General features: G+C 44.8%; 3 protein-coding genes and 1 long non-coding RNA gene across 8 annotated transcripts; 1 reads left to right on the forward strand and 3 right to left on the reverse strand.

Moving 5' to 3' along the window:
- Nucleotides 1–6,092: 6,092 nt before the first annotated feature.
- LOC146340274 (uncharacterized) lies at nt 6,093–12,519 on the reverse strand. Its single transcript, XR_014784514.1, has 3 exons — nt 12,223–12,519; nt 10,483–10,566; nt 6,093–7,005 (listed from the first exon to the last, which is right to left on the reverse strand). It is a non-coding gene; the product is annotated as an uncharacterized LOC146340274 (long non-coding RNA).
- Nucleotides 11,725–78,650, forward strand: PPARA (peroxisome proliferator activated receptor alpha). 5 transcript variants are annotated; one of them, XR_014784508.1, is made up of 8 exons: nt 11,725–18,497; nt 42,353–42,600; nt 45,756–45,916; nt 52,379–52,517; nt 54,327–54,529; nt 65,422–65,869; nt 67,375–67,744; nt 74,924–78,650. XR_014784508.1 is itself a non-coding variant. In XM_084811322.1 (8 exons), exons 2-8 carry the CDS (start codon nt 18,394–18,396, stop codon nt 67,620–67,622), a joined length of 1,551 nt encoding a protein of 516 aa, XP_084667448.1. In that variant the 5' UTR covers nt 11,725–11,833; nt 18,369–18,393; the 3' UTR covers nt 67,623–78,650. The 5 variants fall into 5 exon arrangements, 4 of the variants coding, with proteins under 4 accessions (XP_084667448.1, XP_084667447.1, XP_084667450.1 ...); XM_084811322.1 differs by having other exon boundaries at nt 11,725–11,833; nt 18,369–18,497; nt 67,375–78,650; XM_084811321.1 differs by having other exon boundaries at nt 67,375–78,650.
- A 4,568-nt stretch (nt 78,651–83,218) lies between these two features.
- Nucleotides 83,219–106,282, reverse strand: CDPF1 (cysteine rich DPF motif domain containing 1). Its single transcript, XM_084811336.1, has 4 exons — nt 106,036–106,282; nt 99,070–99,182; nt 92,575–92,686; nt 83,219–83,434 (listed from the first exon to the last, which is right to left on the reverse strand). Exons 2-4 carry the CDS (start codon nt 99,180–99,182, stop codon nt 83,276–83,278), a joined length of 384 nt encoding a protein of 127 aa, XP_084667462.1. The 5' UTR covers nt 106,036–106,282; the 3' UTR covers nt 83,219–83,275.
- Nucleotides 106,283–110,206: 3,924 nt separating this feature from the next.
- On the reverse strand, nt 110,207–118,078 carry PKDREJ (polycystin family receptor for egg jelly). The gene has a single exon (XM_084811917.1). It carries the CDS (start codon nt 118,076–118,078, stop codon nt 110,207–110,209), a length of 7,872 nt encoding a protein of 2,623 aa, XP_084668043.1.
- Between the last annotated feature and the right edge of the window lie 5,914 nt (nt 118,079–123,992).

The following is a 123,992-nucleotide window of genomic DNA, read 5'->3' on the forward strand; positions in this document are numbered from 1 at the left end:
ATTGTCATGGAAACACAGCCCAGGAGTAAGTCCCACTGCCCCGTGACATTTACGGTGGCTTAGTGGTTAAGACGCTGAACTGCAGACTGGAAGGTCGGCAGGTCAGCAGTTCGAGACCTGAGTGCTGCGTGACGGAGTGAGCTCCCGTCTTCAGTCCCAGCTTCTGCCAACCTAGCAGTTTGAAAGCAAGAAATTGCAAGTAGGTAAATAGGTACCGCCTCGGCGGGAAAGGTAATGGCGTTCCGTGCACCTCGGTGTTCAGTCACGCCGGCCACATGACCACGGAAGCGTCTTCGGACAGCGCTGGCTCTTCAGCTTAGAAACGGGGATGAGCACCGCACCCTAGAGTCAGACACGACTGGTTGGGGACACCTTTACCCTTTAAATATCCATTGGGAAAGATGGGATCCTGCCAAACTTTATAAATCCCCTGCTTGGGACTGCTTGGGAACTAGATTATTTTCTTACTGCGGTGCAAAACTTACTTCCAACTGGGAAGGAGAGTTCACAGAGACTCTCACAGACTTACTTCTTACTGGAGGGGGCAGCAAAACTTATTTCCAAGTAGATATGCCCAGGACATTTTTGGGTGCAGGCTACCTTTCCCACTTTTTTCTCCCCTTCACCAGACTGCATTAGTTAGCCTTTTTCATTCAAAAACACTAGCTTTTCATTAAACCATGCACATCACACTCCGGTTCCTTCATTCACAACCTCGCAAAAGTGGTGTTTTGCCCCTTTAACAGACCACATTCGCCTTCTTCGTTCAGAAATACTGGCGTCCCCGGTTCCTTCATTCACAACTGCGGTGTTTCACCCCTTTGACAGAGTGCATTAACCTTCTTAGTCCAGAAATACTAGCCAGTTTCCCCTGTTGTGTGTGTGATTTTCCTGCTTGTGTGTGTGTGTGGGGAGAAGGAAGAAACAAGAGTTTGGGGTGGTGATGGCAGCAGCCCTGCTGAGCGCTAACAGAGGGAGGCTGCAGCAGTTCTAATAATGACAATAATAACAGACACTTACATGCAGTGCCCCTAAGCCCAGGTGAAATAAGGCTCAGTTTGCCCATCCCTACTTCTGAGTAAGTATGATTACCTGGTGCTCAATGAATGAATATTTAAAGGGAGAGGCAGCGATTGAGCAGTTTTAAGAAAAAGGGAGGCAAAGGAATTCTCCTGACCCCTCTCCTCCTGAGGATAAAGTGCAGTCGAGGACAATGAGTCCCTTCCAGGTGGATATTTAGCCCCCGGCTCTCCCCAGGCCCTCGCTCCATGTGACTTTCCCGTCTGCCAACCAGTGCCACTTCCACCGGCCCTCAGAGAAGCCAGCTGAGGTTACAGCAGACGTCACAAGGACTGCTAAATTGCACTGCGGCTGCTGTGATGGAAAAATCATCACAGAATGAATATGAAAAAAAACCAAAAACAAATTTAGGGCAAGAAACACCATGCAAGCTGTGTGTGTCATCTGACACAATCGACTTGGGGGCGGAGTAGAACTGGAGTAAAAGCCTCGTTTAGATACCCCCCAGGTGCCCACCAAGAGCCTTGTGTGGCACAGAGTGGTAGGCGGCAGTATTGCAACCGAAACTCTCCCCACGACCTGAGTTCGATCCCAGCGGAAGCTGGGTCCCAGCCCTCCATCCTTCTGAGGTCGGTAAAATGAGTACCCAGCTCGCTGGGGGAAAGGTGGTCACGACTGGGGAAGGCAATGGCAAACCACCCCGCTACAGTCTGCCATGAAAACGCCAGCGAAAGCAGCGTCCCTCTAGGAGTCAGCAATGACCCGGTGCTTGCACAGGAGGAACCTTTCCTTTTTTTCCAGGTGTCCACCACATCATCTTCCCTACCACCTCTAATGCACGCTGCTCCTTGTGTGGGAGTTTCCTACCATTAATGCCCCTCAGCAGCAGCCCCCCTAAAGCGGAAAGTTGGGATTGCCAGAGGCACTTACACTGCATACTAAATAGTAACTTGTCCAGAATACCAATACAAAAAAATAGCTATTAGGACTACTTTTATCCAGAATGTAGCAGCACCTGCTAAGTTGTAAACTTGAGCATTATTTACATACCTCCCATAAGTTCTTCCCCTGTAGTACAAGGTTGGGGGGTGGGGGAGGGAGATGGAAATCATCCTAAACAGGCAAAAGCCCCCATGTTCCTATTCCCATTCATGTTAGTTGGGACTGTCAATGCATAAAGTTAACAATATGCAAGACACAACATGCTATTTTGAATGCCTGCATTGACACATGGTTAGGTACAAGATGCAAAAATGTGTTACGCTGATTACTTTTCTTAAAATAAAACCTTTCATCAAAGAGCTCCTGCATGTAACTGTGGATAAAACTGCAGCAGGATCAAGAGGGTTATTAAGCACAGCAGCCTGTTTCGCAAATGCTTCTCAAACTCCTGATCTGTATTCACACGACATGAATGCTGTATGCTAACCATGAATACAATATTAGTAGTTCAAACTTGTAAACATATCCTGAATTTTGTATAATTTGAGCAGCACCATTATTGATCAGGATTTATTTTAATTTGTAAAAAGCACAACCCCATTGTTCTATCACAATCAATGTTGAGGTACAAGTATATCTGCCAAGCAATTCTAATATCCTGATCTGCCTACAGTGATATACATGTGCTAGCAGGTTTTCACCTACATATTCCAAGTTTAGATTACGAATCAGTACTAGAATGAGCCAACCTTAGATTAGAAAATAGTAAAGTTGGAATAAGTTTAGCCTAAACACTCTGTTCCCGCTTATTCATCCCACTTGTGATCACGCCCTGTGGTGGGCACTCTGGCAACATACCATATTGTATGTAGTAGCTGCAGTAGCTGTTGCCAGTACCTACAAGGGAGAGCCAACCATGCTAGGGCCCAGTTTATATATTAGTTAAAACAGTCTCTCTCTCTCTCTCTCTCTCCACTTTGCCACATTTTTCTGACATACATGAAATATTAGACATTATTAGCAAATAGGAATGAGGCTACAGTCCAAATGATATTTCATTTGCTCCTGAATGCACTGGAACTCTGCCTGTGATGTGTTATTATCAAAATAAGAATCATAGAATCATAGTAGGGTTGGAAGGGGCCTACAAGGCCATCGAGTCCAACCCCCTGCTCAATGCAGGAATCCAAGTCAGAGCATCCCTGACAGATGGCTGTCTAGCCTCGTCTCGAATGCCTCCAGTGTGGGAGAGCCCACCGCCTCCCTAGGGAATGGGTTCCATGGTCGTATTGCTCTAACAGTCAGTAAGTTTCTCCTGATGTTCAGCCGGAATCTGGCTTCCTGTAACTTGAGCCCATGATTCCGCGTCCTGCATTTTGGGAAGATCGAGAAGAGATCCTGGCCGTCCTCTCTGGGACAGCCTTTCAGACCTGTTTCTAAGCTCCTCACCATTACTGTAATATGCGTGATGCAGCTCCAGATGTAGCCGCAGTATTACTAAGTAATGAATCCTGGCTATCTACTTACTATACGCTCTCAAAAGAACACACAAATTGCCCTGGTGTCTCAAACCAAGGTCTACCTATTCCAGATTTACAGCCCATGCCTTTTAGAAACTCATAAGCAGGGCAAAAATGAGATTGTTAACCATGTTGATTGTTCCCAGCATTCAATACCCAGAAGCAGTTCGAGTTCAGGTTTTGTGGGGTCCTTGAGCAAGGTGCTGTCAGTGGGTCTCCGTTCCCTCTTCCTCGCTGCTGCTGCTGCCACCGCCTGTTTGCTTGCCTCTCCTTCTGAGCCCAATCAGAAACAGCCCCCAAAGAAAGAGGGCAAGGCATGCAAAGAATGCTGCTCTTTCGCTCCTCTTACTGCTCACTTGCTTGGAAAGGGTGGGTGAATAGGCAGCACCAGCAAGGAGCAGCAGCAGCAGGGCTAGGAGGCACTAAAAATTAGCCCTGTGCTGTGGGCCTTGGCAGGGGCCTGACACTGCCAACTGATGCTCAGAATACTGGCTCTGAACATGGAGGTTTGTAACATATGCCTGTTATAGTAATGCATGTGCTTTAGTTGTTAAAATGGTTAAATGTTAACATTGTTAAAATTAAAAACCATTAAAATACATTACATGAAATATAAAAAACATTCACATGACATAAATAACACACTCAACAAGAACATAGATCTAAAATGATTTAAAACAATCAGCCAATCAAGAGACTCATTATACACTGCCAAATGTCTGAGAGAAGAGGGCAGTTTTAACCTGGCGCTGAAAAGATGACAATGTTGGTGCCAGGCAGGCCTCATCAGGGAGATTATTCCATAAATGGGGAGCCACCACCAAAAAGACCCTCTCCGTTGTTACCGCCCTCCAAGCCTCCCACTTGAGCCTCAAGTGATAAAGATGGCTCCAGGAGAACCCCCAAGCTATGAACTTGCTCCTTCAGGCAGAGTGCAATCCCATCCAGAACAGGCTGAGCACCCGCCATCTGGTCAGCAGAACCACCCACTAACAGCATCTCCGTCTTGTCTGGATTAAGTTTCAGTTTAGTAGCCCTCATCCAGTCCATTGTTGCAGCCAGGCACCTATTTAGCCTCATCTGAAGAAGATGAAGAGGAGAAATAGAGCTGCATGTCATCATGCTCAACAGTTTCATGTAGATGTTGAATAACATGGGGGACAAAACCGACCCCTGTGGAACCCCATATTAGAGAGTCCACAGGGCCAAGCAATATCCCCCAAGTACCACCTTCTGGAGCCAACCATCCAAGTAGGAGTGAAACCAGTGTAATGCAGTGCAGCGCCTCCCACTCCCAACTCAGACAATTGCCCCAGAAGGATACCATGGCTGATGTTATCAAAAGCCACCGGAGATCAAGGAGAATCAACAAGGTCACACTTCTCCTGTCTCTCTCCTGAGGGCCGGGGTGGGCGGTACACCAAGAGAATCCCCAATCTGTCCCACTTACCCAACACAAGGTGCAAACACTCCAGACCAGTAGTCATGTGGACAGGGAGCCTGCAGAGGGAGATGGAACTCCTACAGACCACAAGAACCCCCTTTCCCGGCCCTCAAGTGTTCCCTGATGCTGAACCAAGTACCCTGGTGGGCAGAGCTGAGACAGGCCAACTCCTCCCTGCTCACCCACCCACGTCTCGGTTATGCATGCTCGATCGGGTTAACTGTTTGGTAGTGAGTGAGTGAAAAGTGGGAGCGGCTGATGTGTGTGTGAGGATTGTGAACTTATATATAAGCAATGAACTGACAGGAGTCAGAAAGGGATTTAGGGATTGTGGAAGCAACATCTAGCTAGTAAGGGGGGTTATGTATAGGATTTTAGAAGGGGTAGAGTAGGTAGGTAAGTTAGGACCAAGCATAGATTAATGAATAATAATAACATATAACTCTTCATGTTATAAATAAATCCTTTTTTTTTTAAAATATAGACTCCCATGTGTTAATTGTTACGCTACTACTGTGGGGAGAGCAATCCTATGGCCGCTAGCCAGTGTCTAGACAGTCATAGGATTTTTTGGTTTCTGGGAACCGAGAGCTTGGATCCCAGAAACCGCACTCCCCCTCCCCCCGCTGCCTTGTAGGTGGACAGTTCTTCCCTGTCCCCATGCTCATAACCACAGCGGGCAAAAAGGGGACATTCCCAGGGGTGGGGAGACCACAGAAGCATCATTATGACACTTCCTACAAGCCATCTGGCTTCTCCCCCTCCCCCTTCCATGTCCCCAGCTAGACAGACAAAATTGTCTGTCTCTCTAGCCGTCAATGCAGGGAGGCAGGAGCACAGAGGAGGGGATCCTCTCCACACTCCCCTTGCCCTGCACTGGATAGTCTGCCACCTCCAATTTTGGAGGTGGCCAATCATCCCGGTAGGATTGTGCCTGAAATCTATTTCCTTGTTACTTCTCCTGTAGTGGGTTGAGAGAACCAGTTGAGCATGCTGAATTTCTCTGGAACCCAGAGAGAGTAAAAGGGCTGAAGCTTGGGTGCCAGTGGGAACAAATGATCCAGGTGAACGCAGGTGTTTCCTGAGGGGGCCGCTTCTCAGTTTCAGGAGCAGAGTCTGGGGAAAAGGTGGAGCCCACCCAGGAACGGCACAAGTGGAGGCAGCGTCGGGATACAAAAGAGTGTGTTTTATTATATCACAAATGGTCACAAGTGGTGGTGGGATCTGAAATAAAGGGATCCGAAACAGGCAATTTTAGTCACAGGAGGTGACAAAGAAGAAAGAACGCACTTAGGAAACAGAACAGCGATCTTTAAGCCTATCTCAAGAAAACCTAAGTAGTAACATTGTTTGGAGAAAGAAAACTCTAAGGAAAAATGGAGTTTTTAAGCACGAAAAAGGACGGACTTAGAGAGATGCAAAAGTTTGAATCTCCCTTATAAGGGGAAATCAGTCGATGAATTAAAATGGATGTTAATAGATCATTTCAGAGGCAGAAGTGCTGGGGAGGCTGAGGTAACTCCTCTAAGACATGGACACATAGAAATGTCACCTCAGTACTTAGTATTGGATCATGGTAAAACTATGGAATTTCCGTAATGATCATTAGGGTTCACAAACTTTTTCTTACCACATATATACATGTACACAATGATAAAAATGTGAGTTTGTTGCCTGTAAGCAAGCACAATTTGTGACATTGCACATCATTATTAATCACATGGCACATCTGTTAAGGTATCATGCCAAGTTTCTAATTTCCTAGCATTATGAAGCCTCAGCCAACATGAGATAGCCTTAACTCTGGTCTTAATTCAGCAGGTTTTTTAATAATTAAATTTCTCTGGTTTTTAAAAAGAAAATGTATTATAGTATTCTTAAAAACAAAACACAAACTAAAAAACAAAACACAAACAAGTCATTAACGGAGTTGTTGGTCTTCAGTTGTGTCCGGCTCTTCGTGACCCCATGGACCATAGCACGCCAGGCCTTCCTGTCCTCTGCTCTCTCCGGGAGCGTGCTCAAGTCCATATTCATTGCATCGGTGATGCTATCCAGCCATCTCATCCTCTGCATTAACTGAGTAGATGTGTACAAATAAACAGATATGTCCTTGTACGTTCAGAATAGCCTACTTCTGAGTAAGTCTGCTCAAGATTTCAACATAGCTTTTTCCTTTTCCTCCTTCTCTTCAGCAGTGAGAGTGATTCCCTGAGCCTTCAAAATTACCTCACTCTTGTCTCAATTGATATTTCCTTGTTATCCATCCCCCACTGTTAGAATGCTGACAGAAACAGTAGAATTCAAAACCCTGGAAGGTACTGGCATCATTCTAGCTGCAGAGCGAAACTGAGCATGCCTGACAGGTACAACAATGAAAGGCACAACTCCTCGACAAGCCTGAATTAAGTACTTCATTAGTTTCCCCCAGAACTTGGGGGGGGAGGGGGGGAGATATGCCAGCTATGGCCTCTCCTGGACAGGGATTGCTTGGCCACAGTGGTACGGGCATTAGTAACCTCAAGGATTACTGCAGCGCGCTCCATGTGGGGCTGCCCTTGAGGCTGGTCCGGAAGTGCAGAATGCTGCAGCTCAGCTATTGTCAGGAGCTGCCCCTTTTCAGTGTGCAATCCTTTGCTGAGGGAACTACACTGGCTGCCTATTTGCTGCTGGGCCAGGTTTAAGGTTTTAGTACTAGTATACAAAGCCCTAAACAACCAGTCAGGGACCAGGATACCTGAGAGTGCCTTCTTCTTTACCAACCTTCCCAGTCACTGAGGTCGAAGGCATGTTCCCGGTGGTTCCACATGGACCCATGGCCTAACTGGAGTCCACCAGGAAGAGAGTCTTCAGTGTGGTGGCCCCTTCCTGCACAACTCCCTGCCTTTGGAGGGAGATCAGGCAGGCGCCAAGGTTGTGTTGCTTCCGGCACCTCCTGAAGACATTGTTAGTTCAGGAGGCCTTCCTTGAGTGACCAGCCATGGTTTATCAAAACTTGGTATTTTAACATGGTGTTTTTATTCTTTTCTCTTGTCTGCTGTTCACCGTTCCGAGATCTTTGGATGTGGAGCAGTATACAAATATTGTAAATAAGTACATAAATTATTAGCTCAACCAGTGTCGTTTTTATAAGCAGCAGAATGTTGAGGCTTATAATGGCAGAAACCTTTTTTTTGTGACTCACTCCTGTGCTCCTTTAATATACGTAGCTTTTTCAGGTTAGTTTACTGAAATGAAAATATAGTTTCCGTTGGGCTCATCACTTATTAATTCCCTAGTAAGTGTAAGTTTGTTGCTAAACAAACCACGACTTCTATCAATTCAACTTATCCTGAATGGTGCACAGAACTCTCAGGTACTCTCCTGGCATGGAATTCAGAAGCAATTAAAGCAAAGAGATTAAAGTGTTATTAGCCACATTCAGGGCGCAATCCTATGGCCGTTAGACAGCATCTAGACAGCCATAGGACATTTTGGTTTTGGGGAACTGAGCTCAGAGCCAGTGCTCTGACCTTGGTTCCCAGAAATCAAACTCCTCACCCCTCCCCCATCACCTCATAGGAGATGCAGTTCGTCCCGTGCTTGGAAGAGCAGTGCAGAGTGGCCGAAAGGGGGGAGTTCCTGGGGGCAGGGAGGGGACTGCAGAAGCACTGGTAGGGCACTTCCTATGCATCATCCGGTCTCCCCTCTACCCCGCTCCTATGCGCCCCAGTTAGACAGCTGAAATTGGACGTCTAGCTGCAAATGCAGGGTGGTCGGAGCATGGAGGATAAGATCTGCTCTGTGCTCCGCCCACCCTGCATTGGATAGTCAGCCGCCTCTGGGTTCGGAGGCGGCCAACTATCCCCATGGGATTGCACCCTCATTTGCTCAATTCATACCCTGCTTTTCAACCGACAGTTCCTCAAAGTGGCTAACTATATATATATATATATATATATATATAAACATTAAATTCCAAATTAAAGCAAAAAGGCTTTCAAATGCAGCAACTTAAAAGCAGGAGATATTAACTCTTATGCCATCAACATTCAAGCAAAAAGGTCCCCAGAAGCATTATAAAGAACTTTCCAAAATGGACTTAATTCCATTGCCAGGTTTGTTGTTTATGCCAATGAGGTTCCACCTCGGAGAGCTGGTTTTTCTTATTCTTGTTTCCATTCCCACATCATCATGGGTAACCTACATCCAAGAGACTTCATTGTTTTTGCTACATCTAGTAGTCCCCTAAAATTCAAGGCCCCATGGCTGGTGTCTGAAATGGATCGTCCTTTCCCTTCACAATCAACACCACAATAGACAAAGCTTCAGGTTAATATGACTTCTATTTTGTTAGAGCCTAGTCTCGTTACAAATGCAGATATAAGGAACATTCTCAGGCTGCTTCTAGGCTCTAAACAACTAATTAACAGTATTTAAGCAGAGGAGACGAACCAGAGGGAGAGAAAGTTGCTGGCAGTTTGGGGTATGAACCTCCCAACGAAGCTAGCTTCTCAGTGAAGCTCTTCTCTTAGGGTGACTCCCTCCTATGTTGGCTTCTAACTGTGGCTATCTGGGCAGAGCATCTCAGCCCTGCCCCTAACTTGCTTGGAGTCCTTTAGCATCTCTTAAGTCACACTTCTCTTCCTCCTCCTCCTCGGAAACTCGGAGGGAGGGGGCAAGGGCTCAGTCTGGACTATCTATTGGTCAAGGTTTGGGGAGGACTCTCTTCCAGCGTTTTGGCTCACTAGGGAGGGTCTCTTTTTTGACTGGCTTACTAGAGAGAGTCCCTCCCCCAGCCTCTGATTTATCTGCTGCTCTAACTTCAATTCAGAATCAAAACTCTCAGACATCTCAAAGCGCTTAAACTCTTCTCTGACAGCTGGCCACATTGGTCCCATGGAATAACCCTCCCACCAAAACCAACAACAGAGTAAGCATGATCTAGCCACAATTAATCACTTGCTCAGGGAACATGAGATAATTGTTTGTACCAACTACTATTTAAAATACCAAAAGAAGTCGTCCTTGGCTTTAATAGCCTTCAAAGGGTGGAACAGAGAACAGTTCTGCCTACGCAAGTAGCCCAAGAAGAAGTCTTGAAGGGCCTGTATTAAGGAAGGGCCAAGTGTAAATAATCTTATGTTTTCAATACATCAATTAAGCTGTTAATAACCACTAGGCGGCTTATATAAATAGGAATCAATAGAAACAGTTTTTATAAACAAGAATCAGTAAGGTGATAAGCTTATAAGAAATGCTTTGTGCACAACTCTTCATAAACATAGGCACAGCCCAGTATGGTAGTGCCTATGTTTCATGAAAGAGAATGGATAGGAGGGAGTATTTTTTTACTGTATCAGATTTCAGAGAAGAGATGCAGGAGGAAGATGTTCAGCAGGGCCCAAGGGCCCAGCTCTTGGGAATATTTGAGATTAAAGTGCCACAAGGCAACGTATCTTAAGGGTTAGTGATTTTAAAATCATACTGCATAGGAATATAGCAGTTTTATCAACACAGGATAAACTTTTAGATCTTTTGTTTAAAGCAAAGGAATGTGTGCCCCAGCATGCGTACCTTGCACACTGGCCTAATTAACAGTTGACAGCAATAGTCGCTGAACGTATGGCATCAGCGACGTGGCCAGCGACATTGGTGCTCCTGAAAAATAATCACATAAAACTGAATGACTCGGAACGGGAGGATCTCAAACGAGGCCAGACTGAAAAATTGTAGTGTGAAAATGGATGCAGTCACAACTGTGGGGATCTGAATATAAAGAGTATTATGAAAAACGTTGCTGAATTAATTAGAAAATAAAAAGCATGTGCGGCAATTGACACACGTGTCACCAACCAGTACCAAGGAAGTGAGTGTGCTCCCCAGAACAAAACCTGTGCAAAACTCTTAATATGGCTTCAAGAAGAGCCCGATACAGGCATCCCAAAGAACACGTGAGGGTGAATGTGGGAATGGGGTTCGGCGCGCTGGCCCGCCGGCGGCGCCCCTGTACCGCCCAGCCGCGTCTCGGGGGCACGTGCGTGTCAAGGGCTGGGCGCGCCCGATCTCGGGAGCTCGGCGGGGCCGGCCCTGGGACGGGAGCCAGGCTTCCCCGGGGCAGGGGCTGGGCCTCGACGGTCTCGCAGGCCCCTTCCCGCCCAGGGCCCTGCGACGTCGGGCCGAGCGCTGGGCGCGCCCCACCTCGCCCGGTGCTGGCAGCGCCGGGCGCTCGCCCACCGCGCAGCCGCGGCCCGCCGGCCGCCTCCCCCGCGGGGCTCTGCCCGGCCGCGCCCGCCGCGGGCGCCGGTCGGGGCGCGCGGCTCGCGCCGGGTGGCGGGGCGCCGCGGGCCGGGGGCTGAGGCTCCCTCCCTCATGCCGGGCGGGGGCCGCGGGCGGCCGGCCGGCCACGCTCTCGGCTGCTCGCAGCGGCACCGCGCGTCAGGACGGGCGCCGCCCGCGGCCCCCCGGAGCCCCATCGGGCGCCACGGGCGCGCCAGGCGGCGGCGGAGGCCCGCCCCGGCCTGCAGGCGCGCGGCCGCTCCGGCGGGGGCGCGCGCTCGTCCCCTCAGGCGCCCCCCGGCCTCGCCCGCCGCCCTCCGCCAATGGCCGCCCGCCGCGGCGGGGGGCGTGCCTGGCGCGTGCCGCGCGCGCGGGTACACGCCGCGGCCTCGTTGCCGGGGCCCGGCACTGCGCGGCCGCCCCGGAGCGGGGCGCGTCAGGGGCGAAGCGAGGCTGCGTGCGGCGCGGCCCCCGCCGCGCTGAGCGCGAGGCCGCCTCCCGCGGGCGGGCGGGCCGGCCGGCCGGCGCGCGGCCCCTGCCGGGCGAGGCGCGGCGCGGCGCTCCTGCGAGGCGAGGCGCCGGCGGCGGGCCCTGCCCCGCGCTGAGGGGCCCGCCGCCCTCCTCCGCATCTCCGCAGCAGGCGCCCAAGGTAACGCTCGGCCGGCGCGGGGCTCCCTCCTCGGAGTGGCCCGTCCGGGCGGCGCGGAGGCCGCGAGCTGGGCCGCCGCCGCGTGAAGGCAGGGCTGCGCCGCGCGCCGGTGCGGGGGGCGCGGGCGGCCGTGGGTGTCCGGCCCCGGCGTCCTCTCCGGTCCGAAGAGGTGCCAGCGCTGCAGCTCCCGGCGCCGCGGCGTTTCCTGTCGGGGAAAGCCCGGCACCGGCGCGCTTCTGCCCGCCGGGCCGGCCCCTTTCAAGAGCGGGGCGCCCCGCGTGAGGCGCGTGTGTGCCGTCGCCCGCCGAGCTTCGTGGGGGCCCGGCGCTGGCTGTCCTCGGCGCGTGCCCCCCCGCGTGCCCCCCCCGCGTGTGCTGCCTTTCTCTTACCAGGAGAAACCCACTTTAAGGGGGGGGAGACGGCGTCGCTGCACGGTGCCTTCCTTGCTAGGCCGAGGAACCTTCTACCCAGAAGGAGCCTAGATTTGTAGCCTCCTCCTTTGCCGCTTCTGGTGTTTATAGGAGCAGAGGCGGGATGGGGAAGGGCAGTTGTGTCTTGGAATACGTTTTCCCTGGCAAAGCTCCGTCACCTTAAACTTCTTGCGTGCTGGGAGGACTTCAACGGGTGTAGCAATTGAAGGAGAACTTCACCTCCAGGGTGAGAAAAGCTGTACTTGTTGAATCCCTGCCTGTTGACAGCTGCAGGAAGTACCAAGGTCCTTGCCAGGGAAAAAGGGGCGATCCTGGTATGTGCCTGATGGGAGAGGGAGGCAGGTCTGTGTGGTGGGGTTTAATTCGTCATTTTGCCTTCCCTGCCGAAACGAAACCTAAGTGTAAATAACTATTTTATTTGTTATCCTTGCTTCTTTTTCTCTCTTTGGATCCCCCACCCCACTTATCTAAATGTAGACTGTATGCCCTTTGGAGTGGGGATCTTTCTCCTTTGCTTATAACCTTGTAAGGTTCCATATACTCTCATGGCACTATAGAAACACTATAATAGCTTGGGGGAGAAATGTTCCAAATATGTATTTTTTCCAAAGGATATATATTCAGTATCTCTTAACAACCCTTAGTATTGATACTACATTTTTAAAGAGCTCAAAGCTATTCATCAGTTATACAGGGATTAGTTAACAATGTCTAATGACCCCACCTGTTCCTATCAGCTTGATTCAAGCAATCCTATAAGTGTGGATTCTCACTCCTGGCCTTTCAAACCATGCTTATTGATAAAGAGCCAGAGTTATGTAGTAGTTAAACTGTTGGGCTTTCGCTGAGGAGGTCAGAGAACAATTCCTCACTCTGTCATGAAACTCACTGTTTGACCTTGGGCTAGCTACACACTCTCAACTTATCCTACTTCTCAAGCTTGTTGTGAAGATAAAATGTAGTAACTCACATCCATGTATGCCACCCTGAGCTCACTGAAGGAATGGTGGTGTATAAATATAATAGGCTAACCAAATAGGTAGATAATATATTTTTATTGGACCAGACTAGTTGTAGGATTATGTAAACTTTTCAGTTTCATAGAACCCCACATCAAGATGAAGTGGGAAATTCTGTTCTGCATTAGATCTTATAAATCAAAAGTTCAGGTCGTGATGGGTGTCATTAATTGCACAGTATCACACCGTTAGTCTTCTGTATTAGGTGGTTTCTTCATATTTCCTGGCCAAAGTCTGGTGTGTTTGTGTGCCGCAAAATACGAACTACCTGCGAATTCTTGGGTAAAGAGCCTTAAAGTAAGTCCAATAAACCATTTCTGGCAACAGACCGAGGACAGAGCAAAGGAAAAATCTTCTGCCACTGTTGCAACAATCCAGGTAGAAATTCCTTTCGGTTGAATATGAGCGTAGTGTTCTTTTGGTAGGAGAAAATGGGTCGTGAAGAAGCCATTATATACTGAAGAAGCTGGACAGTGTTTCATCATTGTCTTTGGGAGGGGCCACAGCTCAGTGTGATAGAGCTCATGCGTGGCAGGCAGAAGGCCCCAGGCTCTATCCCCAGCTTCTCCAGGCAGGGCGAGGAAAGAACCTTGCCTGAAACCCTGGAGAGCTGCTGCCAGTCAGTGTTGACGATGAACTGGGCTAGATGGGCCAATGGGCTGGCTCAGTGGAATAACTGAGTAGTGATATTCTCCTTGAAGTGCTAGTTGGTGAAAGTAAGGTTGCGTTGCTCATGTGAATAGCTGAAACCTTCCCCCACCCATAGAGCTCTGATGTTGCCAAAGTTGGGATTTATTTCTGTGATCTGACAAGAGAAGCATGTTTCTGTTCCAACCTGCAGCGCTACCTTATTTCCCCTGCTCCCTTTCCCAAACATTCTTGGAAAGTATAGTCCTAAAAGTATCCAGGGGCATTTGAAGGACATGAAAGTACGTTAGGTAGACTGATGTATCCTGTACTTTGAAAAGCAGTTCATTTTATCTTCATGAAGATCACTGAATAACAATAACTTGGTGCTCCTACAACTCCTGGGTGACTTAATTCTTTCTTCCTTTTTTTTAAAAAAAGCTTAAATGGCATTCATGAGTTTATATTTATTAGTATTTTATGTGAGTTCACAGAGAGAGTTTTCAATTCATAAATGAGTGTAGAACTACTTTGGTAGGTATAACTGCACATTATAGGTATAAATTGATACACTATAATCTGAACCTTTATCCTAGAAAGGATGATTAATTAGACATTTGTCCCATCAAGTCCAGTGAAATGTATTCCCAACCAAATGTGCATAAGATCAAGGTTACAGGTGGCAATTAGTTTTTTTTCCCCCTGTACTTTGTTGCTTATTATTCAATATTAGGAAAATGTGCTGTGAATCTGCTGTTGACCTTGGTCTCCCTTTTACTTCCCATGATGCAACTACATTGCATATTCTCTTTCTTTGCCCCAACCCCTTTCCATATTGGGAGAGTGTGCCATAGTTATCATGGGACGTGGGAGGAAGAATCTTGCCAAGTTACTTGTGCCTTGCCTTGCATCTCATTTGCTCCAGTAATAAGAGGGAACAGGGATTTTGGAATTGAGAGTTTGCAGGGATAAAGTGTGTTAAGTTTGCTTGCTTTACCTTTAAACATTAACTATTTGCTGCCCTTTTACCCTTACCTTTCTTTCCAAATACTTCAAGCTTCCATGTTCTGCACTGGAAAGGTTATAGTGGTGGAGGTGGAACAGTGATGGTATTGTACTTTTGATTTCATAATGCCTAAGTAGTAATGTCTGTCTTACTATCCACTTGGGTCCGTGTGTGTGTGTGTGTCTGCCAGTTATCACTCTGGATGCAAGATTTATTAACCCAAAGTTAATGGGGTGTTTTGGTGTAATCTCAGGCAGAAAACTTTGCTACAGAATACACCGTATTGATTAATCTCTATTCATTTACCTGCTGAGATTTAAATCAGATGTGAAACAAATTTTAGTTGCAGGTAATGGCAAAAAATTAATGTTGCCAATATTTCCTGTAATATATACTAGGAATTAATTTAAATCTAACCATACTCTGTTACTAAGTTAGGATCTTACACCCTAAAACTTTTGTTCGCCTGCCTTTTAAGGCTGAGTTTCCATTTGTTTTTCCCTTTGGGATGGGTGTGTAAGGCAGTGGATTTAATCAGGTCATTATTTGCTTTAACTCGCTTGTGAGTAGGGTGTGTATTCATCTTAAAATGAACATTTTAATATATGGAAATGAAATGCCTACCTTAGAGGTGTGACTGATACTGCAAAGATACATTATGACATTGTGATGCTTGTGTAACACCAGCAGAAACGTAGAATGTACTTGCCTTTAATCTTCTTACTACATTTGTGAGACATTTGGACTTTTAGAATGCTATTAGTAGTTCTATAAATAAGGTTTTTGAGAAGTGAAATGGAAGATGTTTCAATATTTGCTTTCTATATACAGTGATTCCTAGTTTTTCTCATAGCTTCCAGATCTATAGGGCAAACATTGTATTTTTCTTATATGGGAGTTACCTGTGTGTTACAAAGAAAGTTAACCTTTCTATGTGGCTGTTAAGTATATAGTTGCTAGCATGATGTAAATCCATGGTATTGAAATCGTCATGCATACGTGTGTGTGTGTGTGTGACCTGTTGTATACACATTGTGAAAGCTATCTGCTGTAACTAAGATGTATAATGGGGGAAACAGAGCAGCACGGTAATGCATAAACATAAGGCATTGCTCTCAAGATTTGCAGGTGAGTAAAGCACAAATGTAGTTTTGTTGAGAACACTTGTAAATATATTTGGAAGTATTTGCATGGTTTCAGCTTTTGAAATACAGGTATTTCAGGTGCTAATCCTTCCTATCACTAAGCCTTAGAGCAAGCAACAGCATAGTAAAAACACAACACAAAAATTAGGCATGGTTTTTGTTTGTTTGTTTGTTTGTTTGGTAATGCTATGTGACTAAAGCTGTATGTGAACATACCACTTAAAAATCAATATAGCAGAATCATTTCTCCTAATTTCATTGTAATTCTATGGCCACTGTGCCATTCTCATCACCAGGAGAATTATTCCAGTCTTTCTGTACATTTGCTCTTGGGGCATCTCTACACCAGCCTAAAATCCTGCATTTAAAACAGGTCTTTCTGCTTCTGTTTTAAATGCAGGATCACAATGACTCCCTTTTTCACATGCTTCCTTTCCCCCTACCGCCTTCCCCCTCCTTCTCCCCATATATGAGTCTTCCATTATCTTTCATTGATCTCACTCCTCTTCTTGCCACTTTTCCTCTTTTCATGGAGGAAGCTGAAGCGGAATACAACAGGGTAATTTGATAGCTCATTATCTGTGATCTATTTAAAAACGGAACAAGGGGCATTTAGTGCAGGAGACGCCTCGAATGATCACGGGTTCATGTAAAGAGCCCGCAAACTTCCGTGAAGGAGCAATCTCAATCACAGGATAAAAGCTCAGTGTGAAGGAGCCCCTAATGTGTGCTCTTGCTTGGGTTGCTACCATTTTTGAGAGCCAGTGTGGTGTAGTGGCTAGAGTGTCGAACTGGGAACTGGGAGATCTGGGTTCTAGACCCCAATCGGCCACGGAAGCTCACTGGGTGACTTTAGGCCAGTCACAGACTCTCGGCCCAACCTACCTCACAGGGTTGTTGTTGTGAGGATAAAATGGGGAGGAGGAGGGTTATGTACACCACCTAGGCTTCCTTGGATGAAAGAAGGCAGCATATAAATGCAACTAATAATAATAATAGTAATAACTTTTCCTGGCCCTAGTCCTGTGCATTTAGCAGCAGCCTGATGTGCAGATATTAAGCAAGTGGAGCTTTCTTTATGATGTTTCTCCATGCCTGGAAAAGTTTCACTTGATTTCTGTAAGCCAACATACTGTTAAGGTGTGGAGTGGGGTTGTGTGTGTGTGGGGGGGGAGTGGCAACTGTAGCAACAGTGCGCATAGAAGCAACTGTGGATTTATAAAGTTATAGGAGCTTGACTCACAGAAGTAGTCCAAATGAAATGTTTTCTAGAATAGAGATTAAAGTCGTGAGGAAAGCTAACCTGTTTAATCTGTGTATCAGGCTGCATGGGAGCAGGGCTATCAGGAAAGGTGACAATACATCTGCAAGAAAAAGCTTTCCCAGGTTCCATTAAAAGAGAACACATGGGAAGAAAAAGTCGTGGTGAACAGTTATCTCCTGTATATAAGTAGATATTTAGCACAAGTTTTAAACTGGGAAGAAAAATGATTGCTTACACTGGGTTATACCCAGCTGTGTCTGTCTGCAAGCTGGCAGGATGGATTCCCCTTCCCTCTGCAGCACCCTGCCCCCCCCCCCCGGCATCTGCCTCAGAGGGTTCAGGGACTCTCTGGTGCAAATTTGAACAGTATGGAGGGTTGTGGCGAAGGACGGTAAGAAATCATGTTGCATGAGTGGAAGCCAGGCTGGGGAATGCTGGGAGTTGTAGGCCTTTTCTCTGTCTAAACATGCATAGGATTGCACCCTAAGTAATTTTTAATTCAGGTGTGGGCAACTTATGGCCCTCCAGATGTCCCATCACCCCTTGCCATGATGAGAGATGATGGGAGTTTCAGTGCGACAACATCTGGAGGGCCACAAGTTGCCCACACGTTTTACTCCATTAAATACCATCAAGTATGAATGGTATTTACAGTGGTGAATATTTAGTTAGCACTTCTATAAAATATCAGTATACCTTGGATGTAGTTACAAAGAGTTTTGAAGTCTGCACTTTGCTCTGAAATCTAACACAAGAGTTGCGCAAACCTAAACTGAAGCCTTGTGCAAATTACTAAAAATCAGCTCGCTCTTGATATCTAGTATCTGCTTGCATAGATCTAAGTAGAAGGGACAACGAATTTACCTGCTGATTTAGATCCCCCCGCCATCTACCTAGGGTTGCTAGTCTGGGGGCTAATGGACATACTTTGTTAAATACTGGGGAAGGAGCACTCAACTTGCAGATGTTTTCAGATGATTTAGCAACATTTGAGCCCTCTCCCCATAGTCTTGGCCCCTGATGTTCTCTTATCATTTTTCAAGTGGAAATACCGGGAGTCCAGAATTCATGGTGAATCAAACAGTAACAAACAAGTGTGTCTACACAATGGAAGGGAAACATATTATGGATACAGTTTTCAATTCTAGCCTTCCAAGAGTCTATCAGAAGCGGTAAGTAAAATTTCTGTTTTGTATATTTTGCAATCCACTTTGGCAAATGTCTTTAAAATACTAGGAAATAAAACTACCAAGGATAAACTTGATTGCACAGGAGGTGTAAGTTGGCACAATAATATTTTTATATATAATTATTTGTTTTGGGAGTGGAGCACATGAACGCAAGAGTTTGATTCTTAGCTTAGCAATGGATTAAAAATAAGTAAAAGAAAGTAAAGTCAGGATTTATTTTGAGCCATGGAATATTGATGTTGGGTCCTAACATCTGGTTTTAGAAATTGGAGTTTGTTCCTGGAACTTGAAACCTGCATATCATGTGTTGATGGATTTTTTTTAACTGAAAGAGCAGATTTGCTGGAGCATGCCTCTGTGAATGTGCAGAGAACCCTTTTCCACTGCTAACTCACTCAGCATCTATGCTTCTAGAGTTGAAACAAGAGTTGTGTCAGGAGGCATGCCTTTGTAAATTTAATTAAATTTACATTGTTATTGGAAGTGGGTGGGAGATACCCAGCTCTATAATATATAAACAGGACATAGTTATTGGAAGTGGGCGGGAGATACCCAGCTCTATAATATATAAACAGGACATTTATATACAAGACATTTTCAACCCTTGCTAAGTAATTTTCCTCCAAGTTATATTTGCATTGACCACAATAAATTTTGCTTTCCCCTGCATGTAGCTTGACTTGTTTGCATGAATCTACTCAAGAATGCTCCTGCTCTTTGCTTGAGACACCTTGTGGTTTAAAATTGGGGATTGATGGATGGGTTGTTCTAACATAAGGTGTGGAATTGGATTAGATGGCCTTTTGGTTTTCAACTAATCCTGAGCTAGACAGCCTATGAGAATGGATAACACCATGACGCTTGAAAACTGGCAGTGCCCAGCTCTAGAAATATTTCACAAGTCTCAGATTCAATGATGAACATAGTGGTCTTGTAGGATTCAGCTAGAAACCAGAGAACAGATTCTTCCTAAATGAGATTCCCAGTCTCTTTTGGTTTCTACTCTCCCCCCCCCCTCTTTTTTTTCTTTTTGGAAATTTTCCTGTTGGAAATAAAGTTAGTGTTTTTTCATGTTTAATGAAAAATGCACACATCTGTTTATAGATTCTATGTCTATAAATAGCATAACAGCAGTATAGTCTTCAGTTCATACGGCATCACAAATTAAATAAAAGTGTGTTTTATTTAGATGGCTGGAAGATCTAAATGCATTGTGTACTGCTGATGTGTAAAGTGCTTCTACGGCTGTTACCTTGTCCCACCAGGAAGCTGGCTATTCCCATTTTAACAACTGGAAACAGTGCCTGCATCTTCAGATGCTGCTCTCTTGTGGATACTCGCTGAATCCATGAGAAAGTAGCATTTGAGGATGCAGGCACTGCCAGCAACATTTTGGAGCTATGGTCATTTCTCTGGAGGCTGCCTATGCAGGCAGGAAGTATAGCAGGCTTTTCTCCTTTGTAGAGCCTGTCGCAGGGTGAGGACAGGCCTGGCATCAGCACCTGGCATCCTTGGGCAGCTGCTGGGGCTCCAGTGCCTGGCATGGCCCACTGCTGATGCCTGCTGTGGGCCCCCTTATTTTTTTTCTGGCTTGGCACTCTACGAAATGCCAGGCTGGTCAATCTAGCCATCCTTTTAATTTCCCAGAACTCTCCTGTGAGAATCAAAAGGGTAGTGACACTCGCACGCCCAGCACTACCTGGAGTGCTGCTGCCACATGGCCCACTGACAGGGGAAGGTGCCTGTTAGAGAGCACTTTGCCCCCTCAGACCTGGAGCCGGTCCTGTGTGAAGCAGAAGCAAGGGACTAGGGCGAGGGGTTGGGGTCATAAAACTTGAGAGTCTCGAATGCATTTGTAAATTGTAAAGAAGTGAAGTGAATTATTTTCATTCCGTTGAAGTGAAAAAGGTATATGATTGTCTGAAAAAGCCAGAAGTAATGGCATGTGATTTTACTTCAGGAGATGGCATCGGCAAATTAAAGTGGCATTTATATAAAGCTCACATGGCACATTTGTTCATAAATTTGTGTTTGAATTTCCTACCTTTTTGCAATTACCATGCAGATCTATACTGAGGCATTACTGCTCTTGTGCTCTTAAATATTCTGCTCCCACAACTTTCCTGAGCTGCATTTTTCACATCTTTTCGGGAAATGTCAATATAATGATTTATCACAGTAAATATATGTTGAATGGTTCATGTGTTTATGCCACACTGTAAGCTTTCATGAGCTATTTTAACTATAACTTCCACCCAATCAAATATTGAGATGTAGATGGTGTATAGATAATTGGGAAAAGGAAGTGTCAGACACTTCCCCCCTCCTTTCTACTGCCACAACATGCATTTTTTTCACTTGAAAAATGCTGAGAAAATGCAGCAGAATGCTAAAACAGACTACTGGCGTATTAAAGACTAACCTCTTGTACATTAATGGCATTCCAAAGGCTAGGAGTCTAATTCCTCAGCTCCAAGTCTGGAAGTTGGTAGAGGTATATTTATTTATATGTGTACCTGCTCTACTTCAAAATGTGCTAAAGAAAATTTCTTGCCAAAATTCCCAGAGGCATGGTGACAAAAAGTACCCTTGTGGGGGGACAGGGAGGAGGCTTTTCTCTCCTCCTCCTTCAGATTAAGATCCTTCAGTCAAATAATGTTTAAACTGAGCTGCATAATAATGGAATGACCAAAATCACTTTCCTCAGTGTTCAAAACAAACAAAACCCAAAATCTTTGTAAGGATGTAAGATATGAAAGGATAGTGAAACAATCCACCCTTCCTTCTGATTGAACTGAAGCCTGCAGCTGCCAGAGTACTCTGTTTGTTTCTCAGTGAGGAAAATACAGCACAGTGCTATGGCAACTGTGGTACGTTTTCTACATTGGGGCAACAGCTACTTGCCCTGAGTGAACAGACACACTGTAAACCATGTGGCTGACTGGTGTGGATCATCCTTACCCTGTTTACTGAGAGATCCACAAAACATGTTTTGATTGTAAATTGGTTTAACATAGTTTCATGGCCAAAGTGGCATATAATGCTTATAGACAGAGTACTGAAGTTGGCTGCTAGTTCCAAGTTCTTTATTGCGTGAAAGTTCAAAACAGAGCTCATTCAGTAAACCAGGTAAGGGCCAAAGGTGTATATGCATCAAAATAAGCTTTGTACTACGCCATATCATATAACCTGATAACTGGAGGACTGTTCCCTTCAAGATAAACAAGAATTCTCTCCGATCAAAACAATTCTCTTCAATCAAAATTATCATTTTTGTGCAACATAAGGAAATGGAGGTATGAATAAGCTTTGGCCCATCTCAAATGATACACCCACAGAAGAGCGTCCTCTAGGAGATGAAATCGAATCACATCTCGTGCAATGCTTCGTCTGGGTGCAAGACGCTGTCAGTTGTTTATGCCCACACCAATTATAGCCAAACTATGTTGAAAATAAGGAACTGGGTGTGTGCGCCCCACAATAAGCTTTGGGACACTCACAGTTGTAGACTCGCACATCCAGGAGAAGGTCCTCTGCAAGGTGGCATTGAATCACATCTGGTGTAATGCTTTCTTCATGTCCAAGGCAACGCTTATTGTGGGGTGTGCTGCCCCAGGCCCTTATGCTTTTAAACATATTTTTTCTATAATTGGCACGGGCACTTGAGAGTGTCTTGGATCCAAAGAAAGCATAAAGCTGGATGCAGTCCAATGGCATTGTGTAAAGGACACTCTCTTGGATGTGTGGGTCTTTTATTTGGGGTGGCCCAAAGCTTATTGTGGGGTTCATATTTCTGGTTCCATGTTTGTAACTATCTTATGGGATTATCACAATGTGTACTGAGCAAACATTCCAGTTTTCACTTGAGAGAGTTATTGTTTATCTTGAAGGGGACAGTCCCCCAATCATGGAGTTATATGATAAGAATTATATGATGTTCAAAGCTTATTTTGGGGTGCAGGGGTATTTTAAGTTCTTATTCAATTTGTTGACTGAACTCTGTTTCAAACTTTCCCACAATCAAGGAACTTGGAATTATCAACCAACTTCAACATAGTCTTATAAACAAACAAGGAAGAAGATGTTCTCATGTGAATTCTTGTCTTAAATATGTGATTTCTTGCCTAATGTATTAATTAACATTAAGGGCTGTAACATGTAACATTAAGGGCTGTAACATGTAACATTAAGGGCTGTAACATGTAACATTAAGGGCTGTAACATGTAACATTAAGGGCTGTAAGTGCATTGAGATGAAAAGCAATAGAGAATAGCAGTAAAAGGACACAGTACCATTTTTCTCCTCGGCCAAGAAGAAGAATTTATTCTTGTTCAGCTTCTTCCAGAAACAGATGTCTATTCTACTGTAGCTTTTCAACTTGTAAATAATTGTGGTCTGTTTGCATTTTGTAGTGAATCATGAGGGAGGCTGCAGATGGTGTGAAGGCTGCAGCTGTGCAGATGCAGAAAGAACTGGGAGAAGGCTGGAGTACCCGGTGGGGAGGGGGGCTGCATTGGCATTCCTGTACATGAGAGGGAGAAAACAGCTGAGAGAGAAGATTGACACAAGGGGGAGAAGAGTAAATTGAGCTGAAGGATATTGAACTGCTGCTATGAATGGGGCTAATAGTTATTGGTTGTGCTAGATATTGAGGAACTATGAAGGTGTCTAGAAATAGAAAGATTTGCTTTACAAATCAACTTATTAAATAAGACTTTTCACAGTACACTAAGAGTTCATTCAGATATGCTGTCAAATGGGGGTATCATTTCACCCACATAATCCCCTGAATCTGGATTCAGATGAAAATATAATGTGTGCTTGTGATACATGACTCCTCCATGCCTAGAAACTATGGTCACAATCTACAGAAGTGAAATATACATGTGGAGGAGAATCTTCCATGCAGTTGGAATTTCAGTTTCTGTTGCTGCAGTTCTTACTGCTGAAGAGACAGCTAAACAGTGGGTTCTCTCTTCAACAGTGGGAACATCTGTTGCATAGACAGCAAGGAAAGGTCCGATGGTGCATGAATGTTTTTACCATCCTTGCATATGGATCAAAACTTTTATATAGAATCATACTAAAGAAACTTTAATGTAATATGTTGGGAAGCAAGTTGTGTATGTTGCAGATTTCCATTTTATAGTGTGGATTTCCCAGAGGGGAATCACTAGTAGGTAACAATCTATCTGGATGGACATTATTATGTCTTTTAGTCCTTGGTAGCGGTGAAAAATGGGGCAGGATATTAATCAGAAGTGAAGTGGAATTGTACTACTGAATTGTCTTATTGAGATAAGAACTAGAATTGTACTAAACTAGCAGGAGTTCAAGAACCGTTTTGTAGAGGATCAAGTAAGAAGAATGAAGTAAAACTCTTAGGAAGGAAGTGAGGAAGCTTCAAGAGGTTATCTCTAAATAGAGAATCTGGCTAAACCTGAGATTTCGCATAGTTTGAAGACCAAGGGCACAATCCTAAGCACATTTAGACAGAAAAAAGTCCTACAACTCCCAGCATTCCCCAGCCAGCCATACTGGCTGAGGAATGCTGGGAGTTGTAGGACTTTTTTCTGTCTAAATGTGCGTAGGACTGCACCCTAAAGCATAGATTTTAAGACCAATCACTCAAGGCAGTTATTTTAAAAAGTAGCAAGTGGGGAGGAGGGAAACTGCCTCTTTATATATTTCATACAGAATGCTGCACTTGAATCTTTATTAAAGCTAGTGTTTTTGTCTTAAGGTCAAAAGTCCTAAATGAGAAGTGAATATTTAACTACTCTTTCAAGGGCAGTCAGCAATCTCTGTTTATTGGAACATGAGATTAGAGGAGTGAAAACAACATATCCAGAGAGCTACAACGCTTTCCAGTGCCATTGCACAACCTGCAGATTTAACAGACCATAGTAAAAATAACACATCTTGAATAGCCAGTAAGAAAAATGTGTATCTCTTCCTGGATATAGACTGTGCCTTCTGAGATGTTAGTGCCAGAATTAGTGTGTGTTCTGACTGTGGAGAAAAGAAGTACGTACTTTCAAAAAGACATCACCTCACGTTAGGTATGAATTAACATGTTTAATCTCAACATCACCGATGTTTAAATAGTGTTAATAGGCTGTGAGGCATTTGTCATGTTGTGGCAACACCTCTGTAATGTCTGCATTTTTTGTAGGCCATAAGCAGCAGCATCCACAGACCTTGAGTTAGAAGTTCTCTGCAAAATTTCCTGTAATTTCTTTGGCAGAAGAAATTTCTGCCTGCTGCTCACGTTTGTGGGACCCTGGGCAGGATATGACTTGCCCTTGGGGCTAACCTGACTCACCTGCCTAGAGTTGTGGGGCACCTGGAGGGGGCAACTTGGGAAGGCTGCCCTTGAGCACATGCAAGATGTGGCTTGGGGGATAGGGGAGGGCTCTTTCCTGCCTTTCCCCTGGGCAGGATTTGGCTTGCCCTTATATTGTGGGCCTGATGCCTACAAATTATTTAGCTAGTTTCCCACACTGTCACTTGCAGATCTGGTTAAGGTTGTTAAATCTGAATAAAAGTGACCTCAGTTCACCCAGTTACTTTTGTCAGCCTTTGCATTCTTCCTCCATTTTCAAAGCCCTAAAACTGGATTTTGTGCCTGGTCAGTATAAGAGTTTGGGGCTATAACTTTTCTTTGCCCATTTTGGGCCCCAGAATATTAACTATGATGGAAGAGAACCATAATGTATGGAAATTGTTTATAGAAGCATCATGGAAAAGATGAAGAGTAGATAGTACAAAAATGTGTGTAACATGTATGGAATAAATCTTGTTTTTTCAGACTTCACTTAAGGGAAAAAAATAGCTCCTAGAGCCCTGGCCTTTCAAATGCGAACTTTTCTCTGTTTCACTTGCTATCAGACACTATGCAATAATCAGATAGTGAGGTATTGATGTATAATTGTTAGGGCAAAATATTGCTTACCCACCCTCCTTTTCTGTCAGCTGTAGCATTCACAGTACCCTACTGCTCTTTGTTCGCCATTTTCACTCCATGAAAGAAGTTGAGTGTATCAATGCATGAACATTTCAGAATAACTTATTTATGAATAATTATCGGTGCACATTTTTTTCATAAGAAAGTCACACCTTTTCCTTATGTGCTCACATAAAAGAAAATTTGTATACACAATGTTAAGAAAACAAAATTGGCATACCCAACTGCCTACCAAGGTAGGTAGCACTATTTCAGTGACGATAAACTATCCAGGGAAATACTGCCTTTGCAACATTTTACATTTTAGCTTACATTTTAAGGTTTTCTAAATCTGCTTTAATTTCTCCAAAATCACTACATGCTATTCAGATCATACATCTCATCAGATATACCTTCCATTTCAGTTGCGTGATTAGAAAAACTTTTCTCCTGTTCATAGTTCTGATACATGTGCCATTCAGTGCAGGATAGCCCAGAGGCCTGACAGGAATGCCTTCCTATATGAGCTCTCACATGTTTGCACCTACAATGCACTCACTGCCTTTAGTATATTATCTGGTGCAGGGTTTTCTTTCTTGAATGTAATGGTAAGCACCTCGCCTTCTATCTAAATCAGTGGTCTTCAGCTGGTGAGGTGGTATCTTCTACTCGATAACAGCCTGATCTAAGGTAGTTTGCAACAAGAAGTGGGACCCCAAATACACGTTTCGGTTAAAGATGGATCCTGTGTTTGAAAAGTTGAAGGGTACTATTCGAAATGCCAGCCATGGCCAACAGATGGGACGTTCATGTGAAATAGAGAGTGGGCACATAATGGCAGCAGATTGAACTGTTTGTAGGTTAACTTTGGGATGTTTACCCCACAAACAGCCCAAAGCATCCAGGTTCGCATGTCACGAAGCAATATTCAAATTGGAAATGGCTTGTGTGTGGCTTGCAACCTGACGAATCGTGGGTTAATTGACCTGCACTTGGCCAATATTACATGTGAACCCGGTCAGTGCTCCACTATAGCAGTTTGCTAGTTTGCCCTTTTTGCTGTGGTGTGAGCATCATGTGCTGGAGGCATGTTCTGCTCAAGAAACAAGGGTAGTGCTGTGCAGAACATCTTGTACCAGGCACCATTAACATTTGGGTGATGAAGCTTGACCATATATATTACATACATTTTTGAAGTACAAGCAAGGTTGATTCTTGTAAGATGAAGTCTTTCCCGCAGTCACTGAAAGCATCAGGGAACTTCATTTTCCCATGCCACTGCAAATTCCTTTTTCTTCATTTCATTCATTACTATACAGCCCCATAGCCAAAGCTCTCTGGGAGGTTCACAAAAATTAAAAACCATTAAAATACATTAGACAAAGTACAAAAAAGCATTTGCCTAAAAACATACAGACAGATAATGCACATATGGACAACATATATCTAAAAACAATTTTTTAAACACTCAGTCAAAGACAGTCTAAGATGTAATTAAAACTCATTATATGCTGCCAAATACCAGGGAGAAGAAGACAGTTTGTAACTGGTGCCAAAAAGATGACAATGTTGGCACAAGCCGGGCCTCATGGGGGAGATCATTCCATAATTGGCCACCACCAAAAAGGCCCTCTCATTGCTGCCCTCAGAGCATCCCTTGGAAGAGGCACCCAGAGGAGGGCCTTGGATGCCAAGCATAGTGTAGGGGTCAGTTCATGCCGGGAGAGGCTTTTCAGGTCAAAACCAACACTTTGAATCTGGCTCAGAAATATACTGGCAGCCATCTTCAAAGGCAGCCCCACATAAAGTGCATTGCAGTAATCTAACTTGGAGGTTACCAGAGCATAGGCAACTGAAGCCAAGTTATTCCTGTCCAGATAGGAGCGTAGCTGGGTCACCAACCAAAGCTGGTTGAAGGCACTCTGTGCCGCTGAGGCTACTTGAGCCTCAAGTGACAAAGATGGCTCCAGGAGGACCCCCAAGCTACGAACCTGCTCTTTCAGGAAGCTCTAGGAGGAAGGTTTTTTTTAAAAAAAGGCCTGACTCCTGTGTGGTGTTTGGGCTGCCAGTTCTCCATGCATGAATTAAAAGTATTGCATTCATATATAACAATTGCATTTTGTACTCAGAATGGTCATTCCAGATGTAAAGCCTGTAATCCTGAACTCAGTTACATGTGTTTTATTATATTTCTAGCGGATAGGTCCCTGTGATTTCACGGAGGATTTTAAGTCCTCCTTAAGCAAACAAAGAATAAGGTATTCTTCCATTCTTAGGGTTCATGATTTTAATCGACTAATTAGCTCTGTGATCCAGAGTCCTTTGTGTTTGGCCAAGTGCTTTTACTGACATTCCCCTCCCTTTTTTAAAAAACCATAAATCATAGTCTAAAGGGTTGGGTGAGGGTGTGTGACTTCATCAGAAAATGTTGTGAAAATGTAAGTAAAAGTAGCTCTGTGCAGCTTCCAGGCAAGGGTCATATTCAATTTAGGGTGCAATCCTATGCAAATTTAGACCAAAAAAGGCCTACAACTCCCAGCAGGCCCAAGCTAGTTGTAGGCCTTTTTTCTGTCTAAATTTCGATAAGATTGTACCTTGATTTTAGTCTATAGATATCGTTGTTAGAGGTCTTTCAGTCACATATTATTGTGCGGCTTCTATTCTCCCCCCACCTCAAATAACTCCTGCTTTATCCCTATCCTCTACATGCAGGTAGATCTTGAAAGCATCTAACAAAGTTGTTAAGAAGTGTTACAATTTGAGGAAAAGAAGCAAAAGCCCCACAGCACATTGCACAAGATTTCCCAAAATCTTATCAGATAGACAGGGCAGCAGTAGCATCTAATACAAAGCTATGAAGACGCTGCTGTGATTAATACAGAATATAACCCTGAGGATGAAACTACGAATTACAAGCGAGTGCATGTAAATGAAGCCTAAGCTTTTTTACAAGTGGAAAGCAGCAGGAGGCTTCATTTCTGAGCAGAGAACTGGTGGAGTGGGGGATTTCTGCTCGGATTTGCCTTCTACTTGCTTTTTTTTCTCCTTCCTGCAGGATTCTAGATTCATACTTGCTATTTATAGGTAAATGCACATCTGGAACCCTTTCTCTCTGCTCATAATCAAAGCCTGCAAGCTTTAGGTTTGTTTTTTAGGTGGCTGCTTTATTAGACATATTTGCTGTAATGTGTTGTTGGTCCTTGAAGTAAGAACCGCTCTGGGATGAGATGTAGTTTTGCTTACCATTCGGAAAACCTTTACCCTCATAATGGGCTGTGAGTGTAGAAAGTTAACCACAAAACCCGGACTTTGTATTGTGTACCCATGGAACTAAGTGGGATTAATCTTTAGCCGTAGGTAGTATATTTTCATATTATTAAACTATAATATTAGGCTTTCTGTTTTGATATCTTCTGTACAAACACATTTTTAACTATGAATAAATTGTTTCCATCTCATTTGATGAAGAAATTATATAGTCTTGATAATGAGTTACAACAGCAATACAAAATGAATTGTTCTACCTCTTTGTTGAGTATATTTCTAAATGTCTGTATTGATGTAGACATCTGTAACTTACTTCAAAGTATTATCTGGCACACAATTTGTAGTTTATGAAACAGCTCTAATAAGGATACTAATAACTCTTAAGACGTGGCATAGTGGGTAGGGGGCTGCATGCCTTTTTGGCAGTGTAAATTGGAGGCAAGGGGAGCTTGATCCAGTTTGGGGCCATAGTGATGGTGGGTAGGTGGGTGGCGGGAAAGGATTGAAGTCTCCCTACCCCACATGCTAGGATCCCAGTCTGTGTAGTAACATGTAGTCTCACCTTATGAGGTGTCCCTCTGTGACAGAATTAATATGAAAACCTTGTAGTACTGGCAGCATTCTAGCTTCAGCCTGAAACTGAGCATGCCTGGCATAACTTTGCCAGCAGTTGTTGCCATAGGCTTTCATGGGGCAGAAAAACCTTAATAACGTTTCAGCCACTGCTCAGAACTTCATCAAACCACGGACAGGCACACCTCAACAAGCCTGATTAGCATACATCAGTAGTTTGCACTAACGTTTGAAAGAAATGTATGATATGCTGAGCCGCAGCTCGGAATAAAAAGTACAACGGTGTCCATTTTCAGCACTTTTTAACTTGCTGTACATGTGGCAATTTGTATCAGATCAATTTGAAATTTTGTGCACAATTGTAGACCTCATTGGATATATCATGGATGTGAAGTTTCAAATTATTAGCCCAACTGTCATTTTTATAAGCAATAGAGTTTTGAGGCTTATAATGGCAGAACCCTTTTTGTGACTCATCGTAACTAAAGTGGCGTTCCTGTGCCCCTTTAATTAAAATATTTGATTTATTAATTAATTCCTGTGGGCAGCTCTCACATCTGTCCCTGGGGCCATTTAAACATAGTGTGAACAAGGAAGTGACCTCTCAAGACATTGTGGTTCTTTCAACCCTCTATATATCTTTATGTCTTCCCCCCCTTTTCCAACTGGTCAATTCCTCCTCCCACCTGATTGTCAGGTTTTCATCTCTTTCAGTCTGTCTGTGTGGTTTTCATTATGGGATGTGTTTTTGGGGTTTCCCCCTTTATATTTTTGGAGCACCAGCAAAGCTTGAGGTTACCCCCATCTGCTGACATATTTGTCTTGTGTGTAGATGGTGCAGATTTGGCTGCATATGCCATTCAGGCATGGAAAAACCTAAATCAATATTAGAAGAAACAAGTGAGACCCCACAACAAAATGTTGCAATGTATCCCTGTGTTACTCAGTGTGAACCAGGAAATGACCTCTCCAGAGAATGAGATGGTTCTCTATAACATTTTTATCTGGGTGACACTTCCCATTCCACCCACTCCGTTCTGTTCCCCTCTCCCACCCAGTTTTTGGGGTGGGGCTTGTTCTATCAGACTGCTAACATTCCATGACACCGAGAAATTATGGGGCTGTTTGGGGTTTCGCCATCCTCGGTTTTTTCCCCTGCAGATGGTTTTTACTTGTGAGTGAGTATCTTGCAGCTCTGCAAGTACGTCTCTCTTGAACATGGGTGGTGCAGTTTTGGATTCATAACCAAGAGCACAGGAACGCTCAAAGCAGTATTTGAAGGAATTATATAGGGCTGTTGCATAGTCACAGAAACAGCTGATTAATTGTATGAGTTTGAGTAGCTACATATGGGAGAAACCATTTGCTCAGAGCAGTAGCTGTAGTGGCAGCAGGACTACCTAATGGACTGGAGGGAGGACATTTGTCCCTCAGGACCTCCCTTTGTTACCATGGGCTTTTAGGGGAGAAGAATAAAAAGCCACATGATACAATTATTTTGTTACCATTCACAACACCTTGTATTCTGGGTATGTCATTATGAGATAAATATTATATACTTATAAATATTGATTATTTATTAAGTAATTAATTATGGTGAACCACTTTCAGAATATGGCCCCCTAAGGTAAGGTACTGCTTTTGTCATCTTAGTTTCATTTCCCAGGTTAAAGGGCATCCTTTATGGAATGCTGTCAGAATTAGACTTAGGACTGAATTTCTATCAAGGCAACTGAGGAAAAGATTTACAAATGAATATTTTTTTAAGCCACTGTGAGATAGTGGAACTTGGTACCACAACTAACATAAAGTATTTATTTATTTATTTATTTAAAATATTTATTGGCTGCCTTTCAGAGCAGAAGCCCTCCCAAGGCGGCTTACAACAAGAAAACACATGACCATTAAGATATTAAAAGTGATAAAAACATAAGTGATAAAAACAGCAATAAAAGCCACCAATAAAAACCAGCAATAGCAACAAGCAGCAATCATATCAGGAAAAAGCCAAGGTAAAACAATATGTTTTCAAGGCCTTCTTAAAAGCCTGCAATGATGGAGGATGGTGGACCCCCGATGGTAACTTATTCCGAAGGTGTGGAGCCACTGCAGAGAAGGCCCTCTCACGTGTGCTCACCCACCTAACTATTCTCACAGGTGGGCAGATGAGAAGGGCTTCTCTTGCTGATCTTAAAGTGCAGGCAGACTGATATGCAGGTGGTCCTTCAAATAATTTGCTCCCAAACTTTTTAAGGCTTTAAAGGTCAAAAACAGCATTTCAAATTGGGCTTGGAAACACAATGCAGCTGGTGCAGTATAGGCATGTTATGATCAAATTGCCTTGCCCCCACCAACACTTGGGTGGCTGCATTCTGCACCAGCTGAAGTTTCTGAACCGACTTCAAAGGCAGCCCCATGTATAGTGCATAGAACCATAGAATAGTAGGGTTGGAAGGGGCCTATAAGACCATCGAGTCCACCACCTGCTCAGTAGAGGAGTCCAAGTCAAAGCATCCCTTACAGATGGCTGTCCAGCCTCATCTTCAGTGCCTCCAGTGTGTGAGAGCCCACCGCCTACTTAGGTAATTGGTTCCATTGTTGTATTGCTCTAACGGGATGTTTTTCCTGATGTTCAGCCGGAATCTGGCTTCCTGTCACTTGAGCCTATGGTTCCATGTCCTGCACTCTGGGGTGATCGTGGCCTTCCTCTCTGTGACAATCTTTCAAGTACTTGAAGAGTGCTATCATGTCTCCCCTCAGTCCTCTCTTCTCAAGGCTAAACATGCCCAGTTCTTTCAGTCTCTCCTCATAGGACTTTGCTTCCTGTCCCCTGATCATCTTCATTGCCCTTCTCTGAACCCTCTCCAGTTTGTCTGCATCTTTCTTAAAGTGTGGTGCCCAGATCTCGACACCGTACTCCAGATGAGGCCTAACCAGTGCTGAGTAGAGGGGAACTAGTACTTCATGTGATTTGGAAGCTGTACTTCTATTAATGCATCCCAAAGTAGTATTTGCCTTTTTTGCAGCCACATCACATTGTTGACTCATATTCAGCTTGTGATCTACAACAATTCCAAGATCCTTCTTGCTTGTAGTATTCTTGAGTCAAGTATCGCCCATCTTGTAACTGTGCATTTAGTTTCTTTTTCCTAGGTGCAGAACTTGGCATTACAGTAGTCCACTAGTGCATGGATAACTGGGGCAAGATCTGTTCTCTCCAGATAGGGCTGCAGCTGGTGTACCAGCCTAAGCTAGTAAAATGCACTACTGGACACTGCAGACATCTGGGCGTTCCCAGTTAGTGCAGAGTCCAGGAAGACTCCCAAACGGCACAGTTGGTCTTTAAAGAATCTTAAAAGGTTTTAAGATTGTTATGGCATTCTAGTCTATACGAGCAGATACAGGTCATATTTACTGGTCAGACCCTAAGAGAATAACATTTTGGATGTCAGAAGAAATGACTGGCTATAGTTTACCATTGGATCCTTCAGTTATATTGACTTGGTTTTCACATCACAACAACCCTGAGTTGTTGTGAGTGAAATGGGAGTGAGCAAGCATACACACTGCTTCTCACCACCTGATTGCTCCCATTGCACATATTTTGTTATATGAATGTGAGACAAATTATTCTCTTAGTTGAGCAGGAAATAATTGATCATCTTACTGCTGCAAGGATTAGTGATGACTGGGAAAAGAAAGTGACCCTGCTAATATCAGACTGGTTATTAAGGATCGGGGAGGGGGGTGTTCAAATTAACAAACCTTGGCAGAGTCAGAGAAGGCAGGTATGTTTATTTGAACATTTGAAAAAGTGAGGATTTACATAACGTATTGGAATTTGAAGGCCCAGGATTCCTTTCAACCACACGGGAACACGTTGAATTATGATTTCCGTATGATTTTGTTATGAGGAAATGAATTATGTCATTGAATGTCACTGATTTTTTGTCATTGAAGATATTGGAGAGAACAACTCTATGGGGATTGACGGCCACCTCCAAACCCAGGGGCAACAGCCTATCCACTGCAGGGCAGGAGGAGCGCATCTCCTCCATGCTCCTACAGCCCTGCTTTCGCGGCTAGACAGCCAATTTCAGCTGTCTGGCCGCAAGACCTCGGAGCGTGAGGTGGGGAAGCCGGACAAAACATAGGAAGTGTCATACTTGCACTTCCAACCGCCCCCCCCCCCCCCCGGAACACCCCGTTTCACCCGCTCTGCTCTTCCAAGCACGGAGCAGATCTACGTTGCCTATGAGGTGGTGCAGGTCAGGGAACTGACCTCGGAGTGCGGACTCCGAGAACCGACCAATCCTATGGCCATCTAGCCACTGAGTAGCAGCCATAGGATTGTGCCCTAAGTAGATTTTGTTATTTGAGATTATGTAAGTTTAAATATGAATATATCCTTATTTGATTTTTTTTAATGCCCATATAAATTGATTCTCTTCTCTCCCTTTACATTTTTTCTCTTGTCTTTACATTTATATGTAAAGACAAAAAACCCCCACCCCATTATGGCGCAGCAATTGTTCCACACATGCAGCATCAATATAATCATGCACGCTTTCATATCCAAGTGTTGGGTTGCAAAATCACATCTAGAGATGCTTCCAGATGGACAGGTGCTAGTGATACTGATCAAAAGGCATTGTTCAGTCTATCCCTCCTCTGTGGTAAGAAAAAAGATAGAAGAAGCGATGGGAAAACATGGAAAGGTTATAGATGGAAGACACTGTCTGGACCCTTTTTATGTTTCTGTGTTTGAGGCAGAGTGATTGCGCAGTAAAAGCCTCTCTGGAAGCATCCTGACATACCACTGCAATCTTGCCCAGAGAAACATTTTTGTGTGTGTGATTGCTTAAACAGCTCCTATGCACAATTTCCTATATATCATTCATGTGCATTAGTCATTTGATGTGTATAATGGCTTCTGCAACCAGTGTGTACCATCATCATCCCATCTATTTCTGAAGTTCAGAGAAGAACGTGGATCCTTACGTAGCTAAAATGGTACCATCCATGAACAAGAGGATTCGGGGAAACCCAAAGTGTGCAGAAGTACAAAAAAAAATTAGAAGAAAAACTAAGTCGGCAGAAACACCCCAAAACAGCCTAATGAGGAAATTTTGGTAAACTTGGAATGAGTGTATATTCAGGTAAAAAGAAAGGGAAAGAAATCTAAATTAAAGTGGTAACGTTTGGGCAGAGTCTTCAGAGAGGAGTTGCATAATTGTGGAATACTCAGGGGGAATCCTATATTCCTTTTGAACGGTATTGCCCAGTCAAGAGAGCAGTGTACTCACTTGGCCTGAGGGCCATCACATAGCACCATAAACTTGGCATTCTCAGCAATGCCTTCTATGTAGGTATACTTATTTTTTAAATCAGCCATCGTATGCACATTTGTCACAGGACGTGTGGGGAAAGCTACTTGCTGCCTTCAGTTCACCTTATCCATAAGCTAACTGCCACCTTCCAATTTTGTTATTATGAACAACAGTAAGACAGCCAAGGGGCATCTTATTAAAAAAAAAAACCCTGTCTTTTTAACTGCTTTCTTGTTTTGCAAGGTTAAAGATGTCATTGAGGCATAGGATTGCTCCCTCCATTAGCTTAACATCTGTTTGGAGTGAATTGATGGAAAGCATAATTAAAGATATAATTATCAAGCATATAGAAGACTATATGTTGAAAAAGAATCAATGTGGCTTCTGCAAAGGTCCTCCTATGGACTGGTAGCTGGTTAAAGAACTGAAAGCAGAGAGTAGGAATAAATGATCAGTTCTAACAGCAGAGGGATGTAAACAGTGGGGTCCCCCAAGGATCTGTGTTGGAACTGGTCCTTTTTAAATGGCCTGGAGTTAGCAGTGGTCAGCAACGAGGTAACCAAGTTTGCAGATGACACCAAAATATTCAGGGTGATAAAAATAAAAGCGAGGGAAGGATATGAGGAATGAATACAGTGTTTGGGGCTTTTTAGCTTAGAAAAGAATGAGTAAGGGGAGACATGACAGAAGTGTATACAATTATGCATGGTGTGGAGAAAATGGGTAGAGATGCTTTTCTCCCCCTCATAATACTAAATCGCAGGTTCATCCAGTGAAGCTAATTGGTGGGTTATTCAGGACAGAAAAAGGGGCACACTTCACACACAGCATAGTTTCAAAGTATAAACCTTTTGCTTCTACAAGATGTGGTGACTTTAAAAGAGAACTGAGCAAATTCACGGAGGATAAGGTGATCTGTATTTATTAGCCCTGATAACTATATATCATCTCCTGTATCACAGGCATCATGCCTCTGACTATCAGTCACTGGAGAACAACTGCGGGAGAGTGGTAGTGACCTTATGCCTGGCTTATGTGCTTCCCGTGGGCATCTGATTGGCCTGTGGGAGAAACAAGATGCTGGACTAGATAGGCCACATGTGGGCTACCTGCAGGCTGCATTCAGGTCTCAAGACCAGCTTATTGAGTGCCCTAGCTGCCCCCTGAATTCCCCCCCCCTCTGATTTACTTCCGAAATTTCCTGCAGTAAAATTGCTCCTAATATTTCCTGAGAGCAGCCAGGTACCCTAACTGCCACCCCACTGATGTTGTCTTAACCCTGAAATCACTGCTGATTTGCAGAAGAGAAGCAAGAGGGCTGCTGCTGCTGCTGCTAGAGACCCTCCAGTCTATGCTGGGGCCTATAACAAGCTGGCTCCTCAATTCACCCACTGAATGCTTATGCCAAATTGTCTTCTAGCAGACAGTTTAGTAGCTGCTGTTATAGGGCTGACCACAGACAATGCCAGCACTCCCTGATCTATCTGGCACACTCTATAAACATACCTCTAAGCTGCTTCTGCTCTGGTTGAGTCGAGTCTGAAGCACTCCCGAAAGAGCAAAACTTAAGCAAACAGCAAAGTAAGTGGAATTAGAATTAAACATTTTTCCACAGCAGTCAACGTCAAACCACTCAAACCAACAAGCTTTCAGCATGAATTCATAGAACTGCAAAGCAAATTCATGGAACTGCAAAGTGGACCTTAAGACCAAGTACAAAACTGTTTGCAACAGCGAGGTACTGCTGAAATTCTACAAACTACATACCTGTAGAACAGTTTTCAATCCTGAGGACACATGCACAGGAATTGACATTGTTCTTTTGAACTACATACTCCTGTGAGCAGCTGCTTTCAGAGCTTTCAGTTACGAAGAACTGTCATTGTGTGAGAATAACAAACATGAATTTGGAGAACCAGTTGAGAGTAGCAACATCATCAGTTCCACCAGATAACAACGCTCACCAAGGAAAAACAAGCACAGGTATCACATTAATGTGAGCTGAGCATTATATATTTCCCCTGTGGAACCAAAAACAATTGAAAAGTTATACCAGTGATTGTGCTCCTTTTATTTTTCAGCTCAGAAGATGACTGTGCCCCTTTTGGATCTGGCCCTTCCCCCACTGGCATGAGGCCTACTGGTCACCCAACACCAGACATGGCCCTCAAACTGGAAAAGTTTGCCTACCCCTGAGAGAGGCCTTTGGTCTGATTCAGCAGGGCTCCTCTTATGTTCACTGTTATACATTCTGTGTGAACAGAATGCTGGACTGATCCAACATGGCTCTTCTTATGGAACAATTTTTTGCTCCTCAATAGGGGATTGTTCTGAAGTGTTGGCAACCAATAAATATTATAGAGAAGTGTGAGAGTTTATATGCTGATTTTCCTACTGCTTGGGGGGGGGGAAGCAAAAATCACACTGAAATCTTTGCTATAATAGTTTGTTTCTTGACAGTTACACATGAAACATCTGTTTTCTAGAAATAATTTTTATTTTAAAATAGGATAATCAGTCAAGAACAAAAAAAGTAAGCTTCAACAGAGTTTGAGAGGTTATTTAAATAATCAATTGTTATGCATTAGGAATTGTATATATTATTTCAACAGTAAACTGCTTCTAAAATTGAAAGTATATATCTAATAAGTCTTTAAAAGCTAGTACTGAAATGGCTGTGCTTTGGGGATTAAATTTTAACTGTTAACATGAACTTTAATTATTAGGATGTCATCATGCATTAATATTTGAAAGTGTAAAGATATAGTGTGTTGGCTATCTGAAATATTTGATCTTCAAATTATTCAACTGGCTCTAGAAACATATTTAATACATATCTGACAACATCTGCATGGAATACAGTTATTACAGTAACAGTAACAACTGTATTCCGTGCAGATATTTTCAGATTTGCATTAAATATGTTTCCAGAGCCTGTTAAACAATTTGAAGATCAGATATGCCTGTATGCTTAAATGCTAACTTTTCAGGCTCAGTCTATGCATGTGTTTCAAGGTTTTGTCAAAGTTCACTTTCTGCTGTTTTTAAAAAAAAGTTACATTGTGTACTTAATAGTGCAATACTGCACATGTCTACTCAGAAATAAGCCTCATTAAATTCAGTGGCATTTATTCCCAAGGTAAGTGTGTGTAGGATTGCAGCCTTAAATCAGCTACAAGTTTTTATCGGTTAAAAGGTTATTGTTACTTGGGCAACACATTAAATACTTTAAAACATCCACGTGTAACAGACATTTTAGAAATTACAAAGAATCTTGTGGCACCTTAAAGACTAACATTTATTCTGGGATAAGCTTTCATGAACTACAGTCTACTTTACCAGGTACATGGAGTATTATGGAGAGTTTCCGTTTTTTATACACTGTTAAAAGTATTTTTACAGTATAAATATATGGTGTGAACAATGAGGTTAAAAGAAAATTCATTTCCAAAGTACCGATGATGACAATCATTTTAATAGTGGTCATTCACAGTGCAACTGTTACTAATAACCAACATCCTGGCGCTAAGTAAGCCAATTAACATAGGTAGAGCAATCAAAATCTGTTATCCCAATTCAAGACTCTGGTGATAGAATTAAACCTGTTGATGAATTCAGCAGTCTCCCGCTCTAAACTGCCTTTGAAGTTCCTTTGCTCCACAATGGCCACTTTAACATCTGTGATAGAGTTCTCCCACTGATTCCTGAATATTGCCATTTCTGATGTCAGATTTGTGTTCATTTATTATTTTCTGTAGACTGATCTGTTTGTCCTATGTAGAATGCAGAAGTGCACTGCTGACAGAAGATGGCATATGCATATCTCAGCTAAAATCAGAGCGCCTTTAACAACTTTTATTTATATGCAAATGTATGCTGTTTTAATTAATTAAAATTCATATCAGTTAAGATTTCTTTTAATTTGGAGACAGCCTCCCAAAATTATTTCCTATGGCCTCTTTCCTAGGGGCTGTCTTCACAAGCAAATTCGTGCAAAGTTAGAGCAGTTTGGATTGCGTCATGACAGATGATGTCATCACCAATCCACTTGCCAACCAGCTGCTTCCCTCTTGAAAAGCTGCATTCTCTGAAACTCCTTTTCCTGCGACCTTTTTACTGAAAGTGGCTCCCTGGTGGTTTTACCACAGTGTGCCATGTCTCCCCACATTAAATCCTGGGTGTGCCTCTGTGACCTGACGGTGATGTGGTCAGGTGGGTGGGACGCCCCATTCCCTCTTGTTTCCCCAGTGGTGGTAGTATTTCCCATTGAAAAAATCCCCAGGAGTGCAGCAGTGGCCCCTCACATTACTGCAGTAGTGGGGACACTCATTCACCTTAGGTAGCCTGCTTTTAATCTTTAACATACCCCTCTTCTGGGCCTATTTACTCGGAAGTAAGAAATAAATCTCGCTCCCCTGCAGTGCAAGGATTAAAGGCTAACTTTAGTAACTCGCCCTAAAGCGCTCTTTCGTTTCTCCGATGCTCTCTTAAATTGGTATTGCGATTTTGTGCTTCTTTGATGTTGTGTAGTTTCTTTGTTATGTAAGGTCCCTTCTCTGCTTCATCACAGTCACAATCTTTGGGGTTTACAGGAATTTCTCGTTGCAAGCAGGGAGAAGGAGAAAGGGGGATTGGAAGCAATAAATCTGCAGCAAAGTGCTGGAATGGCGTGAAATTGCGTGAGGGAAAGCCCTCAGAGGGAGCCTTCAGATGCTGCACTCGAGACCTGGGGATTTTGGCTTCTTCAGGGAAATCTTCACACATGGGGAAAAATAGTCGCTCTCCATTCATAATAATGTAGTAGCAGGAGGGAGCCTAGACAGGGGTGGGAAACAAGTTTCATTGATTGAGCAGTCCCTGCCAGTTTGATGACATTCAGTTCTACTCCCGCCACCTACCCAGAAGTATGTTCCTTTCCAGCACTGTGTGACCCCTGAAAACCAGATTTCAACGGTATTGTACACTCGACTTATCTTGCTTCATGTGTACCTGATGGACCAAAGCTGATTCCATGAAAATCCGGGTAATACCCCAATGCGCTTCTCATTCCGTTATCATGAAGATCCCCCCCAATCTCACCCACTTAATGTAAAGGTGAGGGACTAGGACAACAGTCTTTGCTTCATGGAAAATAGTGCAAGGAGCAGTAATGGCTAATAAGATGCATTTGTGCTCCAAGAATGATTAATAGTGGATGTGTACATGTAGATATCACACCTTTTTAAACAGGAGTTTGGGGTTTTCTGCATGCATTCAAACAGTGTGTTGTTACTGCACGTCCTCGTCTACATATGTATAATCATGCACATGTTTCCGACTTGTATGTGTTTAAGGGACTTCAGACAAAATCCATGTTCATCACAGCAGGAATTAGGACACCCAAGTGGGATACAAACACATACATAGAACAGAACTTTGAATGCAGTTTATTTCAAAAATAGGAAGTATGAACATGGGTATGAGCATTCAAATAGGCCTGGAAACGGTGTGGTTAATTCTTTAGAGGGGGAATTCTATAGAGGGGATAGGAGACCAAGGGAAAGAGGATGAGAAAACTAGGAGTGGCATGGTAGCATTTTAGGACTGATGAGAAAGAGAGGCCGTTAGACAAGCGAGGAACCTAAATCACATCTTGATAGCAATCCAAATGCAGATAGCTTGGTCTGAGGGTGCTTGGATAATGTGCTGAGCGGTAGGAGAGAGCTGGGGATTGAAATGAAAATATATAATAATTCCAGAGTAAAAAGAGTAGAAGGAGGCTGGTAGGGGTCTGTTGTGAGTAGGGTTGTTCTTCAGTTCCAAAGCATATGGGAACATATGCTTAACCAATCTTCCTTGGGGATAGGAACCCACTCTGCGTGAAGCCTCTTGACTACTCACCCACATTACTTTCAGGTGAAAGCCCATTCATTCTGCAAAGCAGAGATGTCCTCTCTGCTTAACTTGTTGTGATGAGGGAGCAAGAGTAGACAAAAGCCCTTATAATTGTCCTTAAGCCCTAACTAGCCAAGTGTAAAAAGAGTGCAACTGGGGAAGACGGGAAATTGGGAGAAGCAGGGGTGCTGACTAAATAAATGAGAAACTGCATATGAATGTTATTCCCCGCACCCCTCTGTAACAGAAAGAACAACTTCTTTTTAATACCTTAGTTTTGGGGAGTGTTTTTTCCCCCAAACCAAGGTAGGTTTCTGGTGTGCTAGTTTGACCTAAGCTTTCTTTTTCCATGGGTGAAACATGAGGTGTGTGGTGTGCAATTGGAGTTTTGTGTGCATAGCTGGGTGTAGGTACCTAAACTTAATGGCTATTAATGTGTTTACTGGCAGTGGCAGTATTTTGACATAGAGCTTTCCTCATTAGGAATTTAGGATGGCTAATTAAATGGGTGTGCCATGGATTATTTGATTGCATTAGGAATGTGACAGAGTTAACATTTGTATATTTCTGGAGCTCCCTCACCTGTTACACAAAGGGCAGGAACTCTTCCTGTTCTTCTTCGTCGTCTCTATGCATCACACATATGGGCTCTGCGCCTGTGCGGAGACTCGTTCGGGAAACTTCCAAGCTGCAGAGTTTTTGGGCGGGAAGTTCCCAAACGAGTCTCCACGCAGGCGCAGAGCCCATAAGTGTGAATGCACAGATGAGCACTCAAAGAACTACAGTTACGGGTAAGCAACCTGACTTTATACATGCTAAAGGAGGAGAACTAATATACATCTGGCTTGTTTCCCCATATGGCTGAACGTTTGCATATCTTTCCCAGAGAAAATTGAAATCTGAGGAGCCAAGGTGCTAGGAGATACTCAAACATGGCAGTGGGGCTGATCCTCTCTGTCGCACTCTACTACTGGACTATGGCTCCTGCCCTATCTATATTATTGCAACAGATACAGTACTAGAAATCATGGAACTTGTTAAGACTTCCCAGGGGAAAAGTTTAGAAAGAGGATGATTGGCCCAAAGGGGGGGAGGGGTTGGGAGTCCCAGTTGAGTCTATCACACTTTCGAACAAGAAATGTGACAGAGAAAGTAAAACAAAATGCATTTAAACAAGCCTTCCACCAGAGCTGTTTAGTTGCAGAGCATCATGAACATGATGGTAACTTTACAAAATTTGATCTGTCTGGGAGTCTGGGCTGCCTCACACATGAGGTGACCTCTACACCATCACAGTTCATAGCCACATCAGGTTCAAGTGGAGGTCTTGATTCACACTTGGGTGTTGTATACCAAGCTCTGAATGTGCTATTTGTGCTGTGGGGGTGGCATGTTTATTTAAGCCATTGCCGCTGCAGTAATTGTGTTGTTTCCATATATAAAATGCACACAGACAAGAACACTATCCATGCAGAGGTTCTGGTTCATACAGAAAGTACCCTAGGTTTGACCGGGATCCTGGTGGCAGTCCCACGTATTCCCAGGGCAGTCACATGAGGCTGCCTCCCATGTTGTGCTCTCACATAAAGTATTGTGAACAATAATAAATATTTTCCTGTTGCGTAATGTGACTGAAATAAGTGTGATTCACTCTGTTGATTACTATTGTATACTGTGGGGTAGCAGCTACAACGTTAGATTTGAATATGGGAAACATCACCTGACTACGTGACCTTAGGCAAGACACTGTCACACAGCCTAAACTACCTTACAGGGTAAATTTGGGTAGGGGAGTGATACAGATTAAAATAAATGGCTCATTTTGCCTTGCTTGTTTTCTTTTCAGACATCCAAAAATGCTAACTGACATACCTTGCCTCGCTGAAATGGTGGACACAGAAAGCCAGCTTTGTCCCCTTATTCCCTTAAAGGATGAGGATCTTGATAGTCCTTTATCTGAAGAATTTTTACAAGATATGGAGAACATAAAAGAACTCTCACGATCTATAAGCGGGGATAGTTCAGGAGCATTAAGTGTAACAGATTTCCAGTCACTGGGAAATGGACCTGGGTCTGATGGATCAATCATTACAGGTAAGAACTCTGTCATCTACAGTGGATTTTTTCAGATGTTCTTTATCAATTATGGCAACAATCTTTTATTTTTACTGATAGGTCCCAGAGCTCTGTGGTTCCACAGCCACATGTGCATCCCAATGGGCTCCTGCCCTTTGTCACTTGCCACACATATGCTGGTCCCTTTGCCCAAGGCATGTTGCAGTTTGAAAGGGGGTTGGCATTATGGTTGGAAAAATGATGTCCTATAACTCACAGACTGCCATAGGTTTTGCCACTGATATCACAGGTTTCATTAGGAAGTGTGTGGAGACTCTGGTGTTTATCAACACTGGAGTTGTAAAAGATGATTTCCCCATATTTAGAGCATGGGAATACCCCATCACTGCCACACACAATGGGTTTGCGCAGAAGAATACTGTAATCACAATATATTCCCACTCCAAGGCATAGTTTATGCTAGAGGTGGGTGCCTGGGGGTAAGGGCTCGTACCTGGGGTGGGGGCCTGGAGGTGGGGGCTTCAAGCTGGGGGCACTCACTGGTTTGGGGAGGAGCTCATGCCTGGGTCTGCTGTAATCACAATATATTCCCCCTCCAAGGCATAGTTCATGCTAGGGATGGGTGTCTGGGGTCAGGGCTCATGCCAGGGGTAGGGGGTCTTGAGTGGGGGACTGTGACAGGGGTGGGGGTCTTGTGGGAGCTTGGTTGGGGACTCCAGGCTGTGGAGGGCAGTTGGAGGGGGTTGTGCCCAGGTTTCTGCAGTGGAGGCTCATGGCCAATCTAACTGGTGGGGCAGAAAGACAGGGTCACTGGAGGCGGAACCAAGGGAGTCACCAGAGGTGGACCCAAGGCACTTACTTTGCTATACACAAGCCTTTTGCTACACAGTTCAACCCACCAGTCCGCCCCCCCCCCCCGACATTTCTCCAGAATAACAACACAGAGAAAGCCGTTTGAGGCAGAGCCCACTTATTGAAAGCAACAGGGAGGGGGGAAAGAGGAAGAAACCCATTTTGCAGACACATACATATGCTTATATGGGAGTAAGCCCCATTGAATTCAGTGAGATGTACTTCAGAGTAGACCTACTTAGGATGGCTGTATATATATCATCATTTGAAAGCACTTGGCACACACAAGCAAATAATGCCAATGCGTATTCTATCACTATCACAATAACAATAATGTCATCTTAAGTTGCAGCAGCATAAATTGAAAAGGATGTATATTAAGGACAGAATCCACCCACACTACACACACACACACGTAAGAGTGTGTATCATTTTGCAAATCCCTCTCCCCACACACACACCAAGCCCAAATACATTGTTACACAACATGACGGCACAGATTTAAATGCATTCCCTTTACCCCAATTTATTCAGTCACAACCCCATGGAAACAAAAAATGGAATCAACCACCCTTCTGCAGGGGCATGGCACAGCCCCTGTCATTCCCTCTCCCTGTCTTAATTGATTGACCTGGACCAAGCTGCTCTGCCAGGGGGCTCCAGAGAGCCCCTTTAAATCCCCGCCCCCCTGGCTGCATGCCACAGCTCAGATAAACATTCTAAAACATTTTGCTAAATGCTGTCCATGATAAGCTGCATCTATGTAAATCCCCTCTTATACACAGCTATTTAAATATAAAAGCCCTGCCCCTATTACATTTGGTCGCTCTGAAGAGAGAAGGAAAAAATGGGCATATATGGATCAAAACAAAAATGAAGTGGGTTCCATTTTGCAGTTTGGGATTAAAGGTGGGTCCTAGATCTGAAAAGGTTGAAGACTACCAGTTATAGTCTTCAACATACATCATACTGCGCATTTAAACATCCTCATTTTCCAAAGTTATGTGGTTTTTTAGCTTTCTGTTGACCTGCATTGATGACTTCTGGAATACAGACAGTTCATAGAATCATAGAATCATAGAATAGTAGGGTTGGAAGGGGCCTACAAGACCATCGAGTTGAGCAGTTCAGTACTACAAGTGGAACCTGTAGCACAGATGATGGGGCAAATTACATAGGAAATAATGTAATTATTTTTATCCTGGGGAGGTGGTGGGCTCTCCCACACTGGAGGCCTTCAAGACGAGGCTGGACAGCCATTTGTCAGGGATGCTCTGACTTGGATTCCTGCATTGAGCAGGGGGTTGGACTCGATGGCCTTGTAGGCCCCTTCCAGCCCTACTATTCTATGATTCTGTGAAATGGAGCAAATTTGTTTTCTGTTGCACCAAGGGGTAGGACCTGAACCAGTGGGTTCATATTACAAGAAAAGGGATTTCGACTAAATACTAGAAAGAACTTCCTGATGGCACAAACTGTTTGACAGGGAATAGATTGTATGGACTCTCCTTTGTTAGAAGTTTTAAAGCAGAGTTTGGATGACCGCCTATCAAGGAGGCTGTAGCAGTGGATTTCCTGTGTTGGCAGGGAATTGAATTAAATGATCTTTGAGGTCCCTTCCAGCTTTATGATTCTCTTCTCCATTCCAACCTCCAAAGAGGAATGCTCCTGTATCTGTCTCCAGACAGCTGGAACAGGAACCTTGTAGTGCTGACCTGGCCTCTAGAGGGTGAGTTTCAAGAGTGGGGAAAGGATAAAGGACACCGTGTTTTTTCCTCCTCTACCCCAGACTTTCCCCTGCTGTGCTGTCCCAAAGGTTGCCAGTCTCAAAAATGAGTGTTTTTATAGCAATGGGTAAGGCAAATATCCCCAACCCTAATTCCTTTCCCACTCTAAGATACTTACTATAAACTATCAAGGGCTTGAGCAGGTACATTTCCTCTTTCCCTCTGCTCTCCATTTCTTTTCTTTCTTTTGGTTTTGTTTTCAACTGAGACAGCATTCCATGTCTCAAATTTCCCTTAGCCATAGACTTAATTGATAGATTTACATAGTCTGCTGGTCTTCTGGTTTCTTTTTCTATCCCACCCTACCCCCTCTGTAAGCTCAGCTGCTATTTAGCATTCTATAAGCTCACAGGTTCCTGTCAGGCAGTTTTCCGTTTGCTTTAAAGTGTCACTTTCTTTAATTCACAAGCTTTAAATACCTCCTTCTCGTGCATGTGTAGTGCTGCTTTGGCTACATAGGAGCAGCACTTGGAGAATTGAGCTCACCGTTAGTATAGGATGATAGTATTTACTAATAACTTTTTTTACTTTCAGACTCCCTTTCACCAGCATCAAGTCCTTCATCTGTGAATCTTGCCACAATTCCAAGTAGCAACGATGAATCACCCAGTGCAACATTTAACATTGAATGTAGAATATGTGGAGATAAAGCTTCAGGTTACCATTATGGAGTTCATGCTTGTGAAGGTTGTAAGGTACAGTCAAAATATTCGGTGTTTAAACCATGTTGCAGAATGGCGGTGAGTTGCTTTGCAAAGAGCAAAAAAAGAAAGTCTATAAAAAAAATAGAAACATTTTTATTTGAAAATCTTAAATTATAAAATCATTGCAAGTAATCAGTTGGGAATAGGTAAACAACTACCTGGTTTGGAAACCACTTGAGATGGGTTGTATTTGAAAGTAGTTTTGTTCGACCCTTATGTAAATTGTACAGTGGCTTCAGTGTGAATAAAAGTGTTCTTGACATTCCTCAGTGTGTTCATATTTTGGCATTGTTGTAATAGGTTTGGACAGGACTGGGCCTTAGTGTGGGTTGAGGGATAGCCATTGATTTTCCGGGTTGCTAGCTTCAGCGTGGAAGAGTTTGTGAAATTAGTATTGGAAGAGTTTTGCTGGCAGCTGATTGGCAGATTTGGACTGGAGTAAAATAAGGAACCAATTGCTAGCAAAGCAAGCTAAGGAATTGGAAGCTGGAAGTCTAAAATATTTGGAGGTGCTTGTAGATTTATACCTAACAGAGAGCACAGAGAAAGATGATATCAGTATGTCTAGTATTTATCCTCTGAAGAGTTCTTCCATATTGGCATGCATGCGTCCTCTGAATTCTGACATCAAGCTATTATAAGTTGCATGAACTGTGTTCGTTTATGTTCAGGGGTCCATGAATTTAGTAAGGCCAAGCCAAGCCAAAATATGTAATAACCAGGATCCTGCCCTTCCCCTTTAGTGTAATCCTGTGCATGTCTACTCAGAAGCAAGTCCCACTGTGTTCAGTGAGGCGTTTTCCCAAGTAAGTGTACCAACGATTGTAGTCTTAGGCTGCAACCTTATGCGTGCTTGCTTACCTGGGAGTAAATCCCATCAAACGCAGTTGGATTTTCTTTTGAGTAGACATGCACAGGATTGGGCTGTTGGTCTCTTACTTCACATTGTGCCTCCATGCAACATCAGGGACAATCCCCTGCTTCCCTCCCCGCTCACCACGTTTGGAACTGAAAGTGGACTGACAGGGTCCCTGCAGTTTGAAAGTCCAGCCCAGCTGTGAGGATGGTTCTCACCCTTCCCTGTAGCTCCACGCTCGGAACTGGGGGAGGTGTGAGCATGGGCTTGTTGTAACACTAGGCAACCCCAACAGAAAGCTGGCTTCCAGAGCTTGAAGGGAAAAGCTGAGGCTTGCTTTGCAAAGCATTTGGCATGCTTCTGCTTCCCATTACCTAACGGACCAGTGGTGGGACTTTTCTGACTAGAGCAAATATAAGAAGCTGTTGAGACATATGTAGGGGACTTAGTCTAAGAGTGTCACCAGGGAAGACTGACAATGAAGAGTGTGTTACTGAGTGTCTTCAGAGAGGTCAAGAGCCTGAGGAAGACAGCAGCTACACCAAGAAGCCAATCTGGAAGCGGGCAAGACAGAAGCAGAAGGGCAGCAAGTATGGAGAGGAAGACTCCAAAAGCAGACTTTAGGAAGAGCCGAGGCCTGGGTCTGAAGACAGAGCAGCCTGCCAGGCCAGATAGAATACTTCAAGGGAAGTCTGGTAAACTGACTTTGGGGTGGAGCTTGATAGGGGAATTGGTTTAGGTTTAGTTAGGGTTAAAAGACCCTGATGCTGGGAAAGACTGAAGGCAAAAGGAGAAGGGGACGGCAGAGGATGAGATGGCTAGATAGCATCACCGATGCAGTGAATATGGACTTGAGCACGCTCTGGGAGAGAGCAGAGGATGGGAAGGCCTGGCGTGCTATGGTCCATGGGGTCACGAAAAGTCGGACACGACTTAACGACTGAACAACAACAAGAATTGTAGCTTCTATAACCTGATTGGTGGTAACGGTAACAACACAAAAGCCTTGTTTTAAAGTAACAGTAACCATAAGTAAATAAGCTTTCTTGCTTTCTACCTTTTTAATAAAATACTCTGTATCTTTGTTCACTGTGCCTCTTATCTATTTGTCTCATGCCTCATGACCAACTACCTTAGGTAAAAGGAGTATTTTAAATAAAAGCGTGTAGATTTATGGTGGCAGTGGAAGTGAATAGTGGGATAACCATGTGAGCTGTCTTCCACATACTGATGTTAGTAACTATAGGATACCCTAGTGAAGGCTTGATCTTTCACATTTTTGTGGTAGTAGTGGGATTGCCCAGTGGTAAAGGGCGAACCTATAGGGACTCATCAGAATTTCAGTGACTGTGATATTTGTTGTTCAGTCGTGTCCGACTCTTCGTGACCCCATGGACCATAGCACGCCAGGCCTTCCTGTCCTGCGCTCTCTCCCGGAGCGTGCTCAAGCCCATATTCATTGCATCGGTGATGCTATCTAGCCATCTCATCCTCTGCTGTCCCCTTCTCCTTTTGCCTTCAGTCTTTCCCAGCATCAGGGTCTTTTCCAGGGAGTTTTCTCTTCGCATTAGGTGGCCAAAATATTGGAGCTTCAGCTTCAGTATCTGTCCTTCCAATGAGCACTCAGGGCTGATTTCCTTTAGGATGGACTGATCTGACCTCCTTGCAGTCCAAGGGACTTGTAAGAGTCTTCTCCAGCACCACACTTCGAAGGCATCGATTCTTCGGCGCTCAGCCTTCCTGATAGTCCAGCTCTCACAGCCATACGTTACTACTGGGAAAACCATAGGTTTGAATAGACGGACCTTTGTTGGCAAGGTGATGTCTCTGCTTCTTGCTAAGCTGTCTGGGTTTGCCATAGCTTTCCTCCCAAGGAGCAAGCGTCTTTTAATTTCATGGCTACACTCACCGTCTGCGGTGATCTTGGAGCCCAAGAAAATAAAATCTGTCACTGCTTCCATTTCTTCCCCTTCCATATGCCAGGAAGTGATGGGGCCAGATGCCATGATCTTCGTTTTTTTAATGTTGAGTTTCAAACCGGTTTTTGCACTCTCCTCTTTCACCCTCAACAAGAGGCTCTTTAGATCCTCTTTGCTTTCTGCCATTAGGGTGGTATCATCTGTGTATCTGAGGTTGTTGATAATTCTCCCGGCAATCTTAATTCCGAGCTGTGATTCATCCAACCCGGCATTTCTCATGATGTATTCCGCATATAAGTTAAATAAGCAGGGTGACAATATGCAGCCTTGTCATACTCCTTTCCCAATTTTGAACCACTCGGTTGTTCCATGTCTGGTTCTTACTGTTGCTTCCTGACCCTCGTACAGGTTTCTCAGGAGACAGGTAAGGTGGTCTGGTACCCCCATCTCTTTCAGAATTTGCCACAATTTGTTGTGATCCACACAATCAAAGGCTTTAGCATAGTCAATGATTAGCAGAAATAGATTTTTTCTGGAATTCTCTTGCTTTCTCCATGATCCAGCGAAAGTTGGCGATTTGATCTCTAGTTCTTCTGCCTCTTCAAAACCCAGCTTGTACTTCCGGTAGTTCTCGGTTTGCATACTGCTGAAGCCTAGCTTGTAGGATTTTGAGCATAACCTTGCTGGCATGTGAAATGAGCGCAATTGTACAGTAGTTTAAACACTCTTTGGCGTTGCCCTTTTTTGGAATTGGAATGTAAACTGACCTTTTCCAGTCTTGTGGCGACTGTTGAGTGTTCCAAATTTGTTGGCATATTGAGTGCAGCACTTTAACAGCATCATCTTTTAGGATCTTAAATAGCTCAGCTGGAATACTGTCATCTCCGCTAGCGTTGTTGTTACAAATCTTCCTAAGGCCCACTTGACTTCACTCTCGAGGATGTCCGGCTCAAGTTCCGTGACCGCACTATCATGGCTATCAGGGACATTCAGATCTTTCCTGTATAGTTCTTCTGTGTATTCTTGCCACCTCTTCTTCATCTCATCTGCTTCTGTTAGGTCCCTGCCTTCTTTGTCCTTTATTATGCCCGTCTTTGCACAAAATGTTCCCTTGAGATCTCTGATTTTCTTGAAGAGATCTCTAGTCTTTCCCATTCTGTTGTTTTCTTTGATTTCTTTGCATTGTTCATTTAAAAAGGCCTTCTTGTCTCTCCTTGCTATTCTATGGAACTCTGCATTCAGTTGGATATATCTTCCCCTTTCTCCCTTGCTTTTCACTTCCCTTCTTTCCTCAGCGACTTGTAAAGCCTCATCAGACAGCCACTTTGCTTTCTTGCATTTCTTTTTCTTTGGGATGGATTGAGTTGCTGCCTCCTGAACAATGTTACGGACCTCCATCCATAGTTCCTCAGGCACTCTGTCTATCAGGTCTAATCCCTCAAATCTATTCCTCACCTCCACTATATATTCATAAGGGATATGATTTAGGTCATACCTGAATGGTTTAGTGGTTTTCCCTACGTTCTTCAATTTCAGCCGAAATTTTGCAGCAAGAAGCTCATGATCTGAGCCACAGTCAGCTCCAGGTCTTGTTTTTACTGACTGTATAGAGCTTCTCCATCTTTGGCTGCAAAGGACATAATCAATCTGATTTCGATATTGATCATCTGGTGATGTCCATGTGTAGAGTCGCCTCTTGTGGTGTTGGAAAAGAATGTTTGCTATGAGCAGCATGTTCTCTTGGCAAAACTCTACTAGCCTTTGTCCTGCTTCATTTTGTACACCAAGGCCATGCTTGCCTGTTATCCCAGTGATTTCTTGACTTCCTACTTTAGCATTCCAATCCCCTATGATGAAGAGGACATCTTTTTTTGGTGTTAGTTCTAGAAGGCATTGTAGGTCTTCATAGAACCGATCAACCTCAGCTTCTTCAGCCTCAGTGGTTGGGCCGTAATTCAAGTAATTCAGACTTGAATTACTGTGATGCTGAATGGTTTGCCTTGGATTCATACTGAGATCATTCTATTGTTTTTGAGATTGCACCCCAGTACTGCTTTTCCCACCCTTTTGTTGACTATGAGTGCTACTCCATTTCTTCTAAGGGATTCTTGCCCACAGTAGTAGATATGATGGTCACCTGAATTAAATTTGCCCATGTTTGTCCATTTTAGTTCGCTGATTCCCAAGGTGTCGATGTTCAATCTTGCCATCTCATGTTTGACCACCTCCAGCTTACCTTGATTCATTGATCTGACATTCCAGGTTCCTAAACAATATTGTTCTTTACAGCATCGGATTTTCTTTTCACCACCAGACACATCCACAGCTGAGTGTCCTTTCGGCTTTGGCCCAGCCGCTTCACTCTTTCTGGTGCTACTTGGAAATACCCTCTGCTCTTCCCCAGTCGTATATTGGACACCTTCCGACCTGAGGGGCTCATCTTCCGGCATCATCTCTTTTAGCCTTGTGATACGTTCCATGGGGTTTTCTTGGCAAGAATACTGGAGTGGGTTGCCATTTCCTTCTCCACTGGACCACATTTTGTCAGAACTCTCTGCCATGACGTGTCCGTCTTAGGTGGCCCTGCACGGCATAGCTTATGGCTTCACTGAGTTACGCAAGCCCCCTCGCCACAACAAGGCAGTGATCCATGAAAGGGACTGTGACATACAAGATTTTTATTTTTATTTTGCTGCTGTTTCCACTAGCAGTTGCTCCTACATCAGGCCTAAACCAGTCTTAGGCTAAGTTCCAAAGAGACCCCATACACGTTCCTGCGGAAGTATTTTAGGCCTGAGAGAGCTTCGGCAATTTTCATTCCCAAATACAGCCACTCACACACCTGTCAGCTTCCATTCTGGAAAGTTCTATAACTTTCAGGAATGTATTGGGGTGGTAAAAGCAGGGGACTTGAAAAGCTTGTTTGCTAATGAAAGTCTGCATGTGATTCCTTTGGATCTAGTCATGACCCTTTTGGGGTGGGTCTGGAAAAGATGAAAAGATGTAGTAGTGTTGTACAGATGCACTATAAAACAATTTTTGGACAATGAGAGTATTAATAAAGGTTTTAAAAAATACCTGAAAAATATGCATCTATGTACCTATTAAACAGGTACAGAGCAGGAAAGAATAATAGAATAATAGAATAGTAGGGTTGGAAGGGGCCTATAAGACCATCGAGTCCAACCCCCTGCTCAATGCAGGAATCCAAGTCAGAGCATCCCTGGCAGATGGCTGTCCAGCCTCGTCTTGAACGCCTCCAGTGTGGGAGAGCCCACTACCTCCCTAGGGAATTGGTTCCATTGTCGTATTGCTCTAACAGTCAGGAAGATTTTCCTGATGTTCAGCCGGAATCTGGCTTCCTGTAACTTGAGCCCATTATTCCATGTCCTGCATTCTGGGATGATCGAGAAGAGATGCTGGCCTGAAAGAATCTTTCACAATGCATTATGCTTAAAGTGTACATAATATTTGTTTACTATTACTCCTACTTATAGCTCAATAAAAGAAAAAAAGTATAGCGTGATTGTAGGCATGCTTACTTGGAAGTAAGTCCCACTGTCTTCAATGGGGCTTACTCCTTAGTAAGCCTGCTGAAAATTGCAGCCTTCTCAATGCAATTAAAATTAGCAAGCTTTTAGTGTGCACTAATGTATTGTTTCCTCAAACCTTCCACAGGGCTTTTTTAGACGAACAATCAGACTAAAACTTGTCTATGACGGATGTGATCGCAACTGCAAGATTCAGAAAAAGAATCGTAATAAGTGCCAATACTGTCGTTTTCAAAAGTGCCTTTCAGTTGGAATGTCTCATAATGGTAGGTAAGGGTGACCATAATTTTCACCAGGGATAGTTCTGTCTTTCTAAAGCAGTTTGAAAGCTTACTTAAGTACAATGCTAAAGCAAAATAGGATGGATCCATAAATGGAAGGCATCTTTTGCTCACACAAGGACTGTTTTACACCTTGGACTAAAAACTTGAAACAAAGAAGATGATTTGCTTGCAAAAGACCTTGTGCAATCTTTACACAAATGCAGAGGGACTGCCAGGTTTGAGGGGGGCCCTGGGTAAGGGGCCTTCCTTCCCCCAGCCAGCCTCGCCCTGTAAGCCCTGCTTTTTTTTAACCTTGGGGTGGCAGGACACCTTGGCTTAGCACCTTTCCGCTCCTCTCTGCCCACTGCCAAAAAGAAGTGCCACGATGAGGGTGGCTGGCCAGCGGATCGAAGCTGCAGCCCTATAGCACACGATTTTAACAAAGTATTTTTCCTTTGGTAACTTTGAGTAGCAGCGAGCTCAACCAATCAGACGCCACCTCTGTGGTTGTGTGACCAATGAGGGAAACGGAGTGGCAAAGGCGTGGTCCTTTTGCTGCTCCAGTGCCCTCAGTGGCCATGTTCCACCAAAGGCAGCATCTGAATGGTCAGCTCATTGCTACTCAGTGTTACCAAAGAAAAAAATATTTAAAATGTTGCACTGCAAGGCTGCAGCCTCAATCAGCTGGTTGCTGCTGTGACATTTTCTTTTGGCAGTGGGTTGGAAGAAAGAAGAGAGGAATTGTTGCTGCTGCACCAGCACCACCTATCAAAGGGTCATTTGAGGGCTGTCCTGGACCTGTGCCCTGTGATCCAGCCCTAGCGACCCCACTGCACAACTGGGAGCATGAGAGCGCTGCATGAACTCTTGTGCAAGTGTTGGTTCAACGCCACTTTCTTCCCATTCTTTGGATCTAACCCAATATTAGGATATTTGAATGTCAAAAGGCAAAATTGTTTTTGTTTATTGAGCATTTCCAGAGCTTGGTGAACAGCATAGTAACCATACCTTGCTATGACATGAAGTAGTGAAGGGAACAGAATCCTCTAGTCAGCCTTAAACCATTCACATATTGAACACTACAATTAAAATTCTGCTCACCTGTCTGTTCTTCTACCTCTCTGCCAACAGGTCTCTCCGCAACCGCATTTCTTGGTTACCCCCTCTTTTCTCTCTGCATCCCATAGCACGATCCTCAGCACCACCCCAAACCTCTTTGCATGTCCATGTCTCAACTATCATTTTCCTCCTCACCCTACATGTCACTCTGCACCCCAGTGTTATCCCCCCTTTTTCTTTTGCTAGAGGTCTCTCTACACCAGTATCTTTTCCCCCTCTCTGTCTCTATTTTTGTGTTGTTTCTTCTGCCTGCACCTTCTCTGTTTCTCTGGAGTTTGGCCACTACTCTCCTAGCAATTCAGACCAGTTAAGGAATTCCTAAGGGGGCTACTAAGCCAAAAGGCTAGAAAAGTGATGCCAATTCTGTTACGTACCTGTGAATCAAAGGAGAGGGTGACTTGTGCAGATGTATTGATAAAGGCAAGCTGATGGGCTTGAGTGGACCTTTACATGTCCCCACAAAGATGTGGAAAAGAGGCACAAACTGGGTATTCTGAATTCCCCAAGGGGTCACAAATAGACAGGTAGAAATCAGCCTGTGGGTTTCATGTATGGGCCTGGTCTAGTCCTAATGCTGTTGATGCTGGGCTCCTGATGTGCTTGCACAGTGGCACTTAAGATCAGATCCGCAATTGGAGAACAAATACATAAATAGATATGTCGTTCCACTTTAAATGCGTGTTTTCCCCATAGCAATTCGATTTGGACGGATGCCAAGATCAGAGAAGGCAAAGTTGAAAGCTGAAATTCTAACAGGTGAACATTGTATTGAAAATTCCGAAATCGCAGACCTTAAATCACTTGCCAAGAAAATTTATGAAGCATATTTGAAAAACTTTAATATGAACAAAGTCAAGGCCAGACTCATACTTGCGGGGAAAACCAGTAACAATCCAGTAAGTATTTACTGTAATATAATTTTTTAAAAGCGAACTGAGCAGATGGTGAGCTAATATACATATAAGACAAGAAGTAAAAGTTCACTTATAAAAATTGTCATATTAGATGAGGCATTTTCCCCTCTCTTTCTCTCAGGAGGAAATGCCTCTTTTGTGATGCTGGCATGCATTATAAACAAAAACAAAGGAGTATGTTTTTCTTCAAAACTATTGGTTTATTGATATGTACATTTATATAGACTTAATTAAATAATTGTTTAATCAATGATCAGGCAAAGTTTCTTTAATCATGTGACAGCCCCATTGGGTTTTTTTCTTATTTATTTTGAGGATTTATTCACCCTATCTTTCGATAAGTTCCTAGGGTGGCTTACAAAAAGTTAAAATTACCATAAAATACATTAAAACAAAAACATTAAAAGCACACAGCATAAAAGGGTAGTATAAAAACAGTACTTAAAACCAGTGTGCTCTAGAATTTAGAGTCTTAAGTATCTAGAGTCTAGATACTTAAAAATGATAAGTGCAAACACACAAATAGCTCTGATCACTTGTGATGAAAGCTTTGCTAAGGACTAGAACTGTATAATGGCATTTTGAATTAATGGTGCTAGTCAGGCAACTATCATGTATTTATACATTTGCATAAAGGTAAGCAGCTGTAACTGGGCATAGAATCATAGAATAGTAGGGTTGGAAGGGGCCTACAAGGCCATCTAGTCCAATCCCCTGCTCAGTGCAGAAATCTAAGTCAAAACATCCCTGACAGGTGGCTGTCCAGCCTCGTCTTGAATGCCTGCAGTGTGGGAGGGAGAGCCCACCACCTCCCTAGGGAATTGGTTCCATTGTCATATTGCTCTAACAGTCAGGATGTTTTTCCTGATGTTCAGCCAGAATCTGGCTTCCTGTAACTTGAGCCCATGATTCCGTGTCCTGCAGTCTGGGATGATTGAGAAGAGATCCTGGCCTCCCTCTCTGTGACAACCTTTCAAGTTCTTGAAGAGCACAGTCATATCTCCCCTCAGTCTTCTCAAGGCTAAACATGTCCAGTTCTTTTAGTCTCTCCTCATAGGACTTTGTTTCCAGTCTCCTGATCATCTTCATTGCCCTCCTCTGAACCCTCTCCAGTCCAGTCTCATGGCACACAACCTCTATGGCTGCTTTTAAGCTTTAAAAAAGATGACCAGGTTCACACAATCACCGCAGCCCACCATGGTTTATTTAAGCTATGGTGCCGCAACCATTAAGCATGTGCCACAACTATTTTGAATATTCAAGCCGCATTGGTGGGTGCCATGGTGTATCATGTTGTGCACACCCAGCGAGGGTGGCTTATGGGAGGGTTAAATAAGCTTTGCATAATCCATGGGCTATTCCAGGGTCACGCAAGGGGTGTTTAACCCTCCCATAAGTCATCCTCACTGGGTTTGCATGACACAGTAAGCCGCAGTGCTTGCCTGCCATGGCTTGAATATTCAGAAGGGTGGCTGGCACACACCACAACCCACTGTGGCTTAAATAAGCCGTGATGGGCTGCGGCGATCATGCAAGCCGGCCCGATGTGTACTTTGGCCCACAGGTCAGTAGACAAAGTAAGGACTGCAGGCTGTATCAAGCCCACTGATGCTTTTCCCTTAGCAATTCACTCTGTGAAAACGTATGTGTTTGGCATTAGGAGACAGAGACTCCCAACTGCCATTGGAATTGCAATGCTTATCTTTTGGCTGGACATAAGCCTTCTAAGCATTCTCCACCACCCCCTTTTAAAGTATCTTATTGCCTAAGTCTCATTCATTCACTCAAGGATGCCTTACACTGGACAGTTCCAAAGAAACTTTCTTGGCTGGGAATAGTGAGCATCCTCTTTGTGTTTGACCTTCTGTAGTTAACCTAGGGGGAAATAATCAGACTGGCTTCTAGAAATTATTCAGTGAACGTTTACTTTAAGTTTGAACCATGGCCTACCTGTTCTAATGATTTTAACAGAAGTATGATAAAGTGTTTCATTTAAAAATAAAATAAAATTAAGCCTAACAGCTTGGAAGGGGATTTTTGAATGAAGTTACTGAAAAATCTGGTTGTAAGTAGGGGGTTCTGTTGGTGTCTGTTGGTGTGGCTCTTTAAACAGAACGCGGCGGTTCGCCTGATTGAAGGCAGCTGCCGGTGAGATCACATCACTCCAGTGCTGAAGGAGTTGCACTGGTTACCAGTTGTTTTCCGGGCCAAATTCAAGGTGTTGGTTTTGACCTTTAAAACCCTATATGGTTCCGGCCCAGCCTATCTTAAGGAGCGCCTCCAGCAGCACCAGACAGGCCACTTAACAAGATCAGCCTCGGATGGCCTTCTCTCTGTCCCATCAGCCAGGACAGCTAGACTGGTGGGGACGAGGGAGAGGGCCTTCTCTGTGGTGGCCTCCACTCTGTGGAACTCCCTCTCTAGGGAACTCCGCCATGCCCCTCTTTAATGAGCTTCCACCGCACATTAAAAACATGGTTATTCAGGCAGGCATTTGGGATGGGTTAGGGTATTTTAGAAAATATTTTTACTGTAGAATTTTATTGTTTTAAACTATTGTATTATATACTTTGTACATCGCCCAGAGTGGCTGGGTGACAAGCCAGATGGGCGATTAATAAATTAAATAAATAAATAAATACAATATCCTCCAGACTGAGAATCTGCAAAGTTTCACAACATCTAATTAAAAATAGTGTGAAATGACACGACTGCTTTGTGCTGTAAGTTTAATGAGTGGCTATTGGAATTAATAGTGACCTCTTCCACTGATTCTTTCTCTCCCTGCGGCATTAAAAATGATGTTCCTTTCTTTTAAAATTAAATATCATGTTAGTAATTTAACTATGAAACTATTCAGGCACTGTATACATATAATGAAACTATTGTATTTAGAAGGCTTCATTAATTGCTTTTTATAAGTCAGTATTATATGCCTGCTTATACATACTGGTAAATTTACAAGTACAGCATTGCTACAGCATATCCAGTGGGATGCAAAGAAATGTGCATTCTGTGAGCCCAAAGAGAATTAAGAATTTATTTTTAAGTAATCCCTAGTGGCATATGGCAAACTGATTTTGAAAGAGGGCAATTTTCAAAAGCAGGTTGTAATTTCTGTTATAGGGTTTAGCTGTTCAAAGCTAAAAGTCAAAAATTCCACAGGATAATGCCAGGGATGTGAGTTTTCCAGAAAGCATTTGAAGCAGAAAAAAATTCTTTACCCTAAATCGATGGGCATGAGTGTTTAAGAGAGAGTGCACAACTCAGTTATCATGTCCACACATAGCAATAGGATTAATTAACCCATGGGTTGTTAGCTTAACCTATGAATCAGCTTCCAGACAACTGAGCACACTGTGGGTTGTTTTCCAATTCATGGTTGTTTTCCTTTGCCACCCTCACTGGCTCCCAACCAGTGTATCCCTGGAGCCTTTGCTAGGAATGCATAACACTGTGCATAGCAGTGATGGGGGGGGGGGGGGCAGGAGGCCTGGCAGTAACCCTCCAAGACACCCTGCCTGACACAACACTCCCTCCACTCAAGTCTGCTCATTCTCTGGACCCACCTTTACGTTAGATATCGGTCGGTCTGTCACCCAACGCCCCCACGCCCACACCTCCTTCCCTGCAGCCATTTTTATCTGGCTGATGTTTTCTTATGCATATTTCAGACAACTGTGTACAAGTTGGGGAACAGGAAAAGTAAGGGATGCTTGGGTATAAAGCACTCATCATCTGGTCCTGGAAGCTGTGGGCTTTCCTCCAGGAGTACATCTTCCTCTTGACTCGCAGATGTTGTGAAGGATGTAACACACAACTATAACATCAGCAACGATGTATTTATCAACATCCGGAAGTGTGTAAAGCAACTGCCACCAAGGGCATTTCTACACCACCCTAAAATCCTGCATTTAAAACAGGGCTTTCTGCTTCCGTTTTAAATGCAGGATCACCACTGACTCCCTTTACATGCACTTCCCCCCCACACACACACACTTCTCCCTGTATCTTCCATTATCTTCTGTTGATCTCGCTCCTCTTCTTGCTGCTTTAACTCTTTTCACGGAGGAAACTGAAGCGGAACACAACGGGGTAATTTGATAGCTCATTATCTGTGATCTATTTAAAAACAGAACAAAGGGCATTTTGTGCAGGAGTGTCATGGCAGGGTCACAGCGTCATGTGAAGAGCCTGCAAACTTCCATGAAGGAGCCATCTCAATCACAGGATAAAAGCTCAGTGTGATGAAGCCCCAAGACTTGAGCTGGCCAATCACGCTCTCTACAGGTAGTCTCAGCCTGCTATGGTAGGAGTTGAAGTTTTTCTCTTTGGGCGTTCGTGGTGCTCAATAAGGTGCCTCTGAGGATCAGGCGACATACTGGTACACCATTCACCACAACGGGGACTGTTGAAGCAAGTGCCTGTGGCCACCCAGCCTGCCACTGGTAAATTCCAAAAGATATCTGTGTTGTGACTTCTGCCAAATACACAGGAACAAGCATCCATGAACCTGCTCTTTGCTTCTACCAAGGCTTGCAAAGCCATGCAGTAGAAACACTGGCGAAGAGAAAACTCCCTGGAAAAGACCCTGATGCTGGGAAAGACTGAAGGCAAAAGGAGAAGGGGACGGCAGAGGATGAGATGGCTAGATAGCATCATGGATGCAATGAATATGAACTTGAGCACGCTCCGGGAGAGAGCGCAGGACAGGAAGGCCTGGTGTGCTGTGGTCCATGGGGTCACGAAGAGTCGGACACGACTGAACGACTGAACAACAAGAAACACTTGCGGCTACAGCATTCTGCACCGTGGCCTTCTGGAGTGAGGATGCTTACATGGGAAAAATGCCCCCATCCCCACATGAGGAAATCCCACTTCCCTGCTGCCTTACAGCACTTCCGTCTCATCTCCCAACTTTATGAAGTCAGCCAGGCACAGTTCATTCAGCATTCACACTATTTCCTAGAACATGGGCTGCAGATTTGCCAACACTGAAGGTGGTGCTGAGTGGGAGGTAGCCAAGGCTGAAGGCAAGTTTGTAAAGTGTCGAAGCAAGCCATTTTTTAAAAAAGAATTTTTACTGAAATGGCAAAGCACATTTCTGTTTTTGCCTGTGGATTATTGCTCTGACTTCATTGGCGATGGTCTCAAGGGCTGCGTGTGTCATTCGGGAACTGCCGCAGAAGTGAGCACCATCCCATTCGTCTAGCTCCGGCATCGACAGCCACACTGCTTCTGTTTACAGCAGGCTGCAGCAGCACATGGTGGAGAGGTCCATTGGTCCACCAGGGTGAACCTTTCCATGACTGCTCTGGCACAATGGAGAGCATTCTCTGGCGCAGTCTTCTAAGGCAGTGCCTGTGGCCACATAACTGCTCGCTTGCAGAGCACATTAATGAACCCTCTACAGCCGTGATGGCATCCAGGTGATGCTTTACTGGTTCCACAGCTGCTTTCTGGAAACGTATGCAACATCGGCAATGCTCCTCCAGAGAGTCATGATTCTCAATGATGCACTGTGAAATTGCATAGGTTGTGGCTGCAAGTGCGGTGTTGTCAGCCATACTTGTTTTTCAGACTAAAGTCTGAGTGGTGAGCTACGGTCACTGAGAGGATTGGTGTATTTATGAAGGCTGCAGGATGGCCCAAGGAGAAGCAAGCTAGACTAGAGGAAGGCTGGAGGAGGAGTAACGGAAAGCTAACTGTTGAGGTTGGAAGATGTGGAGGAAATGGAGGGAGACTTATGAGCTGGAACGACAGTGCATACTCTCCATTTCCCTAAATTTCCAAATTTGCATTGACTCTTAAGGCCATGTTTTACCCCACTAGCTGCAAGGGCTTATCCTCCCATTTCCTATTGGCTAAATCTATTTGTTTGTTGCTGTGTGCCGTTACCTGAAGCACACAGCAGAGCTTTCGCCTTAAGAGGAAAAGCTACTCACACTCATGCCCAGCTGCTAGTGGTCTGCCCAGGTGGGACATCCCTCTTGTCCAGCAGGATTGTTGCCGACTTGTCATAGGACAGCATGATTCGTGGCTCAACACCAGAGTGATCTCTCTGAACTTCTTCAACCCGTGCAACTTTTTCCTACATTGCACAGGGTACACAAAGCCTTGTGCTGACATTTGCTCAGAAGACCATTGAACCACCATACTGTGTCTATAGAAGGTTTGTACGAGGGTCAAGAAGCAACAGTAAGAACCAGACATGGAACAACCGATTGGTTCAAAATTGGGAAAGGAGTACGACAAGGCTGCATATTGTCACCCTGCTTATTTAACTTATATGCAGAGTACATCATGAGAAATGCCGGGTTGGATGAATCAGAGGTCGGAATTAAGATTGCTGGGAGAATTATCAACAACCTCCGATATGCAGACGATACCACCCTAATGGCAGAAAGCGAAGAGGATCTCAAGAGCCTCTTGTTGAGGGTGAAAGAGGAGAGTGCAAAAGCTGGTTTGAAACTCAACATTAAAAAAACGAAGATCATGGCATCTGGCCCCATCACTTCCTGGCATATAGAAGGGGAAGAAATGGAAGCAGTGACAGATTTTACTTTCTTGGGTTCCAAGATCACCGCAGACGGTGACTGTAGCCCTGAAATTAAAAGACGCTTGCTCCTTGGGAGGAAAGCTATGGCCAACCTAGACAGCATAGTAAGAAGCAGAGACATCACCTTGCCGACAAAGGTCCGTCTAATCAAAGCTATGGTTTTCCCAGTAGTAATGTATGGCTGTGAGAGCTGGACTATAAGGAAGGCTGAGCGCCGAAGAATTGATGCTTTCAAACTGTGGTGCTGGAGAAGACTCTTACGAGTGCCCTGGACTGCAAGGAGGTCAAATCAGTCCATCCTAAAGGAAATCAACCCTGAGTGCTCATTGGAAGGACAGATAATGAAGCTGAAGCTCCAATATTTTGGCCACCTAATGCGAAGAGAAAACTCCCTGGAAAAGACCCTGATGCTGGGAAAGACTGAAGGCTAAAGGAGAAGGGGACGGCAGAGGATGAGATGGCTAGATAGCATCACGGATGCAATGAATATGAACTTGAGCACGCTCCGGGAGAGAGCGCAGGACAGGAAGGCCTGGCGTGCTATGGTCCATGGGGTCACGAAGAGTCGGACACGACTGAACGACTGAACAACAACAAAGGACCTGCTGTACATAGGGACTGGTCCAGAGATCTATGAATATGCCCAATTCAGCATCAGTCCAGAAGCTAGCGGGTAATCTCTGGCTTTCTTGGGTCCTGCTTGCCTAAGAATGTGCCTGCAGTACCTGACAGGCTTGTGATGCTTGTGAGACAGTACCACCAGAGGAGAAAAATGAGGCAGAGTTGTCCTCCATTCTGGACTCTGGGAAGCATGGAGATCTCCTAGCCAAGGTGGGTCAGTGCAAGATGTGGTAGCAGCATGATCCCTGGAAGTGGTTATTGAGAAGACCAGGCAGCAGAAAGTGCAGAGAAAGCACTTGTCCCACCTTTTCCCGTGGCCTGAAGAGACGGAGGAAGTTTGGAGCATCCTTGGACTACGCTGAATGTTTTATTTTCTAACCAGGGAAGGCATCTCAAGGCATGGGAGCTTTGGATAGAGGGAACAATTCTTTGCTGAAAACCGCCAACTTGTTGTTGTTGGACATTCTAAAGTGCAGACACAACTAAACTGGGATAGCATAGCCACAGTTCGTCAGCGATGTTCAGTGGTGATCATAGCAATGCTCTTATGAAACGCAAAGCAAACTGGAAAAAGTGCCCTGCTGCTTTTATGGGAAGCTGCAAACCACAGGAGAGAGGTCGTGTGACAAATGCCCTTGCTGCTGTTGCTAGGCAGTCTTCAGTGTCCCCACATGGAAGGGAAAGGGGCAGCTGATATTGCACGGCAGCACTTACAGCAGTTGGGTTTCTATCACTCTTGCCGGCCTCTGGCACCTGACGAAACAACCCTGTTAACCTATGGTTCCAGATTAGACTAACAACAACCCACGATACAGCAATCCATACGTTAATTAAGCTATGGACTGTCGTTATGTGCGAACAGCATCAATTGCTTATGATTTCCTTTTTCCAGCTTTCCCTAACCTGGTGGCCTCCAGATGTTTTTGACTTCAGCTCCCAGCAGCCCCAGCCAGCATGGCCAGTGGTCAGGAATGGTAAGAGTTGGTCCAAAGATCTGGAGGCCACCGGGTTGAGGAAGGCTTCCTTATGCTATTTAGATTTTAAGGGATAAAATGAAGGCACTAAAAATGGTTAGCATACTAAGTTTAACATGCCTGAAGAGCTGTTCACATAAATATATGTGCTTCCTAGGGGGAGTCACCTGAAGAAAATTAAACACAACCTTTTAACTTTAGATTTGACAAGCATGGTTTCCTAGCATACCTAGCCTTCCACTTCCACAGTGTGTAATAGTAGGAGGGTGGAGGTGTCAAGTGTGATCCTTTGTGTGGGAATAGGGGTGCTGTGAGTACACAAGCAGGTACCTCTTTTTATCTGTGAAGTGTAGAAAGTTGTATAGTCCACCATTACTACCTTTTGTTCTTATTGATCTCTCCAGAGCTGGCCTCTGTTGCTGAATAGCCTTCACCTCATTAAAGAGGAGCAACGTTTTTAGTGATTGGTCAATGGGAATCTTTTGCTCTTCCTCATCTCAACTGTTATGTGGCTCTTTGAAGCTTAGGGTCTGAGCAGATATATATAGGAGATGATCCAGTAGCTTGGCCCCAGACCATTTAAAGCTTACAAGGTTTAAACCATGGGGCCCTTTGAATTGGGCCTGGAAATGGAGATCACAATGGAGATCACAAAGCCAGTCCCTGTTAACAATTTCGCTGCTCAGATAAGGACTGGGGTGCTGTCTGGCACAGGCCACCAATTAAAACAATATTGGCCAGAATTAAAGGAGCAAATTTGATGGTGATTCACAGATGGCATCTCACCATAGTGAAACTACATTTTATAAGTAACAACCTTTCTTCTTGTTGTTGGTGAGGATGCCATGTCTGTGGATCACTTTTTTATATGTGGTGGAACTGTCCAGCTATTCAAGAGTTGTGGGGTTCTGTTTTAAAAATTATACCAGACATTGAACAAGCAGCAACTCCAGACCCAGAATTAGCGCTGTTATCTGTCTTGTGGAATCCATGGCATCACTGCCCAGGGCAGAGGGATAGTCCCTCAGCACTACTTCTGGAACCAGCTCCCCACGTAGCAGAACAACCACAGCGCAGTACCTCCAACACTCAGCCCAAATAGCCTATCCTGAAGGGTACCACGGCTAATGGTACGGAAAGCCACCGAGGGCACCAGGAGCATCAAGAGGGTGTTTGCAAGTGCTGGGCCTGCAAGAAAATGTCGCACTGTGCCCGCTTTGCTGCTGCCCTTGTATTCTGTGCCCCTTTCCCCTTTCCCTCCAGTCTTCTCCCCGTGCCCTCCCTCCCTCTCTCCATTTCCTCTTACCTCATGCTTCCTCCACCTCTTAGACCCAGCACATTTTCTTGTTAACCACTTTGAATGTGGATTGTACCTCCCTCTTGTTCATTGGCGGATGGGTTCTGGCTACAAAGCCATCCACACGTCCTGCCCAAGGTCAGTATTAGAGGGATTTTCTAGTATTGTCTATTCCAGTTGCCCAGGTTGGTGTGTTTTGTACTAATTCATTATATTGTTAATTTTATAAAACTATGCATTTCTAAAACTTGGAAGTTTTTTACAGAACAATTTAGCAGTGGAAAATTTTCCACCCCACATTACTAGCTCGCGCAAGCCCCTTTTGCAAACCAAGCAGCTTTTTAGATCACATCCGCAATCTCCGTTGAGTTTTTTAATTGTCAAGAAGTCTTAACAGAGCTTGGAAGAGTACATAAGTATATACATCCAGTGAATAATTCTAACATTTGGCCATTTGTGTGGTTCACAGTTGACAAAACTCCTCTGAATAGGCAATTTGGTGATATTTAGGAGGGTTGCGATGGATTTGGCAAAGCATTTCTGCTTCTTTCATGCAAAGCTGCAAAAGGGATAAAAACAACAAGTCCTGTAAAAGTTTTAGAAACTGGATTTTGCCCTTCTTTGTTCATCCTTTCCAGTCATGCACAGGGGAATTAGAGGACTGGAAATGATGCATGGAAGAGTGTTGTTGCTATAGTTAAAAGAGTACAGTTGTTCCAGAGGCTCTAGGGGTATCAGTTCCTCATTTGGACAAAGCTGTAGCATATATATTGCTCATTCCCTCCAGCAATGTTGTGAAGCTAAATAAATAGTTCGCCCAATTATCTGAACTAAAAAGTTTTAAATACATTCCTGCCTTTAGTTATAGTCAGGTAAGTCAGTTGGATTGGATCCTAACTTTCCGTTCATGAACAGAAGTAGATGGAACGGGTTTTTCCTTCCTCTCCACTTCTCTCTGCAACCTCCAGTACATGTGCACCCCCCAAAATCTGTACTTTGGGGTTGTGGTACTGTTGGGAATTGTGTAGGATATTGTACATGGGGTTGCAGATAAAGGGGGAGTTGGCGGAAACCTTAATGAATAGAGGAGTGACTTAGGATCCAAGCCATCATCATTAATAAGATTTAAGTGTGAGTAACTGTAAGAGCTACTTGTTACCCAGAGTCATTACTTGTTGTTCAGTCGTTAAGTCGTGTCTGACTCTTTGTGACCCCATGGACCATAGCACGCCAGGCCTTCCTGTCCTCCGCTCTCTCCCAAAGGCTAAATATTCTTGAAACAATGGTTACATTAGTGGATCCCCATTTTACATGTTGTAACTTTAATCTAGGTTCTGAAGACAAGTTTTTAAAAAGGGGGATTGATATATCCTTAGTATATTTGCAATTACTTAAGATACTTACTATTGCTATCTCTTTGTAGCCATTTGTTATACATGATATGGATACTTTGTGTATGGCAGAGAAGACACTGGTGGCGAAACTGGTAGCCAATGGAATACAGAACAAGGAGGCAGAAGTTCGAATCTTCCACTGCTGCCAGTGTACCTCAGTCGAGGCTGTCACAGAACTTACAGAATTTGCCAAATCCATCCCTGGCTTCTGTAACCTAGACTTGAATGACCAGGTGACCTTATTGAAATACGGGGTTTATGAAGCCATTTTTGCCATGTTGGCCTCTGTGATGAACAAAGACGGGATGCTAGTAGCATATGGAAATGGTTTTATAACTCGAGAATTCCTCAAAAGTTTAAGGAAACCATTTTGTGATATCATGGAGCCGAAGTTTGATTTTGCAATGAAATTCAATGCGTTGGAGTTGGATGATAGCGACATATCTCTTTTTGTGGCTGCTATAATTTGTTGTGGAGGTAAGAGCTAAGCTACTATTCCCTAAGCAGCAATAACTTTTATGGCCTATGTCTCTTCTGATAAGGGTTATGATTATTGACTTACTTATTCCAGTTTATATCCACCTTTATACACAAGGCAGCTAACTATAGCAATAAAACAATAGCGTAAGCAAATAACAATATAACAACTAAAAGGAGCATATAAAACCAAATCTAAGAATTAAAATAACAAACAGAAAATGTAGAGAATTTAGAGACTGTGATAGCAAATTATAGGACATGGTTCAACATTTGCTTTTTAAAATGTCCACTGGACTAAATATACTTCATATAGTGATCTACTTTGAGGTAGTATTGCAGTGAGAATGTGTGTAGAGTGATTTGGTTATGCAATACCCAGCATTTAATAGTTTCCATTTCCAAGTGTCTCTTTAATGCAGGGGTGGGGAACCTGTGGTCCTCCAGAAGTTGGACTGTAGCTCTCATCATCCCTGATCATTGGTCATGCTGCCTGTGGCTGCTGGCAGTTGGAGTCAAACAACATCTGGAGGGCCACAGGCCCCCCACCCTGGTTTAATCACTTCAAAGCATATTTAACAGGTAGCTAACTCTACAAAACAAATGGTAGTTAGAAATGTCTTATAATTGAACCATTTTTGTACTGTTGGTTGCTTTTTTAGGTGTCCTTGGCTGCTGCTGCCCCTGTGCTATACTTACATTGATACACATTTTAGTTCATTGCAGGGTTGGATGGTATTTGGTTAAAATATAAATAATTCTAATTCTTTTGCAGTTCTCGGGAAATCCTGTTACCAGTATTTAACTTTCTTTGGGTCATGACCATTCTGAAAATAATCTAAGTCCTATTGACTGCAGTGGGAGAGTTACAGAAGTACTTAGAAGAACTTAGTTCTCTCCTCAGTGAGACTTAGGATGCAATGCTATGGGATTGCACCCTGTTAGATTGAGGCTTCCAAAAACCCAGTGCCCTGCAGAGCTGCTGCCAGGAGGGCAGGAGGAGGATGGAAGGACCCTCCTGGCAGCAGCTAGATCGGCTTAGAGGCCACAGGATAATTACCAACGGTGGTCAGGGATGTGTGATGGAGAGGCCACAGGATAATTTGGTTCCCAGTCTCTCCTCACCCCACCCACTGTCCTGCCCCCCTTTTGCCCTCCCTGAAGCCATACGAGGTCACTTTTCTTGCCATAGTGGCTGCAAGTGAATGGGGGTAGGGATCAGATCTCAGACTCTTTCCCGAAGTTGTAGTAGATAAAGCAGATAAGTGATGAAGGTGGTAATGTAACTGAAAGGCAGTTCTCTTAAAATTAAAATACCACATCCATTTACAAATGATACAAAAGAAGCTTCTATTTTGACAGGATACTGAAGTATTTTTTATTTGATGGTACAGCCCCACTGGGTCAACCAAAGGTTGTTTCACTAGGCTGTTAAGCACAGGTAATTTCTTGTCATATTAAGAGTTGTACAATAACATGACATATGTATTTGTTTTTGAGAACAGATCGCCCTGGCCTTGTGAACATAGGACACATTGAAAAGATGCAAGAGAGCATTGTGCATGTACTAAAACTTCACTTGCAAAACAACCATCCTGACGACATATTCCTTTTCCCAAAACTTCTACAAAAAATGGCAGACCTCCGGCAGCTTGTCACAGAGCATGCTCAGCTTGTTCAGATAATCAAAAAGACTGAATCTGATGCACACTTACATCCTTTGCTACAAGAAATCTACAAGGATATGTATTAAAGTTGTTTTAATTTTGTATGACATATGAGGACAGCAGCAATATTAATAGATGGGAGCAAACTACTTTGCACAATTTTTCTCCTATGCTTTAATCTCAAAGCATTAGCGAAGCTAAAATATAGGTAAATGGAATATCACAATTTTTTTTTGCCTGGGGTTATTTTTATGTACTTAAGAGAAATTTTATAATAAGCTGTGATTGACTTGAAATTTGGCAACGGTGGAAATTCAGTCATGTCACATCTGAACTTACTAACAAATACTATTTCTGAAATTTCTCCACTTTTAAGCTTTCATCCCCTCATCTCCATTACTGTGAGAAAGCCAGCAATTTGGGCCAGGATCCAAAGAGCCTTCTTTGCGTGGCCAGGAGGACTTTAGACTTGTGTTTCTCCACATACCGCATGGTGAACTACATTTCAAACTCAAGAGTTTTAAAAGCAAATTGCGATATGGCATGATGGGGCAGAGAGATCTTCATTTAAAGAAGAAAAAGGTCATAGACCACTGGTCACACCCAGTCCTTTAGATGCATCTAAATTAGTTCTTTAGATACTGGCCCTTCTTTTGTCAGAAACATGCACATTTGATACTAGATTGGTGTCCATAGAAGAGAAAAAGTATTTTTAAAGCTCTTTTCCTGCCTAAGGCTGCAATCCTAAGCACACTTCCTAGGAAGTAAATTCCACAGAACTCAGTGGGATTTCTGTAAGGTATTGTCCAGGATCATAAAGGCTTTAGCATGCCAGTAATATTAGATTAAAAACAAACAAACAAACAGATTGCTCCTCCCCATGACATATACCAAAGTGCTTATTTCCAAAATCAATTTTCCATGCAAAGATATGGAGATTCATGCAGGATAGATAAACATTAACCTAAAGATTCAATGTCTACAGAACCTATGATTCATTGTTTCCTGGCTTTTGATCTTGGGTAAATTTTGCATTTCTATAATAGTTTTGTAAAAGACTGTAGTCAGATTTGATTTTAACCCACTATTGTCAAATCAAATCAGAGATGACAGCAATGTTTCATCAAAGTAGCTCACCGAATATTGCTTCCATACAATTTGCTTTGAAATGCAGAACAGGATTTGGAGTAGTGCCTCTTTTATATCAAGGATATTTTTCCAGTTCGAAAGCCTTGCTTGGCTGTAGCAGCAATAATACTAAATTGCTCAGAGTTTCCCTCTTGGAAAAAACTGGATAGCAGCTCAGGTCTGTCTGGTACCTTAATTAGTGACTTATTTAGGTTATGGATATATCCAAACCAGATCTTCAGCACTTATGCACGCTGTCACATAAGGCAGCCTTCCCCAAACTGGTTCCCTCCAGTTGCGTTTGACTACAAATCCAGTGCCCCCAGCCAGCATGGCCAATGTGATTTCATATCAGATGCATGCAGTCTTGACTTCTCAAATTACGGTTTTCTTTGAGGAGCGCTTCATGCATCACACTTTTGATGGGTACATATGAAAGGCCTGCAGAGTGTATTCAGGAAAACTCTAATATTTGAAGTGGCTGCATGCTAATTATGTCTCCTTTTATAACCCAATGTACCCTACAGGTGTACACAGATGGTGTTGTTTTTAAAGACCATTGGCTTGCTTCAAATACTACCGTTCAGAGGTGTACACTCCAACTAGTAACATGTGCCTGCTAAAACTGTATCCTCTGTATTCTTGAGAATGGCTTTTTCACCTGTATTCTGTGCAAGTGTCTCATATGAACACCAGTTCCAAAGAAGATTGTGATAATTTATAGTATATTTCTTAAGATCACAGCTCAGACACTTTCAGACAGTAAACCAGTCTCCTTGATTTTGATAAAATCCCAACGCTGCCTCAGTTAATGACCTCCATCCAGCCTTTATCTTGCAATATCTTCCAATAAGATGTACGTATGTGTGGGATTTTCAGGGTTTTTTTTAATGAAAAGTGTATTTGTATTGGAAGACTCTAGTAGCTCCCCCTTTTATAATTACATGTACATTTTTAATCAGTTTATGGAGTGATAACCCCCATTCTACCATAAATAGACCTGTAATAGCCCCAAGTAATGTCTGATAGATCGGAAGCTCCTTTATAATCAACAGTATATGCATGCTGTTATGCATGAAGGTTCTACCTGCAATTTGGTGATCCGAGATATTTGGAAGGCAACTTTCCTACAGAAAATTATTTTTAGACTTTCAGGTTGCATTTCATCCATTTTATAAACAACATTTGGTAAACTTTGGCATGTTGATATTGGTTTCTAATTGATCAATCACTTTAATAGCACTTTCCTTTCTCTGTATACCATTTCCTGTAACGTCCTTGCTTGTAATTTGGAATAATTGAAAAGGGTATGGAATCAAGTTGTAGGGTTCCCAGGTACTCTATTTTTGTATCAACCCAGTGAAGCTAGCTAATATCTCACAGGTTGCAAGTTGCAACTAAGAATTACAAGTGTGGGAAAAAACATGAACAGCTTGCAGAAACTTCAATTATATGTTAGCGGATTTCATGAGAAGTATTGTCTAAAAGTGCACTAGAAAACTGCTTGCATTATTATTCCGAATACTCAGGACTGGGGCAATAATTCAGTAATGTGATGTTGGGGGGAAAGTTTTAATGGTTTCCTGAAAATGAAATTACCTACCTCAACAAAAAAGGAAGCTACAAATTAGATTGCTCAAGAAATATGTAATTTATAAAAGGCTCAGGATGGCAAGTCCAAGTGAACCAGAAACTGCTCTCATACTGATTTTCATCATTCAAATAGAGTTTAAATATAAAATGTACTTCTTGCTGAGTAGCTTTAAAAAATAACACTACTTTTATTTTTGCACACATATCCATATTGCACTGTTGCTGCCCATTTGGCCTCTGATACTTTGGAATAATATATATCTCATAACCTTTAACTGCTAATTATTCCTTCTACATAATGTGAGGAGTGCAGAGGGAGAGTCCATGTATTGCAGGACTTCTGTGGGTGCAGTGCATACTGGGCCAGGAATGCTCCCCTCCCAAACATTTTGCTTACTGGAGAACATTGGGTATGGAGGGAAAGGGGCTTGACTAAGACTTGGTTTGCATGACACAACAGCTCACCATGGGTGATCACAGAGTTTCTGCAGGGTGGCTTATTTTTTATGAACAAGCCACCCTGAGAAGCCATGGCTTGTTTTGGGCTGTTCAGGGTGCCTTGTTTTCACTGTGGCTTGTCGTGACATCTGAACCCAGCAGGCAACTTCATTGTGGGTTGTTGGGAACTGCCAGAGAGCCACCTGCCAAGAGCAGCAAAAACCCCTGCCACTCCTCATGATCTCACTGGTGCCACCTCCATCCTCTCTCATCCCTTCTAAGTGCCTTGTACCCTGTGCTTCTAAAACTCGAGGTGAAAGGACATTGTAAACATGTCCAACTCTCCAATCTTTAAAAAAAAGGTTTTGTGCAAGCGTGCACATTCAAAAGTCCGCAGCCATGAATTATGCATAATTTTCCCTCCACTTTACTGTTCTGCCACTACCTTTGTGCATATTTGCCTGTTCTACTCGCTGCTCTGTCTTGAACTTCACATACGTTTACCGATCCCCCTCATATGTCTGCCTTGAAATTTCTGCATCTTTAGTACTTCCCCCTCACTTCCTGCTCTGTGTTGAAATTTGTGAACCTTTACCGATCCCTGCTCCTTATGTATATCTGACAGCTAACAATGGTGACCAGTGGAGGGAAGCAACAAGCACGAAATTGGGTGGGGGGAGCTGAAAGTGGCTGGTGGGTTTCTTCTCTAGCAAGGCAAGCACTGAAGTGGAAGATGAAATTGACAAGGACATTGACAAGAGGGGAGTCTCAGTATGCTGGGTTAAATAGTGGACAGGCAGTCTTGCACAAGACCCCCCCCCCTTTTTAAGTTTGCGAACACCTTACTGCATTCATAAGGTCTCAGAAAATTAATCCCATTTGGTGATCTGGTGCGTGGGCAGCGGGTGCCTTCATAGCCGTCAACTGCAGTAGCCCACTTGCAGAAAGGGTGTTGACACAGGGACTGAAGACATGAGTTCTGCCACAAAGGCACCTGAGATGCACACCGGGAGCGGGACTGAGGCAGGAAACAAGCCATAGAGCACCCGATCATCTGTCGGTTTAGCACGTGAACAACCAGCCCAGGGTTGCTTACTCTCAGGGTGGCTTAGCATGATGTGCAAATGTGCCCTAAATGTTCTCTTCGAGCTGTTGCTTCTGCCCCATGTGAGTCTATAAAGCTTAACATTACAGCAAGATTTGATCTGTCACAGAAGTGGCTAATGCCCCTTTCCTAAACAGTGCCATGGGTCAGCTTTCCCTAACCTGGTGCCTAATGGCCATGCTGACTGGGTATGATGGCAGTTGTAGTCCAACTCATCTGGAAGGCACCAGGATGGGGAAGTCTGCCGTAGTTTGAGTAATCTACTTTCAAATCACCTGAGCAGCAGCTTGCACTATAGTACTTATTATCTGTGCAGCCATAGATGCTTTAAGTCAGAGGAGAGTCCATGGAGAATGAGGCAATATCTGTGGTAGAGGTCTGTCCTTATTCCCCTCCCCCCACTGAACCCAGGTAAATGCACCACATAGCAAAAACACGTCTTAAAGCAGCCCACTACAGTTGACTTTCCACCAAAAGAAGAGGGGCAGCAACAGTACAACATTAAGTTGACATCTGCTTATAACATGCTTTCCACAGGAGCACAACAAGTGGGAAGTATACTGAGCTGTGACCTAGCAACTAGGCTTTTTTAGAATCATATTTACACCTACTATTTACCTGTGCTTTGCTCTCTCTTCTTTTTGACACCTAGCGCTCTGGGCAGAAATCACATAATTTCAGCGCACTATCTGGGGCAGGGGACAAGTTCTTTGTCATTCTCAAATTGAGTCTCAGAATGATGCCTGTCAACTTTGATTTCAGTGGGACAATAAGGGCGCAATCCTATCAAGATAGGCGGCCGCCTATCCAAAGCAAGGCAGGAGAGGCACGGGGGGCATCTTTCCCTCTGCACCTCTCCTGCCTTGCTCTTTTTCATTAGCCGTTTCTGGCTGTCTAGCGGCAGGGGGCGGGGTGACTGGTAGAGGAAGCTGCCATACGACACATTGGATGTGCAGCTCCACTCTCCCCACCCGGGAACACCCCTTTTCAGGCTCTCCGCGCTCCTAACTGTGGAGGATGGGGCTTCTCCATGCTGCCTCCGAGGCAGCGCGGCCAAGGGGGAGGTCAGTTTTCCAGGAACTGGCCTCAGAGTGCGGGCTCCAAGGTCGGTTTCTGGAAATGAGCATATCCTATGGCCCTCTAGACAGTGTCTAGTGGCCATAGGATTGCTCCCTAAGTCATTGAAAAATTAGCCCATACCAGTCTGTATTGCCCTACATCTTCGATCTGCATAGCACTCTGGGTTTCATTTCTGGGTATTTCTCTGTGACAGGGAAATGGTTTTTTTTTTGGGGGGGGGGTTAATCTATATATACACTCACTCTGTTATGAGATGGTTAAAAGATATGCCATGCTGCTATGGTTTGATTAAACATAATAGGGGTTTTCATCTGTTTCATATGAATATTGCCAGGAACAAACTTATAGAATATTAATGTAACAATTTAAAAAGAAAACACTGGGTTAACCTGGTGAGTTTACAACTGTGCAAAATTAGATATTCAAATACTTTGAATAATATGGACATGTTCACAGATGTAGAACGTCGCTGAAAATCAGAGTTGTATATTATATCTATTGTGGGCTTGTTCAAAGTTAGGTTATAATCACACAAGCCATTAATGTGCACTGCTCCAGTTAGTCAGGGTACTCTAATATAACTGTTTACAATGGTTATAAACCTGATTTTATTTTTATTTTTATTTTTTTTACAGTACGAGGATTTGATCTGAGTTTTAATAGGAAGAATTTGACCGACCAGATAAATTCCGTTGCTATAAACTTTAAATTTAGGTATATTATGCACTGAATTTGCACTGTATTTGTAATTAAGTGTGTGTGTATGTATTTTACATACATACACACACATATATATATATATATATATATATATATATATATATGGAGCAATTTAATAATAAGCATTACTATGCAACCCACGTAAGATAGGGTTTGTGGGATTCCTGTGCCAGCACTATTGAAATGGATGGGAGAATTGTGCAGCACCATTCCTTGGTGGCTTGTGGCATTTAATGATCAGTTGATTGCCCAAAGCAGGTCCTCTCTAATGCCACTTCCCCCCACCCCAACGTACAGATGTAACAAGAGACAAAGCCATATATACAGCCTGATGGGTTGCATCTACGTGTATTGAATTTTGAGTTACCAAGAATGGATAGTAGTTAAATTATTAGTGACAAGTTTTACTTGGAAGCATTCTAGTGTGATGTCTTGGGCAATAAAAGTGATATCGGTTCTAATTACAACTATCTTTACTGATAGATATCTGCAATGCATAGTTACACCTCATGTTTATCATTACAACAATTTTAAAACAGCAGACTTGAACCAGAGTACTTGACTGACCACGTAGTCTTTTCTGCACTGTGTTTTTTTCCTTCTGGTCTGAGACAGCAATAAAACTAAACTTGTGAAGAACTCTGTCAAATGCATTGTATTGTACTGTAACTGTATAATAAGTTTGCTTTCTGATGCCTTGTTGTGCTTTTTGGTCATCTTGCATTTCTTAAGATGTTTGTTGACTGATAATTGCAGAGAGGATGGAGCAAAGCAAGAGTTAGACTGAAAAAAGAACCAAGGATCAAATCTCATGTGCTCAAGTAGAACAGTTTTCACAAGTGGAGATTGCTTTACATAGAAACTACACGTTTCTATGCTGTTTTTAAGAAACTACATGTTGTGTAGGAATGTAGGAAATAGCCCAAGGATTCAGTGGACATTTTCAGTCCATGTACACTTTTTCGTTGTTAAAATGCCATGGTAGACTCAGTACAGTCATGGTGAACTGAGTAATCCACAAGAGACCTTTCCAGTTCAGTGACTTAAGAATATTTTGAAAATTCTTGCTGGCTAATGATTGCAAAATACTGCACACTTAATCTGAATGCCATGAACATGTTAATTCTCAAGAGGCAGAAAGAAACATTAACCTGTTCTATTTATAGCATGCATTCTGCATAGCAATTTATTGAGAGGTATCCAAAAGATCATTATGGTTACACATGTTGCACAACATATACGCTTGATGAAATACTAGGAGGGCTGTCTTCAGTTGGTACCCCTTGCAAAGTTACTACGTCTCTTTCTCTTCACCACTTACAGAGGGAAGGCGCCCCTTGAGACTTACCTACTGCCTAGCACTTCAGTAGCTTTGTGTCAGGACGTCTTTTGAAGAACTTTACTCCTATTTCTTCCCCCAGTGTTGCTCGATAATGGGGGAAAGAGAAACAACTCAAGTTCGTGCCTCATGGAGCAGTTTCATGCACACAGCCCCTCCCCCACCCCCACCCCCACCCCCACCTTAGGAGAGTCCATGGCCTGGCTGCGCTCACCTGGAGGCCTATATGAACTGGCATCTTTTCATCTAGGTAGTATGGCTGTGGTCTGGTTTCTATGATGATGGTGGTACTTTTCGCGAGAACTGGAGCAGCCAGTTACACTAGCTAACACTGCTCATTTTGAGGCACCAAGTCACACAGAAGTGCTTCGATACAATATGAATCATGCCAGGAGCTGATGATTCCTTTGGGGACAGGTACATTAAAGAAATCATGAAGCAGGGAAAGTAGACAACAAGGTTCTGCTTTTCTGTCATTTGCATGCTTCCCTGTCAAAGTGGTTATTCACAGGTGGTAGAAAGGCACGTGAACCAATTTCCTTCTGAGGTGGCTATTTCTCTTTATTATTCCTCCTGAAGTGTTACTTATTGCAAAGAACATTTTCATCAGCTTTCCATGTACAGAGAAACAGAGGGGTCTGAGAAATATGTGGAACTTCCACAACTAAACGGGCAAAACAGCCCGCTCTGTCTGCCTTTATAAGGAAAAACACTTAAGAAATACAGTGCCATAGTATTGGAGGAAACTAGTCTGGCTTTAATTGACCTCATATGCACAACAAAGCAATAATAGTTAACTTTTGGATGATGTAATTATTGTAACAAGCAAGACCTCTTAGATCTAGCACATAATATGTTGGAATGTTTAGTGGAGAGTATGAACTCAAATCGTAGTAATTTAAGGTGCTTCTGGATGGAGTGGGTCCTAGTGCTAACCATTAGAAGGTGCTGTGCAGCTATTTAGTCTTTTTGTAGCTTTTCTCCAGTAAGGAGAAGATGGAAGAAGCAGTGGGTAAATACAGGAGGGGTGCAAGTTGAGGATGATAATATCTGAACCGCCCATAACATTCCATGAATGAGGCAAGGCGATGGTGCCATAAAAACCTTGTCTGGAAGCACCCTAGATGCTTTTAGTTCTCTGGGTGCTTTTAGACGACAGGACAGATTCTTTTTAATCCTAGGGGAAATCTGGTTCAGCTAAATGCGGCATCAAGCTTCACAGAGAAGCTACCAAATTTAAGTAATGGGAAACACAAGGCATGCAAGTGGGATCTTGTTTAAAGAACCATGGACAAAAACTATTTTTATTGCTGGCTGAAATGACCAATTACTGGGTTAAAGCTGTGAAATAAAGCAATAAAAGAACTTGATTTTTTTTAAAAATCCCCCTAATTCTACCATCTTGCCATGTGTCTTTTGGAGTGATCTGTAGATTCAGAGATTGTACAAAAAGTAAGCTCATATTGGTAACTATTGCCATTAAATTAATATCAGTGAGACATAGTTCTAAACAAATGTATAAATCTGAAATACATTTCATATGCATTTTTAGATGTCTCAAACATAACCTTGGAATGCATTCTGGTGTTATATGTTCATGATACCTTATGGAAAATACATCAGGTTTTTAGCAAAACCTGTTGGGCAGGTTTATGAGATACATTTTAGTGCATTCGCACCTATGGGAAGTTAAAATGAAATCCTGCTGTTTTCATAAAATTTGGAGAACTTGCACATTCCCTGCATGTGTCAATGGACAGTCTGCCTGGTTGAGATGGTGGTGGAGGAAGAATTATTATTCTCTAGCTTCCCTGTATCACAGGGGAGGGATTGTGTTTTTTTCTATATAGAAACACTAACTCAGGTTAAATTCAGCCATACAGCAGCTGCATGTAGTCGTCAGATGTGAGAGTGAAATTGCTCTAGGAAAACATAGGGGTTACAGAAATGCAAAGCCTGAACTCTTCCATTTTGCTTGCAAAATGAAAAAGTTAGAATATTAACAAAGTAATTTGGGCTATCCTTTTTAGAATTAAGATGCCCCCTAATTGACATTTTTAATTTGACCTTCTGATTTCCTATTCAGAAAAGAAAGGATTGAATAATAAATATGTACTGAGTAAGTCTGCTGCAATCTTATCAGGCTATATGTGTGCTTTAAACGCCTTTGTAAGACTGATGAATGTATGTAAAAAGGGTAATTTCAGTGTGATTTTTGCCTTATTCATTTAAAAAATAAAATATTTCTAAAAAATCTGATATTGAATTTTAATGAAGACAAGCATTTTTTCTCTTGTAACACAAGGAGAAACTGTGATGTAAAAAAAAAAATTAAATGCCTCTTGCTAGCCTCTGATGGCAATATTTTAGCACTACAATATAATGATTTTGGGTCCAGCCAGACGACGCCTAGCGCTCACCATCACTGCTCTTCTGTTGTAAGGTACGAGCAGAACTGCACTTGACTTTCCACACTAGTGGGGATACTGCAGTTTGTTTGAACATTCATACCACTTTGTTCTGCTCATACTGTTGAAGAAGGGGAAGATCCAATTAATCTAAGTGACTACTTGAAAAAAATAAAATAAAAACTATTATTTTCAGCGTTAGGAGAAATGAGTTCCTATTCTTTCTAACTCAGTTCTTATTTAGTATGCAACATTTTAAAAAATAGCTCTACTCATGCAAATGCAGTGAATTGTCCTCGTACTGCAAGTTGGAAGGGGCCATGGCTGGGGAAAGTGGCATGTGACAGCTCTGCAGTCTAGTTCACACTGACTATGGCAGGTCAACCTCAGAGTCATTTACAAGAACCCAGCAGTGTTGTCCAGACAGACTCCCAGTTGCAGGTTGGTCTGAAGGTGAGAAGTAGCTTACAACAGCCAGGCAGTATTATCTATTGCTTTTAACATTTCAGGCTGGGCTGAGAGAGTAGTATATAACAACCCTGCAGTATAGGTCACTATTGTACCCTAAAATACCCATACTGGAAGTTAGCTGTGCTGAGAGACAGTAGCATACAGGAGCCATGCAATGTTGTCCAGCATTAATACCATAGGCCAGGGGTGTGGCTTGGATTCCCAGTTAAAATTCCTCCATACTTCTCAGGTTGCAGCAAAAGTCATTCTACTTATATTGGCCCCTCAGGCCTCCTCTCAGGCCAAGTCCAGCACTTAACTGCACGGAGAAGCTTCACGCTCCCCCTACTTGCATGATGACTAGTTGCATTTTTTAAAAATTCAAGAACTTTTTTCGGATGACGTCCCAAGTTAGAGCAGGGACTCCTGTCTGTCACGGCAGCGTTTGTTTTTTCACACCACCGCCGCCAGGTCAGGTAACGTGGGGACACAGGGATGCACGGCAGCATTTTCTTGTGGGATCCCCCTTGTGCTTTCTATTTCCAGTGTTCAGACCGCCAGCACTGTCGCTTATGTAGCCAAACAGCACAACTCACAACAGTGAGGTATCAGCAGGGCAGGGGAAACCCTAAGGACAGCAAACATTTGTCCCCCAAAGCCTTCAGAAAAATCCCTGGGGCGCGGGGAGCAGACTGAGCATGCTCAGTGGCCACAGAATACTGACATATGGGAAACTAGATGGGGGGGGCATTCAGTGGCGTACCATGCAGGAGGGCCTGACTGACTGAACAGAACCGTGCACAGGAGTTATCCCCGCTACAACATTTTGTTGCAGATCCCACTTGTATATACTAATTGAGAACTCAATTTTCCGAGTGCCAGTCCGCCACAAGAGGCCAGGAAACCCCAAGGTCTGCAAAAGTATTTTTAAAAGTGTAACAAATACTTGCTGGGGAAGGGGCGGGTGCTCAGAACAGCCCAATGAGGACTGCTCAGTGGGTACAAGATGCTGCCTAGCTGTTGTGTGTGTTGGGAGGATGGAAACCCGGAGAGAGGGAGGACGTAATGGTGCACCCTGAGCAGGATGACTCCAGGGCCCAGTTGCCTTGTTTGAATTGGTTGCAACCATACGACGCCCGATTAACTGCCCTTAAAGTGTAGTTCGATGTAAAAGTAATTTTTTTAAAATTTGTGTTTATCTTTTTCAATAGACTGATTTTAGGATGTTTGATCCTAAACTAACTTGTTGTTGTTCAGTCGTTCAGTCGTGTCCGACTCTTCATGACCCCATGGACCATAGCACACCAGGCCTTCCTGTCCTGCGCTCTCTCCCGGAGTGTGCTAACTAACACGTTGTTTATCCCCCCATTTCAACTGAGCCTCCCAATGATGTAGTTGAACACATTCTTATTGAGGGAAGCTTGCAATGATCTGCTTGAGGCCAAACACGTTCCTCGGTCTTCTACAGATTGGGACATACCTTGAAAGTCAACATTTGGAGAGCCAGCTTCTGGAAGTTACACTTTGCTGAAATACCTCAGGAGATCGTTGTTAATGAATTGGGGATATAACTTGCATCTTGTAACAATCCAAGTCCATTTAAGTTCCAAGGGTCACACCCTGTTTGCTACCTTCTGGTGGCAACATTTACTGCTCTGACAAAATGATGTGCACTGCAATCCTATACAGTCAGGGCCAGAAATATTGGAACAAGGATAACTGTTTTGGCAGTTGGCCTCTGCACACCACCACATTGAAGTTGAAAGGAAACACACCCAGATGGGAGCCAAGTCAGGACTTTCAGCTGTAATTCAAGAGGTTTGACAAAAGTGGGGCACTAACCATTCAGGAAGGACAGCCAGTGGCATACACCCTCCCCCCCATCCTTGGTGGCTCATAAGTAATGGAACGAATGGCTGAAAAGCAGCTGCATGGCCAGGTGTGGCCTGTTTCCTGGGCACCCCATGACCAATCCAGCAGATAAAAGGCCTGGAGGTGGTTCTGAGTGTTATATTTGCATTGGGAGCTGTTCACTGGAACTTCCAACATGAGGTCCAAAGAGGTGTCCATGCGAGTGAAGGAGGCCATCATTAGGCTGAGGAAACAAACTAAACCATTCAGAGCAATAGCAAAAACATTGGGAGCAGCCAACACAACAGTCTGGAACATCCTGAAAAAGAAGGAATTAACTGGCAAGCTCAGCAACAGCAAAAGGCCTGGAAGACCACGGAAGACAACTAAAGTGGATGACCGCAGAATTCTGCTCGGGGTGAAGAGGAACCCTTTCACAACATCTAGCCAGGTCAAGAACGCTCTTGAGGAGGTAGGCATGTCATTGTCAACATCTACAGTCAAGAGACGGCTTTATGAATGTAAATACAGAGGCTTCACAACAAGGTGCAAACCACTGGTAACGCTCAAGAACCGAAAGGCCAGATTAGCCTTTGCCAGCAAACACCTAAAAAAGCCTGCCCAGTTCTGGAATAAGATTCTTTGGACTGATGAAACCAAGATTAACCTGTACCAGAATGATGGGAAGAGAAAAGTATGGAGAAGGAGCAGCTCATGATCCAAAGCATACCACATCATCTGTCAAACATGGTGGAGGCAGTGTTATGGCATGGGCATGTATTGCTGCCAATGGAGCCGGGTCAATAAACTGGTGTTTATTCATGACCTGACTGCTGATAAAAGCAGCAGGATGAATTCTGAAGTGTATCGGGCTATACTTTCTGCTCAGATTCAGCCGAATGCTGCCAAACTGATAGGACGCCGCTTCATATTGCAGATGGATAATGACCCATAACATACAGCAAAAGCTACCCAAGGGTTTCTCCAGGCAAAGAACTGGGATGTTCTTCAATGGCCAAGTCAGTCACCTGATCTCCACCCAATCGAGCATGCTCCTCACTTACTGAAGACAAGACTGAAGGCAGAAAGACCCACAAACAAGCAGCAGCTGAAGGCAGCTGCAGTAAAGGCCTGGCAAAGCATCTCGAGGGAGGAAACTCAGCATTTGGTCATGTCCATGGGTCCCAGACTTCAGGCAGTCACTGACTGCAAAGGATTTTCATCCAGGTATCAAAGGCAACCCTTAAGTTTGAAATGATGTTTTGTTCCATTACTTATGAGCCACCAAGGATGGGTGTATGGGCATGCCACTGGCTGTCCTTCCTGAATGGTTAGTGCCCCACTTTTGTCAAACCCCTTGAATTACAGCTGACAGTCCTGACTTCGCTCCCATCTGGGTGTGTTTCCTTTCAACTTCAATGTGGTGGTGTACAGAGGCCAACTGCCCAAACAATTATCCTTGTTCCAATATTTCTGGCCCTGACTGTACATGTTTACTCAGAAGCATGTCCCACTGTATTCAATGAGGCTCACTTCCTAGCGAGTGTTTTAGGACTGCAGCCTTACATTCAGCAGGGGCCCTACCATCTCAAAGAATCATAGAATAGTAGGGTTGGAAGGAGCCTACAAGACCATCGAGTCCAACCCCCTGCTTAATGCAGGAATCCAGGTCAGAGCATCCCTGACAGATGGCTGTCCAACCTCATCTTGAATGCCTCCAGCGTGGGAGAGCCCACCACCTCCCTAGGGAATTGGTTCCATGGTCGTATTGCTCTAACAGTCAGGAAGTTTTTCCTGGTGTTCAGCCAGAATCTGGCTTCCTGTAACTTGAGCCCATTATTCCATGTCCTGCATTCTGGGATGATCAAGAAGCGATCCTGACCTTCCTCTCTGTGACAACCTTTCAAGTCCTTGAAGAGCGCTATCCTATCTTTCCTCAGACTTCTCTTCTCAAGGCTAAACATGCCAGTTCTTTCAATCACTCTTCATAGTGCTTTGTTCCAGTCCCCTGAACATGTTTGTTGCCCTCCTTTGAACCCTCTCCAGCTTGTCTGCATCCTTCTTCAAGTGCGGTGCCCAGAACTGGACACAGTACTCCAGATGAGGCCTAACCAGTGCTGAGTAGAGGGGAAGTAGTACTTCCCGGGATTTGGAAGCTATGCTTCTATTAATGCAGCCCAAAAGAGCATTTGCCTTCTTTGCAGCCACATCACATTGTTGGCTCGTATTCAGCTCGTATTCAATCACAATTCCAAGATCCTTCTCACTTGTAGTGTGGTTGAGCCACGTATCCCCCATCTTGTAACTGTGCATTTGGTTTCTTTTTCCTAGGTGCAGAACTTGGCATTTATCCCTATGAAATTTCAATCCGTTGTTTTCTGCCCAGCGCTCCAGTCTATCAAGATCACTCTGAATGCTGCGTCTGTCTTCCACGGTATTAGCTATCCCGCCCAATTTTGTGTGATCTGCAAATCTGATCAGCATTCCCTGCTGATCAAATCTCACTTGAATTTGTTGCATTGCTACAACATCTATCTATGAACCTTCCTTAAACTGGAGTTTAGTAGTCTAGGCGCTAGGTTTCATGTTGCCAGGAGTGTTCAAGGTAGCATCGGTAGGGAGAACAATTCAAGCTCTTGCATGTTAATATGTCTGCATATGAACACAGCTGTGTGAGTTTTTTGTTGACTTGTCACTCAATCTGAATTACGTTGAATCAGGCAGGGCCTTATATGGCTGCTGTTTGGCAGTTTTGTTTCTTACCTTCAGGGTTGGCAGAGTGAGACAGCTGCTGCAGGCAGCAGATGCTGAGAGGTGGGCACTGGTGTCAAGACATTGGAGGAAAGAGGTTTGTGTGCCATGGAGACTGCCCTTCACCCTCTAAGCTAGCCTGTTGCCCTCGGGTGCAGCGGAGGACACCGACGTGTCACCCGTGCTGAAATAAGGGTCGACTGACAGCCCAATCAGCTTCCGTATATGGAATGAGGACAGGCACCATCTTGTCCGTTGCTTCAGGCAGCTTACATGTTCATCGTCTTCCTCCAAGTAGCTTAGGGAGGCATACATGGCTACCCCTCTTTTATTTTCACACCTACCCTGTAAGACCAGTTGACTGACATTGGGGAGGGGGGAGGTTAATCCCCTTGTATGGTCAAAGTACAGTGGCGCATACAGCAAGCCTGAAAAGTGGCACAACATGAGCGCATAATGTATATGCATGGAACTCCAACATGAGCATGGCGGAGGGAGAATGGACCATAAACCAAACAGGGTGGAACCACTCTAAATATTAGTTTGTGATAAGTATGCTTGTCTGGGTTCACTCTAGTTCTGTTTTTTCCCCTCCGTATTCTATCCTATTTTGTTTCACATATCAGTCAGTCGAAACAGGGAAAACAGGTCTGTCTAATTTGCTTTCAGGCTTTCCTTGTTTACAGTGCAATTCTGTGCATGTCTGTTCTGAAGCAAGCCCTGTGGTGTTCAGTGAGGCTTTCTACCAGACAAAAGTGTATAGAACTGCAGCCTCAATGTTGCAATTAAATCCCTAATTGAAATATCTTACAAAAATGGTTTTAGAAGAGCTTTTTATTTATTTTTTATTACTTCTGAAACTTGAGCCAAAACAAACTACTTTTTTTGCGTGTCCTTGAAATCTCTTTTTTCCAAAGGTTGGGATTTGGAATGTGCTTTCTTCTCCAAATCTTGCTTTATTTCCACAGGAAAGTCGTTTATGTGTAAGTTAGCACAGGGGAGGCAGAATCTTTTAAAGTAGAAAAGGCTACAGTCCTGAAAAAGAAGAAAATAAACTAATAATGTGAATTTGAAAGCCTACTCTTCAGTGTAGTTTTTACATTTATGGCCTCAATCCAGCTAAAAGATCTAATCTGCCTGATTTCACTGGGACTTAGTTGTAACTAATGTTCCTTTGACTTAACAACCCCTTGCGTGCCGTTGAAAGCAATGAAATTTGCCGTAACTAACTTAAGCTGGATCATAGTCAAAACGTATCATTAACCCTGGAAGTAAGTGCTGCAAAGACATACCCTAACCATTCAAAATAGTCATGCTTCTTCTACCCACCCCCTCCCTGGCAAGAGATCACTGGGGAATTATTAGAGATTATTGGGACTTGGGCTTTCCCTCCCCAATGGCAAAGGAAGTGCCAAAAATGCTCTTTTCTCTCTTTCTTTCCAGCAATGGAATAAATGGCTTCATGGACCATAGGGAAGGCGGGCTACCTGCCTCTTCTGCAGCCTGCTGTATTTATGGGGCGGCGGGAGGGAGCATCTACACACAACTACAGACAGAGGCTTTGCTGGGCTGCTCCAGCTGTGCTTACTGCTCCCAAACTCCCTTAATTTGCTCCATAGGGATGGAAGCTCCAGCCACCTCTAGCTTGCAAAGGAGCAGCCACTCCTGCTGTCTGGGACCGTTTAGACTTCAGGTTGCTCTCCAGCTTCTACTCACTTTTGAAAAGGTTCCTGGAGTCTGCCAAGCCCAGGCCTCTGTTGATTACATGCTGCTCTTTTCAGCCAAAAAGCCTGGCTCCCTGCTATTACAAAACAATGTGGGTGTGGGTGTGGATGTCCTCAGCTGGGTCTGGATCCAGCTGGCTGCAGCCTCTTGTCTCCTTGGTTCTTAGCAGTCAGATGGTAGCTGGGGATTCTCAAGATCAGCCTCGGATGGCCTTCTCTCTGTCCCATCAGCCAGGACAGATAGGCTGGTGAGGACAAGGGAGAGTGCCTTCTCTGTGGAGGCCCCCACTCTGTGGAACTCCCTCCCTAGGGAACTCCGCCATGCCCCCTCTTTAATGAGCTTCCGCCACGCATTGAAAACTTGGTTGTTCAGGCAGGCCTTTGGGGTGGGGTGGGGTATTTTTAGAAATACGATGCTCTAATGTGGAATTTTATTGTTTTAAACTCTTGTATTATTGTACATCGCCCAGAGTGGCCGGGTGACCAGCCAGATGAACGATTAAGAAATTTAATAGATAGATGGATGGATAGATGGATAGATGGATAGATAGATAGGAGCTGGACAGGCATGCCTGACTGATCTGCGGCCCAATTAAGGGAATATTAGAGCAAGGGCCCTGCCTGGAGATGCTGGGGTTTAAACCTGGAACCTTCTGTGTGCAAAGCAGGGGCTCTAACACCGAGCTATGGCCCCTCCCGCATGCTCCTTCATGGAAGCTGTTCACGTGAGGAATTCCCTGCCTCAAGAGGTGGTGGTAACCGCTGGCCTTGATGACTCAAAAAGAAAAAGGAAGAGTTGCACATCCATGGAAGAAAGGTCTACCAATGGCCGTTGGCCATGACAGCTAAATCCTGGCTGCGTGGTTTGTCCAACGGCTGCGGATAAACCACACAGCAGCGTTCCCACCTTCAGGCCTCACTTGTAGGGCTCCCAGAAGCATCTGTTTGGCCGTTATAGGAAGCAGGATGCCAGATTAAATGGAACCTTGGTCTGACCCAGCAGGGCTGTGTTAACCCTGCCTCCCTCTCCTATTAGCGCTTATGCATGGTCTAGATCACCAGTCTTAATATTGCTCAGCGGCACCAGACCAGTGAAGAGAATAGGATTTGTTCCAGGTGCAAGCCACAACCCGTTGTCATGACATATCCACAGAACGAATCTAGGATCTTTAACACAAGTATCATTACCTCAGAAGTTTGGGGGTGGGAAAAGAAATGGATTAGTCAGGAATCCTGTCTCTTGACCACACCCTTGCTTGAAATATTCAGCGTGTGGGAGATAGGATGAAAGGGACAGACTCTCAGTTGCACAACCTGGGAAAGTCAGTCAGCTTCCACAGCCCTTCAAGCAAGGTCTATTTGTCATGACCCAAGAGGAAGCGCCTGAGGCTGCTTGAGATAAGGGATACCAAAATTTGTCACACCAAAACAACCCACAGATCTTCATCACAGGAGAAGCAAAACAGGAGGACTCCAAAGCTAAGAAACCACAGCTGGATTTACTGATTTGGTTTGCAATGTCCGGTACCAGTGGAAACAATGGCCGGGATTCTGCACTGGTCCTGCAGGCACACGCACCGAGGCATGGCAAAAGCAGCTAGAATATGCAAACAGCAGCTACGGCAGCTATGCTGGGCCAGCTCTGGTGTTATGCATATCTGTACTACAGACCTGCATTGTTTTAACAGTTATCCTATTCCCCCAGACAATTCTAGGAACCCTAGCCCAGGGGAAGGGTGCCTGGGATTACTAACAGGGAACCCTGAGTGTCTCAACAAACTGCAGTTGTCAGGATGCTTTGGGGAGGGCATGCCTGCAGGAACGGTACAAATCCAATGTACCCTTGTAGTGCAGATACAGGCTTAGCATTCAGGTTAACTGATATGTGGGCTGGAATGCAGGAAGCCACTTCTGTTTTCTGTCCAAGCCACTAGAACTGCCAGTTCTCCTGATGTGGGGGTCAGGAAAATCCAGAAAGCCATCTCCATTTCTGTATTGGCCCCAGGAGCGTAGCCAAGTCATTTATAGTGTTAGAGGGGCCTAGAATCATAGAATAGTAGGGTTGGAAGGGGCCTACAAGGCCATTGAATCCAACCCCCTGCTCAATGCAGGAATCCAAGTCAGAGCATCCCTGACAGATGGCTGTCCAGCCTCGTCTTGAAGGCCTCCAGTGTGGGAGAGCCCACCACCTCCCCAGGTAATTGGTTCCTTTGTCGTATTGCTCTAACAGTCAGGAAGTTTTTATGGATGTTCAGCCGGAATCTGGCTTCCTGTCACTTGAGCCCATTCTTCCGTGTCCTGCACTCTGGGATGATCAAGAAGAGATCCTGGCCTTCCTCTTTGTGACAAACTTTCAAATACTTGAAGAGCGCTATCATATCTCCCCTCAGTCTTCTCTTCTCAAGGCTAAACATGCCCATTTCTTTCAGTCTCTCCTCATAGGGCTTTGTTTCCAGTCCCCTGATCATCTTCGTTGCCCTCCTCTGAACCCTCTCCAGCTTGTCTGCATCCTTCGTAAAGTGTGGTACCCAGAACTGGACACAGTACTCTAGATGACGCCTAACCCGTGCTGAGTAGAGGAGAACTAGTACTTCCCGGGATTTGGAAGCTATGCCTCTATTAATGCAGCACAAAATAACCTTTGCCTTCTTTGTAGCCACATCACATTGTTGGCTCATCTTCAGCTTGTGATCTACCACAAGATCCTTCTCGCTTGTAGTGTTGTTGAGCCATGTATCCCCCATCTTGTAACTGTGCATTTCGTTTCTTTTTCCTAGGTGCAGAACTTGGCATCGCTTAAGTTCATTATTGGTGCAATTCCCTTGTTAGTAAGCCTCTGAGCATGTGCAGATGAGTCAAAAGGCCGATAACAGCCTTCTCAGTGCATTCCTTGCTAATGAGTGGAAAGCCTTATCAGGGCGCGCCTGAGAAGTGAAGCTATGTGTTTATGCTGAGATACAGGTGGCTGTGCTGAGAACCTCATGCTGTTAGCCTATGCTGGAAATGAACACCAGGGGCGCTTGCTAGTGTCGTGCTGCCTCATTGCTGACATGTATGGTATAAAACCCATTGTACCCCATGGCTCTGGGTTCAGGAAGCTGTCTGAACCAACCATTGGGTATGCCTGTGTGCTGTAAGTTACTCAATAAAGTCTCCTTGCAAGTAAACCTTTGAGTCTGATTTATCACTATCTTGGCACCTCTAACCGAAGAGTTCTATGCCCATGGCCGAGGCAATACAATGTCCTGTACTTGGGACAGCTTCTGGATTTATCTAGCACGCTAAAGTTGCCATAGCTGAGCTCTCGAGAAGCGTACGCTGCGTTCCAGCACAGCTGATAAACACAGTTGCTTGGAAGTGTTCCACTGTGTCCCCAGAGCTGGACACATGAATTCTTTGCTCAGAGATTGGCTAGAACTGAGGGGTGTGTCATCATTTCATTGCGTGGCAGACTTCTGAATGACTCAGGCATTAGATCCTGTATCTTGTTCTGATTAGCAATTTTATTTCAAAACTATTTTAAACAATAGGCTCATACTGAGCAGCTTGTTGCCAGCGACCACCTCTCAAGCACTCAGCCCCAGGTACTTAAGTTGCTACAACGGCATATTCACAAACACTCCAGCAGTTGGAAGAAAAAATATCATTTCATAAGAGAAATGACCGATCCAACAGTGAATCTGTTGGCAAAAGACAGACTTTTTGTTGAGCTGGGCAGGGGGGACTTACATATGTACCCAGTTCACATGTCACATTAAGCTTTCAATCCTGGCTTAATAAGCACAACCAGCATGCACTTGCTTGCAGCCCCTTTCCTGCCATTTCACTCCTCCCTTCATGCAAGTGGGAAAACAAGCCAGGATTCAGCGTTTGAACCTGTGACCTGGTTCACACATAATGACAACCCATCGGTTTAAATCGGTTAACCCATGGTTTGTTGTTGAGTTAACCTAACCGCTGGATTGTTTGGCTTCTAAATAATCCAGCAGTAGGGGTTCAGCTGTCATGCTACACGTCCTATGAAGGAGCGTGGGGTGTGCAGTAAGATCCAGGGCCTGCAGGAGAGGCCACCACCACCACCGGGGAAGAGGCGGGCCTACTGCTGCTGGGCCTGCTGCTGCTGCCGCCGCCGCTGCCACCACCACCAGGCCTTCCCTGGAGACTTCTGCCTGGCAGACCGCCAGTCCCTGCAGGACCAGGCCCCCAGGTACGGAGCCAACTGTGCTGCTCCACCTGCCCTCCCTGGAGGGGCTACATAAGCTGGCTGGCTGAGGTGGCCTGGAAGAGCCAGGGCCTGCAGGAGAGGCCACCACCATCACCGGGGAAGAGGCCTGCTGCTGCTGCTGCTGGGCCTGCGGCAGCTGCTGCTGCCGCCGCCGCCGCCGCCACCACCACCACCTGGCCTTCCCTGTGGACTCCGGCCTGGCATTATTTTTAAGGGGATTTTTAATTGTTTTGTGTGTGTGTGTTTTCTTTTTCTTGGGGGATTTTGTTGTGTTTTTAGGGGTGGGTAGCCTGCCTGATAGGCGGGAGCGAGGGGGCATGTGTCCACCTGATGGAGGCAGTGGGGGGAGTGTTGGGGGCCAGAACATACCGAGGCTGGGCGGCAGGCGCTGGCGGAGCGCTAGGGGCAGGCCATGCCAGGTAAGGGGAACAAGGGAGAGATGTGTAGTATCTGTCCCCTGCTCCGGGCCTGTCCAGAGCCAAAGGATGGCTGGGGGAGGCATGACCCCATCTTCTGGCCTTCGTTTGCTGCTCTGCAATGCCAGGTCTGTTACCCAGAAAACCTCCCTCATCCAAGACATGATCCTGGATGAGGGTGCAGACCTGGCATGTATTACGGAGACCTGGCTGGCCGAGGCTGCTGCTCCAACCCTTGCAGTTATGTGTCCAGCTGGATTTTCGTATGCACAGCAGCCGAGGGCTGGGGATCGGGGAGGGGGAGTGGCTGTTATCTACCGAGAGTCCTTGGTCTTCACCAGACCCCCTCTCCGGGAGACCAAGGTTGCTGAGTGCATATACTGGAGGTTGGGCCCGAAGGGCAGTCTGGGGATTCTGCTCGTGTACCGTCCACCACGCTGCACGACTGACTCCCTGGCCAAGGTGCTTGAGGTGGTCTCTGATGTGCGTGTACAGTCCCCGAAATTACTGGTGTTGGGGGACTTCAAAGTACATTCAGAGGCCATCCTCATAGGAGCACCTCAGGACTTCATGGAGACCATGGCCTCCTGGGAGCTGCACCATATTCTAACTGGGCCCACCCATGTAGCCGGTCATGCACTAGACCTTGTGTTTGTTTCTGGAGAAGTGGGGAGTGACCTGGAAGTCGGGGGTATATCCACCACCCCCTTGTCATGGTCAGATCACTATCTGGTGACGTTGGACTTCTCGGTTCCACAACCCCTCCGCAGGGGTGGAGGACCCATTAAAATGGTCCGCCTCAGGCGTCTTATGGATCCAAATGGATTCCTGAACGCGCTTGGGGATTCTCTGGGGCATGCCAACGGCCACTCGGTCAAGACCCTGGTGGGTGGCTGGAATGCCGCAATCACTGGGGCATTAGATCAGGTGGCTCCGAAACGCCCTCTCCCCCTGAACAGGGCTTGGACTGCACCATGGTTCAATCCGCGGTTACGAGCTCTGAAACAGGAGGTGAGACGGCTAGAGCGCCGGTGGCGGAAGTCTCGCTCCAAAGACGATCAGACACGGGCTAGAGCTGTATCTTCAGCCTATCACGCGGCAGTGAAGGCAGCAAAAAAGGAATATTATGCTGCCTCCATCGCGTCTGCAGAGTGCTGTCCCAGGAGGCTGTTCGAAGTGGTCCGGAGCCTGGTCGGTCCTGTGGCTCCGGAACCACTGGAGCATTCTAAGGCCTCCTGTGAGGCCTTGGCAAGGCACTTTGCAGATAAAATTGATCAGATTAGGTGTGTTACTCTGCACGCTGTGGATACAGTTAGTGAGCAAGAGGCGGCCTGTGGCAAACCGGTTTTGTGGGATCGGTTCCAGCTTCTTTCTCCTGATGAAGTGGACAAGGTGCTTTCATCGGTACGGCCGACCACCTGCTTGCTTGATCCTTGCCCATCTTGGCTCATTATGAGCTGCAGAGAGAGACTGGGTGAGGGGATCAAGGCGGTGGTGAACGCCTCCCTTGAGGAGGGAGTGATGCCATCAGCCCTCAAGGAGGCAGTGATAAGACTGCTCTTAAAGAAGCCCTCCTTGGATCCTCAAGTTTTGAACAACTTTCGCCCAGTCTCAAATCTGCCATTTTTGGGCAAGGTGATTGAGCGGGTGGTGGCGGTGCAGTTGAAGGCACACTTGGAAGAAACTGATTATCTAGACCCATTTCAGTCGGGCTTCAGGCCTGGGCATGGGACAGAAACGGCCTTGGTCGCCTTGGTAGATGATATGAGGAGGGCTCTGGATAGGGGTGAATGCTCCTTCCTTGTTCTCCTCGACCTCTCAGCGGCTTTTGATACCGTTGACCACGGTATCCTCCTGGACCGCCTGGAGGGGTTGGGCATTGGGGACACCGTATTGTGGTGGTTCCGGTCCTTCCTCTCCGGCAGGTACCAGAGGGTAGCACTGGGAGAGGAGGTTTCGGACCCGTGGCCACTTACTTGTGGGGTACCACAGGGTTCCATCCTCTCCCCGATGCTATTTAACATCTATGTGAAGCCACTGGGGGCTATCATCAGGAGGTTTGAGGTGCAGTGTCATCAATATGCGGATGACATGCAGCTCTACCTCTCATTCAAATCTTCACCAAGGTTGGCCATAGAATCCCTGTCCAAATGTCTGGAGACGGTGAGTGGCTGGATGGGGAGGAATAAGCTGAAGCTGAACCCTGACAAGACCGAGGTACTTTTGGTGGGAGACAAGAGGAGGCTGGGGGATGTTGACCTGGTGTTGAATGGGGGACGGCTACCCTTGAAAGACCAGGTCCGCAGCCTGGGGGTCATTTTGGACTCCCAGCTGTCCATGGAGGCTCAGGTGTCAGCTGTGAGCCGGACAGCGCTGTATCAACTCCATCTGATATGGCGGCTGCGCCCCTTCCTTCCCGACCATCTGCTCCCATCGGTAGTACATGCCCTGGTCTCCTCTCGTTTAGACTACTGTAATGCGCTCTACGTGGGGTTACCCTTGAAGACGATTCGGAAACTGCAGCTGGTACAGAACGCGGCGGCTTGCCTGATTAAAGGCAGCCACCGGCGAGATCACGTCACTCCAGTGCTGAAGGAGTTGCACTGGTTACCAGTTGTTTTCCGGCCAAATTCAAGGTGTTGGTTTTGACCTTTAAAACCCATTATGGTTCTGGCCCAGCCTAACTTAAGGAGCGCTTCCAGCAGCACCAGACAGGCCGCTTAACGAGATCAGCCTCGGATGGCCTTCTCTCTGTCCCATCAGCCAGGACAGCTAGACTGGTGGGGACGAGGGAGAGGGCCTTTTCTGTGGTGGCCCCCACTCTGTGGAACTCCCTCCCTAGGGAACTCCGTCATGCCCCCTCTTTAATGAGCTTCCGTCGTGCATTAAAAACGCTGTTGTTCAGGAAGGCGTTTGGGGTGGGTTAGGGTATTTTAGAAAATGTTTTTATTGTAGAGTTTTATTGTTTTAAACTGTTTTTATTGTGTGTTGTACATCGCCCAGAGTGGCTGGGTGACCAGCCAGATGGGCGATTAATAAATTTAATAATAAAAAATAAAATAATAAAAAAAGCGGAAGAGGCAGCATTCCCTCCCCCTTGTGTGTGAGAACCCATCAGTTTTTTAACCAATGGGTTGTCGTTATGTGCAAACGGCCCTATTATGTGCAAACTGGGAACAATGGTGAAGTGCTTCGAAACAAGCCATGATTCATAGCCTTCGTACCCGGCTATAATGCTGGCTTCTGATCCTGGCTTGTTTGGGAGCACTCAAACATAGTTTAATGTCACTGTGTCAAGTAATGGGAAGCACCGTTTTAAGTATTAGATCCTGGCTTGTTTTCCCGCTCGTGTGACGGGAGGAGCAAAGTGGGAGCAAATACGCTGTGTGAACCTGCATGCTGCTCTGCATATCTTCGCTTATTCAGCCAGGATTTTTGTATTCCCATTACAGGCGAAGGCAACAAGAGTCTAGGGCCTGAAAGGACCCTAAGCTGTAGTCAGGAGAATGGCCAGCGCAGCACAGCAGTTGAGGACTTAAGCTGACACAGTTTGCAAAGAGCTGGTCATTAAAAAAAAAATGTCACAGATCCATACTATGTATATTTTTTGTATATATTGTCCCAGATCCATGCTATGTATATATATTGTATATGCTATGTCTATATTTTGTAGAAGGACATAAAAGGTAATAGTAAGGCAAGGGTAGCAAAAGGTTACTCCCTTGCCCAGCTTGATTTTCTGTCACTAGGTCACTGCCTGTGAAACTAACCGCAGAGATATAAATGCGGCAGGCATCACATGTTACTTACTGTGTCAACACATACGGACTTGCAACACAAACTACACCGAGATCCGAGTATAAGGAATTCGCCCTTGTCGGAGGTGAATGGATCCCTCATGACGTAGCTGTCTTCCAGGAGGCTAGGAAAGAATGATTCCGTACTTTAAAGATACAGCACCGGCAGTTCATGTCTCTAAGCGATTCATTCCCACATCTAATCCTGTGGCCCAAATCAGCAACAGATACTTAACAGGGACTCAACATTTTGTATTGAGCAAATGCCTGAAATGCTAATAAGGCCGAGTGTGTGCACAGAGTTTTCTCAGGTGAAAGACGTGACCGAGCTCGCCCCTCCCACCCAACAGAGGCTGGTGTGGGCTCGTCCCCTCATTTGCCCCTCAGCTGCTCTCTCCAGGACAAAAGCAAAGGGCTAGGGAGCCTCCACCCCCCAGCACGCACACCCACCCACGGAGATGACCAAGAGGCTTTGGCAGGGCAGGCCCCTTATGCCCTTCAACTACCAACTCTGATGCATGATCCATCACATGGGCAAATGGAAGTGAGCAGCTGAGATGCAGGATATGGGAGGGGATCTGCCAAGTCCCCTTGGCTGTTTATGCGGCTTTGCTTGGGTCTCTGCTGGCACAGGAGAAAGTGGCAGAGATGCCTCGTGGCGGCCTGCGTGTGTGTATGTGTGCGCCTCCTTGGGATCAAGGGCCAGGTCAGCATGCCCTTGGAGGCCATACTGAGAGACGGATTGATTTGGAATGTTACCCTGCCCTTCAAGAACATCATCAGGGCAACTTATTAAGAGCGCCACAAAACAACAAATGCAAGATTAAAATAAGCTAAAAACAGCAAAGCTATCAAAGCAAAATCCAAATAAAACAGATTAAAAAAACTTTAAAAGCCTGGGAAAGTAACAAAGATCTGTTCCTGGTGCCAGGAAGATATCCAGTTGGGCACAGGCAAGCCTTTTTGGAGAGAACATTTGAAAGCTGGGACACCACCACTGAAGAAGCACCACCACTGAAAAGACCCTTCTCCCCGGAGCCATCAGCAACACTTCAGATGGCGGGGCAATCCAGAGAAGAACCTCTGTTGAGGACCTCAAAGTATGGGCAAGCCATGTGTACCCTGGCCCGAAGCCATGAAGGGCTTTAAAGGTCAAGCCCAGCACTTGGGGTTGGACTCAAATATACCTGATGGCAGTGCAGTTGGCAAAGCACTGGAATAATATGCCCACTCTCAGCAGTTGAACAGCCATATTCTGAACTAACTGCGGTTTCCAAACCATCTTCAATGTCAGCCCCTTCAGAGCCATTGACTGGGTTCCGACAACACACTGTGGCTCGTTGTGGGAAGTTTAACCCACAGGCACCAAGTTAAATATGCGACCACCACTCAGGGGTTGTCGTGTTGTGCAAACCTAGCGAGTGTGGGTTGTATGAGGGTTAAACAACCCTCGCATAACCCTAAAACAGACCGTGGGTTATGCGAGGGTTGTTTAACCTTCACATAACCCATGCTTGCCGGGTTCACATGACACAACTCCTGAGTGGAAGTTGCATATTCAAAATGGCGGCCACATGTGCCATTTTGGAAATAACCCACCATGGGCTGATGTGTTGCGTAAACAGCCCCCCGAGGCCAAACTATCTCCGTGATTAGGTGACAAACCAGCCTAAACTAGTAAAAGCTGCTCCATTCAGCAGAGGAAGCCTGCATCTCCAGTGACCAAGATGTTTCAAGGAGCACCCTGAAATGGCAAACTTATACCTCCAGAGACAGTGCAACTCCATCCAAAACCGGGTGAGTATTACTCACCCAGGTAGACAAACCACCTATCAAATGCACATCCACCTCATCTGTACTGAGCCTCAGTTTTTGGCCCTCATCCAGTACGATGCTCAAGCACCAGTTGCCTCACCAGAATTAGATGAAAAAGGGAGCAGAGCCTAGTGTTGTCTGCATATTGATGGCAACTCAGCCCAAATCTCTGGATGGCCACACTCAATGGTTTCACGTAGATGTTAAAAAGCACAGGGGTAAGATTCACTCCACAGCATAAATGCCAGGGAGTCAAGCAATGCTCTCCCAGCACCATTTTCTGTTACTGACCATCCAGGTAGGGATGGGACCACCGCAAATCAGTGCCTCCAACTCCCAACTCAGCCTTGGTCAATGGTATCAAACACCGCTGAGAGATCCAGAAGAATCAACAGGGTTGCACTCCCCCTGTCTCTTTCCCAGTATAGGTCGTTTATCAGGGCAACCAAGGCAGCTTCTTTATCAAAGCCAGGCCCAAAGCCCGGCTAAAACGGATCCAGAAAATCAATCTCATCCAAGAGTGCTTGCAGTTGCATAGCCAACACACACTCAAGCACCTTGCCCAGGAAGGGGATGCCCAGTAGGTATTTAAATCTTCCAGATCCAAGGTAGGGTTCTTCAGGAGTGGTCAGACTATTGCCTCCTATAAGGTGGCTTGGGCCACTGCCGTTCTCAAGGAGACATCTACCACCTCCTGCCAGTCTGACTTTACCTGCGTCCTCTTCCCCAATTCCCAAATCTCTGGTATCTCTTCATTCTTAATGTGGTGGGAACTGGGGAGACTGGGTAGTCCAGTAGATAGAGAAGTAGACATTGATCTGAGAAACTCTGGAAGCTTATATAGTATGATGATCCCCTGCCACACCACTGCTGAACCTTTGGCCTAATTTCACATGGCCCTCGGCCTAATGTCGAAAGCCCTCTGCATGCAATCAGTTTAGACCTCTGGCAAAAGCAATCTGTCCTAGGGATGTACGAGAATTTTGCCCCTGTTCACAAATCATGCAAACACGTTCCATTTGCAGCAAGAGGAGGAGCTTAATTCTTGGGAAATTTTCGCAGCTTCCTGAACTTATGTTCGGAAGTGCGCACTTCAAAAACTGTACATTCCACACACACACCCAACCACATTTTCACACTTTAGCCAGTGGGGGAAAAGTACGTATTTGGAGTGCATGCTTGGAAAACTGCACGTTTTTTATGTTCGGGGAGAAAACACCAGACTCTCACATTCGGGAGTGAAAACCTACTGAGATGAGCACTGAGGTGGAAAATGCAGAGCCTCAGTGAGCTCGAAGAACACTCGTTCACCCATCTCTAACCTGTCCCTTCCCTGGCAGTCCACCGCATGGGAGGGAAAAGGGGAGACAGAAAAGAGTGGGACAAAAAGGGAAAAGAGGCGACCCACCCGCTCTGGGCAGTGGCCCCACCCACCACCTACGAGTGACTCCCAACAGAGGAAATGGGGCCCGCAAGGGGAGAAAAGATTACCCAGCCCTGCTCTACTCCGCACCGACCACGCCCCACTTGCCTTCAGGGCTGGCCCATCTGCCACCTTGTTCAGAACGGCTCTGCTACCCTCCTGCCATCTCTTGGGGCTGCTATTCCCAATCTGTGTTTCAGGGTGTACTGGTGTGCCACGAGGTACGTCCCATAACCTCACAGCGCCCACCTGCGAGAGAGGCGGCACGTTCTGCTCCTCCCAATCCACGATGCCGGCCTTGCCTGCTCCCAGTCAGCATCCGCGGCAGTGGGTCCTTCTGCCGCCTCTCTGCCTCGGGGGAACTAGGTGAGCCAAGCGAGGCTGACGCAGAGATGCAGCACAAAGGCCTGCCCAGAAGAGCAAATTGCACAGGAGCAGAGGCTGGGACCTTTCGACAGCGGGCCGTTTTTACCCTTTGATGCTAAGGCTGCAATCCTATGGACGTTTACTTTGGAGTGAGCCTTACCGAACTCTGTGGGCCTTTGTTCCAAGTAAACATGCTTAGGGTCAAGCTGTGTAAGGAAATATTTTCAGGTGTACAAATGATGAATGCCCCTAATTTGACTTCACCGAAGAAGCGGGCCCTGGCTACCAGACGTTTGGGGAAGATGGTCTTAAACCAACTTACTACTTCAACCGAATGCAACACCTTGCAAGGCTTTCTTTCCCCCATCCCCCTTTTGCCCCACTGCTGTTTTGTGACCTCTCCTGTTTCCAAAGGACAATTCTTGCGTTCCAAAAAAGCCCGGAATGACACGCTGCCCCGCCCCCACTTCCCTTTGGCAGGCACCAGATGCTCAATGATCCCAGTGACCAAAATAGATTCTCACTCTGAAACCAGTGACTCTCGGACACAGCCAAGAAACAGTTAAGGGTCACTGTAAGGTAAAGGGAAGATTTTGTTTGGCAGCTGACAGATAAAATGAAGATAAATTTCCGCCCTCTAGGGGTAATAAGAAAGATCCCATTAAATGTCAGGCTCTCAAGAAAAATTCATCCCAGCCATGCTTGTAGCGAACCGTGTCTCATTTGCAAGCTCTCCCGCATCTGTAAGGTTATAGCAATACTACAAACTTCAGAACTGACAACTCTCATTTCCTCTCCCCAGGGAACTCTGGGAACTGTGGTACTGTGAATCTCTAGCAGATAATTCTGGACCCCCTCACCAAATACAGTTCCCAGCATCCATTAGGGAGGATGCAACGACAGTTAAACTGTTTCATACGCAACCAAGGAAAACAGAAGGCGGTGAGCATCCAAAGTAAATCGCAGAGAAGAGAAGCAGGTTCTCAGGATGCAAGAAATATCGCAACACGGCAACAAACCTGGAATTGCCACCGTGTTTTCACTCAACAGGAAGCCACAGCCAAGCTTAGCTCTCTTGAAAGCATGATGCATGTCTTTTCAAAGGCCTGTTGGTCACATTCATGCATTATATTTGGGGGGTTACACCTGTCACGAAGTATGAATGTAACATGTACTGTTGATAGGAATTCACTGTATTTCATAAGAGCGCTGTTCTTAACAATCTGTGTAGGCTAACTGTCAGTGATTAGTAATACAGTGGTGAGCTACGTATCCTATAAGCTAGCTGGTCTGGGAAACCATCTTCACCAAAGCTGCTTGGCTTGGGAGGGCCAAGCAGCTTCATTAAGGAGCTTCTGAAGCCAATCATAAAGCTGGCTGCATTGGGAGGAGGCCCTGTTAGGGTTAGATGGTAGAACTAGGAGCAGTGGTTTGACCAGGTCCAAAACTTAGGATGAGGTCATCACCATTGGGGTTATAAAAGGCACGGGTCTAATCTATTTGGGAGAGCGATCCTGGGAGAGCGAGAAGCCTGCCAACTGTGGCTACCTGAGCTCTGCCAACCATGCTTGCCAGATAGGAAACCATCAGATCTTAATGAAGACTGATTTGTTGGTTGAGAGGAACAGAACTTTAATTTTACTATGAAATATGCTAGCCACTATTATGCTTCTGATCATCCTAATTGCACTGCAGGTAGTAATGTCTTTTGTTTGTTTTATCATTGCAAGGTTTTGTCATTCTCTAATATTGTTTGAGCAAGAAATATACACTTTGTGGCACCACTTCGTGTTCTTTGGCTTGAGGGGTGCTTCAGGGACCACAGCCCATATAAACTAGTGATCGAACCCCAGAACCCTCAGGTGGGATTCATACATCTGTTGCTGAGTGTCTGTCCATGCAGCTGCTCTTTTCTCCCTTGGCCAGGTAAGTAACAGACACACCTGTTCAGAGAAGAGAAAGAAGCTAGCTGGACGAAGCGGGAACGGGTCTTCTGTCTCACGCCTACAAATATAGTGTGTGAAGAGGCCTTAGACCTGTTCCCTTTTAAGCTGTCCCAATAAGAGTCTTTGTACCATTTAGGTGCTGAATTTGAGTCTGATTAAAACCTGATTCATTTAGGATTTGAATCTGATTCAAATCTGCCCCCCCCCCCGGTCCCAGCCCCGCTCTCCTGGGTTCCCCAGATGGCCAAGCCCCCTTCCCTCACCCCCCCACCTCACCCCCCCCAATCACTTCGTGTTTCCCCAGCTTTGGTGCAGTTTTTTCCTCAATGTAAAAGGTTGAATTGCCTCTCCTCAGGCTGAGTTACTGACAGGAAGAGCTCTAAGCTACAATATGCTGATATTTGGGGCTTACCCCTTTTGCCTTTGGCCCTGCCCGACACTGGAAAGCGGCCTGAGAGCTTCTCCAAAACCGAATTCAGTCCTTGGGGTAAATGTGGTTCAATGCCCCTGATTTCTAAATAAATAATACCCTACGAGTATTTTGGGCGGAGCAACCCATTTGGCAGCAAACACAAAGCCAGGAACTCTGGCCTCCCTGCTCTGCGGCAAAACGGGGCCGGGGGGGGGGGGGGCATTTTCAGAAGTGGCAGGTGGTGACAGGATAGCCAGCAGCTGTTCCGCATCTAATCTAGCGGGGTGAAAATCAGCCAGGGGCATTGCAGAAGAAAAGAAGCGGGTGGGGAGGATGCCATGAACACGCATTCCGCACCACCACACCCACTGCTACCCTGAAAACCATGCCCCTTTGCTGGGGAGGCACTGTGGCTGGCTTTCCTTAGCCACTCTGCAGGGATCGTTTGAAGTTTTGCTTGCCATGGCGGGAATCGTATTACTGCTGCCCGGTATAGACCAGGTAGTTAGGTGGTGAGGGACCCATGGAATGGACAAATAGACTTACGTAACAGAGTAGGCGTTTGGAGGTTTCTGCCCATAGTAGCTGTAGGGGGCAGTCAATCCACAAAGCTGACATTCAAAACTGCCTTGACAAGGGGGTTCTTTGCTGGACTCCATCTGCGGATATGAAAACAAAGCTGTCAGGAATAAACAGCGAGAACACGGGAGCAGAGGCACACGACCAAACTGTGGTGCCCGTCCACAGTTGTCCAGCGGGGCTGTTAAAGTCATATTCAGAGAAGCCTGTGTCCTTAAACAGAGTGGGGGGACGGGCCCCAACCCTGAATCCGCAAAAATTGGTTGCTGATCTTGTAACACATCCAAGTAGCCAGCACAGAGTGAAGGTGGCACTGATATAGTTGTGCTCGTGCCAGAAATCTGTAGAACTCATGTTGGCCAAACTCTCGGTTAGTAGTTGGGGGTGGGAGACCAGCTGTAGCACTCCTGCAGGTTCAACGCACTTATTTATGCTAATGCAATATAAATATTTATTCATACAGCACTAGCTATGTACATAGTTCTTTACACAGAATGAGAGAAGAGACCCTTTGCCCAAGAGGCTTACAATCTCAAAACAGACACAGAGGAAGGGGGGAGAAATGGGCAGGGATAAACAGGAGAAGAATACACAGTTATTTAAGGTGCATATATTTCAGCAGGGCATGGGGAGCAGAGAGTTCCTTACATTATCTTAATAATCCTTAAACTAGTCTTCCCCAAGCTGGTGCCCTCCAGATGTGTTGGGCTATAACTCCCGTAATGCCCAGCCAGCATGGCCATGCTGGCTGGGAGTTATGGCCCAACACATCTGGAGGGCACCAGGTTCAGGATGGCTGTCTTAAACCCTGCCTGGTAGGTGAACATTATCACTGCCCATTGCAGATGGGGAGCGAGGCTGAAGAGTAACAGCTTGCCTAACACCATCTGTAAATTCATGGCAGAGATCAGGACTGAACCAGGGGCTAAACGCTCTACTGTGTACAGAAAATTATCTGCAGTAGAGAACTAGCACTTCAGGAGAACGTTTCTCTCCCATGTATGCTCATCTTGTACGTAACAGAGACTGGTGTTTTATTTTTGTAATACAGGGGGAACATTTTAACTTGGCTACCCTACCTGCAGTGGTGAAATAAGTCACAATAGGGCTGAGCTACGCGATTGGTGTGACTGTTTAGACGGCTTCACATGGAACTCTTGAACAAATCAAACATGCCTGGCATGGGCTGCAATGAGATTTCTCAGAGAAGAAGGCATGATGTTGAAGTGATTGGACGCTTGACAATACTACCACAAAAAAATTGCACTTGGAGACATTCCAGACCAGGGGTCCTCAACCCTTTTGCACCCATGGGCACATTTGGGAATTTGAGAAACTGCTCTGGGCACCACCATAAAATGCCCCATCAGTGCTTTGGCATCCACCTGTCACACCTATGGATCTTAGGCTGCGTCTTATTCAGCAAAAGTCTTGTTCCCTATCTACTGGACACCGCAATGCCTCTTTAATAAGGGATTGTCTAATTCGGCTAATTGCTGGTGGTGCAATACAGCAAATGCTTCTTTTAAACATATTATTTAGCAATGCCCAGTAGTTGTTTCTTTTTGGGAGGAGGTTATTACACAGATAAATTTGTCCTGGAACAGTCTTTAGTATTCACTGATATACACACTCTTTTAAATTATTTACCTGCTTCATGGAAATTAACAAATGGTCAGGATAAATGGATTCACTGTGCTCTTATGACAGCTAAAAGACTGATATTACTACATTCGAAGGACAAACATTCACCTCTTATACCGGAATGGATTGAGGACCTTACAAGGCTTTCAATATTTCAACAGGTGGTATATAGAGGCCACCTTCAAATGGATACTTATTTGGATATTTGGTCCACTTTTGCTGAAGCCTATGTATAATTTCTAGAAAGCTGAATGCACTTTACACATATCCATGTACGTGTATTTAAAAATGGGGAAAAATAAACATTTTCAGGTGCCCACGGCCAGGCACCACGTTGGGGACCCCTTCACAGGCACCACTGTAGGGCTTGTAGGCATCATGGTGCCTATGGGCACTGCACTGGGGACGCCTGTCATAGACCATTATGCAATTGGTTCACACTCTCACCCAGTCGAGGATACTTTGCACATGGCTGTGGAGGCACAAAAGCACATAGTCCTCTGTTCATGTGATGGTCATGTACATTGGACCTATGTGCATGACCCTTCGTTCACCCTCAAAAAAAAAAAAGAGGGGGAGGTCACACAAATCAGGCCTACACACATCCAGGCCAATGCATTGTGCACCCCGCATGACACCTGGCCTTAAATCAGCCTTCCCCAACCTGGTGCCCTCCAGATCACCCATCTACTCCCATCACTTCCAGGCAGCCAGGCCACTGACACCTGGACAGCACCAGGGTGGGGAAGGCTGCCTTGAATGTACCGTGCGTGCGCGCGCGCGCGTGTGTGTGTGTGTGTGTGAGAGAGAGAGAGAGAGAGAGAGAGAGAGGGAGGAGGGGGGAGGAGACAGACAGACAGAGAAAGGGGGGATGACTATGCATGAGACTCCTCAGAAATATGAATGAGTGATCCAGCCCCTGGCTCAAAGAATCACAGAGGCATTTTATTTGGGATAGTAACTGTGCGTGTGCGTGTTTTGGGGGGAGGTTCCTACCGGAAACACCATTACAGAGCCAATGACAGCAACAGCGGACTAAAGTAGGTAGATGCCTTGTTTTCTTTGCTTCTTACCTTCTCCTGAAAGCCTTTACAGTCGTTATTTTATGTTGCTTCTTATTTTCCACGGCCGCACCTTGTCAGTTAATTAGTTTGTGTATGAAGGAAGCATATATAGACATACTCTGCACAGACAGGCCTAAACGGATGCTTGAATTTGTGTCAAAGAGAACTTCCACCGACACACCTTTTTTTTTAATCTTACCAAATTAAATTCATACTGGGACTTGTGGGATTTTCCCCTGCAGGGTGTTCTCTCACAGTTACTTAGATATTAAGGACAGGCAATCAGGATATTTAGAGCAGCGCTTTCAGGCTGCCCTGATCTGATCCTGCCAGTAGCAAACTGCCCCCGACCTCAAAGGCTCAATTCAGATGTCACACCAAACAATGGTTTAGTGGTTGGCAAATCACGGAATATGCTAACTATAGGTTTGTATGATGTCTGAATTGAAAGACCTGGGTTGCAGCCATTGGTACACAGCCATTCAAAGAAGGCTGCACGTGCAAAATGGGAATGAAGTGAGAAGATGGACAACAAAAGCAATCAAGGAGTTCTTCCCTCCAATTTTATCCTCACAACAGACCTGTGAGTTCGGTTAGGCTGCGAGAAAGAGTGACTGGGCTAAGGGTCACCCAGTGAACTTCATGGCTACATGTGGGCCTGAGTTTCCTCAGTCTTACACTCTAACCACTATACCACACTGGGACCAGGTGAGCTGTAGTCTATCAGGAGGGCTATGTTAAGGTAACTAATCTATGTTATGAGATCCTCAGATGCACTCTTGCTTAACAATGTTGCTTAACATACAGAAGTTTAGCAGAGAGCCCACTGTGAAAGCTTATTTACCACTAATGGGGCATTCTATTTATTTATTTATTTATTTGTTGCATTTATTTATTGCATTTATTTATTTATTGCATTTATATCCCACCTTTTTTCCTCTTGCAAGGAACCCAAGGCGGCTTACATTATCCTCCTCCTCTCCATTTTATCCTCACAACAACAACCCTGTGAGGTGGGTTGGGCTGAGAGTCTGTGACGGGCCCAAAGTCACCCAGTGAGCTGCCATGGCCGAGTGGGGATTAAAACCAATGATCTCCCGGCTCCCAGTCCAGCACTCTCACCGCTACACCGCGCTGGCATATATACAGTCTTCTCCCCTCAGTCAAGGGGGAAACCTTTTTTAAAAAAATAGCAGAACCTATAATAAAACCCAGAACCTATAATTAAAAAAATCAGATTTGCACCGTGCTCCTTGGCTGCCCTTTGTGCGAATTCATCATGAAAAGTATTATTGGAAATAAATAAAAAACATTAAAACTGCTTTTAAAAGTGTTTAACCAGTTTTTAAAAGAAGAATAAAGCACAGAACAAATCTTTGGTGAGGTAAACATGCAAGATACTCGTGAAAACGCATGGATGCCAAACCAAAGAGCCCACCTGGAGCAGGTGGGAGGGCTGACGAAGGAGAGGCAATCGGCATTTGATGCAGAGTCTCCATTGAGGGACACCGGCAAACAGAGTTCATTCCACAGCAGGAAAATGGGCACCTGTTTGCTGGCATGCCTGCACTCAAGCTAAGAAGTGATTTGCTGGATCAGACTAGTCCACCAGTCTTTAATATTTACTGGTTGCCAGCGTTCTTGCAGATAGTCCACCACAAACCAGTCAATAGTTCATCAATTAGCCATCTCGCCAATCACCGTGAACGCCAGATGTTCTAGCTGACATGCAAGCACTGCTGCCCTCTAGAGGACAAAATCAGAACTGCTTGAAGCACGCTCGTTGGATCCCCCCCCCCCGCCCTCCATGACAAGTAGCAGAAATCACGTGCAACAACCAATAACATATATGAACGTGGCCATGAGCATTCCAGTTGTGACTCCATTATTGTTTGATAACTAACTAATCACGGGATGTTGATTCCATTGCTGATTTATTTTGGACATGCTTAGCTCCAGAACACTTCCTGGTCGAACAATGGGCTGGCAGAAATCAAACAGGCATTGGTGGGAAGCAGCGCGACAGGCAACCCGATCACGGGACAAACTGAAAGCCCTGCCTCGGGCAGCAAAGCCTGAGGGGCAGCGAAGTTTGGCCAAAAAAGCCACCTTATCTCCATGAAAGCCTCTCTCAACCCCTCTGTGGTGGTGTGAGGAAAGAAGCCTCTCGAAGGTATCAGAGTACAAAAGGAGGCCGCGCATCCAAGAAGGCTCCGCACATCTCTGTGGTGCTTGCAATTCCTAGACGGGTTGAGCCACGGAGGGTGCGGCCTGCCCTCTTTTCCAATGCAGTGCTCTCCCTACTGCAACTGTTTTAGGAGGCCTAAATGAACAGCACCCTAGAGCCATTTTCCTCCTATCCCATCGCTGCTGGGAGATAAGGAGGGAAACCTTCATCAACCCATTCTCTGCATGTATTATTTATAGTTTTATAATCCTCTGTTATGCTGCCCCTTTTTCGAAAGTAAAAAGGCACAAACATGTTACCCTTTTCTCCTATGGAAAGTGCTCTAACCACTTATTTTAGCTGTTCTTTTTCCCTACAGTTAAGACAAATTCCTGGAGGACAAGGCTATCAATGGCTATTATTCCTGATGTCCATGTGCTTCCTCCAGTATCAGGGGCAGTATATTCACACCAGTTGCTGGGGAACATGGTCAGGAGGGTGCTGTTGCACTCAAGCCCTGCTTGTGGGTCTCCGGTGGGCAGCTGGTTCAGTGTGAACAGAATGCTGGGCTAGGTGAACCCTTGGTCTGATCCAGCGGGGCTCTTCTTATGTTCTTATGTCGTGCTACAATATGCTTTTTGAGATGGAGCGGCTAGAACTGCACATAGTCCAGAAACACCATGGATTTCTATAAAGACATTTCAAAACTGGCAGTTTTATTTTCAGTCCCCCTTCCCAATAATTCTGAATGTGGAGTTTCTCTTTCATAATGCGGCAACACACCAACAGCACAGTCTTATGCACGTTTACTCGGACGTAAGCCCAACTGAATTCAATGGAGGTTACTTCCAAGTAAGTATAGCACTGCAACCTGAGTTGACCTTCTGCGTGAGTTGTCCACTGCAACTCTCAGTCCTCTTCTCTGTCGTCGCAGCCAGTTCAGACCTCATCAGCATAGATATGAAAGTTGGACTTGTTTTACCCCAGTGTGCATCACTGCGCTTCTTTACTGTACATCTCATTTGCCAGTTTGTTGCCCATTCCTCCGACTGGGAGAGATCATTTTGGAACTCTGCTTTGGATTGTACCAGTTGGTGCCATCCATGACTTGCTACCATACTGCTAACCCTGACTTGGATTCCTGCCTTGAGCAGGGGGTTGGACTCGAGGGTCTTGTAGGCCCCTTCCAACCCTACTATTCTATGATTCTATGAGGCTGGACAGCCACGTGTCAGGGATGCCCTGACTTGGATTCCTGCACTGAGCAGGGGGTTGGACTCGATGGCCTTGTAGGCCCCTTCCAGCCCTACTATTCTATGAGTCTATGAACCCCAATTCCAGATCATTTCTGGCCATGTTAAACAGCACCTGTCTGAATGCAGTTCCTTCCAGGAGACCCCAGCTTACCTCCACCTCCTGCAAGAAGTGTCCATTCCCACTCAGACACCCTGTTGAGTACACATCTAGCACCAGGTGGCAACCCACGTTTGCCTCTGAGTGACGCGTAAATCATAGCATCGCAGCATCGCAGAACAGCAGGGTTGGAAGGGGCCTACAAGACCATCGAGTCCAACCCCCTGCTCAGTGGCCCATTGTACCCGTCCTGAAAACACTTCTTGTGAAACCGTATTTTGAGGCTGGCGAGGTCTCTTGCTTCAGAACGGTGGGGAAGAGCTGAGCTCCAGGTTAAGCATTCCCTCGGGAACGGGGGAGGGAATACGTTCTTCCTGAAGATCCTGCATTTCAAAAGGTAGCTCAATGCTCAGTGCAACACCGACTGCTTAAAAAAACAAAACAAACTCCGGGGTCGATTCGACACCGCAGCCTGCAAACCGCTTTGTACACAACAAAGACGTCAGCCGGCACCCCAGTCTGCGTTATGGCCGGAGTCCTGTAGCCGCTCCTTGGAAGGGGCCCCACTGGACGCGCGGGGGCTCATTCCCGAGCAGCCACGGACGACGTTTCCGGGCAGATCAGCCCCTGCTAAGCGGAAACCCAACCCCCAGACTCGTTTTAAAGAGCCGTTCCGCACTGCCAACGCGCGCGCGCGAAACAGACCTGGCGCCAGAGGGGAGGCGGTGCCGGAACGCGGAGGCTGCCTGCCCGCGCACGCTTGCTCGAGAGCAGGCCCCGCCGAGACGAACGAGTGCTACTTCCGAGTAACCCTGCGGGGAACCGGGCTGCAACGTGCGAAAGGGGGAGGCGGCGGTTCACGGGGACGTGCCTGCGCACGCGAAGGGCGCTGCGCGCCAGCCCCGCGCGCGCCGAGGCTCGCTTCGTCTTTGGTGCTCGAAACTCGGCATCCGCTTCCTCTTCCGCGGACGCGCACGTGACGGCGGCGTCGACAAGCTCCAGCCCATCCCCCCCCAGCCCACCCCTTTAAAGGAGCGGCGCGTGGCTGCCCGGCCGGCCGGCCGGGGACGGGGCCCTGCGCGCGCCGACTGCGGAGCGGCTCCCGCTGCAATCCAAGAAACGCCCGTGAGGTCCCGGCTGAAGTCGGCCCTGCAAGTGTGAGCGTACTTACTCGGAAGGAAGCCCCATTCAAAGGCATGGCTCCCGCCTTCAGTGATTGCGGCCAGGATTAGACTGCGAGACCATAGAATCACAGAATGGCGGGGTCGGAGGGGGCCTGCGAGACCATCGAGTCCAGCCCTCTGCTCAGTGCAGGAATCCCAGCCAGAGCATCCCTGACAGGGGGCTGTCCAGCCTCGTCTTGAAGGCCTCCAGCGTGGGAGAGCCCACCGCCTCCCTAGGTCATCGGCTCCATTGTTGTATCGCTCTAACAGTCAGGACGTTTTTCCTGATGTTCAGCCGGAATCTGGCTTCCTGTAACTCGAGCCCATTCTTCCGTGTCCTGCACTCTGGGATGATCGAGAAGAGATCCTGGCCTTCCTCTCTGGGGCAACCTTTTGAGTCCTTGAAGAGCGGTGTCATACCTCCCCTCAGTCCTTGAAGAGCGCTATCCTATCTCCCCACAGCCTTCTCTTCTCTAGGCTAAACATGTCCAGTTCATTTAGTCTGTCCTCATAGGGCTTGTTTCCATTCTTTAAAGCAGCTGGATGGGGCTGCAGCAGGAGATTCAAATCAGAGATCCCATGAATCATAGAATAGTAGGGCTGGAAGGGGCCTACAAGTCCATCGAGTCCAGCCCGCTGCTCAATGCAGGAATCCAAGTCAAAGCATCCCTGGCAGATGGCTGTCCAGCCTCGTCTTGAAGGCCTCCAGTGTGGGAGAGCCCACCACCTCCCCAGGTAATTGGTTCCATTGCCGTATTGCTCTGACACTCAGGAAGTTTTTCCTGATGTTCAGCCGGAATCTGGCTTCCTGTAACTCGAGCCCATTATTCCGTGTCCTGCACTCTGATGATAAATCCTAGCGCTGTTCTATTTCATTCACAGGTATGAATGGGAGAAATCCAGCTTCCCCAAAGTTTGAAATGCTTTTGTAATGGATTTTCACCAAATTCCATACTGGAGGTTTTTCCCAAGTCAGTAAATATTGAAAGGATTGGATATACAGCCCATTCCCCAGAATACTCGTAACTGGGGTTATTATTGTGTTATAATGGGTTTTTATGGAATTGTGAATTGAAAGGTTTTCAGTAAGATTAAATATCTGCAAGAAGATTTTTAGTGTTGGGCTCTTTTGTTTTTGCTTTACCCTTTGTCTTGCCTCCTGTGCTACTAAGAATTATATAGTTATAGTAAGAATTCAAAGTGCTTCACATACACAGAATCCTAACAATCACCCTGTAAGTCAGAATTGCTCTCTCCATAACGCAGATGGGCTCAGGGGTTCTCAGGCAGAGTGTTGTGACTGGCAAGAAAGAGGCAAACACAACTGAATCAACAAACACATGGGGAGGAACCATAAGGCTTTCGCTGCCACCACTCATGTTTGTCCAAGGAGTTGGCCTGGCTGTCTGTGCCACTTTATTGTTCCTCAGGTGGTCAGCCCAGGCCCTGTTGCTGCGCTTTTAAATTTTAAATTGGGGCTAAGTGAGGTTCCATTTCCAGCAATTGCTCAAAATCTGCTGAATGGCCCCACACAGCTCCTATGCCTCTAGTTACAGGCACAGCTGACTTCACCTTCCGTGAGCCTTAATTCCTCCTTTTATTTCTACCTGCCAAAGTTGTTATGGTTTTGGATTACATACATGTATGTATACACCTGTAGGCACTACCCCAGGGGAAGCAAAAAACGTGCCCATCCTTGGCCAGTCTGAACGGCATTAAAAATGCCTTCTCATCCCCCCAGTTCGATGAGCAGCCAGTGCCTGAGGTAACCCTCAACCTGAGGGCGGCTGGGGAGCGCTCAAGCCGAGCCACACGTTGCCAGGCCTTCTACAGGGCCCCAAATCTTGTGAGATACAGAACTCATGGGTCCTGCAAGATTTCGGCCCTTTTACTCTCATGATGGTCAGGAGAACCCAGCTATTGCAAGATTTCTTTTCTACTCCTGGAAAGCCTCCCAGGCACAAATCCTGGACAACAGCAGCAGCCAAGCAGCATGGAAGATGGCGGACGGTGTCCCCTGTTCTCATGCTGTAACCACCCTCTTGATGCAAGTAAGGCGTGGGTTAGAGGGTGACCCTTGGCTAGGGCCCCCAGTGAGCACAGGGCAGAGGTGAGATGTGAACTGGAATTGCAGCTTTCTTTTGCCCATTATACTACCCCAGCTCCAACAGTTAGGCATTTAGCAGGTGAAGATCCTCCCATCTTCGTTTCCATGCCAAGAAAAGTTGCATCTGCTCAATTTATCCCCATCAGATGGCAGCTATACATCACTTGGGACTAACTCCTCGGGATGAAATGCAAGTTAAGATGGTGGTAACAGGAACTCTGGATTAAGGACCACCAGTCGGCTACTTCACACATACATGTGTGCTGCCTAATTTCATGTCACTCCGTTATTTGGTGCTTGGTTACTCTCAGCTGGGTATATGAACTGTGTATATGAGCTGCTGTGTGTACGAATTGAAAAGGGAGAGCAGCTGCTTTGCATGCAGGGGGTCCCAGGTTCAATCCACGGCATTTCCAGGTAGGGCTGGGAAACGTTCTGCCTGAGTCACTGGAGAGATGCTGCTGCCAGTCAGGGTCAACAATACTGGGCTAGATGGACCCCGGACCCCCAGCGGACAGCCCCACCTGGAACGGGGTGAGTAATCCGTACACTGCTACTCCAGAGGGCAGGTCTAGAACCAATGGTTGGAAGTTGCAGGGAAGCAGATTTTGGGCTGCACATTAGGAGAAACTTCCTAACAGTGAGGGCTGTTTGGCGATAGAACAGACTTGGGAGGTGGCGGGTTCTCCTTCGCTGGAGGTATTTAAGCAGAGGCCGGATGGCCATCTGTCAGGGATACTGTTGCTGCACCCTGCACTGCAGAGCATGTGTTGAGCAGGGGTGTGGACTAGATGATCTCCGAGTTCCCTTCCAGCTCTGTAATTGAAATGGAGTACATGGCACAATAGGCTTGCAGACATATTGGGTAAAAAAAAATGGATTCCAGTAAAGGTAAAAATGTGCTTTATTCTTGAATGTAATTCATCCTTAGTAATTACGTGCGATAAGGTTTTGTAATGGACTCACCCTGTAAATATACAGTAATGTTATAAAAATAGCAAAACAAACGAACACCTTGTAAAAATTACAGTACATTTTCACTCACTTTTAGGCTTACAGTCTTCCTTTCTGACAAAATGGAGCTCAAGACAACTCATATAAATTCCTCCATCTAAAATGTTAAATATTGCTGTATCTTAAGAAAGTAAGGGATAAGAAATTAGTTCAGCTAAACTAGATCTCTGGAAAAAATACAGGCTTTTAAATCACAGGATGCATACATAAAGGTCTTCTTCCCCACCCTTTCCTGTACTTCTGTCACACCCTCCCTCCCTTTAGTCTTAACATGATCTACATGATAAGAGAGGTTAAGGAAAGGAAAAGGTGGAGGTGAAAAACTCATCCATCTAGACTAGCTGTATGAATACTTGCTGTTAATTAAATGTAATTATTCCATAATACTATGGTGTGAATGAACCAGCCAATGTAAATGGTGGCAATGAAAAATAGCCTCATTAGAAATTAGTCTTGGTCCATAACTTGGGCAATCCCCTTTTTCTTATTTCTTTCTTCAAGTGTTTGTTTTTTAATTTGCAGCTTTCATTCAATTTGTTTTCCCCACCTCACACCCCAAGTTGATGTGAACGCATAGAAGGCCAGCTAAGGATCAAATGACAAGATAAACCATTTTCCGGCCATTTATTTTTCTAGCTTTGAGCCCTAGGTGCTGTGTGTGTCTTTGCTCAGGATGGCCAAACAGAACTCTATTGAAAAGTTCTGTATCAGTTGTAGATGCTGATCTGCAGGTTACAAAATACCATATCCTGCGGATCTTATGAAACAGAAAATTTACCACCTCTGCTTCATCAGAAGGCTCTTCATATACAGGTTGCTTCATGTCCTCATAGGCAGACATTATCACAGCTTGAAATAAATTGATCAAAACACAGATCATCACCATCATAAATGAAGCCAGAAAGAGACCCCCCAGCAACCTATTGGATGTAAAGGCAGTGTCTTTAAAGGCTGAAACACAATAAGAGAACACCGTCTGAGCAGAATGAGTCATCGTATTGTAGTTCCATTCATACTGGCCAAATACCAGATAGCCAAATGCCATGTATACAAAAAAGTATACTGCCACTACTAAAGCCATAGAACAGATGCCTGGAAGGGCTGCTAAAATAGATCTCTGGGCCAGGCGCACATCATAAAAGAATCGGGAATACCTGAGAGTTTTCAAAACAATAAGGAAGGCCAAAAAACCCAGCGTTATCCGCAATGTTTTATCAACATGCGAAACTTTATGGAATGGAATGAATACATCTGGACGAAATAAATACAACTCTATTACGCTAGAAGCCAGTTTAAATTTGAAGGCAAGCTGCAAAAGAAAGAACAGGCACACTCCCTTTATTCCAAAGTTAATTAAATTTGAAACGGTTTTTATGTATTTTAACCTTTGTTGTTCTACCACACATAATTCATCAATGATATAAAAGACAAGAATATAGCCAACAGCTATGTAAACAAACTTTTCCATCTTGCTTAGCTGCTTGAAAATGGGGAGTTTGTATGAATGGATCAACAAGCTTGTGTTAATAGGACCCAAATGAGAAATCTCAAATACAACTGAGATACTACAAAATAAAGCTACGTCTGAATTAAAAGTTGTCATCTCAACTATCAGTGCCCAGGTGTTTTCATCCAGCCAGCTGCTCCTTTCTAAAATATCAATTCTTTTTGTTGAATTAGGCAGTTGTTCTTTTGGATATACATTAAAAGTGTACCCGCCTGCTCCATATGTGTGTAGTTCTCCATATGAACTATATTTCCATGGATCGGTGACTGATTGATAAGTGAAACCTGAAAAATTGCTGAAATTATTAGACGCAGATTTGTTGACTGGGTTTGTCCAAGATCCAAGATGGTCTCTCTGATCTTCTTGGTCAAGGCCATACTTGTGCAGGCAATGGCTTTTACTAATCACAAATTTATTTATAAAACTGTGTGGGTAGAAACATTCTTTTTTAGTATTCTTTGCTCTTATTTGCCGCATCCTGGGTAATCCAAGAATTTTGGACCAAGTATCTGAAAGATAGCTGGGCCGGTAGTCATTGTGAATCAAGGGCAGAAAGATCTCTCTCAGCCAGATGTAAATGTGTTCTACTTTATTGACATCTGCAAGTCCCAGAGATAATTTGTTATGAATATCTTGATTGTAGTAAAAACTAGTGGTGTTTTCCATTGAGTAGGCAATGTTTAAAATAAGAATTAAAAAGACAAAGTGACATATAACATCCTTGATGAAAACGAAAGCTTGGTGTTGAATCTTCTGTCTTTTCTTAAAAATTGTGATTTCATCCTCTTCCAAGGGCTGGTAATGCTTAGCACCTCTCATTCTAACTAGGTCATAGTGTAATTCACGCATATCGTCAGCATCCATATTTATGTCAGTCAGTTTAATCTCTAAATAGGTTTCTTTGCTTGACCATGGAATGCTTTCACAGTATTTTGGATGAAGCGTCTTCAAGGCTGAAAAAAAAAGTATGTTCAGGGTTTCGAGCAAAAACATACTCACACCCAATGAGACAGTGGATGCTGCTAGCCACTCTAATGATGTTTCATAGTCATAAGACAGACCACAGAATATGATAAAAAAGGATGACACTGTAGAAATGACCAAGGCCAACATCCATGAAACATACCTGTTCCACCATGTTGTAATTATTATTTGTGGCCTTTTACAAAAGAGCATAATGGCAATATTCAACGGTCTTATCTGAGGAGATGTATCCTTCTCCACATAATTATTACTAAAATTGTTGTTGGTAGTGGCATCTTGTGGTATGTCTTCTTCTGTTGCAATTACATTTGCATCGCCCTCAGAAATTGTGCAGTTGGCCCAACCTTTTGCTGTCTGTCCCCATCTTGTTTTTTCGAGTTTGCCTGGATCTGAAGCACTGGAACGGCTGTCTGGGAAACTATGCCCTGGGGCTTTTGAAGCAGTTTCTACAAGGTACCATTTCTGCAGACGCTCCTTCCAATTCCTAAGATTTCCAGACATTAAAACAGAATATTCTTTAGGGTGAGTTTGAGCTATGTTCTGCAGAGAAGGTTCCTTCTGAGAATATTTGAACAAAGCTGCTATAATCATCTGCAATGGGATGGAAATGAAAGCACTTTGAATTCCAATTATTATGGGTCTCAAATATTGTAGATGTTCAGAAAACATTTGTAGATCCTTGTCAGCACTGAATAACATAATGTTGACAAGCAGGATGCAAAACAGTATTGCTAAACAACAAGATAATCGTTGGAGTCTGTTCAAAGAACCTCTGCAGACATGAGCAAAGATAGACATCCATAAGTGACTATCTATCAGATCACTGGCCAAGCTTATCAAGAAGAAATCCATTTTGTTTAGCGGTTCAGTTGGGTGAGCAACAATAAATGATCTCTCTATTAGGCCATTGTCCTTATCAAGAGCAAGCCATTTTCGGCATATGAACATCCAAGACTGTTTGGTGTATATATTTTCCACTTTGATTCTACTCAAGAACCAATTAGGGGAAGAACCCACATTATTGTGCCAGGCTCGAAAGCAATAAATATCTCCTAGGTCATTCTTAGTAGTCAGGAGAAAAGTATCAATGGCCCCGCGAAGAAAAGTCCGGTGTCCAGGGTGTCTTAAGCAGTGTATGTCACTGACTGTTTTTTCTCCTATCAATTGAATAAAAACATCAGCTGTAGTTCCTGCTCCAAAACGGCTGCCTGTGTATATTGTGATCAGGTAGCACACTTTATCAAAGGGGTCATTGTCTGGCAAAACTATGACACGGTCTCTGCTTTTCATATCAGACCTATCTTTTCTCATTGCCCAAATAGCCAAGAAGATGTATACTACAAAAATGAAAAGTACTGTCAACATTGTCACTGGGTTTTTGTGAATTTGGGCTAACTGGATCCTTTTCCTATCTACTGGATTGGGGTATGCAGTTACTTTCCCAGCTAAAAACATGATGTCATCATTTGAGGTTTTTCTTAGCTGAGGGTTTGCAGTTCTTGAAATGCGCTTTTTGGCTGTGCAGATGCAATGTAACTTTTTCCAGCTGGTCTGAGGGCCAAGGCTACAGAAGCCTTCTTTCCAGTGACTTTGGGCTCCATCCAGGTACAAGCAGTCAGCAGTGAAAAGCACAATGCCAACTAGCTGAGTGACTTGGTTCCTTACAAAAAGGTCTGATTGTAAAACAATGGAGATGTTCAATTTTTCTGCTGTACTGCCTTGGAATACGGATCTGAGCAATGTCTGGGGAAGACAAAACATATAAGGAGTCTGAAGTGTACAGTCATTGTAACTGGAAATCTTTTCTCTTGGTACTGCAGGTTTGTTATGGGAAGCATTAAAAGAAGCTATAGGAGGATGGCTGACCTTGAGACCTAGGTATATAAATACCTGGAAAGTGAGCTTCAGTTTTGTCACAATCTGGATGAAAATATCCTTGGACTTCCTGTATACTTCAAAACTAAATTCTCCAGTTGCTTTAGAGAGCTTTCTATCACATCCTATCATCATCTCAAAGATAGCAGTCTTCTCATATTTTCTAGCCATGATCATTTCAGCTATATCAGGCATGATCCCAATCATGTCACCATTAGATCTGGTTCCTGTCATTTTGAATCCAGTCACCATTGTGCCAATATCATCTGTATATGGCAACCAAGGAAAAGGGTTCTTGTCAAACTCATAAACAACAGTGGAAACCACAGCATCCACTGGTAATTTGTCATTATCCTCTTGCTTCATTTTGGGATAAAAACAGTTTTTGCAGTATTTTCTCTTAAAGAAAGCACCAGAAACATCCCACTTTTCATCTTTCCTTAATGTGATAGTCCAGTCCTTGGCTTCCATAATAGTTTCATTTTCTCCTGGGACTTTACCTTGTAAGACTAGGTCTGCTAAAATCTTGGTGACAGAGATGGTTTCCTTAACTGCATTTCTGTGGACATTTCTGTGTTCTAACAGAGCCGCTTTCAGGACATTGGACAACCCTGCTAGAATAGCACTGCCAAGAATCTCTCTTTCCTTAGATCCTAGGTCTTCATTGCTATGCTTTTTCAATTCTTCACTCACTTCTTTGAGTTTTCTGATGGCAAGTAGTTGTGATTTCCTGTTTATTTCAGTGACTTCCTGTGTTATTTGAAAAATACATGAGATCATTTGGTTTGCCTCCCTTATATCTATTATAGGGATTCCTGCAGATCTATTTAGAAGGATTTCACGCAGATCAGTCTTAGAGGAATGAAATCTTTGCGAAGTTTCTATATCATTTAAAGTAGATGCCACCATGTAGACAAAATAACCTGCGCTAAAATAATCCCCACTTTCAAGAAAAGATGTTATTGGAGTTCTTGGTCCACTAGTTAACCCATGTAATTCATTTAGAATAATGTCTGTTTGCTTGCCTTTTAACAGACCATGCACCATTGTCTGTAAAGTTATTCGGGAATATGCTCCAAGTGCATCATATACTTCAACATATAATGTCAAAGCATATTGCTTAGACGGTACCCCAATGGGTAAATAAGAAGGTAGAATTTTACACAGATAACCAAAATACACAATTGTCCCTAAGGTACTGTTCTGTATAGAAGACATTCTAGTAAGTTTCAGTGTATCTAATGCTGCTTTGACTTTATATGTAAGAGGCAAGTGTTTATCTTTAAACCCACTACAGTGAACAATGATTTTTGTTAGGAATGCCATTCCTGTGGTAGGATTAAGCACACACTTTCCATCCAATGGTGGCGAATTTACAAAAAATATATAATTATAGACTGATGAGTCATTTTCCCACATGCTCACTTTTAAAACAAGTGTATATGATTGTTCTGTCATATTTATAAAGCTCAAAGGATTTATACATATGTATGAATTAGCTCTCCCAGTTGTAGTCTTGGCTCTCCCAGTTGTAGTCTTGGAGTCCCAATCAAAATATATCTCAGTGGAGCTTCCTGAGAAAAGTGACCAATGGTGGAGTGGTCGACTAGGTTTTCTGCAATTGAGGCACTTGCCAGAAAGACAAAAACTTTCTGTTAGTATTACTGACCTACCACAGTTTTCAACACACGTGACATTGAGGATTAAGGCAGAGCCAGGCTGCACGTGTACCGTTTGTTCAGCACGAGCTGTTTGGCTTCCTTTCCGAACCACCAGGAGAAAATAATAAACAGCATTTTCCTGAAGTGTTTTGGGCAGCACTGTTTGAATTGGATCAGAGGATGCTGTCCATTTCAAATCCACCTGTTGTGGATGACATTTCCCATTTACACTCAGGATCATGGATACATAGTCTGCTTTTTGTTTTGTGCAGTACCAAGTAAATATCAGTCCTTCAAAGGGCCGGGCTGCATTAGGATCAGAGGAAGCAGATCCATCCAGAGTCCACTGATTAGAAGAACCAACTGTCTTCAAATTGCCTCCCGCAATGACAGCCACAAGACTACCTGACCCAATCTCAACAAAGACTGAATCGGAGCCTTCTACACTCTCCAAAGTATCCATTGCAATTAATTTTACTGTCAAGTTAAAGAGATACAAGCCATCATCTAAGCTTGAGCCAGGAACTTCTAACCTTATAAGGTTTTTTCTTCCAATGCCAGGTGGGTTAAAAGGTTTTGACCAGTCTGGAGTACTCTTCACATCTGGGACTTTATAGATTTTCCAGATTATCACTCTTTGTTTAGAAGTTGAGCAATTCATCTGTGTATCAGCAGTCAGAGTAAATGGTACTCTTTTACTATAATTTAAGACACCATTAGTAGGACCAGGTTTCTGTATTTTAACTTTCTTAATAAAACAACTTCTTTGAAGGCAAGTTACTGTAGACTCCACAAGTTTTGAAGCGTAAGTGTTGACTGTAGCTTTTAAAATAGCATGTGCATTTCCACTTCTTGTGCAGTTTACTTGTGCTACAAAGCCTGCATACAGGGCAGGGTTGAAAGGTAAAGCAGAGCCAGGAATAAAATGGGCAGCATTTCTGATACTATCCCTGTAATTATAGGTATCATTCCGAAAGAGGTATTCTTTCCTTGAATCAAAAAGTTGCAAGTTGAAGGTCCATTCGCACTGTAGCAGAGGATGTTGCAGAGGAATAAACCACACAATATAGACCGAACTTTGTAAAAAAGAAGGACCACTATTGAAAATGTGAATTTCTATATCTTTCTCTGAAAAAGACCTCAAAAGGGCTCCTTTCCTGTTAAGATACAGATGTACATTGAACTTGTACCAACGCAATCGGACAAACTCAATGGTGATCAGGTAAGAGAAGCTCTGGTGCTGGTAAAAAATGTAGTGAATGCTGGACAGGTTGCCAGAGGCATCGGTAGCATTTCTTTCTTGGGTGGAATAATACAGTCCCTGTGTACGGCTGAAAAGATAAGTGCCCGTCTTGATTTTCTGTGTGTTGAGAGTTACGTACGCTGGGGGCTCACTCAATGATGTTAAACTTAAGGTAGCATTACAGTAACCTAACTCCCCATTCAGCTCCCCATGCCATGCCTCATCGATATAAAAGTAGACACTGGCCACTGCCTTCTTCCTCAAATGCTGTGGAATATAGGCAACAGAGTAATTGTTCTGCAGGGCATACGGGTTATAGAAGGTAGACCAGACCCCTCTACCTTTAATATCCAACAGTCTATAGGCCATCTTTTGGGAGCTGAGAGGTAGGAGGCTCCAGGAGAGGCTGATAGTCCTATGGAAGATGCTGAGCACTTTGGAATGGGTACTGAAAATGTGTAGCAGGGTGGGTTCCACCTTCAAGTCCAGGCTAAGGCTGACCCGAGGCCCTTGCTTAATGTGGAGGGAAGAAATATATAACCCTTGGTGGGTGTAATGCACAATCAGGTGGTAGTTGAAGTAGGAAGTGCACAAATAGTGCAGCTCATCACTATGGCGGTGAGAAGATGGTGGAGAACCTGAATGATAGCTGGTGGGAAGGAGAAGGGCCATGGGGCTGCCCCATCGGCTACTGTAGTGGTAGCGCCAGCTGGAAGTGTTGGGGCCTGCACACCAGCCCAGCTGCACTGGCTGCCACTCATGAATGGGAAGCGTGAGCGGCCAGAGCAGGAAGAGATGGACATCTTGGCCAAACACCTCAATGCTCAGATTGCGATGGAGGCATGCAGGCACCGCACAGGAAGGTGATTCACACTGAACGGTGATGCGGTTGGAGTCCCAAGGTGGATGCATGTCCCTTCGTGCTAAGTTAGGGCCCAGCACTATCCTGCCTGACCAGAGAATCATACTGTGCACAAAGGTGGAGCTCCGGTACCAGCGGCACTGTGAAGATGGCAGTTCTGTTTCTGGCTTCCCAATCCTTGAAACAAGCCCTGCAGCTCTTAAATGATGCAGCTCAGTATCCTCATCCCACAGACATGAGGTGTGAAGTTGGTCGTCTCGCTGCTGATAGATATGGTTTTGTTGGTCAGAGCAGGTAGCTAACAGTGGCGGCAACAGTAAATAAGGGGGCATGGCTGCTGCACACTGGAAACGGCCCCAGTACAAGAGGAGGAGGTGGGGAAACAATTGGAAGTGCATTCTGAGCCTGAGGAAAAAGGCTTGCATCAGGACCAGCCACTGTCTTCCAGTATCCCCAACTGCCATAGAGTGAATGGCTGTGTAAATTCTGGAATCCTGCACATCACTGGGCAACCGGTGTCCAAGCTCTCCTAGATTTTCTAGTGGCAACAGCTCTGTTTAGGCAGCCTCTTACCATGTAAACACATGAGGAGAGGGAGATTTCCAGCCCCAGCCCCCTCTGTTGTCGCATCCGTTGTCTTGTACTGGTGGAGGCTGACGGTCTGAAGAGGAGCGCCTCCTGTATCCACGGAGGCTCTCCACATGATGACGCACCCTGGAAAATTAAGGTTCTTAATCGTGTGGATACAGGAGGCTCTCCTCTTCCGACCGTCCCCCTCCACCAGTACAGGGCAGTGGCCATGCACAAGGAGGGGGCAGGGCTGGAGTGCCCCCTCTCCTCACATTTACTCTGCACAGTAAGAGAATGCCTGAACGGGGCTAACATGTCTTGCCATTCCTTGACCCAGCAATTCTGACTGTCAGCAATTCTCTAATGTCTCAGACAGAGATGTTTCCTAGCACAGCTAGCTGAGATCCTATTTAAGTGGATAAAACTATGCCAGCAGTTTTAAGCCTAGGATATTCCATATGTAACCCTTGTGCTCTGCCACAGAGCTATGGCCCCTCCCCAAATGTATTACAAAGGGTCACATTTGATGCCTGGATAGTAGATATTATACCAACACACACACACACACACACACACACACACACACACACACCAATATATAAAAAAGAAAATAATTTATAATATTCCATAATAATTGAAACAAAACAACAAATTTAGCCATTTTCAATATAAATTGTGTAATGATATTGTAATAAGATTTGGGGTTCGTCTGATGATCCCCTGTTGGTCCCTTCCTACCTTGCCATTCTGTGATAGTAACAAGGCAAGGATTAACTGACTAGAGTTGGTCAAACCTACTGGGCAGGTCAGGCCTGGCTCATCTCTGTTGTTAAGAAGACTCTGCTAGATTCCTCCCTTTCCCCCTGGGGAAATGCAAGCGGTTTGGGGAGTTGCATCTAGGGACAAACTGAGGCAAGATCAGTTTGTTGCAGTATTAATGCTCTGAATCTCCACCTACGCTTAATCTGTGTATTTGTAAATAAATGCAAATATTACAAGATGCCTAAAGTCTCAAGAGCCTCGTGTGGCACAGAGTGGCAAGCGACAGTATTGCAACCGAAACTCTCCCCACAACCTGAGTTCGATCCCAGCGGAAGCTCGGTCCCAGGTAGCCGGCGCAGGTCGACTCAGCCCTCCATCCTCCCGAGGTCGGTAAAATGAGTACCCAGATTGCTGGGGGAAAGGTAGTCATGACTGGGGAAGGCAATGGCAAACCACCCCACTATAGTCTGCCATGGAAACGCCAGCGAAAGTGGCGTCCCTCTAGGGGTCAGCAATGACTCAGTGCTTGCACAGGAGGAACCTTTCCTTTCCTAAAGTCTCAAGGAAACCAAACTCTGGGTAAATCCCTGGAATTCTCACTGGGTGGAGAACTGAGGTGCAAGGGCAAAATAAGAGCAGCAGCATTTTTACATTTATTTCCTCCCTTTTTTCCTCTTGCAAGGAACCTGGCCTCTTATATGGTCCTCTTCCTCTCCATTTTATCCTCAAAACAACCCTCTGAGGTAGGTTAGGCTGGGAGTGAGTGACTGGCCCAAAGGCACCCAATGAGCTTCATGGCCCAGTGGGAACTAGAACTCAGATCTCCCAAGTCCCAGTCCAACACTCTAACCACTACACCAAGCTGGCTCTCATATATTCTCTTACATAACACCCAATAAGGTATAAGGTAGTTTTGCCAAGAGAACAGGCTGATCATAGCAAACACTCTTTTCCAACAGCACAAGAGGCGACTCTACACATGGACATCACCAGATGGTCAATATCGAAATCAGATTGATTATGTCCTTTGCAGCCAAAGATGGAGAAGATCTATACAGTCAGTAAAAACAAGACCTGGAGCTGACTGTGGCTCAGATCATGAGCTGCTTCTTGCAAAATTTCGGCTTAAACTGAAGAACGTCGGGAAAACCACTAAACCATTCAGGTATGACCTAAACCATATCCCTGATGAATATACAGTGGAGGTGAGGAATAGATTTAAGGGATTAGACCTAATAGAGTGCCTGAGGAACTATAGACGGAGGTCCGTAACATTGTTCAGGAGGCAGCAACTCAATCCATCCCAAAGAAAAAGAAATGCAAGAAAGCAAAGTGGCTGTCTGATGAGGCTTTACAAGTAGTAGATAAGGAAAGAAGGGAAGCGAAAAGCAAGGGAGAAAAGGGAAGATATATCCAGCTGAATGCAGAGTTCCAGAGAATAGCAAGGAGAGACAAGAAGGCCTTCTTAAATGAACAATGCAAAGAAATCGAGGAAAACAACAGAACGGGAAAGACTAGAGATCTCTTCAAGAAAATCCGAGATATCAAGGGAACGTTTTGTGCAAAGATGGGCATGATAAAGGACAAAGAAGGCAGGGACCTAACAGAAGCAGATGAGATTAAGAAAAGGTGGAAAGAATACACAGAAGAACTATACAGGAAAGATCTGAATGTCCCTGATAGCCATGATAGTGCGCTCACTGAACTTGGGCTGGACATCCTAGAGAGTGAAGTCAAGTGGGCCTTAGGAAGCATTAGTAACACCAAAGCTAGCAGAGATGACAGTATTCCAGCTGAGCTATTTAAAATCCTAAAAGATGATGCTGTTAAAGTGCTGCACAACACATTTGGAACACTCAACAGTGGCCACAAGACTGGAAAAGGTCAGTTTACATTCCAATTCCAAAGAAGGGCAATGCCAAAGAGTGTTCAAATTACTGTACAATTGCGCTCATTTCACATGCCAGCAAGGTTATGCTCAAAATCCTACAAGCTAGGCTTCAGCAGTATGTGAACCGAGAACTATCAGAAGTACAAGCTGGGTTTTGAAGAGGCAGAGGAACCAGAGATCAAATCGCCAACTTTCACTGGATCATGGAGAAAGCAAGAGAATTCCAGAAAAACATCTATTTCTGCTTCATTGACTATGCTAAAGCCTTTGATTGTGTGGATCACAACAAACTGTGGCAAATTCTGAAAGAGATGGGAGTACCAGACCACCTTACCTGTCTCCTGAGAAACCTGTACGAGGGTCAAGAAGCAACAGTAAGAACCAGACATGGAACAACCGAGTGGTTCAAAATTGGGAAAGGAGTACGACAAGGCTGCATATTGTCGCCCTGCTTATTTAACTTATATGCAGAGTACATCATGAGAAACGCCAGGTTGGATGAATCACAAGTCGGAATTAAGATTGCCGGGAGAATTATCAACAACTTCAGATACGCAGATGATACCACCCTAATGGCAGAAAGCGAAGAGGATCTAAACAGCCTCTTGTTGAGGGTGAAAGTGGAGAGTGAAAACGCTGGTTTGAAACTCAACATTACAAAAACTAAGATCATGGCATCTGGCCCCATCACTTCCTGGCATATGGAAGGGGAAGAAATGGAAGCAGTGACAGATTTTATTTTCTTGGGCTCCAAGATCACCGCAGACGGTGACTGTAGCCATGAAATTAAAAGACGCTTGCTCCTTGGGATGAAAGCTATGGCAAACCTAGACAGCATAGTGAGAAGCAGAGGCATCACCTTGCCGACAAAGGTCCGCATAATCAAAGCTATGGTTTTCCCAGTAGCAACGTATGGCTGTGACAGCTGGATTATAAGGAAGGCTGAGCACTGAAGAATTGATGCGTTCGAACTGTGGTGCTGGAGAAGACTCTTACGAGTCCCCTGGACTGCAAGGAGGTCAAATCAGTCCATCCTAAAGGAAATCAACCCTGAGTGCTCATTGGAAGGACAGATACTGAAGCTGAAGCTCCAATATTTTGGCCACCTAATGCGAAGAGAAAACTCTCTGGAAAAGACCCTGATGCTGGGAAAGATTGAAGGCAAAAGGAGAAGGGGACGGCAGAGGATGAGATGGCTAGATAGCATCACTGATGCAATGAATATGGACTTCAGCATGCTCCAGGAGAGAGCGCAGGACAGGAAGGCCTGGCGTGCTATGGTCCATGGTGTCACGAAGAGTCGGATGCGACTGAACAACAACAAAGGTATAAGGTTGTGCATTATCTTTAACCTCATCATTCCATGACAATAAAAAGACACTTTTTTTCAATGAAGCAGTTATCCAGCTGCCTGCCATCTCTAACTCTTATTTTATTTGTTAACTTAATCATATACATCATTTCCCAAAGTCTTAACAGCCAGTTGATCTCTGATAGCACAGCTCTTCTTTTCCATGTATGACTTATACCTATCCTTGCTGCAGTCAGAGACGGATGATAATTTTCATATCCTCAGGCAGTATTAGTTCTTCTTTTTATAAAACTACTAGTGGATCAAATTTTACAACATAACCTGTCATCTCTGTAATATGCTCCAAAATTACACCCTTGCGATGTTTCCAAAAATATGACAAATACCTCTGCCTGGTTACAATAACCCCACCAAACATTATTGGCTCCTATGTGAATCTGGTTTAATCTACTTGGGGTGAAATACCATATAAATAACACATTATAATTTCCCCCCGTTAAAGTTAACGCATACGTTACTTGAGGAAGAAACTCTGAGATGCAATTATACGCATCTTCAGAGACAGTCTTAGTTCTCCGCATGCATTTACAAAACAGCTCGCTTTGAGTGCCTGTTGTGCTGAATGCTGACTATGCAGAATCTCATTTAACATTTTGAGCTGGTGAAGAGCTTTGGGGGAACAGCGCTCAGTTGTGTTCATACAGGCAAGCATTATAAGCTGGACAATTTGCATACTGAGCCAGGTAATTACAAAATACTACAGTTTGTACAAATTCCTTTGAATGGCTTGGATGGTGTTTGTCAGTTCTTATATGCCAGCATGTCAGGTTTCCCTTTGCCCCCACTGATCTTCAAAGCCAAATCAAACACAGACAAGAGGCTTCAATCTACAGCTTTTAATTCCATTACCACAAAGGGTCATACAGATGCAAATTCTCAGTTACTCTCAGTCTGTAAGGAAATGCCTTCAGGGGGTTCAAAAGGTAGCTATGAAAGTTGCCCACCATTTGAAAGAAAGGCGGGCTCACTAGCCTAACTTACAGGGTACGGGGAGCTCTCTCTCTCTCTCTCTCGTGAGGCTTCTAAGCGCCATTGTTCATGCAGGGCCAATCGGGAAGACCTCCTGAGTTCTGCCCCGGCCATCTCCCTCTTGGCTCTGCATCTGCGCCTTGCATCTATTAATTCAGATTCGCCAAACACCACCTCTCCCTGTTCGCTATCTCTAACGGAGAAGTGTGTGTGTGTGTGTGTGTGTGTGTGTGTGTGAAGAGGGACCTTCCTCCAGCTACACCTTTGAAACCTGAGGAGCCAGCCTCGCCATCTCTGGAATAGCCTGGGAACATTCCTCCCCCATGTCTGGCGGCTCCTCTTCAGACTCTGACCTGCTGTCCTACTCCCTGTGCTCAGAAGCGCCAGGACACAGCAAAAGGCTCAAATCATAGAAATTCTTTCATTGGAAATAAAGATATTATTGGATCAAATAGATGATCAATATTGAGGAGTTCCACTAATTCTAAGGGAGTTTAATGTATGTACTGATTCAGAAGGTTTATTCTCCATTAAGGATATGGAACTCCTGGGGGATAATTGTATCCATTTCCCCAAAAATCCGTTTTTATTTTGTGAAACTTTCAGTCCTAAACCAGATTGTGAACGCTTTTACCTCTCCTAGCCAATTACCAAACTGCTGCCTGTACCTGCACTCACAGAA

The sequence above is a fragment of the Heloderma suspectum genome, chromosome 7 (genome assembly GCF_057233095.1).
Source record: "Heloderma suspectum isolate Gila_16-S chromosome 7, 16-S_ref, whole genome shotgun sequence".
In the NCBI taxonomy this organism is placed as follows: domain Eukaryota; kingdom Metazoa; phylum Chordata; class Lepidosauria; order Squamata; family Helodermatidae; genus Heloderma; species Heloderma suspectum.

Excerpts from the sequence above, each read along its gene's own strand:
- PKDREJ (XM_084811917.1), bottom strand. The coding sequence starts at position 118,078 with ATGCCCCCTTATTTACTGTTGCCGCCACTGTTAGCTACCTGCTCTGAC.
- PPARA (XM_084811321.1), top strand. The coding sequence starts at position 18,346 with ATGTTCTCTTATCATTTTTCAAGTGGAAATACCGGGAGTCCAGAATTC. Across the intron at positions 42,601-45,755 it reads TGATGGATCAATCATTACAG|ACTCCCTTTCACCAGCATCA; the intron begins GTAAGAACTCTG and ends TTTTACTTTCAG. Across the intron at positions 52,518-54,326 it reads AGTTGGAATGTCTCATAATG|CAATTCGATTTGGACGGATG; the intron begins GTAGGTAAGGGT and ends TTTTCCCCATAG.
- CDPF1 (XM_084811336.1), bottom strand. The coding sequence starts at position 99,182 with ATGGAGTCCAGCAAAGAACCCCCTTGTCAAGGCAGTTTTGAATGTCAG. Across the intron at positions 92,687-99,069 it reads CCAAACGCCTACTCTGTTAC|CCTCCTGGAAGACAGCTACG; the intron begins GTAAGTCTATTT and ends ATTCTTTCCTAG. Across the intron at positions 83,435-92,574 it reads AGTCCGTATGTGTTGACACA|GACTGTAGCCTTTTCTACTT; the intron begins GTAAGTAACATG and ends CTTCTTTTTCAG.